Raw genomic sequence first — 144,179 nt, 5'->3', positions numbered from 1 at the left:
TTTACTGTTCGAGGCCGAGAGTATCTTAATTCGAATCCAAAAGTATTTAAAATCCAAATTATTTTGTCAGTTTAATTGTAATGCAATTTTTCATAATTGCAGAATCTACGCGCACTTGATCGTGCTAACGGCGTGCAGCGAATTCTTTGGGACAAAAGAAGGTCTAGTGGAGGACATCTTTTCAGATTATGACTACGAAGTCATCGACGCAATCCTGAAGTATTGTTACACTGGAGAAATAAGTTAGAGTTCATAAACATCAAAAGTAATCAATTATTTTGGTCTTCAAATGTAATAATGTGAAATATAATTTTAGGTATAGACGAAAAGCACGTCGAAAAATTAATGGAGCTAGCCAATCGACTCGAAGTGAAAATTCCAAGACAATTTAAAACAGTCGATCTTTCAAACTGTCTGGAAGTTTTGAACTCAACGGGAGATTCCGAATTATTACAAAAGGCAATGGATTTGACTAAGGAAAATTTCGAGACGGTGAGTGTTGATTATATAAAAAAATATGTCACTTTAATATTTTTCAATTCCATTTCTGTTTCAGCTGCACAAAACTCAAGATTTTCTGAATCTGCCGGCCTCCAACGTGATCGAAATCTTGAAATGGGACGATTTGTTCGTGCTTTCCGAAGAAAGCGTATTCAATGCTGTGAAATTGTGGGTAAATCATGATGATGCGAACCGTAAAAATGACTTGGCACAGCTGTTGACATCCGTGAGGTTATCCTTGCTGCCGTTGGAGGTAATTGAAATTAAATGAATGTTACAGTTTAGTGATAAAAATCGTTCGAATAATGTGTTATGTTGTCAGTTTCTCGTCGGTGAAGTATTGACGCTCTGTCTTTCGTGTGCAGAGTGTATTGCCACTATTAGACAAGTAATTAAAGACAAGACTGATACATCCTTCATCCCAAGAGATACCCCTCGTAGAACAATAAAAGGAGATAAAATGGCACTGGTTGGGGGGAATGATTTAGATGTGAGTTTTATATCACAAGTATATTATTTTGATTGGATTGTAAATTAATTATTTTATTGCACAACGTGTTTTCAGATGGCAAGTACCATCGATATATTTGACGGAATAGATAAAAGTTGGACTCTATCCAAAAGTATTGGAATTAATAAATATAATTTTGCTTCTGCCGTCGTGGGACATTGGATCGTTATCATCGGCGGACAGAATTCTTCAAGCGAATCAGTGACTTCAGTAACGTTTTCTGGTGTTGCGAAGTACCTGCTTAGAGAAATCGGAATATAACAATTTTTTTTTCAGGTAGAATACATTGATTTGAAAAGCGGTCAGTATCAGATATTGAAGCCTTTAAATCAAGCTCGTCATGGATTCAAAGCGGTGACACTTCGTCGCGATTTGTCCACGGTTGTCTACGCCATTGGTGGTTTTGGTGGTGGCATTTTATCTTCAGTGGAAAAGTGATTATATTGCAATCATTTCATCAGATCGATTGAAAGAGAAGTTGACTATTATTGATTTTGATTAGGTGGAGCAGGCAGACTGGGGATTGGGAGATCATTACTCCATTGTTGGTGGCTGTCTATTGGCATAGTGTTTCTGTCATCGCCGATAAAATATACATAGCAGGTGGTATTACATTAGAAAATGGAAAAAAATTATCCACGAATAAAGTGCAGATGTATTCAGTTGAGACCAATTCTTGCACTTACCGCGCTCCGATGATTCAGAGAAGATATGCTCATTCGGTGAATATCAATTAATTTTAATTAACAACTATCGCAAATAATATACAGCTCCCCAAATTAAAATGAACTAAATTTTGATTTGTCCATTTTAGAGCGTCGCATTGAAAGGGAAAATTTACGTCGCTGGTGGATCGGACTATGAAACAGGTACTATTTTAGACAGTGTGGAGCATTTTGATCCAAATGCAAATGTGTGGACAGCATTCACCAAACTACCGAAACCTAGACATGGAATCAGTCTCGGCTGTTTCCAAAAAAAACTGTTTATCATGGGTGAGTTTTTCTATAACTTAATTGGAATTTATATGTCTAAAACGTATATTTAATTTATTGTTTTGATTTTCAGGTGGATCTGGTGCAAATAAGGTTTTCAGCGATGTTTGGGAATACGACGAGACGAACAAATCTTGGAAAGCTTCAACAAATCTTAGCAGAATCAGAACTGATACGGTTGCACTTGACATTCCATATGATTCGATTATTTGATCGACTACAGTTTTTTTTTGCATTATTTGAAAATAAAAGTAGCAGGAAATAATCATTAAATGTATTTAAAGTATATTTTTTGTAATATTTCAATTTTTAATGTATCTACGTGTTTGAATAAATATACATAATATGCAACAACTTCTCAAAATAAATTTCATTTCCCTGAGAATATTTAATGTTTATTTATTAATTAGCCATTAAGGCAGTTTTTACATAAATAAATATGATCCAAATGAGCTGATCAATAAGAGAGTGGCCAAAGTCAAATACATATTTTTAAATCATGATTATAATTATACAAAATTAATATAAAAGTGAATTCATTTGAATTAAAATCAGGAATTTTTATATTTCATTTCTTATAAATCTTCTTGTTTAAATAAAACGATTTTAAATTCGTGAAATTAATTCGAAATTGAAAAATAAATTTTGTACATTTCTGTAGATTTTAGCACATAAAAATCAAACCAGCGGCTCTCCAATGTTTTTCGTCGATTAAATCAGACTTTTCGGACATATGTAAATGTATGCTATTGCGATTTGATACATTCCAAAGGTTCTCAAATGATTTTTCCGAAGGTTTCTCAAATATGTTCACATATTTTTTCTGTTTTCTCTTTAACGTATTATACATCAATGTATCTACGTAAATTTTTAAACCTATTTTGCTACTTTCCCTGTCCAGCTGTGCTAGTTTGCTAAATAAGTCCCAAATTTTCTTTCAGTTTCGCTGTAACTTTACTGCTTATATTTTGATTAAATAGTGTAATATTTCATTTATCGAACGAAAAATTTCAACCGTGTCACCGAAACTTTATATTTAAGCAAGCCATTTGCAAAAAATTTAACAGCATAACTATACGTATACAAATATTTAAGCATATATGATGTATGCATGTCGGTAGCTTTCTTATAGTCATTTTTAGGTTAAATATATTTTTTTAATTTCACAGTGTTTTGCAGGTAAAGCAGGGTTGTTGTAGGTCTTTTTCTCTCGTGTCGCATCATGCATAGGATAGGTATGATTTAATTAAATTCCATAGCACACCCATACGGGTGAACCTAAAGTTTTCCACGTTTCCTCAGGGGGAGGTCATAATGAACCGGTATACATTTAACAAGCTGCATAGTTTTGCCCCGCTTTCCCGTCAAATAAACGAGGTTTATGCGTGTATTTTTACGTGTCTAGAGCTGGCACGTTTCCGCCATAAGCCTTAACTCACACTGACTCCGTACCTACCCATGCCCGTGTCGTGACGATTATTCTGATGAAATTGCATATTTGAGTGGACATATTACACCTGGGCCAGGTGCCTTAATCCTTGAGTCGTCCCAACACGAAGATTTACAATATTCAATTAAGCGCCGTGCCGGCCAGCACCACTGCATATGTGCTCAATATCTAAAATCGACTGATTTATTATAAATTCAATTCATTTCACGGTTTCGATTTCGAATAGTTTCCTTTCAGTCAGTATTCTAGATTTTATCTCGCCAATGCTTTCCAGTGTTATCGTAATCTATTTACTTACAAACGGATATCGGATTCGGTCAACAGTGCCTTTGTGGTGTTTTAAGAAACATCGCTTCACCAACAGGAGCTTCCTGTTTTCTGCAGTGCTGAAATTTCCGTCAATTCAGCAAATAAGTGTAAAAAGTATCTCAACCTACATACATTCATACATACATATGTCTATTATATATGGATTCTTCTCAATACGGTTCTTTATATGACCAAATATAAAAGCTCGGGTGTAAATATCAGTACGTATGTATGTATTACCTTAAAATCATATCCATACACCCCGAACTTTTATATTTGGTCATATAAAATAATCTCCCAAGACTATTTTGCGTTTTACATTTTTGTACTGTTATTAAATTAAATTAAATATATGTATGGATTCCTCTTAATACGGATTTAAGCGAGTTAAATATTTTATGAAGGATGCCTTAAAAACTTAAATTATTAATATGTACTTATAATATCGTTTTCCTCGCCATAGAAGTGCTTTCGCTGTCTATATAATAAATAATACTAGTGGTTTTACCCGGCTTTGCTCGGTATTTGTAATATAAACTGCTTCAAAATGGCCAATCTCATGGTAAACAATTTATTTGAATAGTTTTATTTTATTAAATTTAACGTCACGGATTCTACGAACCAATGATAGTTACATACATACAAAGTCTGTTTCGAAATTATATATTAGACTTTATACCCGACTTTGCTCGGTATTTGTAATATAACCCGTTTAAATCTCATAGTAAACAATTTATTTGAACAACGGGCACAACACGAGTATTTAATAAAACGTGTTTCAAATTAGTTATTTTATGTTTAATTCATAAAAGGATGGTAGAATTTTGTTTCCTTTATCAAGATGTCACTTAGGCATCGGCGCGTGGCTTCTCTTTTACTTACATATGTTCATAAAAATAAGACCTGTGTATTGCATGTCGAGGTAATCATCCAAAAATAGGTACGATAAAAAAAATCGTTAACACTTTAGCAGCCGCGGACGCCACGTTGGCGTCCTACCGTTGCGTCGTTCACACAACCGCGGACGCTGTCGTGGCGTACTCAGTTACATACGTGCAATTTTCTGATGACAAAAAACATTTTACCAATATATGACAGTAAAATTATATAAAAAATTAATTCATAATATAATATATACACGGTTTTGTATTTTCAGGAGATGTCGCAAATTTTAAAATTTCCAAATTTTTTAAAACTATTTAAACTACATTAATATTGCTGCAAACGTATGTAAGTTGTAGTAATTACAAATCATAATGTTATATTTGATTTCCGAATAATTTAAATGATGTCAAGTTTTAGAAATTAGCATTACTGACGTAATTTTTTAATTTATAATATTTTTATTAATAAGTAATTGTACGATGCATTATTACATTTTAAATACTACCTGAAAAATTCATGAAAATTCACGCAATGGTTCGAGAAAATTAGAAGACAATTAAAATCTGACAAAGCGAGAGGGTGGCGGAAAGGAGAATAAATACGGCAACTTACCATTAGATCTCAATATGGTCAAAATTGTAGTATTCTTTTAACTTGTCCATTACGAATATTTTTCACCATCGTACTGGCGGATTTGATTTGAGTATATATTGACCAAACCGTGCAAAATGGAAAAGTTTGGATATACACATTTTTTTGATCTTTCATAGAAATTTTAAATTCATAATTGCTAGTTTTGATGAAAAAAAAATCTTTAAAAACCGGTTTTCGGTTTTTTGAAAAATAGTAAAAAGCCGGTTTCTCGGATTCGGTTTAAGCCGGCTTGGAAGCCTTATTGTTGACCAAACCAAGCAAAATAGCAAAGTTATACACCTATCGAAAGAATGTAGGACATTAAATCCAATGTTGTCAGACGAACGAGCGAAGACAAATATAGAAGAGTTAATGTATTAAAATATAAAAAATAAAATAAAAAGTCAATTTAAACAATATTTCAATAACAAATGTACAACAATATAAACTATACATATGTATATAAAATGTGTGTGATTTCATGATTAGGATTTCAATCAAAAAGATTTCAATGATTGGGATTTCAATCAAAATTATGATCCCGATTTAAACTAAAGTAATTAAATATATTACTAAGAGGCTTGGGTCGCGTAAGTACGTATGTAATGATATAAAGACGAATGATCACAACATTTTCCAGGTTAGACTTCAGTTAGATATATCAGTTTCAATCTGAAGAAACTATACGAAACTATACACACCGATAAGATAAGATGTATCTATAATGTTTTCGCAAGATTAGTGTAGTCGGTAAAGTGTTAATATCGATAGGCCAGTCTTCCTGACAAAATTCACAAGCTTACAATATTGGCACGGTTTAATAGTAGAGGGTTGTTTAGGGATATAATGGCTATAATTTGAAAATGGTAAAAGAAGAAGTGAAAATAAATTTTCATGGCATAGATGGTTATAAGTTTAGTCCACCGGAAGTCGGTGGCAGGCGTCGGAAGCGTCTTGGCGCACTCTTGCGGCACAAAAAGGAAACCACTCAACCTGAGAGGACACGGTCTTGTAACGAGCTTCCTTTATTCAATATGCTACCTTGCAGGCGAACCACTCGCAGACCTCATCTATTATATTGTATTATACATACATACGTACATATATAATACGTAGACTGCAAAAAAAAAGAAAAGGAAACACTCAATGCAGAAAAGCTTTTAAACGTATTCGTACATTCGTACATACATACATACAAATTGTAGCACATCATAATTTAAATACTAGTATTTGTGTTTGTATGTAGTTTCTTCAATTGTTATGAATTGTTGTAGAGTGTGACAGTGTGTTGTAGGTGTTTTGCTTTTAAAAGGGGTCACGTAATTGGACGTGTCACGGTGACTTTTTCGCTGGATCGCGAGTCAAATGGCAACCCGAAAGTGTCAGTCGTATAGGGTAGGGGTGGATGGGTGGGTGGGTGGGTTGGGTCCACACACGGGGGACAATCGCCGTGAATAATGGAAAAAGCGTGTGTGTGTGACGCGAGATTAAATGCAGTTTGCGCGAAACGCAAGGAAATAGACCGCGCCCTCTTGATATATGACGGCCGGATCGTGGCGGTTGGCAATTCACGTCAATGTCCGTTACATCCTGTACTATCAATTTTTTCAAACGGAATAAAACAGCCTATCTAAGTCAAAAATTTAATCTAAATTTTTTAAAATTCCGAGTCATGACACGATATTTTTGACATGTTTAAAATTTAAGCAAAAATATTTTCTCATCAAAAGGCTTGTTTGCGAATGATTCTGAGAACTCGAGGCACAGATATTTCGTATTCGCGATATATGTGGCAACAATTGGATTATTGCGCAAATGCGCGCGATCGTAATTCGCTCAATTTACCATTTGCAAATATGAAAAAAATAGTATTTCACACAAGAAAAACGCATTTTTTTGCTGCATCTTACAGAAGAAAAGTGTTACATAAACTTATTTTTTAATGTTTATTTCATTGTCTTTTAAAAACATGTGTGATACTTGTGATGCTGGTGATGCGCTTCGCTTTGCGCAGAGTGTATTTCATATTTCAATATAAATTTATTCTTGTTATTTTAGTACTGTGCAACCTTTTATAAAATACTAGCTGAACCCGGCATGCGTTACAATTCCCGCTTCCTTTCTCGTTTAGCGATGTGTTTCGATAAGTGAATTATTCAGTTTCAAATTAAAAATTAATAATCAAATTAAATTACAGTAAAGATGATTTGGCTCCTGGGGCGATTCATAGGACGATGGCGATACATAGGACGGTGGCGATGCATAGGACGTATCACTTCGTAATTCGTAATTTCTAATTTGTTTATCAAATTCTTTCCGAAACGACCACCCGTTTCAATTTCCTGACCACGACGTCTAGGGGCTGCGGTGGACAGGGGGTGGCGGGGGTCGGCTGATTTCTGTTTTAGATTCGATTTGTCGATTGTTTTAGATTGTAAATTTATTTTAAATCATGTATCAATTTGTTTCCGAAACCACTCGTTGAAATTTCAACGGGCACAACACTAGTATTACATAAAAAATAAATATATCTTTGAAAATATGTAAGTAGACGAAATCCCTGTCTGTTGAATAAAATATGTTTTTCTCAATGTAGGATATATATTTGATTTCTAGTGATGTTTATTCACTAAATATTTTAGAGGCTTTAACGTGAACCAGAATTTTCTGCTTGATAGTATCTTTTCTGTATAAAATAATGTATATAATATTGAAATGATTGTTTGGTGATTCAAATTTAGCTATTGGCTCTGTCATTTACCTTTCAAATTCAATTCGGAATGAACGCGCAACACACACACACATACACTCACGAGATAAAAATAGAAACTAAAATAATAAAAACCTTGTAAAAACAACTTCATATTGTAATAATAGAGAGACGGTTGCATTTAAAGTCGACCTACGCCAGCTTCGGAACAAAGGGTTACTCGCACACTGCCAACCATTTGTTCTACTGTTTTGCATTCGCAAACTCCTCTCTTTCTCTCCAGCGTCATCCACAAGAGCAGAAACAGCATCAACAATATCTTGGATACTCGTCCCGGCCATTTGGAAACACCTCACGTGCCACCCTTCGGTCAAATGAACGCTCCGAAAGTCTGAGTGATAATGTACCTATACATACATACACTCACGTTTGTATACAAATATTATATTTTTGGAAATTGTTTCCCGTAATGAGTTTACGTTGAATATACATCGACCAGATGAGGCCATCCTTGATGGATTTTACGTAGAATATTTTCTCTCTTTTCACAAAGATGTGAGTGTGTGTGTGTGTGTGTGTGTGTGTGGGCGCGCGAACACGTTTCTTTGTGCAAGTCTAGGATGAGTGGAATAAATTTTTACGATAGGGACCAATTTGGCCTTGTTAGGATGATGCGGAGGAGAGACCTTACTCGTAAAAACTTATTCAAATTTCATATAAAAATTGATCGCACGATATCCTTGTCCTTATTGGAGACCGTCTACTTTTACTTTTGCAACACGATTGAGATATTCGTTTCTGCATATGTACATACACACACATTTATTTTTTATCTACAGTTTGAACTTATCAATTTGATTTGTTTTCATTTTTCTTCTATGTACTAACTTGGCATTAAGAGGGCTTGACCCCAGCGCCTTGTCCATACAAACGTATTAGACTTCTCCCTTCCTAAAGGCGCTGGGGTCCAGCCCTCTTAAGAATTAACTATGAAAACGGGGGACAAAATTCCTGGTAGTGTAGGAAAACTGAATCGTGATACATAATTGTACATATATTCCTGTGTCAAAATTTTAAATGAAAATCGTTTTGATAGTATGTATATACTATAATTTGTTTGTTTGATAGTACAGTATGATTGTTTTGAAGCGTTCTGAAGCTCGCCAGTAGATTTTATCGAAATTGCGTATGCCACAGAGACGCACGTGTTGAAAAATCGAGTTTGTATCGAGGCAATGGAAAATTTCGAACAGTGAAATGACTCACTGAATTTGTTTAGCAGTGCGGTCACGTGCATCGCGAAACTTTCAGCACCGACAACATATTGCATTTGAGATTCATGATTCTGTTACCCATGCTCCTTGTAATCCTTTTGCATCCGTACCGTGCACTCTTCAATTTCGCTCGTTTGTTACTTCAATTTAAAAAAATCGAAACTGATTTACATAGATTTTTAAGGGCGTGCATTTCAATACAGAAATTATTTATTTATTTATTTTATTTTATTCTAAACAGACCATTGTGGCATAACAGGAATTCCTAAAGCGCCACAATGGTCAAAAAATATAACAAAATAACAATTAAACATAAATTAATACATAACGAAAATAATATACTCATCAATTATACATAAAAAAAATACATTTGAACATAAACATAAATACATCCATACATAAACATAAAAAATAGCATTTAATAATAACAGATAAAGTAAAAATATCAAATAAAATATAGCATAAGGAATGCCTTGCACCTACAGCCAGTTTCAATAAATATGTAAGAAACAACTACAAATACAAAACATCCCTGTAAGGCCCAAATGGAAGAGAGTTAATCAAAATTTCACTCATAAATCACAATCAATCATGAAAACAATGATGAGCGCAGACTACCAGATAAATGGGTTAGAGTAATTTCCGACAATTTACGCTCACTAAGGTGGAAAATATCACATCCAGTCTCGGCAGCAACGATTTCATTAAGAAGTCGAATAGCTCTTGGAATAGGAGCCATTCGAAAAAGGACTGTGCGCGCAGGAGGTACAGCCAGCAAATGATGATGTCTACCACGCACATAGTGATTAGGGACATAAAGTCCCAACTGCTCCAGCAACAACGGGCACGACGTATTACCACGTAAGAGCAGGAGAACGAAACGAATTAATGAGAAGTTTCTCCGAAGTTCAAGGGAATTATACCCAAGCATGCCCAAAAGGAAAGGAGTAGGATAGAGACTTGGGTAGTACCCATACTCTTTCTTATATAGAAAACGAAGAAATGCTTTTTGCACTTTTTCGATAATAAGAGAGTAGTTTGCTGCATGTTGTGATTCCACACAATCGCATTATACTCTAGCTAACTTCTCACAAGTGAATTGAAAAGCAAGCGAGAAGACAAACGATTGGAGAATAATCTTGCATATCTCAAAACAAATCCAAGTCGACGAAAGGAAACGTCAGCGACTTTCTTGATGTGGTTGTGAAAGGTGAGTTGAGGATCAAAAGTGATACCCAAATCGACCATATATTCCACACGCTTCAACAAGACGGATCTAATGGAATATCCGTGACAATAGAGCGAATGTGCACGTCCATAGCTCATAATTGCACATTTGTTTATGAAATTATGAAATATTATATACAGATTGGCCACAAAATAGCGACCAAATTATAGAATAGCACATTCTTTGCGTTGGAGCAATCTGTTCACGAGTGTGCATGATTGATTGAATACATAAAATAAAGTCATGTTAATCTTAACTTTACTTTGTATAAAAAAATGAAAACACTAAGTAAAAAAAGTTTTTTAAAAACAAGGCTTTTCTATGTTTTGTATATAAAAATATTAAGACAATATATAAAAAAGTATATATAAAAATATATATTTAAATAAAATGTACTAAAATATTAAAAATAAATATAAAATAAAAAGAAAATTCAAACAATATATAGGGGTGAGTGGAGGATCCAAATGAAAGGCCAAAGTCGCTTCACAGTATTTATTGGTGATTAAGGAGATACACGCACAGCTAGTGCTCCATCCAGGATGCCTTGATAGTACCTGCTTATAAAGGGGCAGGTCGCTCACTGCATCTTCAACGTCCGGTTACTTTCCTATTGTTTAGGCACGTACCCGGATATGCAGTCCCACGTTCCAAAGTTCTCAGTCCCACGCTATCGTGCTGTCAGTTCTAAGAACTCTAGCGAAAAGCGACCGAACGCCATTATCGGCCACTTTGGGGGTCCATTGTTAGCCAATAGAAATTAAGCCTGGAGATAATCCTTGATTATAATAATAAAAAACAGTCTTAGTGGAATATCTTTTAATGATGTAATGTAGCGATGATTAAGATTTCAATCAAAATTATGATCCCGGCTTAAGTTAATGTAATTAAATATATTACTTAAAGCCTTGTGTCACTTTAAGTAATATATGAAATGATATAAAGGCGACCCAAGGTTTTAAGTAATATATTAATTATTAAACGTCACCATCTTCAAAAATTTCGATTTGTTTATTACGATTTTTTTTTCACCATCAAACTATCAGAATTGATTAAAATTGCCATCGTTTACCAAACCGCGCAAAATGGCAAAGTTTTAAAACGATCGGAAGACTGTTAGGAATTGATACTGAATCGTTAGCGAAGTCAAACATTGTAAAAATTATATTTACGTTGCAAAAATGGGTTATTTTCAACTATAATTTTAGTTTTATGAAAAAACATGTCTGTTAAACTGTGCTTTGGTGTTTGGTATTCAATAAGTTTCGAGATTTGTGCTAAAAAATACCGATTTGTATAGATATTGTGTATTGCAAATGAAATTAATATGTATACCAGAATGTTTTAACATAACTCCAATTGTGGTTGGGTCTGACGAGTGAGGATTCTTAATTAAAACGACATATCCCGTGAAAATTTTTTTTTTAAAAACATACCTCTTCTATAATTTGTATATAAAATTATTATTTTGAATAAAAATACCAATAATTTTATTTTACTACCGCCATCTATGTTTAAAACTAAAAACTGGATAAACGTCAGGCACTTTTCAGAAATTCGAATTTCAAACGCGTCTAAATCGATTTTTTTTCTCCATCGTAATAGCGGAAGATACATTTACTTATATCGATGACCAAAATGAGCAATATGGCAAAGTATGAAAACGATCGGATGAGAGGCAAATTTTTTCCTGAATTGTAATCGTATGTGAAGCAAAAATGAGGTATGTAAAAATTATAAAATTCAAATATTTAAATCCATATACATATGTAGATAATTATAAAAAAATTGTATTCAACTCAATTTTGATAAAGCGATTCATTGAAACATTGGGATTGCCTGAAATATTTTCGTGTATCTAAAAGAATTACTAAAATACGCCTTCTTGAAATGAAAACATAAATAAATGCACAATTAATGCCATAAGTAATCACATGACAAAAATACCAAAGAGAAATTCGTCTCGGTTGTTATTTAATTACGTACCATTATTATTTTAGAAGCTTTCGAAAGACAGGTACCGGGTTTTTTCGTACTCGGCGTGTATACTCAGGTATTCAGGTATGCGAAATTACCTGTGCCGGTATAGCGAAAACTTGGAGAAGCGAGAACCGGTAAGGGGAGGGGGGAGGATGCTGCCATTAAATTAAGGGGTACAATTGAACGTTCGGCACGAAAACAGGAAAAGTTTTGGCTCTCATTAAGTGAAAGACAATAAATACAACATCGCCGAGGCAGTAGCGACAACTCGCCGAGCGGTGGAAAAGAGAGGAAAAGCGTTTTCACCGGAAGCGTGTTGCATAATTCATTCAAATTTCTAACGGGGAAAATGGAAATGCGGCGGATATTCGCAGCCCCAAAAAAGCTTTCGCACGCGAAATAGACGACAATGATTTGAACCATCGTCCCTTATAACCCCATATTTGGATCAAACGATTTTGTCACACCCTTGCTCTTTTTCTTTACGATACTATGAATTTTTTATGAAAAATTATTTGAACTAGCGTCTTAGAATCCAAAGTCTTTGCTTATCGATGAAATTATGTTCTTATTCATTTCTTCAATTATAAAATTTGTTTTGCATACACTTTACAAATCAAACTGAAATGAAACAGTTAAATAATTTATTAATAGGATATTAATTTACGCGCATAATATTTTAATAGATAAATATATATGTACATACATATAATTAAGAGGGCTGTACACCTGAAATCTTAATTTTGTTGCCGTTCCTTTCTTCGATATATATTGAATGAATGTATATATTGAGTGAATGCGACAATATATATCAATATATATATTGACTGAATGCGACAGTTGCGATTTCACCAGATAATACGTATTTTAAATCGACAAAATCGAGGTTTCGTATTCTCCTATTTTCTCCTCCAAAACTGGACGAATTTTTAAAAAAAATTCATCATCGGTATGAAAAATATATTTTCTGTGCATCTATCGGCGTATTTTTTTTTTTAATCGACCGTTTAATAAGCACGCTGGACTCTTTTCGTGGGTGTAAAAAAGGGGCGATTTTATAGATGTTTGGCGGCTCCTAGCTCCTATAAAAAATAATTAATCAAAAAAAATAAAACGATAGATGCACCCCAATGGTGGATATCCATAGCATATTAAAAAATATTTTCTCTGGTGCCATGATTGAGGAAGGGAGAAGTATAGTACTTTTGTATGGACAAGGCGCTGGTGTCCAGCCCTCTTATCTAGGAATATTCTTAATGAAAAAGAATTAGTTAAATATACATGTAACATAAATTTGTCACACTAAAATAATCATCATTCGTCTCTCGTCGCTCCGTGCAAACGGACGTACCGAAGACGTATTCTCTATACGAGCGCTCATAATACAGCGATACGTCATACCGTCAAAAAACCCACACCTTTTTCAACATACTCTACAAACACCTCTCACACAACGAACATCAAAATAACACATGTCGACACCATGCGAAGATCCACCCTGAAAAAACGAGTGAAGAAGACACTGATAGCTACAGCTAAAGCTCCTCAACTAGACTGCTCTCAGGCCACTGCGATGGATACCGGGTGGCAGTTTCCAAAACACACGGCAAAGAACGTGAAAGATGTTGCTCCTGAATTTAAAATTCAGGATTAAAACAAATTTGACGGACTGTTGGAAGTTTCCGATGTCCCCAGAAGCGGTGGAAGAATCCCGCCTTCACATTGGTCAAAATAATATCAAGATACAATGTAAAATTCTTGAGGACTTTAAAAAACTTCGGGATGGATTGACACCGGACCGACAATTTCCAGGAAGGAGGAAAAGGAAATAAAAAGTGTCGTGCGTGGCTTGCCAAAATTTCCGGAGGCTGATATTAAAGACGATATCGTCATACAGGGATTCTCAGTATCCAAAGTAATACACATGAAGACAAAGGAGCCTAGGAGCAACGCCACCGAGCTATACTTGGTGTTCTTCAAGCCATCGGTATCGGCAAAGAAGATAAAATAAATCCGGTACATCTGTTACACAAAGGTTAGTGTCGTTAAGTATACAAGTAAATCTCAAAATGTTACTCAATGTTTCAGATGCCAAGAATATGGACACGCTTCGAAAAATTGCAATCGGCAGGCCAAGTACGTCAAATGTGCGGGCGCTCACCTCACCGCACAATGGAATCAAGGGATAGTTACCCCTGCTTTCTGCTCAGGCTGTCCAGGATCTCACCCCGCTAACTACAAAGACTGTCCAAAAAGACAGAGCTATCTGAAAATGCTGGAATCAAGCCATAGTTCTTTATCAACTCAAAATAAAATAAAATTATATCGCGCGCTCATATTACCATTATTAACCTATGCTTCACCTGTATGGAATAACGCCTCGAATACTAACCTTTCCAAGCTACACGTAATACAAAATAAATCCCTAAAAATAATTTATAATACACCCATATATACTAACTTGAAAAAACTGCATGCCATATATAATATTCCGTTTGTAACAGACATTACTAACAATCTAACTAGTAGATTCTATGAGAGAATCACTAATAACCATCCTAACACACTTGTGAAGAGTCTCGGTGATTACAACAAAATGTCTATACCCTTCAGGTATAACACACAGATTACCTAAACACAATCTGCTTTAGGTCATCGACTTTAGAGAGTCTTTAATTAATATTATGTATTAGATGTATTATGAGCATTTATAAGGATTGTAAATAGGTTTTTGAGCTCTTTTTCCTATTATGCTGTACATTGACATTAGAATAATATAATACTATGATTACAAACGAAATAAAATAAAATTGTAAAATAGAAAATGATCAATAGATCAGTAGCTATTAAAATATATATAAGATGTATTGTGAACATAATTTCGTAATAATAAAAAGCATTTAAAAAAAAAACACTTACATAATTAAAAATAGTGTTCTTTTCATACATACTGCAAATAAATCTTGTTGAATTACAATATGTGTGTAGTATGTATACATACATAATTAATTTATTATTTAATAAAAACCTCCCTGTACATGTACATACTTACAGTTAAACAAAAAAGATAAATAAATATATACGTATAATATTGTTGCGAAGGGGTGGGCGGAGGATCCAAGTAAAAGGCCAAAGTCGTTTCACAGCATTTATTGGTGATTCAGAAGATACTCGCACTGGCAGTGCTCAGTCCAGAATGTCTTCATATCGCCTAAGTACCTCCTTATAATGGACAGGTCACTCAGGGCATCATCGACGTCCGGTTACTTCCCCATTGCTTAGTCACGTACTCGTATGTGCAGTCCCACGCTTTGTCGTTTTCAGTTCTAAAAACTCCACGGGAATGCAACCGAGTGCCGTTATCGTGCATTTAGGGGTTTCTCATTGTTCAGCCGACTTGCACTTAAGCCTGGAGATAATCCACGAAACCAATTACAACGGCGGCTTCTTTTAGCGTACGTTACGATATGTACGTAAATTTATTAATATTTATAACAATCTGTAGAAGTGACATTTGCAATAGACTGATTTATTATGTCTTCCAAATTTAGACAGTTTATTGGATCCGCCAGCAAATTTCTAGCAAAAAATTATACAAATCAAAATAACACAGCTGTTGCTTAACAACATAAGATGCGGGCAAATTTTCACAATGACGGTATCTTATGTACGTATTTAAATTTTTTTACAAAATACATTAAATTGTTTAATTTGATTTGTAAAATGTTTAATATGATTTGTAAAGTGTTCAATTTGAAGTGTAAAATTTTCAAAATTTGATTTGTAAAATGTTCAATTTGGAGTGTAAAACTTGTATTATATGTATTAACACTATAAAGAAAAACACAAGCACCGAAGAAAAAGCTGTAAATTAGAAGATGTTGTTGTGAAATGAAATGTTCCGATCGGAAGTGCAGTCGTTTCGCGTCGGTGCAACACCGACTGCTGCAACCGATAAATTGTATTTATTTTCCAATAAGGTCATGGATTACAACCTGGCTGGATTTAAGGATCAGCTCGTAAGGACCAAGGGGCTGGTTAGGGTCACGTGCCCCTGAGGCGCAATATGTACTTGTATACACAATACGCTATATTGACTCGGGGACGACACCGCAATATCGTATCGAAAAGTTGCGCTCTCTTGCACTTTTACGTATATGACATATATGTACATATGTATGTGTATGTAAGTTATATTTACCCGCAACGTTAAAAAGAAAGTACACTTGTGCGCTAATCCGGAAAATGTAGGTTGCGATCTTCGGAAAATTCGCGCGGAAAATTGCCACTTGGTTTTTATCGAGCGTATTCGCTTTGCGTCGTCGATTATATCTACTTTTATCCGTTGTGCGTAAACGGTTATTAAATTCGATCGGTTTTTTTTCTCAATCAATTTACAATGAATTTGAATTTGATATTTTTAGATGATTCAAATACACACATACATACATACATGTCTGTTTATTTGTCTGTATGTCTGTATGTAGGGATAACATATTAAATTGTCTTTATATGAGAATTAAATAAAATTCCAAAATTTCGTTTATTTTATTGAGGTAAGCCAGTTAGCAATATAATTTTTGTTATTAATCAACAAGTTTTTCTAAGCGGAATTTTATTTAATTTTCATATAAAGACAATTTAATATATTATCCCTATTAATTCAATTCAGATTCGTGTAAATACGAGTAAATACTAGTACGAGCTTTTAGCTCGCAATTTTACCAATTAAAAATTCAGCATACTTCCAATTAGCCTTTTAAACGAAAACGAACAATAATTTAGCCAGAACACTATCCTAATAAACATGTTTCAATAGAACAAACTCAATATAAAATAGAGTCAACAGTGGGAAAAATCCCTCGTGAAAATACGTACTTTTGACTTTTGATTTAAACTGGACGACTACTTAGAGAGATTTGAAAGCTGAAAAGTACTACAAATGAAAGAATACCCGACTATAGATTCCAATATTCATTTTGAACAGGAATTTGACAAATTTTGAGACATCGACCGAACAACACCAAGATATAGAAAAATCGAGCGATTTAAAAAACGCATATATGTATCTCCGAATCTCGAGCCAATCAACATTTTATATTACCAGATTCGTGTTCACTGGGCATAGATCAATAAAAAAAGTTATATCTCGTCTCTGAACCAAAAAAAGTCTTCATTTGTGGAACAGTGTAATTAAATAAATTACATAGTCAAAAACCAAAAAAAATAAGTTCTCAAATAAAATTTTCAAAAAACCTCGTAATGAACAATAAGGTTTACAATAGATATATGTAATTTATTTCAGAATTACCATGTTATTCGTAGAATACTTCTAATGTTATTTTTGTATGGTATATATATGTATGTATAATACATTTGTTTAAATTGTAGATTCTGCTTCCGAAACAGGGTTCCTAATATACGAATATCGAAAGGGATGCTGTTTTTTTCTTCCAAGTGGAAAATGGGCAAAGTGTAAGCGACACTTGAACTCGAAGCAAACTACTTAGTTCCGCAATAAAGCCAGAGTCTCGAGAATAACATTTCCGTCGTATCGAGAGAAAATATTTTCCGAAAGGAAATTTTAAACGCAACACTTGTTCTAATTAGCTGAGAGCGATGTTTTCCACGGGTAATTTAATACGTGGCGTTTGCTCGGTGTAAAACGTGTGTGTATTCATTATGAACATACTACATATGTACATCTGTATGTATGTATGTACATACGTATAATATGTGTTTGTACTCTTATCAGATTTATATGTACATTTAACTTTTGGCGTCGAGGACATTTCGTATTATAAGATTTCAAAGTAAACACGTTTAGAAGGTTAAATTATCGTTAAGACTGGTGAAATTACACCACGCTTACATAAATATGTGAAAAATAATCATTTATTTATATAAAAATCAATCTTTGTCTGTCTGTTTCTCTATTAAGTATGCGTTACTATACTATTCAACTGATTGCGATGAAACTTACATGAGCTATTGTGTGTTTCTGTAAAAAATAATCGCACAAAAACGGAAACGGGAACGGAAAAACAGGAGTGAATGGCTTTGCAACGCAATAATTTCAAATGTGTTCGCGTCGCCACCTGCGTTGTTAGGGTATAATAAACAATTGAATAATTTCAAATGTTTTCACCGCCTGCATTTTTTCGACAAATTTTCTTTACTGTAATTTAGTTTGTTTATTCAGTATTAATTTGAAACTGAAAAATTCGCTTATCGAAACACATCGAGATACGGAAACGGGAACGGGAATTGCATGCGTTATTGTGGCATTTCAACGCATGCCGGATTCAGCTAATATATTATATATATAAGCGCTATTCTGTATATATGTTTGTCTGTCTGGGATAACGCTCGCCGTAGTCATTTTAATACGTCATAGTTTATTTTATTTTATTTTATTTATTGAAAAATCAACAGACAACAAGATGTAGAAATGCATAAAAATAAAGAGTAAATATATATAATATATGTACATATATATATATATATATATATATATATATATATATATATATATATATATATATATATATATATATATATATATATATATATATATATATATATATATATATATATATGTATATATGTATAACATCCGAGTACAATTACAGATTTTTACAAAGATAAACAAATGAAAATAAAAAGAATAAAAGCTATAAGATGACTAAATAAAACAATGCATAACTAAACTTAAGTGCTAAAATATTGGAAAAAGGTTATAAAAAAAGTTATAAAAGGTTATATAGTTAAAACACTACCAGGAAAATGTACGAATATAATAACGAATCCAGAAAAACCTGTATATATATGTATATTTTTTGCCACCAATGTTTCCTCTAGGAAAATAATCTCACAAGTATTTGGCGCCATCTTTTGAAAATTAATTTAATTAATTAATTAATTTTTCTATTGTGTATGTATGTATATGCAAGTAGGTAGGTAATTTTTACTGATATTACTGAAATTTTCATCGGGTCAGAAACCACCCATTGAAATATCAACGGGCACATCACAAGAACCTACATTATAAACGTAAATTTTAATTGATATAATATATTTCTTCTGCACCAAAAAACCAATGAAATTATTATAATAGTTAATTATATGTATGTACATATGTATATTTTTTTCACCTGTGCTCATTTTTTTTTATTATTTTTTTTTTGCTTTTGCTTTTTATCTTATGTATTTTACTTTATTTTATTTTCTTCTCTTTTTCAAATGGAGACCATTGTGGCGCATTAGGTTCTATACATATGTATGTATATGTATGTATGTACTTCTGTACTACAAAATCATAGATACTCTATTTAGCTGAGGGGAAAATGCTACAAATTTTCAATTAGGCAGGTCGGTTTTAACATGTCGGTCGAACAAAAGCTACTGGTCTGAGCTAGAGAGACCCTCATTGTTGCTTAACAATTACATCGTAATCCAGAGGATCTGAATGTTGGGATACGTACAAGCGTAGAACTGTCTTGGGCATCTCTAGACAGAGTAAGCCTTGCGCAATATTTATTATATTAATGCAATAATTACCACGATTTGCGTCGAAACCCCTCAAATCTCCACGTTGAATAATTTAAACCATTCTCGAACTATGTACATATGTATAATTTATTATACTGAACTATATATTACATGCACAAAAAAATAAAGAGTGTTAGTGGTGTCATTAATAAAAACAACAACAAATCAATCTATTTAAAAAACAAAGATGGAAAATTTGCAAGCAATACGACTGAAAAATGAAATATTTGGAAGGAATATATAGAAGAAAATTTTCAAACACAACTTACTGTACCAGATATAAGGTAAGGATTTCAAACATCAAGTCTGAGTTTATTACAATCTGAGGTTGAAAATGCAATCAAAAAGGCCAAAAATAAAAAAGCTCCAGGAAAGGATTCTATTCCTGTAGAATTATTAAAATTATTGGATGAAGAAGGCATTCGAATACTGACGAAACTTTTCAATCAAATATATGAAACTGGTAAAATCCCTCAAGAATGGTTGCAGTCAACGTTTATTCCCTTACCAAAAAAAAACAAGCCAACCGGCTGCAATGACTATAGATTTATAAGTTTAATGAGCCACACCCTTAAAATACTTCTCAAAATCAACCAAGAGAGAATAAGGCGTAAGTCCGAAAGTATGATAAGCGATTCGCAATTTGGATTCAGAGGAGGATTGGGAACAAGGGAAGCGTTGTTCTGCATGAACGTACTCCTACATAAGTGTAGGGATTTCAAAAAGAGGATATACGTCTGTTTCATCGACTTTGAAAAAGTATTTGAAAGTGTGGAACATGATAAATTAATCCATGCACTAAACCAAACCGGTATAGATGCAAAGGATATCGCCCTTTTGAAGAACCTATATTGGAACCAATCTGCTGTCGTGAAGGTTGAAGACTTAAAAAGAAGGTTGAAGACCGAAAAAGTAGAAATTAGTAAAGGGGTACGGCAGGAATGTGTATTGTCGCCCATGCTCTTCAATCTGTATTCGGAAATGGTGTTCAACCAGGCAGTCGATAGTCGAATAGGAGTAAAAATAGGTGGCGAAATTATAAATAATATCCGTTTCGCTGATGATACGGATGATAATCGTTATTGATCGCAATTGATCATTCATGTCAAAAATGGGGTCTGTCTATTAATATCAACAAGACAAAATCAATGGTAATATGTAAAGAAAAGACGGATCCATTAAACCTGAGTGTGCGCGGACAAATGATTGAACAGGTCGAACAATACAAATTCCTAGGAGCAATGATCAATACGGAAGTCAGTTCCGAAATGGAGATAAGAAGAAGGATCGAAATAGCAAGAAATGCCTTCGGCAGCATGAAACATGTTTCATGTTGTCGAAGGTTGTCTATGAAATTGCGTTTAAGAGTCCTGCACTCCTATGCTTGGTCGGTTTTGCTGTACGGATGCGAAACGTGGACACTGTTAGTGGCATCCATGAACAGGATAGACTCCTTTGAAATGTGGTGTTACCGGAGGATGCTAAAGATCTCGTGGAAGGAGCATGTAAGAAACGAAAAAGTCCTCCAGCTCCAGTTCATAAAAAGAGAGAGCTTTTTGACACGGTGAAGCGCCGTAAGATGGAATACTTTGGCCACATTATTCGCGGCCCCAAATATCGCCTTCTATAAACAATCATAGAAGGGAAAATAGAAGGCAAACGGTGGCTTGGGAGAAAGAAGCTCTCTTGGCTCCGGAACATCAGGTCATGGATGGGACTCGGTCTCGAAAAGCTATTTCGGCTTGCCCATGATAGGCAAGAATTCGCACGGGCCATAAACGATGTCTGCCCATGGTAGTCGCCTACGTCTGAATACGGATTCAGCATTAGAAGAAGAAGAATATATTACATATATATAAAAATTTAAAAAAAAACCGCACCTACTAGTAAACCTGGGGAAAACGGACTGTTTCATACAGTTTTACTCTATTGCCTTTATATCTGAGGATTATATAAAGTGGATCAGTGCAAAAATAGTTTGAGTTTCACTATCCGGAAGATGGACTTCGTTTTTTGGTAACGAATGGTCAAACTACGAAATTATATATTTCTCCTTTCTTTTTCCCCGCGTTACTTCTTCCATAGAAGCTCGCATTTTAGTGCAAGAGATAAAAAAAAATTAGCTTGCATGTTTTGATATGCTTAGCAGAAGTTGTCGAATTCTTTATAACAGCTGCAAAGCAGCGCAATAGGCTTTTCTTGTTGTGACGTGCGTACATACATACATATATGTACATACATACATATGTACATATGTACATCCTGTGTGAATTTACCCAACAGAAGTTTTCACTACAAAAGTGTATTTAAAATATTTTATTATTATTTATTATTTATAATATACTAGTTTTACCCGGCTTCGCCCAGTGTTCGTTATACAAACAGCTTAAACATGGCGAATCTAAAAGTAAATAGTTAACTATCTCGACGTATGTATATAAGAGTCGTGTATAACGGCCAATAGGATCGCGTGACTTACCAACCAATACAATCTCGCGAATATCTGTATACGGAGAGCGCTCTATGAGTATAAATATTGGGCGCTCTCGAACTGTAGAGCATTCGAGGCTGGAGAGCCGACGAGTGCAGACCAATAAACAACTTGTACAATACTACTGCGTCTTTCTCTCCGATCCTGGAAACCCCTCTTCACATCCACGCAGCAATATATAATACGTTCAAATTTTTTTATTAGTTATTATTAATTATTAATTTTATTTAGTTAGCTTGGGTTAGGTAAGGTAATTTATTTAGTGTACCGACGTTGGTTACACACACAGAATTAGGACTTGACAAATATCTGCATATGTACCTATATATGTACATATATATTTAAATACAATTATAAGATATCAGCTCGTTAGTTAATTATACTCATTAGCCGTAGAATGACACTGAGAAACGTCAATCATTCTGGATTCCGTTTTTTTTCGCCATTTTATAGCACGTTGTCTGAAGTGACCCATTTGCGGGAGGGAGACGGGGGATCTTAAGAGGGACCTTAAAAGGTGATCCGTTTTTATTTAAATTATATTAAAAAATATTAAATTGTCTTAAAATTATATTAAAAAAATTGGATTAAAAAAAACTGAATTAAAAAATAATTGCACCAAAATGGGAAAAATAAATTTTCTTTTCCTCTAAAATGCTTCTTGTAAACATTGAAATATTTCTAGTAATTTAATATTTATTTTTATGTCCAAAATATAAAAGCGTGTGGACATGATTTGATGGTATTATGTATGCCCCAAGCTTTTACATCAATAATATCAACTTCAAAAGCAATCTTAGGCAGAAAATACCTATACATATGTATGTATGTGTGTACTACATAGTTAGCCGAAATTTCAGATTGGAAGCCCATAAAATGTGAAATGTGAAGCTAAATAAAAGCTTTTATTTGAATACGTTTTCGATGTCAATGTTTAATAGTCAAAGAATACATTATAAAGGTATCGTATTGTTGTATGGATATATTGTATTATATATGTATGTGGGTGGTATTGTTTGTCAGCATTCCACAGTAGCTGGTACACTAACGGTTCAATTCTACTTCAAGTTAACTTTGGCATTCAAGTTAAACCTGTATTGTGGAGTCGAAACAATTAGCTCCATCCGTGAACTATTCGCTGTGAACTTTTGCCGATAGTTAACCAACAGACGGCTGTGACCCCATATTGCTCTTACATTCTGTATAAATTAAATAATACTTACACCTACATATATATTTTTATCATTATCATTTCAGAGGAAGATAGCTTTGAGCACTGGGAAAATGACGAGGCACTTTTTAGGGTATGCGGTGTAACAAGCTAAGAAGAGGTTAGTAAAAAACGGATATAGAAGGAGAAGCTCGCATTGAAACGAAAGCTTGTCCTCATCTAAATACGACGGAAATTTTGTTTGCCAAATTCTGTCTAAAAAATGTTACTACTTGAATCTAGAACAGTGGTTTCCAAACTAGGAGGCGCGCCTCCCTGGGGAGGCGCGGACTATTGCCAGGGGAGGCGCTAAAACTTTTTAATAAAAAAATAATTTCATACCATAATATCTACAAATAAATAAAACTTCATATCGTAGCTTAACAGTAAAAATTCAATGCATGAATGTTTATTTTTCTTTCATTTTTATATACACATTTAATTAGCAATCTTTCTCGAAGAAAACCAACATGAAGAGGCACATTTGTGGTCGAACGATAATTTTATTGTAAAATTTGCCAATTTGGTTAAAATTTTTGGAAAATTGAGCGGTTTAAATAAATCAATGCGGGTCACAAATACATCCACTTTTTCAAAAATCCAAAGTAAAAGCTTTCATTAAAAAGTTGAAGTTATGGAAATTAAATTTACAAAAGAGTGAGTCGGATATGTTTTCACTTTCCAAAGGTTTCTGGGCCACAGCCAATATTGAAGCAAGTAAAAATGTTTTTACTGACCACTTATATGGTTTAGTGCGCATTTTTCCAATTATTTCAAAGACATCCATTCCATTTAACTATGTACAATGAAGAAGACGAATTCGAGCTGACAACCATCGAAAAAGAAAAAGCGATAGCTCACTAAAACGAAAGTTTCAAAATGAAACCATAATTAAATTTTGGATGAATCTTAGTGGAGAGTATGAATCTTTGTATTGCAAAGCAATGCAAATGCTTCTACCGTTTGTAACGTCTTATTTATGCGAAACGGGCTTTTCGGCACTAGCTGCAATGAAAACCAAATATCGAGCCAGGTTAGTAGTCGAAAAAGAATTACGAGTGGCATTCTCCATATTGCCCCCGAGATTTGATAAACTTTGTGCCAATAAACAAAAACACCCTTCGCATTAAATTTTTATGTGTTAGATGTAGTTTAATTAGTAATTTAATATAAAAATAAAAATACGTGTTCGTATAAATTTATGTTATAGCAAAACCTTTTTATTTTTCTGTCTATTGTAGTGTTCATTATTTTTAAATAAAAGTTTATTATTTAAAACGTGTCTATATTATTATATCTATTAAAAAATAAAATGAAGGGAGGCGCGGAAAAAAAAATTTTTTTTAGGGAGGCGTAGTCGCATAAGGTTTGGAAACCGCTGATCTAGAATATCTTTTAATTTTACGAACTATGTATATGTTCATTATAAATACATTTTTTTTTCGAAGAGAGCACACAGTATTGAATAAAGTCAAATCACAAAGTCTTTCGTGAAATATGTACAATGTAAATATAGCAAAAAATGCATTGTCCACTAAACTTTAAAACAAAATTAGCATATTTTACGGCATTATATACCTACTAGTGTTGTGCTCGTTGATTTCAACCAGTGATTTCGGAAAGAAATTTATACACGAATTAAAATAAAGTTATATGTTGTATCTACAATATAATATATAATTTGGAAAGAGAATTTGTATGTATGTAACCTTAGTTTGTTGGCTCTTCGTTCGTAGACGACAAATTCGATTTTTTTTTCGATTCATAGGTGCCGATTCGATTTTTTTCGATTCAAAGGATTCGAAGTCCCCGGGGGCAAAGCCTCTGGAGGAGAAGGCTCCGGGGGCGCCGGCTCCGGGGACGCAGGCGCCGGATTCTGGTATACATGTAATTTCGGAAGAGACAGTATATATGTTTGTTTGTTCGTGACAGTCAATTTAATAAAAAAAAAAACAAATGAATATTCAAATAAATTTAATAAAATTTTTACCATTAGATTAGCCATGTGTAAGCGGTTTATATTACTAATAAATACCAAGCGAAGCCGGGTAAAACCAATAGTATAAATATAATGTAATTCTCATTTCGTTTAAAAGTATAAATACATAGATAAATATATATTTTCATAATAAAATACATATATAGCTAATCGTTTGCTGCTCTTCAAAAATTGGCATACTAGAATATTTTGCGCACAACGCGTGTAAAAAATTTAAACCATTCATCATATTAATTTTTTTTCCTTCTCATATTCACTAAACTTTACCCATTGATACTTGATATGTGGATTAAGTGAAAAAAATATTCAAATTTAAATCATCACAATTCACTTAGGTTATGTGTATGTTGAATAATCGAAAATCCATATCGCTTAGTTATCCAAACTGGGCTGCAATTTGTCATCGTCATTAAAATGGGAAATTTCCAAAGCATTTGCTTTGATACAGCATATCAGTAGGTATCCTTAAACAGTGTATTAGCTTTCAGAGCTCTTGTAGATTCCACTCGAGACTATGAGGGAATGCAACTAGGCCATGCACTTCGTACATACATACATACATACAAACTACACACATACATATGTATGTATGTGTATACGTGCACTTTGGCTGCAGCTGCACTTACGAGTAGCTATTGTCGAAATCTTGACAATACAACCCCTACTGTACTCACCTGAAAAAGTACCTTTGCTAGCCGGACTTATTTTCTCACAGAGGAAAATCATTAAATGTGCCCGTGTGCCTGTAAACAACTCTTCACCCTAATGATGCAATTTTCGTTCCGATTTCATTCAAAGGAGAAAACATTATTATGAAAATTCAATATTGTATATTGAGCACGCAAAGGTATAAAGTTTAAATCAAATTTTATTACTGAACTATTATTTTATCGATCAATATATATATTATAATAATGCAGCTCTGTCGATAAGTGCACTCTGTATGCGAGAGACAAATTTCATTAGTGACTCTTTGGAGAGTTTGCGCTGCATTTTCAACGAAGTAACGACACTTGCCGATTTTCAAATACGCCAGTTGCTGTTTTGTATAATAAATGGTGGTAATCAATTGCCCCAACACATTTTCTTTTGAATAGAAAAAACTAAGTTCATTGAATATAAATTCTAATCATTTAAGTTTGGTAATTTTGCCTCATATCTGTATGTGTACCTACGATTAAATCATTATATAAATTGAAGACTACTCAAAATACAATTTTAATATAATATTAAATGTACTGTTTGCTTCCAATGTTTCCTCTAGGTAAATCTCTGAGCATTTAGCGCTATCTATATAAAAGTTATTTAATTAATTAATTAATTTTTCAATTGGTGTTATATATTGTTTATATGTAGGTAGGTTAGTAGGTATTTTTTATCATTTTTTTTCATATTAAACTATTAAATCAAATATATTATAAAGGTATTTGAAAAAAAATACGACTGCGTGTTAATCGAACACAGGACCGACACGTTTCTTTTATTAGTTTTTATTTAATTAATTTCATCGGGTACAACACAAGTGTATAATATATTTATAAATAAATTCAAGTCATGAAAAATTAATACGAAAACAATATTTTTTTTTATGAATAGTTAATTTATAAATCGTCCTTTGATGAGCAGTTCGCATTTTTAGTAAGATGCAAAAATTCAAATCCTCATCCTCCAAATTATGCAATACTTACATAAGTACATCATATAGTTTAATCAATGTGTATATGTATTGTTATGTACCTCGCTTATCAATGACGAGTGCCGGACTTTGCCCAACTCAGTGTTATGTACATACCTCGCTTATCAATGTAGTTGACTAACCAGTAAGGATAAGACACACCATTGATTTGTGGCACACCTAATTTAATAATATAAAATATTAAATTAGGTGTGTGAGTGAATACTAGTACGAGCCTTTAGCTCGCAATTTTACGGATTTAAAATTCAGCACACTTCCAATTAACATTTTTAAACGAAAAAAAAATAATGTGGCCAGAACATTATCCAAATAAATATGTTTCAATAGAAAAAACTCAATATAAAATAGTATTAACAGTGGGAAAAAATCCCATGTGAAAATACGTACTTTTGACTTTTGATTTGAACTGGACGACTACTTATATAGATTTGAAAGCTAAAACGTATTTCAAATGAAAGATAGAATACCCGACTATAGATTCCAATATTCATTTTGAACAGAAAATTGACAGATTTTGAGACATCGACCGAACAACACCAAGATATAGAAAAATCGCGCGATTTCAATAACACATATATATAAATATCTCCGAATCTAGAGCCAATCAACATTTTTTATTACCAGATTCGTGTTTACTGGGCATAAATCTATAAGAAATGTCATATCTCGTCTCTGAACCATTTTTCGTGTCGGACAGTGTTAGTGTCACACCTAATTTACTGACTAACCGAAATAGTACGACACATGTCTTCAACACTTCATTGTTTTAAAGAAGAGTATATAAACTCATTACTGTTAGAATAAGTCAGCCATCATCATCGACTCTGCAGATGAAAGTCGTCAGTCTTCACCATCAAGACTCCGAGAATGGTAGTCATTACCATCGACTCCGTATAGTCAGTCATCACCATCAAGACTCCAAGAACGCTAGTCATTAATATCGACCCCGCAAGTGACACAGCAGCAAAACAAAGTTAAAGTGAAACAGTTCTACGTATCTCATTTAAATTATCAGTTCCATAATTAAATCTGTTGTTTTTCGAATATATCTAACAATAAGATAAATGTAACATTTTATAAAAAAAATAAATCTTTATTGGAACGTGACAGTATGTTTAATATTTAGCATATTTATATTGAAGTACAAATACGGGGCTTATTTTATCCTGTTACTTCTGTCCATCATATCTTGAAGAATCACAGAAATCAAATAAAACATTAGATAACGCCGGAAGGTTGCGGACTGTTTTAATTTGTAGAAGTGTTTTGGATCTACATATACATATGTACATGTATATGTAATAGTGTAATAGGAATTCGTTTGAACAGAGTTTGAGGAGCCACGGTTGCGGTCGGTTGTACCCATTAGTCTACGGAACCCCATCGCCGCTTAATGAGATCACGCGAATCTGCCCTCGTAGTTCAGATTTCCCCTCGGAAAATTATTCACGAAAAAACACCAAGACTTCCCCATCTAATCAGTGAGTTCCCCTCCACCGTGAAAATCGAATTTTCCCCCGATCTATTCGGAGCCGGCGCTGAATAATACCGTCCACTAATTTCGAATCGTGATTTCGGCCCAGAAGTTTGCAAATATGCGTTTAATCCGTTTTACGAAAAATCAATAGTCCAAGGACGAAAAAATAGACAAAGGAGAAGTTTTAGATTTGCGTCGAGTCGCGTTCGTCACTTTAGCAGATTTAGCGTTAACGCTCGGTGCACATGCAAATTGTTCCCGAGCTTCATTAATTATGTTACGTTATCAAGCCAACTTTTGTAATAAGCCAAATCCTCGGGGATGAGAAGCAGCTTCCCGCGGACACACTTCCGGGAAAATGCCATATCTGCCATATCTGCCATAATCGCCATAACTTAACCGAATTCTTCTAGCTCACCCACTCTCGTACACTTTCAGAAGAAATGCGAAAAATCATGAAACTAAACTAAGCATGAAAAACAAAATTTCATCGACATTGTAGACATGTAACTAATTAATAACATTGTATTATATTATAATGAGAAGTTGCAAAAATTACATGTTTATCAAAGTTGATTTTCACTTGTAAAATTCAATACAAATTAATCACCATCTCGTACAACCGATTCTGTAACATTTTCGTTCATAATTTAAATTAGTTATAGTGTTTTTGTAAGTATTAGTAATAGTAATAATTAGTGCACATATGATATGTAAGTATGTATAAGCGAAATTGTCATTTTTACAAACCTCCTTTACGTTTCACTTACGATTACAATTCAGGAAAAAATTTGCCTCTGATCCGATCGTTTTCATACTTTGCCATATTGCTTATTTTGGTCATCAATATAAGTCAATGGATCCTCCGCTATTACGATAGAGATAAAATATCGTTTAAGACGCGTTTGAAGTTTACAAATTTAAAATCTGGTTGACGTCTATGTAGTCTTTAGTTTTATACATAGATGGCAGTAGTAAAATAAAATTATTGGTATTTTTATTCAAAATAATAATTTATATATCTTAATATTATATACAAAACCAAAAAAGAGGTTTGTTTTTAAAAAAATTTTTTTTACAAGGCTATTTTTTTTCCAACGGACGCTTTTTGTAACTTCTGATTATAATATAATACTCACTAGTAACATACAATGTTAATAATACTTTAGTTGTTACACTTAGTTTAGTATCATGATTTTTCGCTTTTCTTTCCATTTATAATTAAATAAATCGTAAGTGCACGATCTACATATGTACATATATATATATATTATACTTATGTACGTACATATATCATATAGTTTAGGTTTTCTGGCGTCTTAAAACTGTTTAAATAAATAAATAATACATTAATCAATTCTTGCAACATTTTTCAAGTAGCTATAATAAATCTTAGATATTTTAAAAAAATAAATAAAAAAGAATAAAACTTATTAAATGCCATAATAACGTTGTACATATGTACCACTTTCACCATTATAAATGGACAACTTATACAGTTTCGTTTCTCTCAACTCTTAAATGTCATCCTGATCATGGCGGCTAAAGATGTCATTATGTTTTTTGTGTTAATCAATATTAGCAATATTCATTCAGAGTGAAACTGACAGTGCAACTAATAAAGCGCTTACGATATATTGAGTTGCTTCTTTTACCCTTAGGAAGCGGCATTTCAATTTTGAAGGGTGCAAGTAAAACAAATCTATGTGGCATTTACCACGTTATGGTTTGGCACCCCTCATGTATAAAATGTGTGTATGTATAGTAGGTACCTAAAATACGATAACAAATTAGATGATTCTGAAAAGTGAAAAGTGAAAATTTTACTAAAATAAGCATCTTAGTGAAATCTGAAACATTCTAGGCGTATTTTATGTGGAAGCGCCCATTCAATTTGCTCATTTCCATATAATTCCATTCATCGCGAAGCAATTAAGCATTATTGGCAATTTTGCGCATTACTTACCACGATTTCAGGCGACCGTAAACCATTTTGTAATCCGGACGAGCGTTTCCTTAATAATTTTGCTCGTCCCGCAAAACACGAGATATTGTTGCGAATCAAACAACAACGATTGTGTGGTTGTAAAGCTCCGAGTAATTAATAGAGCAAAACCGGACGAGTCAAATCTTCATTCAATTGAAGGATCGCTTTAGCGGTTTTGCACACCACCCCAAATAGCGACATCTGCTCTGCATTATTTCCAAATCATAATAAATCATAGTGCCTTTGAAAATTATTTACGAGCGAAAGGATTATTTTTCTCCGACGCGAAAAAAATAACCGCACAGCCATCTTCGTCTGGCAAAATCGTAATTGATCGATTGTGGCCAAATGCGGCTATATACGTAAATACATACGTATGTATATAATACAAATAAAATGCTAAGCGTTATAATTCAAAATTGAATAACGTTGTTTGAACGTTCCCGAGTCTTTGTGTTTGTTGAGAATTTAATTAAGCAAAGTGAGATTGTCAACGTGAAATGCGTGCACTTGACATTTTCGCACAGTTAAACTTCGCTTTCTTTCTCATTTTTTTTTTTGTTTTTCATTCAATTTTATGTTGAATTCAATCCAACAATAATTGAATCTAACGAAAAATCCGAGATTGTTTAGAAAATCTTAAAAGATTGTATCATCTCACAATACACACATAGATATTGTACATGCGTGTTTATATTTTTGAATAAAATTTAAACATATGTACAGTTGAATCAATCTGTGAAACTATACGCATATTTGAAAACAGTATTTAAGCAGTAGAAAAGCTTTTGATCAATGTATATGCTTATTGTGTTGATGTTCAGTACATAACTTGAAACTTTTGTCGATTGTTAATTTATATGCTTTATCTTTGATTTAAATAAAAGCAGCGTTAATTAAAAATTGCTCAACATGTTTGTCTGATTGTTGAGTAAATCGTATAAAGTGTAATAATATAATACTCGTTTCGAGTTTATTCAGCTCAAAGTAATGCGCTGTTTATTCCTCAGCCGAGTCTCCTTGCGCGCTGTACAAATATTGTTCAAGTTCACTCGACTCTGGGATTGGATTACTTGGAGCTTCAAAACAGGCACATTTCACAATGACAAGTGTATTTGTTGTCTTTGCGTATTAAATTTTAAGTTTAGACACCGACAAACTCTGCTGCGTTGCCAAGAATCCGTTCGTTCATGTCGATAGTATAGTTTTGTGTAGTTTGCCGCGTGTTATAACAATTGCAATATTATTTCAGAGATGTATGTATGTCAAAAAAATATGTATAGTCAAAAAAATCAACTGAAAAACTTTAATGAGATTGTCAGTTGAAAATGTTCATTGTTTTTGTTTTATTTTTAATTGAAATTTTTCCTACGGCGGATCTACTTTGAGAATCTACATTTTTCTTCAACGTCAGTGTTTTTTTTTTTTAATTGATTCTGTGAAAACTCGGTAATGTTTCACTTGAATCTGGCCGACATGACAGTAGAGAGGGGTTTTATTTGACAAGCTGTGTTTTTCATAAAGAGCTCTCCCTCTTCGGGATAAAGGTTCAAGAGGCTGTCACGCTTTTGTCACATATTAGCAAACCCCATTTCAATATATAATATAATATCAAAAGTTTAACCTTTTTCGACAAGACAGTACGATTCGTCAAAAAAAATCTCATTCAGACTGAATCTCAGAGATAGCAGTAAGTATGATATGCAATATAATTTATGAAGAATATAATATTATAACTACTTTGGAAGAACGAATATGATTTTTAAAGTTAATATTCCTTTTCGTAAAAAACTTCCATAAAAACCTCTTTTTTCTTTTAAATTTTTGATGCATATAAGGTTTAAGGTAAATAATTAATAAATTTACAACAATATTCACGTATTCGTACATTTGAAGGGTTTGTCAAGTGCTAATAATATATTTCCAACGGAATAAAGTTGAATTTCATTTTGCTGGCAGATTCCCGCATCAAAGGTACTCGTACAAGATTGCGGTTCGTTTGAGTATTCGAATACGTAGTATTTGTGGTCTTTTCATGGTACCAGAATGTACCATTTTACGAATACATTCAAAGCATGTATTTATTATACATAAGTGGAGACGAGTATGTGTATATTTTCAAAGTGTATTATTTAAATACGAGTCGAGTCGATTTGAATATTTAATTCAATGCAGATTCTGAAGATTTATCACACGCGCACGAATCGTGAGTAGTGGATGCAGTAAAAAAAGAATTGTATTACAATGCAGATTCACAGCTAATATTATATTCGCGAAACAAAAGATTTCACGGACGGTCAAATTCAAATTACAGTGATTTATGCGTTCACCTTGTTAAATCGTCTGTACAAAAATTATATTCATTCACGGCTTGACAAAGGGGTGAGTTATGGCTTCGTATAAAACGGTGGCTCGCTTTTATTGTTTTTGTTTTTGTGCGATCAATTTGACACTACGACTGCGAGAACAAAATGGCGGATGGAGATTCAAAATCAGTGACCAATCGACGATCGACGACTAAACATCTACTATGTACATACATACATTTGTACTTTATTTTTACATACCTCCTTTACGTTTCACATGGCTTTCGTGTCAGTGGTCATTTTTATCTCTTATCCGATCGTTTTCATACTTTGCCATATTGCTCATTTTGGTCATCAATATACGTACATGTATCGTCTGCCATTACGTTGGAGATAAAATATCGTATACAATGCGTAACAAATATCCAGAATCTCGGATACGGTGACGTTTATGACGGTACGTAAGGCTACCATAATCTATCTTCAACCTTTTCGCCTTGATATGCTATTTCAGATTTTAATTGTTTAAACGCCTATAATTCACTCTATATTTTATAAAATTTGCTCTATAGGTTCTCGTTATCTCTAATATTTAAATATTTATAGTTTTATAGTTACATACATATGTACACAGATCAAACAGTGATAGTTTTATTTTTAGTTATCAGCTGATTTAATTTATCTGATGATTTTAAAGTGCCTTTAAAGTCATTTAGATGCGATATTACTCAACAATGAAAATAATTATAAATAATAATTTAATTAATTTGTAAATAATTATAATTAATTTGTAAATGATAATTAAATTACTATGTATAAAATAGTTAAAATAATTTGTAAAATATTGTATTCATAAATAAATGTCTAGCATTTAAATCAGTGCTACTCTAACATTTTCAGTTATATACACCAGCATATATTTCTTAGTAATTCTCACGGGGCTGCCTGCGGTATTGTAGTAATTTCTGTTACACTAAAAGGTAGAAAATAATAAAATCTTTAGTAAAAAAGGTTTTTCGAAAACAAACCTCTTTTTGGTTTTGTATATAATTTTAAGATATATAAAAAAACTCAAGTAAAAAAAAATAAATGTTTATAAAAAACTTTAGTAAAAAAACTCATGTAACAAAATAAATGTATATAAAAAATAATGTACTAAAATATAAAAAATAAATGTATATAAAAAACTTTAGTAAAAAAATATATTAAAAAAAGTCAAGTAAAATAAATGTATATAAACAAATAATGTACTAAAATATAATGAATAATTAAATAAATTAAATACAATTAATTTATAAAAATAAAAAGGCAATTTAAACAATATTTCAACAACAAATGTACAAATGTGTGGGATTAAAATTTCAATCAAAATGATTTCAATGATTGGGGTTTCAATCAAAAAGATATCAATGATTGGGGTTTCAATCAAAATTATGATCCCGGCTTAAACTAATGTAATTAAATATATTACTGTAACGTACGCCGCGGATTAAGCGAATAGAATCCCAGAGACCGTGTGACCGTTCAAAGATTATCTGTAACGGATATCTATTAACGGATTAACTAAATGCATACCGTGCGACTGGTATAAGTGGGTTTTAAGGATTATCGACAAGCTAAGTGCATGAAACAATGATTGCACTTCTCATACCGTGGGAATACATATCCGAATACGTGACTATACAGTAGGTAAACAGATTAGACGTCCTGAGAGGTCTACCCCTTTTAGGCGGTACGTAAGCGATCTCAGGTCATTCTGGACTTAGCAGTGACAGTGCGTGTATCTCCTGAGTCATCAATAAATGCTGTGAAACGACTGTTGGCCTTTTACTTGGATCCTCCCCCCACCCCTACGCAACATTACTAAGAGGTATGGGCCGCTTTTAGATCATCACATACATACCAAGAGATTCAGAAGCCCAATTCACAATTTTGAGGGACGGAGTGGTGATTCCGTAGTGCCCGTACATGACCTGAAGAACAACGATATCACTTGTGATGATTTATCGGGAATTGATAAGATGAATTAAAAATGCTGCAAAAATTTGTCCATAAATGATTGATAATCGATTTTTGTAATTGGCCTTAAATAATACTTATGTACGTACAATGTTTGACCAAAGATGTCGTGTTAAATTATAATGGCGTGTGTGGTGTGCCTGTAAAAATAAATAAATCAATGTATAAAAGTGGGCTATTGAAACCGCTAAAACCGTTAATAATGTATGTCACAATTTTTTTTAGTCAATGTTATTTATTTATTTATAGTTAGTTTTGGACCATTGTGGCATTACAGGAAGAACCTAATGCGCCACAATGGCCTACATTTGATAAAGAAAAACAAGAAATAAAATACATAAAATAAAAAGCAAAAATGTAAAGGCAGAAAAACATGATAAAATGAAAACACTCGTCTCTCGACGCTCCGTGAGAACGGACGTGCCGAAGACGTACTCTCTGTGCGAGCGCTCATAATACAGCGATACGCCATACCGTCAAAAAACCCACACCTTTTAACATACACAACAAACACCCCCCACAAAACGAACACCAAAAGAACACATGTTGGCACCATGCGAGGATCCAACCTGAAAAAGCGACTTAAGAAGACACTGATAACTACAACCGAAGCTCCTCAACCAGGCTGCTGTCAGACCGCTCAGATGGAGACCGAGTGGCAGTTTCCAAAACATACGGCAAAGAACGTGAAAGATGTTGCTCCTGAATTTAAAATTCAGGAGAAAAACAAATTTGAAGGGCTCTTGGAAGTTTCCGATGTCCCCAGAAGCGGTGGAAGAATCCCGCCCATCATCATGACAGCTACTGGCACTCACGGCAGCATGATCGAGTCGATCAAGAAGTTTATAAAAGACTTCACAATGACTTACATTGGTCAAAATAATGTCAAGATACAATGTAAAAGTCTTGAAGACTTTAAAAAACTTCGGGATGGATTGACACCAGACCGACAACTCCATACCTTTTCCAGGAAGGAGGAAAAGGAAATAAAAAGTGTCGTACGTGGCTTGCCGAAATTGCCGGAAGCTGATATTAAAGATGACATCATCAGACAGGGATTCCCTGTAACCAAAGTCATACAGATGAAGACGAAGGAGCCTAGTAGCAACGCCACCGAGCTATACTTGGTGTTCTTCGAGCCATCGGTATCGGCAAAGAAGATTAAAGAAATCCGGTACATCTCTTACACAAAGGTCAGTGTCGTTAAATATACTAGTAAATCACAAAATATTACTCAATGTTTCAGATGCCAAGAATATGGACACGCTGCGAAAAACTGCAATCGGCAGGCCAAGTGCGTCAAATGTGCCGGCACTCACCTCACCGCACAATGCAATCAAGGAATAGTTACCCCTGCTGTCTGCTCAGGCTGTTCAGGATCTCACCCCGCTAACTTCAAAGACTGTCCAAAAAGACAGAGCTATCTGAAAATGCTGGAATCGAGGAAGAATCGAGCATCAATTGTCAAAGCCAACCCTTGGAAACTCCCAGTGGCGCAGCCACAAAATATCCCGGTCGTTAACGATCATAACTTCCCAAAGCTACCGACCATTAAAACTCCTTCACCAAATATCCCTAAAAAACCCCACCAACCAACCAATCCCAACATTCAACCAACAACAGACCTAACTTCCATGGCGTCTATGACGAAGATGTTGAAGATCCTCCAGGAGATTCGTGCCAAGGCCAGCGGTTGCACCGACAAACTAGAGCTGGCACTCATGCTCGTCGAATATCTCGATGTCTTTGATTAACGGGAGGCGCCTGAACATTCTAGCTTGGAATGCTCGTGGACTTAAGAATAAGATTGACGAACTAGAGTCGGCGATCGGTGAGTACTGTGTTGACATAGTTTTAATCTCCGAGACCTTCTTAAAACCTCATATCCGTATTAACCTACCTAACTTTAACTGCTATCGCGAAGACCGAGAACAGCATGGAGGGGGAGTTGCCATTTTTATAAAATCGTCAATTAAACATTGTCGCGTAATAACTCCGCCACTAAAAAATTTAGAACTAACCGCCATCGAACTAACAATTAACAACACCCGTCACATAGTAGCATCCGCTTACAATCCTCCCCAAAAACATTAGTAGTAAGAACTAACATTGGTAGTTCGGTAGTGGTAGCTGGTGACTTTAATGCTAAACATCTATTATGGAGTTGCGTAAACACTGACCAACAAGGCACAACTCTTTTTAAATACATTCAAATAACAGATACAATCTTGCTTCATCCGGATACATACACACACTATCCTACAAATAACTCACAACCATCCACACTAGATCTTGTCCTCGTCAAGAACTTCCCAAAAATATCGACACCAAATGCCCTTCAAACCCTGTCGTCTGATCATCTCCCGATATCTTCTCAATCGACGGGAAACCCGAGGAAATCATCAAGCATAGTTGGGATTACGGGAAAGCTAACTGGCGAGAGTTCAAGTCGTACATAAACGACCAAACTATTCTAACTTCTACCACACTCACAAACAAAACAGAAATCGACAGCTCCATAATACACCTGACGGAATCAATAGCTCGATCCAAACACCTTCACATACCTAAGACACAATATATTGAACACAAACTAGAGATAACTGACTTTGTTGCAAATCTAATTAAAAGTAAAAATAAACTCCGTAAAATTTGGCAAACATCAAAAAATCCAGCATTGAAAACATTAATTAATAAGCTCACATATCAAATTAAAATTAGAATCAAAGAAATCAAAAATGAAGCTTGGTCTAAAAAATTAGAAAAATTGAGCTCAGTTGATGGCTCTCTATGGAAATTAGCTAAAGCGATTCGCAGGACAAAAAACTCGATTCCTCCATTAGATGATGCAGGAATCTCAGTGACGCGTGATTGCGACAAAGCAGAACTATTATCAAAATCCTTCCAAAAACATCACACACTCACACAACATTACAATCACATACCAACGCATAATAAAGTCAACCGGTCCATTCAAATCATCACAAAAACTCCCACTAACAGTACTAAAAATATAAAATTGGTGCATCCGTGTGAAATCCAAAATATAATACGTAATTTAAAAAATAAAAAGGCACCTGGGCGAGATTCAATAGATAACATCACAATCAAACAACTTCCATTTAAAGCTTTAGTCTCACTATCTAAAATATTCAACGCATGTTTACTCACCGGGTATTTCCCAGAATACTGGAAAACAGCCAACGTAATTCCCATACTTAAGCCCGATAAAAGCTCAAAAAACCCGGCCAATTATCGACCCATTAGCTTACTTTGCACGCTTTCAAAAATTCTAGAAAAAATAATCTACACACGTTTACTTAAAGTCGTAAATAAGAAATTAATAAATGAACAATTTGGATTTCGCACTGGACATTCCACGACCCAACAACTAACAAGACTAACTGAACACGTGACGAAGAACTTTAATATGAAGAGAAGTACCGGAATGGTATGTCTCGACATAGAAAAGGCCTTCGACACGGTTTGGCACGATGGACTCATTCATAAGCTCCTTATTAACAAAATACCAAACTACCTAATTCTCATCATCAAATCGTACTTAACTCGTAGAAAGCTAGTGGTTAGCGTAAATAATGAATTATCGTCTCCAAAAATAATCGCAGCTGGCGTTCCGCAGGGGAGCTTGCTTGGCCCACTCTTGTTCTCCATATATATAAATGACATACCTATTCCAAAAAACTGTCACATAGCCCTATATGCAGATGATACAGCTTGCTTCACAAGTAGCAAAAAACCAGACACTATTCTTAAAAATCTTGAATTTGCAATTAAAACAATGACTGAACACTTCACTAAGTGGAAAATTCAAATTAATCAAACCAAAACAGACGCCATATTCTTTAGTGTTAGAAAACATAAGCCAAGTTCAGATCTGAAAATCCCCTCTGGAGAAAGTCTGAAATGGCAGTCAGTAATAAAATATTTAGGAGTAACGTTTGATAAAAGAATGAGATGGGCACCTCACATTGAGGCAGCGAAATGCAAGGCGATGCGGGGTATATCCTCAATATATCCAATATTTAATCGCCATAGTTCTTTATCAACGCTAAATAAAATAAAATTATATCGCGCGCTCATATTGCCATTATTAACCTATGCTTCACCTGTATGGAATAACGCCTCGAATACTAACCTTTCCAAGCTCCAAGTAATACAAAATAAATCCCTTAAAATAATTTATAATACACCCATATATACTAACCTGAAAAAACTGCATGCTATATATAATATTCCGTTTGTTACAGACATTACTAACAAACTAACCAGTAGATTCTATGAAAGAATCACTAATAACCATACTAACACACTTGTGAAGAGTCTCGGTGATTACAACAAAATGTCTATACCCTTCAGGTATAAACACAGATTACCTAAACACAATCTGCTTTAGGTCATCGACTTTAGATAGTCTTTAATTAATATTATGTATTAGATGTATTATGAACATTTATAAGGATTGTAAATAGGTTTTTGGGCTCTTTTTCCTATTATGCTTTAGATTAACATTAGAATAATATAATACTGTGATTACTAACCAAATTAAATTAAAATTGTAAAATAGAAAATGATCAGTAGATCAGTAGCTATTAAAATAGATATAAGATGTATTGTGAACATAATTTCGTAATAATAAAAAGCATTTAAAAATCAAAAAAAATAAAATGAAAACAAAAGAAAAATGATACATAAGAAAAAATAAATAAAAAAGGTGTAAAAATCAAATAAATAAAATCCTATTCTTAGTTATACAATGAACGAAAAATAAATAAAATCACAGCGAGGCCCAAAAGGAAAAGAGTAGATTAAGAGTCCACACATACATCACATTAAAATTAAGAAAATAATGATGAGCGCAGATTACCAGATAAATATGTTAAAATAATATCCGATAATCTACGCTCACTTAGGTGGAAAATATCGCATTCAGACACGGCAGCAACGGTTTCATTGAGAAGTCAAATAGCTCTTGGAATAGGAGCAATTCGAAAAAGAACTGTGCGAGCAGCAGGTACAACCATCAAATGATGATGTCTACCACGCACATAGTTATAAATTTATAATCATTTATCTCGATTTAAAGTAAGGAGATGTCAATTTTTGGTCACGTAAGGCTTTCGTCTCTTGATACAGAGGAATATAATTCGAATTTTGAACGACGAGCGACGATATCGTTGAAAACGTGAAGATCAGCGAAATTGCTAATACCGAGTCGCGTTCGACGCCTGCCAACTCGGGGAAAAATCTGAGAAAACTCGCTGTTTATTTTTGCCGCGGAGGGAAAGCGCCCGTTCAGCTTTTCCGACCGCGGTGTGATGGAAGCAATCATCATTAGATTTTATCTGTCCGACTGGCGTTTGCATGTGATAGACGGGGAAATTGTCGCCGTCTCCACCGCATCAAGACGGAAAATCCCAGACGCCGTTTTCCCACCACATATTTTAAATATACATATACCGATTTTAATACGAGAGTAAAAATAAAATGGAATCGTTTTTAATTTATATTTTTTACGTTTTTCACATTCAAATTCAACTAGAAGTATGTTTTGTCGAGTGGTTTTTAGTATTAGTGGTACTAGAGTGCAAAGGCGATGGTATTTGAAGGGATATAAACGGAAGTTGAAGAAGGGGGGGTGGGGTGGGGGTGGGGGTTGAAAAAAGACCCGTTTTAAAGTGTAATAAAGGAGCGGGTCCGTACGTGAGATTAAATTAGACGCATTGCGTAAAGTCCGAAGTGGGTAGAGGGCTCGGATCCCTATTAACCCTTTCCCCGCCGGCCGCGCGTATGATATGAGAACTAACGTAATTAATGTTTAATTACCATAAAGCCGGCCGCGTGCGCACACAAATACTCTTGTTCCGGACCGCAGACAACACTCAACGACGACCAATTTTACACACACACACCACTCGGGATTTAATGCCCACATACTCTGTATAGGTAAACACATACATACGTACATACATACTCGTGCGTGGATAGTTACTGGCACAAAATGTTACAACAGCGAACTTACTTGCATTTCAATTTTTCCTTTATAAAAAGCATGTTTTTGCAAGCCTCTTCTATGTTTGCCTTCGCTCGTTCGTCTGATGGTGCTTACGGACTAAACCAACGACGATTTTGGGCCAACTTTTTAACCAGCAGTAGCGTACAAAATATCGAAATAAAAATTAAATTTTAAAATTGAAATTAAATATCAAAATCAAGCTAAAGAGCGAGATTGAGCTAAAATTAGATCATCGTTGATGTTTTTAATTACAACAATGTTTTGAATTATGACGATACGCATTTAAAACCAGAGAAATATTATAATTTCTCTGCTTACGAGCGAAAAAAAATATTGTTAAAGTCGTCACGAGATGTTACTGTATTTCTACCGTAGACGATCGATAAAAAAAACAATTCATAAAAAAACGCCGTGTCGGATGTCGGTGATTTGTCGAAGGGTTTTTTTCTTTCGTCGAAATAAAATTAATAATCACACATTATCCGATAAAATTTACCTCTGAAATGATTTAATTAATTGATTTATTTCGACGAGAGAAACAATTGAAGACTAAAACAATTTCGTTTGATAAACCGACTACGTACCGGGTTGGGACCATCGCTCGGTCACCCATACTAACACATGATATATTCTCAATAACTGCGCATTACGGGGAAGTAAAAATAATAATTCTTTGATTTTTTTTTTCGATCTTAGTGCGTATCTTCGTAAGTCAAAACATCTTCGACAAACAAAAGTCAAGGATTACCTGTATGTGATTGTTGATGATCTAATTTTAGGTCAATCTCGAAAATTTATTTAAATTGGGCATGTTCTGTTTTAACTTTCAATATTTTATTTTAATTTTAATATATTGATTATAATTTTATTTTGATATTTGAATTTAATTTTAATAAAATAATAATATTTTTAATTTTGATATTTAATTTCAATTTTTAAATTTAGTTTTTATTTCGATATTTTGTACGCTACTGGTTTTATCCTGCTGGTTAAAACGTTGGACCAAAATCGTCGTTGGTTTGGTCCGTACGCAGCATTAGAAAAACTATCCTCTTCGCTCTCTTCTTGCTTAGAACATTAATGGGACGGTCTCATTGCATTGCATGAAACCTCGGCATAAGTTTAATCATAAGCAGACGTTAGTAGTTCTCAATCAATAAGAGGAGAGGGTAATATGAATAGATAATGTGGGCCGATCCCGGCGGCACTGCAATGCCGGGCCAACCCGCGACAGGAGTGGAGCAAGCCCCGATCATCCCGTCACTTTCCAAAAATCAGTTTAATATACTGGTCCCGCGATGCGGGAACTATCAGATATTAAGCTGATAAGAACAGATACTACACTTTGATCTTAGCCAACAGGCCGAGAAGCGATAACTTGAAAACACACTCGTTGCATATAAAAGCCCTAGTGCAACATTACCGCAAGTATAAAGCGAAGGACCCTACCGACATCTATGTGGGACTCCATCGAACAAAATCTTATGACATTTTTATACAAAATCTAAGCAAATCCATGAATGTATTTTATTTATATATTTATATGTATGTTATATTAGAGTACATACATATGAATAAAATAACTTAATAAAATAAAATAAAAATGTTTAAAAAAGGGGGGCCAACGGCACGCGGTGTTCCCAAGCGGTTACCCATCCAAGTACTGACCCTTTGACAAATCACCGACATTTTTTTTTGTTAAATGTTTCATCGACGGCGGAAACACAGTAGTATATCGTGACGACTTATAAGAAACAATAACAAGGTTTTTTTCGCTCGTAATCAGAGAAATTATAATATTTCTCTGGTTGTAATGCGTATCATCGTAATTCAAAACATTGTTGTAATTCAAAACATCAACGATGATCTAATTTTAGCTCAATCTCGCTCGTTAGCTTAATTTTGATATTTAATTTCAAATTTTTAATTTAATTTTTATTTCGATATTTTGTACGCTACTGGTTTTAAAAGTTGGCCCAAAATCGTCGTTGATTAAATATTTCCGAAGGGGGAAACATAGTAGTATATCGTGACGACTTATAAGAAACAATAACAAGGTTTTTTTCACTCGTAATCAGAGAAATTATAATATTTCTCTGGTTGTAATGCGTATCGTCGTAATTCAAAACATTGTTGTAATTCAAAACATCAACGATGATCTAATTTTAGCTCAATCTCGCTCGTTAGCTTAATTTTGATATTTAATTTCAATTTTTTTTATTTAATTTTTATTTCGATATTTTGTACGCTACTGGTTTTAAAAGTTGGCCCAAAATCTTCGTTGGTTTGGTGCGTACGGACCATGAGACAACGTTTGGATTTGATATCCTACATTCTTCCGATAGTTTTGAAACCTTGCCATTTTGGTTTGGTCAACAATGGGGCTTCCAAGCCAGCTTAAATCGAAACCGAAAAACCGGCTTTTTGACAATTTAAAAAAAAAATCAAAAACCGGCTTTTTTCTCGATCAATCGATTTTTTTCAATTTTCTTTAATTGTTGTTTTTTTTCCTCAAAACTAGCAATTATGAATGTCAAATTTGTATGAAAGATTTAAAAAAATGTGTATATCCAAACTTTCTTAGGGAATAGGCGTATATTTCTTTGAACAACAAAAAAAGGTACAGCACTAAGTGGTTTCTTCGATATTCAAAGCAAAGGAACTCAAATGCTTTATAGCAAAATGCATGGGAGAGATGGGCTTTGATATTTAGTAATGGATGAAGACCGGTTCATAAAACAATAAAATATTATTGAAAGTAGTTTCAATAACCTACACAAAGCATTTCAGAATTTCGGAAAATTGGGTTTTCCATAATTTGTAGCTTATATACATATATCATTTAATTATTTTCAGAATCTGTCATTTTTACGGCTGTAATATATAATATTTGTAATAATATAATATATTTACATTTTTTTTTTCGATATAAAAATTTAAAACATAAAATAAATCTTAATTTTCTGAAACCGATGAAAGCCGGTTAACCGGCTTTTTATTTGTAAAAAACCGAAAACCGACTTTTTCTTTCGGGCGATTTTTTGGAACCTAAGGTTCCAAGATTCGACATTATATATTCAAATCAAATCCACCAGTACGATGGTGAAAAATAGTCGTAATAAACAATAGGTATTAAAAAATGCTATAATTTTAACCATTTTAACGTGTAATGGTTAGTTACCATATGTTTCTTTTTTCTGCCACCCTTTCGCTTTGTCGGATTTTAATTGTTTAAACGCCTATAACTTAAGATGAGAGCAGAATAAGGAATATAAAAAATGGTCCTGATTTGTATGAAATTTAATAATATGTATGTATATGTCCGATATTATTTAGCGAAATTAGCGATTTCGAAAGAAATCTTCATAATCAATGTCAAATATTGAAAAATAAAAGATAAGTGTTTTATTTGTGTTTTGGCTAAGATGTAAATTTTTCGTCAGCGAATTCGAATGTTTTTAATTCGCATTAAAATTTATTCCGCCATCCTTATTTAGCTTTTTTTACAAACAGTACACTATTTGATAAATTCGTCCTCATCTTTTACCATTCAACGAAACTATTGTTGCGTAGGGGTGGGTGGAGGATCCAAGTAAAAGGCCAACAGTCGTCTCACAGCATTTATTGATGATTAAGGAGATACACGCACTGGCAGTGCTCAGTCTAGAATGACAACTATCGCCTTATAAGGGATAGATCTCTCAGGACATCTTCGACGTCTAATTTGTTTACCTATTGTTATGGTCACGTACGGATATGTCTTCCCACGACATTCGCTCCCACGGTACAGGTCAATTCTGAGAAAGGACCAATACCAGCCAACTCGTTCGCCATTGTTTAGCCTACATGCACTTAGCCTGTCGCTAATCCTTAAAACCACTTACACCGGTCACACGGTCTCTCAGGACGCTAATCCGATCCCAGTTACGCGGCGGCTCTTTTCAGTATACGTAACACTATCATATAGATTTTAAATGTGACGAAAATGTCTATATTTTATAATTATTACGGCTAATTTTTGATATACATATACATAAACGCATCATAACATTATGGACTCGTTATTAAATAATTATTTAAAATGCATAATTTTCAACAATAACCATAGAAACGGGATATGTTGGTGTGGTTACCTTTAAAATTGCTTTTTAAAAAGCTAATTTTTTCAAGAATTGCCTCTGCGAATCGTAAACGATGTAATAATCAAATCAATAAATAATCAAATTGAAAATGTCCTATCAGAATTACATATGAACATATGTAGTCTATATCGGGACTTCGAACACCCCCGCTAGATATCAATAGGAATCGTCACCTACTACTACATATGTATACCAAAGGGATTCCAAAACTGGGTCTAAATTGGGACACACGGAGACCCAAGAGACTGTGGCGCGCACGAAGATACAAGACTGAGGATAAAAACCATACCAATCAAGTTGAAATCTCCGTGTTATATTACAAGCTTTTTTTTAGCTTCACTCGGTTAGTTCAGTGACATTCCTGCCCATCAAATAAAAGTGAATTCCACTTTTCAAATCGCTTTGATATACCGTGATGGCAAAATTTTAAGATAGCTAAATATGTCGGACATTTAATCATATCCATATGTATGTGTTAACTCATCCAAATTTAGATAGGAATCTTGGGTCAAATGATAGCTAACCATCCACAGGCGGACTTATATCGCCCCAGTAACAGTTCATTTTTCAGTTTCATTTATTCTCATCTCATATAAACTTTAAATAACAAGCTATTATATTTTCTAGATATAATAATATATTGTTGAAATTCGTGGCCGAACTAAGTGTTTTGGTCAAATTATAACCTCTACGCAGCTGTCACTTTTACATAGCTGTCAAAGCTCGTCTGGTGTGTGATCTCATCGTGCTATTTAGCAGTTACCGAAGACTTAAAAATAATAATATTTAAAATGGGAAGTTCTAGGAGAATTGTATTACAATGTTATAAAATACGAAACGTTTGGAGAGGACGCAACAAGGGACTACAACAAAGCAAAGATGTGGTCACGCTTACGTACGGACAAGATTTAAAAGTACCTATAATATAATATATACATCCCAAGCTTTTATATTTAGTCATATAAATAATTTTTTCAAAGAATACTTTTACTATTCAATATTTATGGCGAAAACCAGTATACATAATAATTTCATATACATATGCATATACATACATACATAGATCATTGATTTTAGATAGTAATTTAGTTATTAAAGCGGGTATCATACATAATATGTAGTTACTTATTTTATATTTAAGTACTTTTTATTTAATTATATTTTGTACTATTTATCTTATTTATTGAATTGCAATTTTTATTTTTACTTCATAATTTACTTTAGGCCGGAGCGAAAAACGCGAAATTTGGATTTTTATTGACGGACCTAGTGGAAAACTTTCGTGGTATCAATGGAATATTAAATAAAAAAATCGTTGGTTTTGTTTAAAATTAACGATAAAAATGTCTCGTTCCAATCAACCAATTCAACCAATCGATTTATCTCAACAAAAATTTAGAAAAAGTAGGTTTTTCTCATATGACTCTTTTTCTTAGTGTATTTAAACTTACTTTTTTGTAATTTTGAGATAAATCGATTCTTTGAAGGCACAAGATATCGTTTAAAATCAACGAAATTTTGTAATTAACGTTCCCCTGATGCGATAAAAGTTTTTCAATTGATGAAAATTCGCGGATTTGCTCCATGTACCTACTGAAAGTACATGTGTACATAGGTAAATGTATACATACATATATATGTATGTACATAGCCACTTCATATGTACATACTTATATTTATCTAAATTAGATTGGAGTCATGTAACAAGAATATGAATAAAAATAATGTGAATTTAAAAATGTTGAGGCTTTCGAAAACGCATAGGAGTGCAAATTCGACCGCAAATTAAATTCTGTTTGGAATTTTCAAATTGTGGGTTCGCCGCGTGAGTGTGGCAAAAATTAAACGGCAACAAGTTCGGCAATAATTGCGGCATAAACTTTAGTCAAAAATTAATTGTCCGTGTAAGGGGTGCTAACCCTTCCGTTCCTACCTTAATGTTGGCTTAATAAAATGCGTATAACGTGAAAACGGTCCCAACAGAACGTATGTTAAGCCTAATTTCGTGTATACTCTTATGTATGTATGTATGTGTTTATGTATGTATGTTCCATCTACCTGTACCTACATATGTGAGTATGTATGTACATAATATATTATGTAATGTCTATATGAATCAAGCGATATTAATAAACGTTTTTCAAAACCTGGATTGAGCTGTTAATCCGGTTTTGTTCCATACATAACTTTTTAAATTAACGTCCCATTTATAATAAAATATAATTTTAGTTAAATAATAATACAATTTTTTTTTTTTTTAATAAATGCGTTACAAGTTATTCTAGTTGTAATGGGGATCGACATACTCGTAGGCACATATGTACATTTGTACTTGAATAAATTAAAGACAATGTAAAATAATTTCAAATTATGTTTATTTCATAATATGCACTAACACAATGATAAAACGTCATTAAAATACGTACATTCATACATACAGAAAAGAAGAAAAAATTCCATACAAAAATACAAAGAAAATCATATTGGAATTATCGCCAATTAGTTGACTCGTGGGTATAGCATATACATAGTATGTACATATGTACATTCATATGTATGTAGGTACCGGACTTGAGATGAAAATTCAAAGCACTGACTTGGTTTTCACGAAAATCGGAAAGGCCTTTACTCTATTCGAAGATATGCTAGAGAAATGCGCGAATGAATTATTTTTATCATCATATTCCAAAATCTCCCTCAACATAGCTCCCTTATTATCACGACCACCTGCAACAGAATGCATTACAATTTATTGTTATTTTAGAGGCGTCTACTTTTGGTTTCAATCGTTACATATATATGTATACGTTTACAATCAGTTCTCACCCGAGAATAGGAATCTCCCTTTGAAGTAGCACAAGCTAGTGCCTGCTCGTGGACTTGGCAAATTGCAAAATGGACTCCACAAGTTTGCATTTGGATCATATCTTTCAACATCAGAAATATAATACGGGTGGTTATAATATAGTGTAGAGCCACCGACTGCGTAAAGCTTTCCTTTAATGGAGGCATTCTAAAAACAATTTAACATACATAGGGTAATTCTCTCGAATTATGTATGTACATATTTCTCGCAAAGCTTGCATCGTAAACTCTACCATGTGATCACATCTCGTCTTAATCATCGGAGCTCGAAAGGTCCAAGTGTTGGTTTCCGGTGTGTACATTTGAACAATATTTGAAACTGCTGGTGCAACTCCCCCTGTTACATATATTCTATTATTTAGAACACTTGCATCGTGTGCAAATGTAGCCGTCAGCAATGGGGCCACGTCAGTCTCCCATGTCTTTCTCTCACTGTTCCACCTGTTTAAAATACCATTTTTAATTAAGTAATATTATTTGTATTACACTGTTCGACACAAAAAAATGGTTTAGAGACGAGATATAACTTTTCTTATAGATCTATGCCGAGTGAACACGAATCTGGTAATAAAAAATGTTGATTGGCTCGAGATTCGGCGATAGATGTTTTTTAAATCGCGCGATTTTTCTATATCTTGGTGTTGTTCTCAAAATCTGTCAATTTCCTGTTCAAAATGAATATTGGAATCTATATTTGGATATTTTATCTTTCATTTATAGTACTTTTCAGCTTTCAAATCTCTCTAAGTAGTCGTCTAGTTCAAATCAAAAGTCAAAATACATATTTTCATTTGGGATTTTTTCCCACTAGTTATACTAAAAATTATTAAAATTCCACTTAGAAAAATTTTTGTTATTAATCCGCAAGAATAGTCAAAATTATATATTATCCCTATTAATTCAATTCAGATTCGTGTAAATACGAGTAAATATTAGTACGAGCTTTTACCTCGCAATTTTACCGATTTAAAATTCAGCATACTTCCAATTATTCCTTTTAAACGAAAACAAAAAATAGTGTGGTCATAACATTATCTCAATAAATATGTTTAAATTAAAAAACACTTAATATAAAATAGTATTAACAGTGGGAAAAAATCCCAAATGAAAATGCGTACTTTTGAATTCTGATTTGAACTGGACGACTATTTAGAGAGACTTCAAAGCTGAAAAGTACTATAAATGAAAGATAAAATACCCTTTTATAGATTCCAATATTAATTTTGAACAGGAAATTGACAGATTTTGAGACATCGACCGAACAACACCAAGATATAGAAAAATCGCACGATTTAAAAAACACCTATCGCCGAATCTCGAGCCAATCAACATTTTTTATTACCAGATTCGTATTCACTCGGCATAGATCTATAAGAAAAGTTATATCTCGTCTCTGACCCAAAAAAAAAATAGTCATTTGTCGAACAGTGTAATATGTAATTGTATCACATTAAATAATATATTATTTTATTTTTAATAAATCAATACAACAGAGACTTGACAGGCAACCACAATGCGTCACTGAGGTGTTAAAACAAATAGATGTATATTTAAAACCAGAGTAACAAAAATAATAAAAAAAATTAAAAGCAAGTAAGAAATTGTATGTATAGAGAAAAACAAATAAATAATAAAAGATAATTATATCGTGCAATGTAGGATGTGTTCGACCAACTCAACATAACTGGCATTGAAGAGATCCAAGTAATGTGCCAGTAATTCGATGAGTCCAACAGCTCTCAAGAGGGGGGAGTTAATGAGCACGTTTTTTAGCCCTAATTGGCAACAAGATATCATGCTTTCGCAAAACCCTGTGATTTTACGAGGACAATTTACATATTATATTTACCTTTCTACTTTAGTGGTTGCCCCTGCTGCCGTTAATCCTCCGATAGCATACACATCAGTAGACAACCCTTTTTTCAGTGCAACTGCAGCCAAGTCGTATCGTCCATCTTTCAACTTTTCCAAACTATGTTTCTGCCCGTCTTTCAGATCTATATAGTCGACCTGATGAATATATGTATACACAATTTTATATTGCCATCAATGTTTAAAACTACACGTGTACGTAGGTATTATTATACTGTAATTTCAAAGACATACCAAATCTCTATTATTTGGCCAACCGCCGACGATTATAATCCAGTCGTTTACCAAAACGGGCACGTAGAAATTCCGGGCAAATTCATAATTTTTCGATACCGACCAAGTGTTTTGTTTTTCATTGTATATTTCGAGAGTTTGTTGTTGCTGAGGAAGATATGTATTTTCAATTTTTTAAGTATGCATTTCAACTTCAAATGTTTTGTGATTTTAACTTACGTCATAATAATCGGAACCAACTAATATCAATTGATGTGATCCTGTACGATAATTTTGAGTTTTAAGAGAATTTTGTGCATTTGGTGATAAGAGTGTTTGCATTGCAGTGTTGATGATGATGACGCTCGGTGGGCTCGAATAACAATAAGCGAGTATTTCCGAGGTCAAAAACTGAAAACGACAGATATACATATTATTGTATATGTAGTATAAAATGCAATATAGGTAAATATTTCACCTATTAGTAATACCTCCAATGACAAAAGCGTCAGTCTGACGGTACTTAATAGCTCGAATAAATTAGCTCGTCGGTTTGATTCGTCGTGATTTATCCACAACTTAATGGCTTTGAAAACCTCTTCCTCGGAAACATTCAAATCGTCTGATTTGAGAATATCAATCACCATGGCCAAAGGCAAACGGAGAAAGGTTGCAGTTTGATACAACTGAAATAACAATGATAATTCACCTCCTATTATTATATACAATATTTTACACGAATATTATACATATACATATTCATAAACAGTCACCGAAGAAAAATTCTCGGTCGTTATATTCATAGCCGTTTTTTTCCAATCGGGATTTAAACTTGACAGTCTCAAAAACATCAAACTGTTAGTTGAGTTGATTTGTTGATTTCCCAAGTTACTTATCACATCGTCGATATAATTTATTTTTAACGTTTTAGCCAATTCCCCAAACTTTTCAATATGTTTCAAATCGATACCTGGAAAAGCGTTATAAAAGGTGTATTTTTATTTTATAAATTACGTACATATATATTATCATTATAATAGTTTGGATAATTTATCTACAGCGATAAATATATTTAATAAATTTTAACTAAACTCTTTAATAAGGAGTTGAATGATATTTTGAATGGCATGAAATCAGTAAAGAATTATGGATGATCTAACTGTAGAAGTATTAAAACAAACATGAACTAACATAGGTTCATATTTGTTAAAAATAATTAATCTATCATTACAGACAGGTATTGTTTCAGATCCTTGGAAAGTTATTGGAACAAGTAACAAGTTATAAATCAATTGAGAAAATTTGTCGTTATGAATGATTATTTGATTGAGGAACAATCAGGTTTTAGAGAGCGACATTCAACTGAAACGGCCAATCAATTGGTCATTTATAGTTGGATAGGAGCGATAGATGATTCTAATAAGGTAGTTGCAGCTGTTTTCTTGGACTTCAAAAGAGCGTTTATACTAAAGATAGGGGAAGATTGCTAGAGATATTAAGTAAGGTAGGATTGGGTGGGAAAGTATTAAGTTCGTTTGAATTTTATCTGAATTTTAAAAAATTTGATTATTCCGTATAGAGTACCACAGGGTTCTTAATTAGGACCTCTGTTGTTTATTTTATATATCAATGATTTAGTGAAAGTATTTTACGTATGTAAAGTTCATATGTTTACGGATTATACATTAGTATATATTATACGTAATGATGTTCATGTCATGAGTGATATTTTATGTAAGGAATTACAGTATGTAAGTGATTGATTATGCGAGAATAAACCGAAAGTGAACTTAAGTAAGACTAAAATGATGTGGATGAATAACAAGAGCCTTATGAGTGATGTGATTATGAATGGGAGAGTGGTAGAAGTAGTAGATAATATTAAGTATTAAGTTAATCAAGTTTTAAGGTGCACGCAGATTATATTATTAAAAAAAATGGCAAAAAAAGTTGGTGCACTTTCTGGGTTAAGAAACTTATTAAGTATAAAAAGTAAAATATTAATATATAATTGTGTTGTACGGTTTCATACTGTATATTGCGCTACAGTGCTCAATCTATTTAGTGGATTGTGTATTGATAAACTGCAGAAAGTGCATAATATGAATTGAATATGAATTGAATATGAGATGAATTGAAATGGTTAGATATTAGAAATAGTCTTAAATTAAGCACTTTAAAATTTTTATATAAGCTAGATAAGAATCTATTACCCAAATAATTTAATAATTACATAGTTAGGAATAGAGAAATATATAATTATAAAGCTAGAAATATGTAGGAATAAATTAATTATAGGCAGAGTTAAGAAAACAAGAACTGCAGGAGGTGTTTTTCACAGAGGTATTCAAATCTATAATGCCCTTCCAGAGAGCATTAGAAGTGCTAATAACATTGGTGCTTTCTTGAAGGGTGTTAATGGATAATGGATACCTCTGTGGAAGATGATGTAATTATATAAGTTAATAAATGAAATGTTTGGCATTATAATATTATGTTACGGTTACTAATTATAGTTTTTTGTTAATAATGATATATTATAGTTATAATATTTGTTTAATTAGCAATTTGCTATAAATATATGTATGTTGTATGTACGTATGCACTCACATAGTTCTCCCGTGTAACAATATTTTAAAATCGCGTCGATGACTTCGTCTTCGTATGGGTTTAAAACTTCACTTAATTGAGATAAGTCTCCTCGGAAGAATTCGCTGGATGCAGCTAGGACGTTTTTGTGTGCATAGATACTATAATTGCATTGCAAATAATACATTTTTATGAAATGATAAGCAATTTAACAAAAAAAATTATTGAAAAATGTATATTTTATCATGATTACTAATGACGTACGTTTTACCACGCAAATTGAAGTCTACATCGGTAAACTTTCGCTCTCCCATGCATTTATATAAATATTCGATTACAGATTTTCCAAAATTTGGCTTGGATGATAAATTGAGATTGGTACAGTCCATTTTGTCTTTAAATCTTAAAATTTTGCAGTTACAATAATTTTTGTACAAATACACACACTAAAAAACAAAGTTAATATTATAATAATATCACATTGTAAACACAATATAATATGATATTTAAACGAATGTACGTAAATATGTATATATGTATGAACATACCTATTCGAAGTTCTGGACTCGAATGACATATGTACATATGTTGGTATATCTACATATGTACATACATGAACGCGCATGTAGATATTCCACATTTTGATTAGAAACGGCCATTGTTTTTCTGAGATTAAAACAAATCTTAAACTATGTATATATTTATACACACTATCAATTTTACATATAATAATATTGATATATTTATACACACAAACCAAAATATACACCATATCAATATATACATATAAGCATATTTCAAGTGAAAATATATTTTCGCCAATTCGCAGTGAAAATGTATCAAACAATGAATTTACAACATTTAACTTTATAAATTTAACCCTAACAACCCAATCTTAAATTAATAGGGCCAATCCGTACTTAAGCTAACCCTTAAATTATATCAACCCTCACGATCTAATATTAAATGAATAAAACCAACCCTGAAAATGTAACTGGTTATGATTTCACTGAAACGTCAGTGCAAATATAATTTCACTGTGACATATGTATCAATTGAAACCGCAAAACCGTAAATAGATGTGATTTTTTTGCGCTAGTGACTGCTTTAACGGGTTAAAAAAATAAATAAAATAAAATAATGTACCAAAGAATACTTTACGTAATGGTGGTTACGTGCAGTTGTAAGTTGTAAGTTGTGTTTAAATTAAATAAAAAATAATTTAAATTAAAATCGGTAAAAATCACGATTTTCACAAACTCACATGGTAGCAAATAATTGTTTTACAATTTTCATATTATTTTTTAAGGATTCTCCATCATACAATAGAAAGAAAATGACATATTTACCATTTGCACTTTAATTATCCAATATAGTGTTGGACTTACATATCTCCAAAATAACAAACTCAAAAACATATCCATCGATATATTAATAATAAAAAAATCATTTTTAAAATGAAATTTTATTTAAAAAATATCTTTAAAGCTACATTGTACATCTGTATGCAATAAGCAACATTGAACACGTAAGTAAAGTGTGTATGCAATTTATTTTTAGTAGATGTTCAAAAAACTGCATTTTGTGGCACAAGAAAAGGATAGGTGCCCTCCCTTGGAATATTGATTCTTCCGAGAGAATTCCACGATCCATTTCCATCATCGTATTCCATAACTTCGCTGACATAACCATTTGGAGCTCTTCCACCTTGCATTAAATATTAAATAATTTATTATATCACGTATTTTGTTCTCTGATTTGTCATCTTCATCTTCATCATCAAATGTTTCTTACCTATGAAGACGATTCTATTTTGGAATAGACAGACGTTACCTCCCGTGCGAGGACTCGGCAGACTTGTAATCGAAGTCCACGAATTTGAATTGGGGTCGTAAGCCTCCACATTAGACATAACAGTAGCTGCGTTGTAATAAACACCACAACCTCCAACAACGAAAATCCTTCCTCTGATTACAGCACTCTAATTTAAAAAAAAATCAATAATTAAATAAACATACATATGTAACACATTCACACAAACCGGTTATGAGACCATTTTCGATACAAATTGAGCGCAAATGTAGGGAAACTTACACAAAACAAAAATTCTACTTTCGGTTGTTGGATTTTGATCGAATTTTTTTATTACTTAAAATCACTATAATTACTATACTCATTAAATATCAAGAAAATAAAAATAGTTTACGGTCATAATAAAATAATTAAATATTGTTTACGAATTCTGACCAAAATTTTACCAATTCAAAGTTAGTGCATAAAGAATACAAACATAAATTTTCAGCTTGATAGGAAGAGGAAAAAATCCCACTTCCGGTTCATTAAGTTTGCTGATTTTTATTTTTACTTTTACTCAAAATCACTATCTTTATTATACACAATAAATATCAAGAAGCTTAAAATAATTTAAAAGGTCAAAATAAAATAATGAAATATTGTTTTAAAAAAAAATACGATTTCCGGCTTACGAATTCTGACCAAAACCTTAGCAAATTAGTACATAACTAATGCAAATATTTAAATTTTCAGCTTAATACGTTCATGGATGTGGCCAAAATCGAGGCGATAACATTTTTGACCTTTCTAAGAGGAAAAAATCCAACTTCCGGTTTATGAAATTTAATGATTTTTTTTTATTTTCATTACATTGTTACAATTATTTTACTTGAAATTTTTCGTGACGAGCACACATTTTTAAGGGGTCGAAAAAAATAGTGAAAGAAAAATCGAACAAGAGTAAACTGCCACTTTCGGTTGAGGGATGGTTACCAAATTTTATACATAACTTGTTATTACCCTTAAACTTCTAGTTATGAAATGTCAGGTCTATAAACTAAAGATTTTCTTAGAAAAACATAAAAAACCTCGATTCTATAGAGTAAAAGTACTACTTCCGGCTTAGGAAAAAATATATAAAAACTATTCGGGTATTATAACTTTTATTACAGGTAAAAAAATTCCAATCCGATTTGGTTAGCTGTTCGGGAGATAATTGAACTCAAAATCTTAAAAAAAAGAGAGCACCTACTATAAGGGAAGGTACCAATTCCGGTCAACTTAAAAATTTGAAAAAAATTTACATTGTATCGATAAAAATTTCAGTAACCGATACGAAGTTTCAGTTCGATAAGATTAGAGGTGTTCAAAAAATCCACCAAAATACACAGACACACATTTTTTCTAGATAATAAAAACGTGATCAGTAATCGATTCCGAGTTCAAATCAGTTGAAATCTGGAGTTGGAATTTTTGCATGATCACAACATTTCATATATTTATACTACGTACATACATAGATGCTCAAGTCAAATCTTATAACGTACTTTCAGTCGCATTTTTTTTTTCTTTTGTTAGAACGTTAAAATTTGAGCGTAATTTCATACCTGCATTAGTTAGAGCTAGATACAAATATAATGTGTGAAAATAATTACCAAATGACAGAATCTGCTGGAGTTCATCGGCGTGCGGTAAGACCAGGAATTAGTCTCCGGAGAATACATCTGGACAGTGTTCACAGTGACTTTGTTCGCTAATGAACCACCTGTCACGTATATTCTACCGTCTACAACCGATGCAGCGTGTGCATGCAGTGGCTGCAGCATTCCAGGAACATTGCTAACCCACGACTGCGAATCGCTGTTCCACCTTTCGACCGAATTCAACGTTCTTCCGGGACTTGTCAATCCTCCGATCAGGTAAACGTCACTCGAAGATCCTCGGCTGATCGTGGCTGAAGCTGCATTGTAACGTCCTATTTTCAAAGGTGACATTCCGAACTTCTGACCACTCGTTATATCTACATAGTCTACCTGCAAACGCAATGATTCCTTTATCGAATGCCCGACGCGACGTACTTCATCGAATGGAAATACATATACTTTACAGTTGCCACTCCAGCTCTGTTGATATATCCGCCAATGATCAGTATGCGGTTGTTGACCAAAGCGACAGAGTAATTCCTCCTATTGAATCCATAATCTCTGGACACAGACCACGAATTTTGGGCCGCACTGTAAGTCTCAATAAAATTGCGACCCTGTGAAAAATAAAACACCGTACAAGTACAATACTTTCCGTTGAAAATTTACACGTTCATTTATTTAAATACACTTGACAAATCAAATTTTCAATTATACAATACAAATAGTGATGTGCCCGTTGAAATTTCAACGGGTGGTTTCGGAAACAAATTGATACATGATTTAAAATAAAGTTAAAAATACGAATAGTAATAATTAATCGGAACTAAAACAGAAATCGGGAATCGGAACTGAAACAGGGATGAGGAACCGGAACTGAAAAATTAATCCGAATCTGGAATCGAAACAGTAATCGGGATCTGGAACTGAAAAAAAAGTAATCGGGACCCGGAACTAAAACTGGAATTGGGATCCGGAACTGAAACAGTAATCGAAGCGGCTGCCCCTAGGCTATCACCCCGAGGCTTCCACCCCTAGGTTGCCACAAATCAAAATCAAAATCGAAATCGAAACGGGTGGTTTCGGAAAAATAATTATACACGAATTACGTATTACGAATCACGAATTACGAATTGACACGTGATGTGCAACGCCGACTTCAGACCCGCCCCCCCCCCACTTCCCTGCTACCTTGCATTGCATATGATAGAGTGTCGCGCTACACCTCTATGAATTAGAGGAACGCATCGTTATTCTGAGCAATGGGTGAGCATCCGCTAAGAGTGTACACACATCCACATAGACACACACATTAATTCATCATTTCGAACGGGTTGGTTCGGTGAGCGTGTAATGCGCGCATTTAACTTTTTTTCTTCTTTAATTTACTTTACGTTATAGTTGTATATCATTTCATTTCCGAAACCACCCGTTGAATTCAACGAGCACAACACTAGCTTAAAATAAAGTTACAATACGAATACTACTAATTAATCGGAACTGAAACAGGGATCGGGTATCAGAATTGAAGCAGGAATTGGAATTCACAACTGAAACAGGGATCGGAAATCGGAATTGGAACTGAATCGTTTCTATATATATATATACTAGCTGTATTACCCGGCTTCGCTCAGTGTTTATAATATAAACCGCTTAAACATGACTAAGCTAATTTAATTAAAAAAAAAAAAAAAATTTAAAAATTTAAAAAAAAAATTAAAAGAAAAATTAAAAAAAAATAAAAAAAAAATCAAAAAAAAAATTAAAAAAAAATCAAAAAAAAAATTTAAAAAAATCAAAAAAAAAAATCAATTTTTTTTTTTTTGCCTTCTAGGGCTTCGCCCTCGGCACCCCCCTGAGCCTTTGCCTTCTAGGGCTTCGCCCCTCCACGCCCCATGAGCAATTGCCGTTTAGGGCTTCGCCCCCATGATCAGTTGCCTTTTAGGGCTTCGCCCCTCCGCGCCCCCATGATTCAAAGCCGTCTAGGGCTTCGCCCCCCTTAGTTAATGCCTTTTAGGGCTTCGCCCCCCGCGCCCCCAAGATTAATTGCCGTTTCGGGCTTCGCCCCCCTTAGTTAATGCCTTTTAGGGCTTCGCCCCTCCGCACCCCCATGATTAAATGCCGTCTAGGGCTTCGCCCCCCCTAGTTAATGCCTTTTAGGGCTTCGCCCCCCGCGCCCCCAAGATTAATTGCCGTTTAGGGCTTCGCCCCCCTTAGTTAATGCCTTTTAGGGCTTCGCCCCTCCGCGCCCCCATGATTAAATGCCGTCTAAGGCTTCGCCCCCATGATCAGTTGCCTTTTAGGGCTTCGCCCCTCCGCGCCCCCATGATTAATTGCCGTCTAGGGCTTCGCCCCCCTTAGTTAATGCCTATTAGGGCTTGCGCCCCATGAGGCTGGGCCCCCCGGGCCCCCTTCGGGGCCCCACGGGGCTGCGCCCCTTGTGGCGCCCCCTTTTGAGCCCCATGGGGCTGCGCCCCATGAGGCTGGGCCCCCCGGGCCCCCATTCAGGGCCCCACGGGGCTGCGCCCCTTGTGGCGCCCCCTTTTGAGCCCCATGGGGCTGCGCCCCATGAGGCTGGGCCCCCCGGGCCCCCTTCGGGGCCCCCCTTAGTTAATGCCTATTAGGGCTTGCGCCCCATGAGGCTGGGCCCCCCGGGCCCCCTTCGGGGCCCCACGGGGCCCCACGGGGCTGCGCTCCTTGTGGCGCCCCCTTTTGAGACTGGGCCTGCTGCGCCCCATGAGGCTGGGCCCCCCCGGGGCCCCACGGGGCTGCGCCCCTCGTGGCGCCCCCTTTTGAGCCCCATGGGGCTGCGCCCCATGAGGCTGGGCCCCCCGGGCCCCCTTCGGGGCCCCACGGGGCTGCGTCCCTTGTGGCGCCCCCTTTTAAGCCCCATGGGGCTGCGCCCCATGAGGCTGGGGCCCCACGGGGCTGCGCCCCTTGTGGCGCCCCTGGCGGGGCCCCATGAAGCTACTCGCCTTGCGCCCCCGCGGGGGTGAATCCATTGAAACGAAAAAAACAAATCGGCGCCCATGGATCGAAAAAAAAAAAATCGAATCACGTGTTCGATGACGTCACCGATCTACGGACGAAAACGACGAAAACGACGACCAAGGATACATACAAAGTCTCTTTCCAAATTATAGATTAGATAAAATAAATTTACCGTGATCAAAAAAAGTTTTGTCTAAAAGTGGGAAAACAAAAACGTAACCACATCACAATTCACTACAGCAGTGTAATCTGTACTACCTTCCTATTTAATTATCTATTCATTCGCTATTACTTTAAAAGAAATATGTAATATTCATTTGAAGTATTTTTGTTCGGTTCTTTTCGTCATCATTATAATAATATGTGAGTCTGATTATTTAAAAAAAAATTTTGGACTTACTGCGTCTTCCCAGCTTCCAACAATGATCATTTTTGTGTCTGAGCTAATGTTAGGAGGACCAACACCAGCTGGACCACCACAACTGCCTCCTCTTTGTTCATTGGATTGGAAGTTCGGAGACACAATCAACTGCATCGCTTTCGTAATGATCATGACACATTCGGAACAACAACTGCAATAGGGCAATACTTCTCCAGTTAAAAACTAAAATGAGTTTTAGAAATAACAATTGTAAGAATATATGGACAAAGATATTATTCAAGTTTTAAGATGACATTAAATTACCTCCACAGACAACAAAGTCAGTCTGACACAACTCAACACAGTGAACAAAAACTGCTGACGACATGATTTGTCAAATTCAATCCACAATTTCATCGCAAAAAACACATCTTCCTCGCATGGTGCATTCAAATCGTTCGATTGTAGTATACTAACCACTTCCGACACATTCAACTGAAGGAAATCGGGAGATTTATAAATCTGAAATTAAAGTCAGCAAATTTTTATTTTAAAACACCATACGAAAACTAATCAATCTATATTTCAATGTATTATAATTAGCTCTCACGTTGACAAAGTTGTGAAGGTAATCAGTCGGGCAATGAAAACACTTTTCCATCTTTTTTTCTGTAATTAATACACATATACACTTGTCTGTACATACAAACATACTTAAATCTAATACAAAATATTGATTTATTTAATATGTACATTGATACGTAGGTGTGAAAACAATGTATTACCTATTCGATTGAACACACAGCGCGTGAATGATTTACTATAGACTTCAGCTGCACATATAAATATAATACATAAGTATGTATAGGTATATATATATATATATATATATATGTACACATGTACATACATACGTATACGTACTGTCGAAAAGTAATCGACTACTATAGATTATCTTACTAGATAATTTGGTTCATATGTATTGAAATATCCCCGTTTGTGCAAGCAAACCTTTTTTGTATACCTAGATAAGCGTTTTTAGAGAAATAATAACAATGTGAATAAGTTTTTGAAATATTGTCTTGTGCATATAATAATATGTTATTCTACATATATGAATCTATGGTTGTGTCCGTTGATATTTCTACGGTTGGTTTTGGAAAGGAATTGACACGAATTGAATTAAATTTGTAATCACCAGTAAAAGTTTCATTCTAGAATATACGTATATTTATAAATAATTGATCACGGTTAACTTATGATAAATACTGGTACAGAAAATCAATTGGAAATTTATTCATTTTAAAATTTTAAAATTAAATAAAATTTGTATCGGTGACTTTTAAAAACAGGGGACTAGGTGTGGACATTTTTTTTTGTATTAAAAAGTGCATAACCTACCTTTCATATAACATCTTGTTTGCCTTCAAACTTAATGTTCTGGTTATAATAATTTGCCAAACAATCGATCGAGAATGCAAAATTCCAAAGCTTGGTTATTTGTTTCTGTACGATTTGTTCCGAGGGAATCATTTCGTGATCTCTTGCCATATTATTTTGTACTCAATAAGTAATGTGTAAATATGTATGTATGTGCTATTTTAACCAAAAAATAATAATTCATAATAATGTTTGGTAGAAACGAATAGATAATGCCGTGGATTGGTTTCTTCAAAATATTTTTCTAATATTGAAAATTACCTGTAAATTTAGACATGCATACATATGTACATATGTACGTATATTCAATTATGAAGGGTTTCGTACAAATTTTAAACTCGTCAACCCGAATATAGTATAGCCGAGTATAGTTCATTCATACCTACATATAACGTGTAATTTATGATAAGGGTCTAGTTAACGTCCGGAACCTGAAACCTTTGTTCGCAGTCCGGTCGGTACACTTAGTGGCTGCAATAAATTGCAGCTTCCGCTCAGGTCACTCCCTAGGGATATTTCTTCTTCAATATCCTGTTTTATTATCATATTATGTACGTATTTGGCAAAGGCCTCACCGCAGATTCAGTGTCGCGATGCTTAATTTTTAACTTGATATTATCCGAATTATGTATTTTTCGACTTGAATCTTATTTCAACTTTCCGATGTCTTTCCTTTGTAAGCGTATGTCTAATGCTACAAACGGAAGAACAAGGCGAAAGAAAGTTCACCGGTTTCCGATTGTGATTCCAAAAAGAGCGTATTGTGTGTACATCCATCTATGTATGTATGTATGTACATAGCATAGATGTTGTAAGTGTAGGGGATTACAAACCATTTGTGATTCGTTTCAAATATTCCGATTATTTCATTTATCGTTTGCAAACTAAAATATATCTACATAACTTACTAATAACGCTCAGTAAAGAAATGTAGTTCTAGCAGTGAAATATCAGATCTGACACATTTGGCCGTAAATCGATATACATATGTATAGAGGCTATATGCCATTGCACGAAGCTATACGCCAAATTTGAAATTTATACATATGAGAGTTAAAACTATAAATATTAATATATGAGAGATTATGAGAACCTATAAAGCAAATTTTATAAAATATAGAGTGAAAAAAGAAAAAGTAATAGGCGTTTAAACAATTGAAATCTGACATGGCGAAAAGTGAGAAGAGTCTAAACAAACGCTGGATAAACGTCAGGCACTTTTTCGTGGAAGATGTTTCAAACGCGTCTAACGCGATATTTTTGCACCGTCGTAATGGCGAAGGATCCATTTAATTATATTGATGACCAAAATGAGCAATATGGCAAAGTATGAAAACGATCGGATAAGAGACAAATTTTTTTCAGAATTTTTTTTAAGTGAAGCTCAAAGGAGGTTTGTAAAATTACTCGGTTTTAATTTTATCATAAAATATTATATTATATATGTATATATTTGTAGCTCCCGCGCTACTTAATATACGTAAATACCTATTAAGTGGCTGCAAAAATTAGTCCCGGTATTTCAAACTCTCATAGAAAATACCATTTTATCTGTATGTACGAATAATATGTAGTTCATAACAACATATGTGCGCAGATTAGTCAAATGATTATTACTTTTGTCTGAAATATGTATGTATGGGTTTATAACAATAATATAATAGAATAGCCAAGGCAAAGTTACAAGCATCTGTCTGGAAATATATATGAATATACGTATCTACCGCAAAAAGGAGTGAAATGTGTACGAGTGAGAAGTTGCCGATAGAACGATAGGTGGAACAATGAACGCACATGTTTTTCGCAAAAGGCGAAACGAACCCTCCATCACGATACAATACAAACGTTAAAAGTAAATATTTATATGTATGAAATATAACAAACTGAGAGCCATATCTGGGACCTTATCAACAAATTTTACTTTAAATATTATATTTTTTCATTACAAAATGTCGATTATTTCATTTTACATCTGAATATAAAAAAAACCGTTGTGTTTTCCAAATTTTTCATTTTGCCAAATGTACTTGACATATATGTATATAGCCAGCAGTGTGGATTAATTTAGCACCAAGTGATCAGTGGGTTTGATCCGCTATACTGCTGGTTAGATTTGGGGATATTTGTGACTCCAAATCGATCGTTTCTTATCAGAGTTTGCCAATTTTATCTGATCATTGTTGGAACGGTTCCTCAAAATTGGCCAAAAATCATCTTTCCTGTTCTAACAAATCTTCTGTATGTATTGTATGTGCAATTTGTAAAAATGATGTACAAATCTAAAATCAATAGATTTCTCAATGAATTAATTCTGTAATTAATTAATTAATTATTTGTTATTTCGTGTTCTTCAGCTTCTGGAAAATGTTTGTAATTAATTGTCCAGGAAGGCGCATTGGGGTCTTCTTGTCAAGCCTTCCTGGTATATATGTATATCTATGTAAAATAAAATAAAATTTAAAATTAACTGCCACTTCCGGTTGGCGGATCTTCACCAAATTCTATATGATACTTGTTATTAGGCTTAAACTTTAACATAATATGAAAATTCAGTTTAATATTATGAAAAAGAAAGGTTTTGAAGAAAAACATAAAAAGCCTCGATTCTCTAGAATAAAAGTACTGCTTTCGGTTGAAATATAAAATATTTGAAAATACAAGTGTACGAAATTCATCATATGTACACTTGTAATTAGTAAAATATAAGAGACCTATGTTACCTACATACATATGTATAATAAATTCGGTCAACAACTCAAAAATTTAAAATAAGTTACATCCTAACGATAAGCATTTCAATAACTGATACTCAATTTTTAGTTTGGGTCATAATCACCTGGCGAATTTTATAATATGTAGATACAGTAAAAAAATAGACGGTATTATTAAAAATGCACACTCCAATAATACTGCATGCTTCTTTACATAATGTAATTACAACAACAATGTATAGAATATCGCCAAAATCAATATTTTAATGTTAAAAAACGATATACTTCATAATCATGAAAAAATATTCCACAATAGACAAAAATAAAAATTATTTTTAGCCGTTCTAAAAAAGAAATTGAGATAAATTTATCAAATCTTGTTTCTTATACAACCACGACTTCCTTTCGCAGTTGAAAAGATATTTTGAAACCACAAGAGCAAACATTGTTTTGAACCGCTAAGAATTAACTTGAAATTAAACAATTTTCAAAATATCGCGAAATATTACATACTTGTACATATTATGTACATACATAATATGTTATATGTGGTATTACCAAGTTTGCGGTTGAATGATAAAGATGCGGTTTATCGTTGTGTGTTTATAATCTTATACATACATATTTATTTCGTCCTTACGATAAAAATACAAACGGATTACTTTCAAATGCATGTGTATTTATATAATGTTCTTTTGCAGAATTTGCAATGCAGATGAGAGAAGACGAGCGGCGCGACGTATGATTAAAACTGTAGGCGGGTTTGCGTTGGGAACGCGTCGATGTCACATTCCACAGTGTTTTCTTTTACACCTGTGAGGTATTGTTCGACTCCCATTTCAGCATTCTCCCTTTTTCCGTCCATTTCTCGTTTCAGTTCCATACTTTTTCATTAAGCTACACCGCCACCGACACCTTTCCCCCAACGTGTCATGTTTTTCCTTCTACCTACATACATATGTATGTACATACCTACCCTGTGTTCACCTACACAAACATCGGATTGTGTTTCGAAAGATATTTTTCTTCATTTTACACGAGCTTCAACAACGTACATATATCTTTTCGGCATACGCTTACATTTTTTCTCACGCTACAAATTTTTCGATAAAAACGTAATTCGAGAACACTTTTCGATGGAATTACACGTGCAATATCCTCGCTTTCTGGTTTTCAACAAGAAAATATTACAAATGTACATATGTACATATATATGTATGAAATTTATTTTCAAACATCTTAATTCTTCTAGCATATCGCATGAATCCATCAAAAAAAAAACAAAACATAATACCTACGTGTAGACATTTATTCATTTATTTAAAATACTTTTATAATAGAGGCGTTACAACTCATGGACCAAAGGGATTTGTTAATTTATAATATCACAAAAATACAACATAAAAATAGCATACATATGTATGTACGTGTTAAAGATATATGAAAAAAAAACACATTAAAAGTTTAGGTCTTCTACATTATACATTTATAAACACTTTCAGATGTATTTTATATTCGTATATAAGATGGATACTTTCGGAAGTAGTATCTTTAGTATACTTTTGGAAGTAGTAATGAAGTAGGAACATAATTTCGGATTTTTGGAAAAAATTACATGCACTTCATACCTTGTTTAAATGATGCAATATTTATTTAAACGGTGATAAAGAAAAACAATCTTTTATCGTAATATTATATGTTTATGATGTCAACTCAACATCTATTAAAGAAGGGTAATAACGGTTTTGAATGAAAGTTACAGTTTAAGGTGGAATTACATAGAAGATAGAATGCTAATAGTAATTTAAAGTATAGCATAATAACATGTTCATCTACATACATATATTTTTGTCCGAAAATTTTGAAAACTAATTGAATAATAGTGTAAATGGTTTAGTTCAATATATTGTTGGCTTTGGACAGGGGTAGCGAGCCTTTTTACGTTCGCGTGCCAAAATTTCCAAATACTTATTTACAGACTGTCAGGCGTGCCAAGGATTTTTTAATGAAGAAAAAAAGGAGCTTTAAAGAATAATATTGAAAATTTTATTTAAGCTTAAGTTAAGTTTAATTGAATAAAAACTATAATCATAAACATGAAAATATGACATAAAAAAGACTTTAAAAAATATTCTAAAAACAAAACTTTAAATCTGAATGTAATAATAAAAAATTGAATAAAAAAGTAGATACATAAAAATACCAAAAAATTATTTATTGATGCGAATTTTTGCTGCTGTTTATTTGAAGCCAAATGTTTTATATTATATCTTATACATTTTTACATCACCCTCGCTAGTTTTTTCAAACAGTTAAATTTACTCGAATGGTATTACAAGTTCTTAGTACATATGTTTTCTTCTGCATTTTATTCAATTACGTTCGACTCTCGATCATTTTCGATGATTTCTAAGCTATTTTTTAGATCGGTAAATTTTTGTTTCCAAATAGAACTGGATTGGAAATCATTTATTTGCATTTTCATATCGTCCAGATTCAGTCACTCAAAAATCTCCAGGTAGAGAGTATCGAACGACACAATGTCTGGATATAGAAAAAAAAATGATGTTTTTTTAAAATCTTCTGAATTGTTTGAATCTTGAAGAAAACTCTTTATATTGAAGTACTATGGAAAATTCTTTCGTTAGTAAAATTTTATCTGGTTTTTCGTCTGTAAAATTTTGTTTTGTATTATGATATTATATATGTAAGTTGTTGGATTTTGATTTTTAAATGCTTTTTATTATTACGAAATTATGTTCACAATACATCTTATATCTATTTTAATAGCTACTGATCTACTGATCATTTTCTATTTTACAATTTAATTTAATTTGGTTATTAATCACCGTATTATATTATTCTAGTTTTAATCTAAAGCATAATAGGAAAAAGAGCTCAAAAACCTATTTACAATCCTTATAAATGTTCATAATACATCTAATACATAATATTAATTAAAGACTCTCTAAAGTCGATGACCTAAAGCAGATTGTGTTTAGGTAATCTGTGTTTATACCTGAAGGGTATAGACATTTTGTTGTAATCACCGAGACTCTTCACAAGTTTTCCTTATATTTATCTTTTTCATTTTTGTAAAAATCTATTATTGGACTCGGATGTTACATATATTATTTATTAACTTTTTGTTTTTTTTATACCTATCTCTGTACATCCTGTCTGTTGATTTTTCAATTAATAAAATAAATAAAATAAATAAATAAGTGTGTTAGTATGGTTATTAGTGATTCTGTCATAGAATCTACTGGTTAGTTTGTTAGTAATGTCTGTAACAAACGGAATATTATATATGGCATGCATTTTTTTCAGGTTAGTATATATGGGTGTATTATAAATTATTTTTAGGGATTTATTTTGTATTACTTGGAGCTTGGAAAGGTTAGTATTCGAGGCGTTATTCCATACAGGTGAAGCATAGGTTAATAATGGTAATATGAGCGCGCGATACAATTTTATTTTATTTAGCGTTGATAAAGAACTATGGCGATTAAATATTGGATATATTGAGGATATACCCCGCATCGCCTTGCATTTCGCTTCCTCAATGTGAGGTGCCCATCTCATTCTTATATCAAACGTTACTCCTAAATATTTTATTACTGACTGCCATTTCAGACTTTCTCCAGAGGGGATTTTCAGATCTGAACTTGGCTTATGCTTTCTAACACTAAAGAATATGGCGTCTGTTTTGGTTTGATTAATTTGAATTTTCCACTTAGTGAAGTGTTCAGTCATTGCTTTAATTGCAAATTCAAGATTTTTAAGAATAGTGTCTGGTTTTTTGCTACTTGTGAAGCAAGCTGTATCATCTGCATATAGGGCTATGTGACAGTTTTTTGGAATAGGTATGTCATTTATATATATGGAGAACAAGAATGGGCCAAGCAAGCTCCCCTGCGGAACGCCGGCTGCGATTATTTTTGAAGACGATAATTCATTATTTACGCTAACCACTAGCTTTCTACGAGTTATTGGATACTATGTCACGATCGTATGTATATGTTTAGTTATGCTTCAAGTGGTCTTATTAAATCAAACATCCCAATAATATTGTTTAATTAATACCTTGCAATTTTAATATACATATGTATATATTCAATTGATTTTAATGCAGACATAATCCGATTTTCAATTGCGTTTTCATTTTTCAAAAAAAATCTTAATTTCTCAACACAGGAATTTTCCACGACTTGAAAGCCCAGAAATGAGTGCCCAACACGATCTGTAAATAAACCGGTAAAAGCATTTTCTTCTCCGACCTGACACGATTCTGGAAAGATCTGTTTACTTTATATTAAGTGTATTTACAACTGCATTGCAAATATCTATTCCTTCTGCTGTCGTTGCTAATGATGATAAACTGATCAATTCTTCTCCGATATTACTTTTATTACAATACCGAGCGATCTGAAAATTTGGTAAATCATTCGCATGTTAACTAAATTTGTATACGTGCTACATTTGACACGCGTGTCATAGGTTCACCAGTACTGGCTTAGGAGATAAAAAAAATCCAAAGAATAATAAAAAAGAAGACCTATGTATATGGAAAGGTATCACTTCCGGTCGCTTTAAAATTGTGAAAAAAAAATTACCTAACTGTAACATATACATACATAGATCTATATATACGTCAACTGTAGATACATTGTACATTATACAAAAGTACATAGTACAAATGTACATAGATAAAGTAAAACGTGGACTGATTAAAGTACGTGTTAAAAGACCACGTCAACACGCCAGATAAAATTTACTGATGTTCCAGGCAGCTAAATAAATATAAAAGTTTACAACTAACACCAAGACTCTTTCAACTACGCTATCAATGTAAATACTATAGATATGTATATACTATAATACATATGTGTGATATAATACATATAGTCTATTTATTAACCGAAATTGGATTTTCAGAGTCGCTGAAAAATAACTTATTTTTGCGCACACAAACTGGCGTTGATTTATAAAAGTCGACCTACTTCAGAAATGCGTTATGAATATAGATGAGGTTATAAAGGAGTTTCGTGTACACGTACACTCGTATCAAGTGAAATTCCCTTAAAACACACACACAATCGAGGGAAATTTTCGGCGAAAACTTCATTATTACATAATTTCGTTTTGTCAGTGTGAAAAGGTGGAATTTGCGAGGCGAGATAATACGTACATATGTATATACATACATAAAATATTGTGCATAGATATGAAAAGAGAAGCATAAACAGGCAATGAATCAGTGCAAGGCAACGAACAAGTGCATCGCTCATAAATCTAAGCAAAGTGTCATAAGTTTATATGGCGACTCGTAGAGCTCTCCTTTCGAGCTGAATTCGCTTACGCCAACTTCCGCCAAAATCTAATTAACGTACATCATAGCGATTTTGCCCCTACCATACTATTATATAATATCCAACACCAACTTTGATGGCAACCATAAACGATCCAAACTGTGTCATTCACTTATGTACATATGTATGTATGAGTAAGTATCATATTATTTCATATAATTTTATTTAACACCTTTTGACGAGTATTTCTACAGACGGAGGGCCATGAATTTGTTATTTATCAACATATCTCATTAAACATATGTACATATGTGAAATATAACGCAAAGAATATTCACGATAAAAAACAAACATAGTGTTACTAGTCAGTAGCCATTTTGCATCAAGATTGATTTACTTGCCGTTGTTAACAATATGGATGGTCGAAAGTGTACTGCATACAGAGAAATATTATAATAATAGAAGCGGCTTTACGAATAAATAAATTGTTTCAATATTACGCGGCACGTCTCCATAACTACGCTAAAGCGCACGGAATACAATCAGGGTCATCACATATTCACTACAGAAATTAAAGTTTTATTTTGATATAGATCTATTTACAATTTGAGTATGTGGTGGTGTTGGGCGTTGGTGGCCAATCCGTTTCTTTTCTCAGTTGGTGGATTATTTTTATCCACTTTTTTGTATTTTCTGTCCTTGGGAACTCTTAAATTAACGTGTAATTAGAGTTTCAACAAACATATGTATAATTTAAAATGAACGATGTTTATATTAATTAAACTTAAATAATTTGTCATTTATATAATTGAGTATTCGGCGCCACCAAAAGAAAAATTTTTTGACATTTATTTAAAAATAATTTTTACATTTCTCTGGTGCCACCCCTGAAATGTTATGTAGAAAGCGGGCGATCGCCATGAGACTTTTAAAAACTGTCAAACTGCGATGTTAATTGAATAACATGTTACTTAAATGATTAATTTACTTATAAAAATGTATCCCATGTTGTTTATTGTGTGTTTTTGAATGCATCGTGCAATTTTTAACGATGCACTTGCCCATCTTGCGAGTAATATAAACAAACAGAGAAGTTTTTATCGGACATATTTATGTCGAGCACCAAGCATCAAATACGACTGATGCTAAAATTATTTGGAAATGTCTGTGGACATTCTTCTATTATTATAACATTTCTCTGCATACATAGTCGTATTTGGAATTTTGAATGTTGTGAATTTACTTTAATTACTTATAAAAATGTATACCGTGTTATTTATTGTGTTTTTTAATGCATTGTGCAATTTTTAACGATGCACTTGCCCAGGAAGTTTTTATCGAACATATGCACGTCGAGCACCAAGCATCAAATACGACTGATTCTAAAATTATTTAGGAATGTCTGTGGACAATCGTCATTTATAACGCCTAAAGCCACTTATATTATTATAACATTTCTCTGACTGTATATGTTACATTCGAAGTGTAATATATTCCAACTGGCGTTGTATGTATGTCAATAAATATTCGAATACAATTCAACTAGTAAATTATACATGTGTTTACAAGCGCAAATACACTTTTAAAAATGTGAGACAGTTATAATATGTATAACAATTGGGTTTTGACAGGTCTGATTTTTCACGAATGCATTAGAATTCAATAATGCGTTAATATTTGCTAGGTATTACCAATGAGTACCTACTGCATTAAGATAACTCTAAAAATTTGTTCAAAACAAAAATGTGACTTACTAACTAGATTTACTGGTCAAGTGACGTTTTCACGAAGACCTTACCTCCTCATCCAACCTGGTACCAACTTATAGTTTAACTTTATTTTCAGTTGTAATATATTTCGACCAGTTGGGGTGTAATTCGCCATATGAATCAACTTATGTGGGCTAGATGGAATGTTTTCCAACTAGTCAAAATATATTACAACTGGAACATTTACATATATTGTTATCGACGTTTATAATTGACTAGGGCGGCACATTGGGGTTGACCTGTTAGGCCTTGCTGATATAATATACGTATCTACTTATATTTATATAGACGAAATAGACGAAAACAACTGTTTCTAGGAGATATCCAACGATATTATTGTAGAATCCACTATCAATTGATTAGCAATGATGATGGACAAGCATGGTACAAACAAGGTATATTATAGAAGCTTGTTTAATATGATATTACCAATAAGGGTAATGATTTGGAACCGTATTACGACAACACTAAGAATGTGTTCACAATAAAAATGTGACTTTCCAACTCAATTTACAAGTTGAGTGACGTTTTCACAAAAATCTAACCTGGTACCAATTTATAGTTAAACTGTATTTTCAGTTTTAATATAGTTTGATGGAATATATTCCAATTAGTCAAAATATATTACAACTGGAAGGATACACTTGAAATGTAGCATATGTATATACTTAAAAAAATGCATAATAGAAAATTATCACTAGATACAACAAAAAAAAAAGTTGATGTTTGGTTAACCGGCGATATTGTTAAAAATAGTTGCTTTTAAATTGATACTTAAATGATTAGATTTCATGATAATTTGCAAATTAGTTAATTTAAATTTATTTCTTAGCGGCTAAAAACAATATTTGCTCTTGTGGTTACAAAATATGTTCAAAATACATACATATATCTGGCCAAAAACCATCCAACCTGCTAGGATTTCCTCGCATTCATACAAATTGTTAGAATTGTTAAATGATGATGTTCTTCAGTTTAGGAGTAATTTTTAAAAAAAAATTAATGACATCCTACATATGTACATGTCTGTTTTTATTTATTCATTCAATTGAATTTTGTATTACTTAAGATAATTTGAAATTTCTTTGAACATTTACATATATGTACATATGTGAGTAAAATTGTTTTTACAATTAAATATTGTAAATATTGCTTTTACAATTAAATAAGTTTATTATAATATATAATATTATAATATTGTATAAATCGATATATCATTGTACACCATCTGTCGATTTTTCATACAACTTCTTCATTTTAAAAATTTTCCATGTGATTATTGGTGAATCCTTATATTATATATAATATATAATATTATATTATATATAATATATTCCAACGTCGAAATTCCATTTATATTAATAAACTCTTTCACCTAAAAATAATAACAATTAATTTGTACAATATTTTTGCATTTAAATTGTTACCTAGGATATAAGGTATTTAAAAATTATAAACATACGGATTAAGTGCGATGGCACGGTGACAAATCTTCTTGGAAAATACTCTGTGTGTTATACGAGCAATTCATTTCTATAGATGGGAAGTGGTTCATTATTAATATATTTTTGTTCCGTCAATAAAAGCAAACTAGCCCACCCAAAAGTAAGAGAAACATTCCCACACCATCATCCTGAAGGATGCTTCACCGTTGGCAAAACGCATTCGTCACAGGACAGATTTTTCTGTACACGTTCTTTCCGTAAACTGACTATTCCAAACACTGTTTATTATACATAGATATATTATATAATTAAAATGATAGCGTAAAAAAATACGAATTAAAACGAATTCATGATTTATTTATTATGCGTTAATGACGTGATGGACTCGAATTCCTATTTTGAAGTGACGTGTTGGGGTAACACTTGTCAGGCCACGAAAGCATGATGTGAAAACAATAAATGTGTGATAATATAGAAAAAAAAAGAATTTAGAATTTTGTATTATCGCCGAGGTCGAGTCGCTTCAACGGCAATGCTGAGGTCATATTATCGAACCGGTTGCGGTGCATAACCGGTTCATTCCACATACAAGGTAAAATCGCAAGCGATACGATATGATACGTTGCGTTATTGTCATTGAAGGTAATTAATAATAGGGAAATGAGTCTACACACTGCTTACTATTTATTGGTTACCAAACAAAAATTATAAGTAAACAATACTTAATCGAACTATGTACCTACTTATTACTTAAATGAATGAATAAATAAATTAAACTAATTTTTAATTTGATTTCATAAGCATTTTTTTTTTAATTTTAATGAATCTATGTAATAATTGTCCATACGTTTATTAACAACATTTCACATTACATTTTTATGTAATGTGAAATGTAATGTAAAAAAATTTAATTAACATTACACATTACATTTTTAGTTCCTATTATTTATGTACATTGGAAATACTAACCTATTCTTACTTTCACTTATATTTTATAGACTTACTAGCTGAACCCGGCATGGGTTGAAACGCCACAATAACGCATGCAATTCCCGTTTCCGTTCCCGTTCCCATTTTTCGGAAAAACGCAGACAGCGAACACATTGGAAATTGCTTGTTTATTTCAATTGTTTGTTTATTTTACCCTAACAACGCAGGTCGCGATGCGAAAAAATTTGAAATTATTGCTTTGCAATGCCACTCATTCCCGTTTTGGGCGATTTTTACAGAAACCATCGCGGACATGCACACAATAACTCTCGTAAGTTTCATCGCAATCGGTTGAATGGTATAGGAACGCATACGCGACAGACAAACAGACAAACATTGATTTTTATATATAAAGATAACCAAATATAAAATACTATTATAGTCAAATTTCTAACGGTTTATAATTGACTTAAGATAATAATAATAAATAATAAATATTCATCTTTTTATTCTGAATAAATAAAAAAAAATCTTATAATGCTCAGTGTGATAATTATAATAGAATATGTGAATCAGGGACATATAATATAAAAGAACGTATGTATGTATGTACTTACATATTTACATATGTATGTATATATCTGGAGTTTTTTATAGTGTCCGGTTAACTCTACCTGGAATCAGTCATCTTAGAAATAATTACGAATATCGATGGATTCCGACTTCAGAGTATTGTCTCTGCTCATATGTATATACTTACGTATACTTATTGCTTCAAATACCTTTAAATAATATACCGTTACTTCTAAAATATGTGCAACATTGTCCTGAAATTAGTGCATTCGTATATTTTGGCTATGTATGTACATACATATGTAGTACATATTTATATATTCCCCAATCGGTGTAAGTGTAATATTGATAATATAGCAAAACAATGAACATCTCGACAATGCACCTGCTCCCCGCATTTGATCTTCACCTCAGTGCAAATAATTGCTTCCCATAATTAGATTGACATAATTGTGAACAATAAAGCGAAGGAAAACTGCTTTGATATCTGTATCGAGACGTGATTTAAATGAATCAGTCGATCTGCAAACCTTAGAGTGAAACGTTTCCTTTGACAGACATGGATTTGCGTGCAAACAATCGTTTACTGGTGACGACTTCCGATGAAGTTTCACGAATCTATCGAGAACTGCAAACAAGCGAAGAAGCACTTAAAAAATCGGCGGAGGAAGTGCAAAAATGGTATTTGCTCCAACCACATCTCCCCAAGCCTGCACCAGGTTAGTGAAAGAGTACCACACTCAAATTGTCCAAGCATACTACATACTATGTACATACAATGTACAGTCCTCGAGGATAATTACCAAAAAATAATTCCAGATTTGAAAGACATCACGACTCTGCTCGTCGTCACAAAAATGTCGATTGAAAAAGTAAAATCCAAATTGGACATGAGGTGTTTGCTTCGAATATTGAATCCTGAATTTTTCAAATATAGTGATTTGATCGATTCGGGACTCGACGCGATCTCCAAAAATGTGTACGTTTGCTTGGTCCGCCTCTCATTCGTATTATTTTTCTAAATACAGGAATAAGAATTTTGACATGTTTCAGATACTGGTTTCCTTTACCCAAACTCACTGAAGATCTATGCAGAGTTAACGTGCTCAAAATTATGGGTGATCCAAACGAATTCTCTCTGGAAGCGCATTTCAAACGAAGTTTCATTGTAATTTTCATTTTTTTTTAATACTGGATTGCCCACTGAAAACATTACGTTCCATACATACATAAATATCTTAATTAAGATGAACTTACTTTTCCATAGATATGTAGTATGTTAAAAAGGCATTAAAATTTAATCTCATCCTCGTGAATATTTTTATTGCAAATGTTATGAATTTATTTCGTGCACTTAAATAAATATAGAAATAATAATATACATACATAATAGCTAAACATTTCGACTATTTCACATCATGAAATGTTCTCAACCAATTTTTTATGCATTTTGTTTTCATTTTATATTGTTTTCATTTGCATGCAGATGAATTGGGTAAATTTCATCTGAATTCACGCTTATTGTATAATAGTAAAAGGAATCTGGTTTTACCACGTTAAATTAAATTTTGAGTGTTATATAATATATGTAATACAGAATTTTTTGAAATAAATTAAAATTCACATTTGAAATATTTCCTCAGTTCGCCGAATACCGTCTCAAAACCGACTGCTGTTTGTCTGATAGGTACATATTGGATTTAAGTAACATGAAATGGGGTCATTTTACGAAAATCAATCCGATCCTTATAAAAAACGCCGAAATCGTCAATAAGGTAAAATTTAAAAAAAATATATTGTGGATAAAATTGAATCGACCACACTTACAATGAGATATGTTTTTAATTTTACAGAAAGCTTACGGGATGAGAATTGCGGGTATTCACATTTTGAACGCTCCGCCGTTCGTCGATAAATTAATAATCCTTTTGAAGGGTGCGCTAAAACCCAAATTGGCCTCGAGAGTAAAATGCCACTTAACCTTGGACGATTTGCATAAGGAAATTTCGAAAGATGTTCTTCCGACAGAGTACGGTGGACTTGAGAGATCCTTAAACGCACTCAATGGTATATTATAATACATTATTACATACATATAAATCATGGTTGATTTCGTAATGTCGATTGTATCGCTTACAGACGAATGGTACGAGGAAATAACGAGCGACACGTGGAAAAACACTTTCTTGAACGAGGAAAAACAAATTTCGGACGAGTCGAAGAGATTGAATTTTCCGCTCGACGACGATCTGCTAGGGATACAAGGTTCATTCAGAAAATTAGATTTTGATTGATCTACTATTTATTATATTATATATGGTATCAGGAAATGTACCCCCTGGACACATACCCCCCGGACGCATACCCCCGGTCATAATCCTCTGGACATTAACCCCCCCCCCCCCGTGCAAAAAAAAACCTGAATTATAATTATATAAAAAAAAGTTTTTTAAAAACATACCTCTTCTATAATGTGTATATAAAATTATTATTTTGAATAAAAATACCAATAATTTTATTTTACTACCGCCATCTATGTATAAAATTAATGACTACGAGACGTCACTGAGATTAAAAATTTTGAAACGCTTCTTAAACGATATTTTATCTCTATCGTAATGGCGGAGGATCCATTTACTTATATTGATGACCAAAATGAGCAATATGGCAAAGTATGAAAACGATCGGATAAGAGGCAAACTTTTTCCTGAATTGTAATCGTTAGTGAAACGTAAAGGATGTATGTAATAAAAATAGCCCCCGCCATGGATAAAAATATTTTATAAAAAATGACAGCACATTTAATAAAAAGTAAGTATTAATATTAATTTATTATTAGTCAGAAAAATATGATTCGCATAATACTTTAAAAGCACCGACAACTTCATCTATCGGAACAAATGCGAGAGCTGTTCCAAAAATTTATATTCGATTTTTATCCTCTAGGCCGGAATCATTTAAATTTATTACTATTTTTAATAATTTTTATCCATGGCAGGGGCATAGTTTGTATACTGTTCAGGGGATTTGTTGCACGGGGGGTTTAATATCCAGGGGGTTTTTGAACGGGGGGAATGTTTCCTAGAACCATTTTATGTATATTACATGTACGTGAATTTACAATTGAATCCCTATTTTGTGTATTTACTCCAATCGAAATTCCTTTTGTTGTATTTTAAAATCATCTGAAATTATATCAAAATATATCATACAACGTTTCATTTCGTTTTATTTTTTTCTTATACTATAACAAAAAAATTTTTAAATTGATTTTGTATTGCGAAAAATATACGAGGATCCAACTGTGTGTATTTTTTTTTTCATTTTAATTTATTGAGGTCAAACTTCTTCCGATCATATGTAAATACCTACCTACGATAATAACAATACCTAAATCTGCGATATGCTAATTCGCTATTATTTAAATTTTGGCGAATAAAACCTTGATCTTTAAATGTTTTCGAAACTCTCCTTGATAGACTCAAACTGCCCACCTACTTAAATTTAGTGTATTCTATTCAGTATAGAGTTGTATTCCAAACGGAGAGGATATATTTCGTTCAGAATAGTTATATGAGATCGTATTGTTTGATTTTCTATAAATGAGTGAAATTCATCAAAAAGCTCACAGTGAAAATAAACATGTCGGACAACTTTCAAGATATCCTTTTTCAAACGAACGACGATGAACTGGATTTTTCTCGTAAATTATACCAAATATCACAAAACGTGGCCGAGGAGAGCGTCGCCAGATTAATGGATTGGTACAGACTTCAACCTCATTTTCCCGAAATCGAATTAGGTATTACGTATGATGTGCTTTTTTTTAATTAAGTGTCAAATAATTCGGCTCGTTAAAATCGTAACGAATTTCAGAGAAACGTTTCGTGTACCGAATACTCGCCGTAAACGAATACAGCGTTGAAAAGACAAAGGAAAAAATAGAAAATTATTTTTCGGCGAGGTCGATCATGCCAGAGTTTTTCGCTGATAGAGATCCTTGTAATGTCAAATTTCAAAGAGTATTCGATGTCGCCGACTGGATATTGATGCCTCGCTTAACTCCAGAAAGACACAGAATATGCATGCTGAGGTAAGAGATACGAAAATTCAATTTGAGTGTATTTTTTTAAACTGATTCTTCCACATACGATGTTCGATCGATCGGTTCGACTCATTTACAAACGTTATTTTCTCAAATACATTTTTCATTTTGAACGATATCAATTTTCCAGAATGAAAAATGAAGACGTGAACCTGTTCGACGCTGAGACAACATACAAAGTAATATTCATGATGTGCGACATGAGAATGAGATACGACACAAGTCTAGGAGATATTTTCGTTTGGGACGGAGCCAATGCCCAGTTGGGTCACATCGTAAAAACGACTCCTACCCTTATAAAAAAAGTTTTATTTCTAATCGAGGTAACTACCTAGGTCGAAGTCGTGTTATTTTTCTCCGTAATTTTAAACATTTCGCTTATTTTCAGAAATGCTACGGGGCCAAAATGAAGGGATTCCACATTATAAATTGTCCAGCATATGCTCACAATATAATAAATTTCGCCAAGTCAATTATGAAAGGCAAACTCGCTAAGAGAGTTTACATTCATAAAACCTTGAAAGAACTTCACGAGCATATTCCCATAAAATGTTTGCCCAAAGAGTACGGTGGAAACACGCTGGAAACTTGTTCTCAAATTGCAGGTGCGTGTTGAGCTCGCGAAATTCACCTTTTCTCAATTTATGATTTATTTCATCATATCGACCTTTAACATTTTCAGACAATTGGAAGAGAGCTTTCAAATCTGACGAATGGAGAAAATGGCTCGTTGAATCGGAAATGTTGAAATCAGACGACTCAAAAAAAATAAACGATGACGATAACATAGCCGATAGTTTATTGGGAATCCGAGGAACATTCCGAAAGTTGGATATAGACTAGTTGGATAATATGATTTTTACTGATTCATTTTGATCTTTTAAACGGAATAATTATTACAGGAAACATTGTTGTTGATAAATATAAAAGTTGAAATTTTGTACTATAAACTATCTAATATGTATGTGTGCTGTATTTATTTACAATAATACCTTTTAAGCTTTATTCAAACAATGAGAGAAATTATCAAGTTATAAAAGTATGAAACTCGATAGCATTGAAGTGGTACAACTTTAATTGGGAAAAATGCATGGAGTTTATTAACATGATTACGCATTTATCATGTAAAAATGCAATTTCCCCACATAAATATGAATACATACAAATGTTAAAATATGAAGTCAATATAAAATAGTTAAATTATTAAATTTCACTAAGTCTGTTTCACACTAGTGTTTATGATTATTGTGACGTTGCAATTATTTTATTGTGCAGTGAATATTTATTTCACAAAACACATACATATATTTATTTATTTATTCATTTAATATACTTGGGGGAGGTGGCAAAGCCGATAGACTCAAGAAGTTTGATTTATACATATATGTTAATTAAATGAGAAAAAAAGTAAAATACTGAAGAGTATTCAGAGGTAAGTGGAGTCAGGTCGAGGTACAAGAAAACACGCAGGCAGGTTCCAAGTCTTTATTGCTGCTCGTCCGGTGGAGGTCAGGATCCGAATGCCCCCGATCGAGAGCGTACCATTCTTATATCATAGAGCGCTCAGCGCATACACGTATTATCATTGGTCAAGGAGTCTGGTGCAGCCATTGGCCGCAACGCCCGACTCCACCATTGGTCGGCGTCACCATGACGTCACCGGTCTACGGGGCGTCTCTCTATGTAACGTTACAATACATTCAAAATGACAATATTAAAATAAAAATAAGATAGAAAAAAAGTAAACAAGAAACAGAAATAAGAATTTGGGAAATAAGTAATTGGGAAGGAAGAATTACAGAAATCCTTCAAAATCAGAGTTTAAGAAATGCATCAAGCTTATTTTTAAAAATATTAAGGTTAACAGAAATAACAATTTCATTGGGAAGACTATTCCAAACTGAAACCACTCTGTTTGAAAAGAAGGAATCTCTGATCAATTTATTAGATTTTTCTTTTTGGAGTCTAAGCGAGTGACCTCTGAGGTGAGTTTTTCCGTTCGATGTAGTAAGATTAGACATATGAAAATTTTATGATTATTTAGTATTTTAAAGACTTCGATTAAGTCGCGTCTTATTCTTCTCGTCTCCAATGTAATGAGATTCATTATTTTTAATCTATATATGTAATATATATATATATATATATATATATATATATATATATATATATATATATATATATATATATATATATATATATATATATATATATATATATATATATATATATATATATATATATATATATATATATATATATATATATATATATATATAAATATATATAGGTAATAAGAATTTACAATTATTTTACTATTTTGATGTAGTTACACAGATACATATGTTTCTACATATTCAAATTGAATGTATTTCTAAAAATTTCGATGTTGAAAACTTTTGCGGTTTGTATTTTGGTGACAATACAAACCGCAATATTTTGAGGACTTGTTATAACTTTTTTATGAACGTTGCACAGAGGATAGTGTAATGGAAACCTTTTTTTTTTTTTTTCTTTTTTTGGTGCCATCTTATCGATTCCCGATAAATTATCACCAGCGATATCGTTGCTCTACAGATCATGTACGGGCACTACGGAAAATCATCACTCCGTCCCCAAAATTGTGAATTGGGCTTCTGAATCTCTCACATTCAGAACACCAATTCGTGAGGCTTTTTTCGCTTTAAACGCCTCTGCTGGTGAGTTGTGTCCAATAGCTTCAACGCTTCTATGTTAGGGTGACGGTGCAGTCTCAACTCGTGCCTCCCAGCGCATTCTCGGATGACTTCTTTTACTTTTTGGATTTTAAGGTCCTTGTGGATCTCTTCATTTGTGACGAAGCGATTTGCATCGGTGATAATCCTCAGAAACTGGTTTTGACATCTTTGCGTTTTTTCGATATTGGAAGGCTTGCTGCATCCCCACAAATCTATGCCATATGTCCATATTGGCTTTACGATTGCCTGGTATATCAGTTTTTTGCATTGTAGGTCTAATTTGGAGTGTCTTCCTATTAGCCAATGCATTTCTCTTTGTTTCATTCGAATCTGTTCTATTTTTTTTTAATGTGATGCCTCCACGTAAGCCTTGAGTCAAGATGCAGTCCTAAATATTTGGCTGACAAAACTTATGGAACTTGGATTCCGTTTATGAAAGTCTGAATGCTGAAACTATTTCGTCGCAGTGCGAATGTGACCTGCATTGATTTTAGCTCGTTGAGTTTCATTTTCCAGTCCTTGGTTCATTTGCTGATCTTGTCCAGTGCATACTGCAGGCGTTCAAATGCTTCCACCTGCGACTCGCTCGATGACATAATGACTGTGTCATCTGCAAATGTTCGAATGAATGTCTCTTCGCTTGTCGGGATGTCAGCAGTGTATATCAGGTACAGTATAGGCCATATTACGCTTCCCTGTGGTACTCCTGCAGAGGCTGTGAAAAAGTTAGAGAATGCCTCCTCATGAGCAACTGAATTTGCGTCCGGATACGTATGATTCCAGTAATTTGACATAATTTCCAGGTAATGACTTGCTGATTTTGTGGATAAGTCCTTCGTGCCATACCCTGTCGAAGGCCTGTGAGACAACAAGAAATACAGCCGGACAATACTTTTTTTCCTCTAGCGATTGCTCTATTTTTGAAATAACAAGGTGCACTTGATCGATGGTAGAATGTTTCGACCTAAAGCCAAATTGGAAGTCGGGAACATCGATTAAGGGCTTGAGTCTTTTTAATAATAGTTTTTCTAATAGCTTAGAGATCGCAGGCAACAAGGATATTGGTCTGTATGATGTTACTTGTTCGGGTGACTTTTCTGGTTTCTTCAACATGATGATTTGAGCAGTTTTGAAGCACTCTGGCACATGTTTGAGCCGGAAACATGCATTGTATAAGTATGTTAGCATGATAATAGCCTTTTTCGAAAGTTCCTTGAATAGTCCAGGTGAGATTTCGTCAATTCCAGGTGTCTTTTTAGGATTTATATTGTCATCTATTTCTTTAGCTACTTCCATAGGGGTGACAGTTTTGATTAGTTGCCGTGGTTGATACATTGGTGTATAATCAGCATCAGATTCAATATTGTGTGGTTGGAATACTGTCTCTAAGTGTTGTGCAAACAGCTCGGCTTTTTCTTTGTTGCTTCTTATCCACTCTCCTTGCGCATTTTTCAGAGGTGGTATTTGTAGAATTGGTGGTTTGAATTTCCTAGTTGCTTTCCATAGTGAGTGATTTTTATCAGCTGCAGGGCCCAAACCTTCCAAATATTTTTCAAAACAATTTTGTTTGTGCTCTTTAATAAGTCGGTTAACTTTGTTACTTATGTGATTAAATTCTCTTTTGTCTGCAATATTTCTGATTCTATGCCATATTCGTCTTGTTCTCCTTCTTTCTTTAATCAATTGTCTAATTTCCATGGGGTAATTAATTATTTGGTCTGGTTTTTCTTTTGGTACAGGTGTAGCTTCTTTCGCAGCCTCTCGTACAGAGTCAATAAAATTTTGAGTGTGTAGTTCGAGATCTTCTATAGTTTTAAGTTTCACTATTAAATTTATTGATCGGTCTAGTTTTTTTCGGAACATATCCCAGTTAGTGCGTTTATTTGTCAGGTTCTGTCTCCTTATTCTTTTAATTACCAGTGCGCTCAGTGTTATTAGCACTGGTGTGTGATCAGAAGTAAGGTCCTCTATTCCTTCGACCTCAATGTGGTTTGGGGCTATGCCTTTGGATATAAAAAAGTCAATTAAATCTGGTACCTTTTTACTGTCGGTCGGCCAGAAGGTTGGTTTTTGTGAGGAATGATACTCGCACGAGGAGCTCTGAATCGCGTATAAAAGGTTGTTTCCTTTACCAGGAGTTATAAGTCGTGATCCCCAAGCTGTATGTTTAACGTTGTAGTCTCCTCCAATAATAAATCTTGGCCCAAGGGAATTAAAGATGTTTATAAATTGGTGTTTTGTGATGGTATGCTTTGGAGGACAATATGCTGCAGCAATATTTAAGTCAGCATTGCCATATTTAATTGTGATGATAGTAGCTTGCATGAATGGTTCTCTGACATCTTTTTGTTCGAAGTGCTGGATATTTTTTTTGATTAAAATAGCAGTACCACCGCGAGCTCGTTCACTAGGATGTATTGTCCAATAAGCTGAGTATCCATTTATCTTTATGTAACTTCTTTGTGAAAAGTGTGTTTCTGATATTAGTGCTAGATCGATGTTGTTTGTCTTTAAAAACACTTCAAGTTCATGGACTCTCTGATTGAGTCCGTTTGCATTCCATGTTAATATGCGTAGGGAATTATCTGTCATTTTTATTATGTTTACTTGGTGATTTCGAATGATTTTCAATTTTTTCCACTCTGGTTATGAGCCAGTTGAATTGTTGTTTTATTTCAGTTTGAAAGTCACATAGCAACTGCATCATGTCACCGATGGTAGGTTCAGTTAATTTATTTTTCTGCCCGATATCTTGTTTGCTTTTGTCTTCTTGAGACTTATGTAGCTGCTTCACTATATGTTTTGTCCGCAGTTGTTTGTTTATCAACAACTTCAATTTGATTTTGTTGTACGCGTGGCGTTACTGTTACCTTTTTGGGTTGTGATGCTTTTATCTTTTTTTTATAGACCTCACACCCCCTGTAGCTAGCTGGATGTCCTTGCTGGCCACACAGGGCACAAGTTGGGGGAACATTTTTTGCTTGTTGCATTTTGTTGTGTGATGGTCTGCGGCACATTTGACGCATTTAGGTTGTCGATTGCAAAAATGTTTTGTATGCCCAAGTTGTTGACAGTTTGTACACTGAGGGATGTCTTTTACTTTCATTGGTGGTTCAATTGTTACTCTGCAATGTAGAAGATCTTTAATACCATATACTTCTTTGCAGTTTTCTTTTGGCACCAGGTCTACAAAATATAATGGAAAATGTTTTATTTTTCTTTCACCATCGGTTGTAAATTTCTTGATAATATTTGCCACATTGGCCACTTCATATCCTTTATCTTTGAGAGACTCTTTTATCTCATTAACGTCTGTTGATGGCGGTAAACCTCTAACAACCACTCTATACCACCTTTCATTCTTGAGTTGATAGGTGTGGTAATCTAGATCAGTGACGTAGTGAAGGGGGGGGGGGGGTCCAGGGGGTCTGGACCCCCTGGTTTTGCTCCTATTTAGAATAGATGTATAAGGCCTGGATTTTTTTTCCATTATTTAAATTCTTTTCTTTAAATCGGTTATAGTTATCTCATATTGTTTGCATCTGATTTCATATTGTTGGCATAGATGTGTGGTTGATCATACGGATCATACTGCTGCGCCAGTGGCACTGGATTATCTGTGTTCATTTTTCAGAACGGGTGCAAAACTGCGCTTTGCCGGTAACAGCGCGGCAACAGTTTGATTTTGTTGTTGTATATTCACTTATTATATAAAATTATTGCAACTTTAAATTTTATTATAATAATTATTATATATTTATAAAATTTATAAATGTAATATATCGAACGCGATAAGGCGATAACGCACATCGACCGATTGCAACCGTGTATGTAAAATATAATGGAAACCTTGGTGTGTAAAATAAAATAAATAATAAGCAACTTTAATATTGCATTTTAAACCAGTTTTGCCCAATGTCGCTTACATATGTGTGCGACATTGGATCATCAGTCGTCCGAAAACATTTCACCTGTGAAGTGTATTCATTTTGCAGTGTCCGTTGAGTATTATTTATCGACTCGTAGATATGTACATACAGTTATTTCGTCAGCGCGAGTGCGTTTGAGTAAAATATTTTTATTTTCTGTAGAATGGCTGCAGATTATCAAAAACTTCTCCTGGGTACAAATGACGACAACTTGCATATTATTATGAAGGATTGCAACATCTCACAAGCAGCACAAGACCAATTGATACAGAGATTAAAAGATTGGTGTCGACTTCAACCTCACTTTCCTAATGTCGCTATAGGTATTTCTTTTTATTTTTAAAACTTTATGTACCTACTCATTACATTATTTTGTTTATATCGTGCACATGAGTCGAAAACAGGCTGCTTTTAAATATGTATGTATGTACATATCCTTTCTATTAACAATCTTTCTGTCAGGCGACGACATACTGATGCTATATTCTTCTTTAAGCTCATAAATGGTTTCCTTGATTGTTCTGATTTACTGAATAAGGTTAATTTCAGAATCCCAGTTCGGTACTCTAGACGCGTTAAACTCTTTTCACTTGATCCTTTCAATACTATGTAATTCCCAAAAATATTTTTATCTGCAGCGCGTTTATCGTATGTTTAACGGAGAGCTGAACGAGGTTGATCTATTTGGTATTTCCCTACATCAATTCAGGTCTAACATCAAGAGAATCTTGACCGATTGATTCATTTCTTCTCCTATTCTATTTTTCCAATATTTCCAATATTTTTATACTTTAGTTTAGTTATGTAATGTGCTATTTAATCATATTATAGCTTTCATTCTTTTCCTTTTCATTTGTTTATTTTGTATTTACCTTTTTCATTTGTTTTATATTTGTAAATTTCAATTTCTTCTTATATTCTATTTTATAACCTTTTCCAAATATTTTAATGCTATAGTGTAATTATGCAATGTTCTACATATTTTGTCATGCCTTTATTCTTTACTTTTAATTTGTTTTCCTTATATTTATCTTTTTCATTTTTGTAAAAATCTATTATTGGACTCGGATGTTACATATATTATTTATTTATTATTTAGTTTTTTATACATATCTATGTACATCCTGTCTGTTGATTTTTCAATTAATAAAATAAAATAAAATATGTATATTTATACCAACTGCATATACACAAACAATGTATTTGCAATCATTTATCAATAAGAACGTTTATAATCATCGAGATAAAAGCTGCTTAGATTTGTTTGTTTGTTTGTTTAACTGTCCCCGTTTTATTACTCTCAATTTATGTAGTTCCACCAAATTTGGTATACCATTTCATATTACTCGAACTTAAACTTGAAAGGAGTTTTTTTTCACCTGATCAATGTCGGGAAATTTTCTACATTTATTAATTTTGTTGTTATAATTATAATTTTCTACATTTCCATGAAAAATTCTTCTTTTTATACACCCGATATGATTATTGACTGAAAATTTACCTAAATACATATATTTCAATTCGTTATATTACGTACTAGTGATAAGCCCGATGAAATATCATCGTATGGGTTATGGCATTTTAAATTATTCAATAAAAAAATTAATAAAAGAAACGTGTCGGTCATGTGTTCGATCCCCGTCGCGATCGTATTTTTCTAAAATAAAATTAATTTTATATTTTTATTTAATTGTTTGGTTCAAAACCTCGATAAGTAAAATTACCGTCACGTATATTTTATATGGCGTGACGTAAGCAATTTCGATTAATGTAGTGAGAGACCTGATGAGAATTTTATCGGATGTATTATCAGTAAAAACTACCTACCTACCTAAATATAAACGATAGAAAAATTAATTAATTAATTAATTGAATTAATTTTCAATAGATGACGCTAAATGCTTGTGAGACTATTTTCCTAGAGGAAATATTTATAGCAAACAGTATACATACAGGTTTTATATTGATTCGTACATTTGGCTGGCAGTGTTTTAACTGTGCCGTACATATGTACATATGTTGAGTCGAAACGATTATTATACTACGACGATCGTTGTCGTAGACACACAAACACACAGAATAGCGCTATTATATGTATACTAATCACATATAATCGCATGGGTGTTGGCATATAAAGTTATTAAATAAAATTAAATTAAGAGAAATGTGTCATCGGTCATGAGTTCGATCCCCCATACGGTCCAATCGATTTAATTTAATATTTATTTTTAATTGTTTAATATGAATATTAAATTGTTTAAAGTATGTAAAAACTACTTACCTAACTATGTATGTACATATAAACAATGTAAAACACCGATAGAAAAATTAATTCATTAAATAATTAAATAAATTTTCAATAGATGGCGGTATGTTATTTCTAAATTATTTCGGTCTAATTTCCTAGCGGAAACATTGGCATCGAACAGTATATATATATATAGAACTTTTTTTCTTTTGTTATTATTCGTATTATATTGTACGTCATTTTGTTGGAAGCTTACGTAAACATGTACATTAAATTAAAACGACTATTATAAGTACGGCGAGTGCTATCTCAGACAGACAGACCCACAAAATAGCGAGATTATATTATATACATATGTATATGATGATATACATATGTATGTAGATATACATACGACGTATTTATTAAAATTTTACATTTTTTTTTAAATTAAAGTTTGCCGCTTGTAATATATAATACATTTTATGTATGTATGTTTGTAGGTATATATGTATGCAAACTTCTACTTTTAAATAAATCATTTCGCAATTACTAACCGCTGGAATATAATTCATTTCATGTGCTTAGAGCTTGAATTGAAATGGATTTACTAAATTACATTTTAGAATTTCTAAATTATTTACAAATTTAGTTAATTTGAATTGCTAAATTTGTACGCATGTACATACATACACACATGTTTTTATATTTGCAAGATGCAATTTACACTGTACACTTTAAATTCCAGATAACAATTTTATATTGAGAATTTTGGCGACGAACAGCTATAGTTTTGAAAAAGCCAAGGTTAAAATTGATAACCTATTTTTGGCCAGGGCTGAAATGCCAGAATTCTTTTCAAACAGAAACCCGTCCAGCACAGAATGTTTGAACGTATACGAAACAGTTGATTGGGCAATTATGCCACAATTAACAGACCAACATTACAGAGTCTCCATTATGAGGTAAACAACCATTTATCGTATCTATCCGATCCGATTACTTTCTAATTACATTCGTATTATTTACCGATAATTTTATTACGCTTTCATTGCTATTTTCAGCATTCGAGATTGCCATCCAGATTTGTTCAATTGTGAGACCACGTACAAAGTGATGTTTATGATAACCGATATAAAAATGATGTATGAAACCGCACTCGGAGAGTTGATGGTTTGGGATTGCTCCAACACTAAACTTGGACACGTCGTCAAAATGACACCGATGCTTACCAAGAAGATTCTGTTCCTGATACAAGTAATTTTACACAAAATCTGTTACGGAAAATAATCCATGTACATATGTACATACCTATACATATACATACGTACCCTTTTCAGAAATGCTATGGTGCTAAAATAAAAGGTATTCACATTTTGAATGCTGCCAGTTACACCAACAGTGTTGTAAATGTTGGAAAAATGGTGTTAAAGAAGAAGATTGCAGATAGAATTTTTGTTCACAAATCCTTAGATGATTTCCACAAGCACATATCCCCAAAATATCTTCCGAAAGAATTGGGAGGTTTCGATATGTCTCTGTCTGAAGTGTCGAGTAAGATTTACATACAATAATTGATACGTACATATTATAGTTGATTTGTAAATATAGTAAAATATAATACCATTTGTTTTGTAGGCATGTGGTACAAATCATTGCAAACCAAAGAGTTAATGGGAACTCTTTCAAATTTAGACAGATTGAAATCTGACAAGGCAAAACGTCCCATTTCATCCGAGAATCCAATCGATGATCTTCTTGGAATTACTGGAAGCTTCAGAAAATTGGAAGTGGATTAAAATGTCGATGTTTTAACTTTGATGGTATTTATGTAATTATGCGTGCTCACTTAATATTTTAATGTAACATGTGAAGGAAATAAATATAATGGAGATACATAAATACATATGTATGTATGTGTATTACAAAAATGTTTTGATCCCTTGGATAAATTATTGGCAATTCATATTGTACTCATATTGTAAGTTCCGAGAAACCATAATTTTCAACAGAACCGTGATGGGGGATAATTGGTAATACACAAATTTCAATAAAACTTGAGATGAGTTCAATGTACGTAGATATACACAATTTTCTTCTCATCTTGCGCCTTTGTCGTCCAGCAAGACACTTTTAAACAATCAAACTAATCCCTTTCAGCATGATACCTGTATATCTATACTAAATGTAAGAATTTTAGCCCTTCATAAGGATAGTCAGGAGTCTTGAAATCTGAAGAAATTTCTTATACATGACTATGTACTTGACCATATAGTCCTCAGATGAAGTGAACCAACTCTTCGATGGAATTCGAATATCGAATACATCGTATTGAAACCATTTTAACTACTGCAAAAACCACAATCACCGATCGCTCTAGCGACCAACTAAATCCATGTACAGATTATAGTTTGTGGGAATCAAAATATCGAAAATTACTAGTGATCCAAGATTTATATATGTATATTTGGGTATTTCGTATATTTTTTTCACGCTGTCCAAAGTATATTTCATATTAAATTGTATTTTTTATTTAATACAAAAAATCTATATACTCAAAAAAAGTAAATATTATTCGTAAGATAATCACATTTTTTCGCACTACAAAATTATATGGTACCTACTATAACATGACAAACAATTTCTTTTAATAAAAAATTATGACATGCAGTAGAGCTAAATTTACTCCGAAAGTAAGTATTATAGAATGCACACATACATACATTGCTAAGGAAAAAAAGGATTAATTCCCAAAAAAACTTTGGCATTGCAATGGTTCAAATTTCAAAATAAAAACCATAATAAATGAATCCTTTTTTTAATATTTATGTACATATATAATGTCTGTAATTTATCCTCACATTGATTGCTTTTCCCTGAAACATATTTTTTGCCGTCCATCATTTTGCATGGTCTAAAAACTATATATTTCGATAACGTAGACGCATTCAAGTCGAAGACATCGAAAGAAGCATAAGTTTTCCGGAGTGCAAAAATAAAGTTTGTTTATTTAAAAAACAAATTAATATTCTTCTCAAGTATGTATTATATATTAAATATGTAAGTGTGTTTATTGAAAAATGTATATTTTTCAAGATGTCTATTACGGAACTACTTGAATGTGAGAATTACAAACATCAAATTCCTATCCAAGATTTATTCAATTTGTCCCAAAAAACGATTGACGACAGTATTGAAGTGTTGAAATCATGGTTTAAAACTCAACCGCATTTTCCGAAAGTTGAACTGAGTAATTATTTTTCTTTTAATAAATTTTATTCGGGAAGATAAAAACATTTAAATGATGTAATGTTCAATTTCAGGTTATTTATTATATTGGAGATACGTAATCGCCGCCAATGGCAGTATAGAAAAGTCTAAGACTAAAATTGAGAACTTCTTCACCGTAAGATCATTAGCCAGAGAATACTTTTACGATGAAAATATCACTGGTGAAGAAATCGAGACGTGTAGCAGCATGATCCACTTCACAGTCATGCCAGTCATGATGGACAACTTGGAAAGACTGTCCATTGTTAAGTACGCACTTTACTGTACCTTCATTACAGATGTATTGTACACATGTATGCGATTGTTTTTTAATACGTTGACTTTTATAACACACACGTAGATTGAAAGACATACATCCGGACAAATTTGACATGATGGCTATCATTAAACTAATGATGATTATGTGCGACTTGAGATTTCATTACGATATCTGTGCCGGTGAAAATATGATATGGGACTGCACTGATATAAAACTCGGACACATCCTGAAAGTTAATCCCATGTTTCTCAAGAAAGTTGCTTTCATCTTACAGGTATGACGAATATTTTTCGTGTTGATCACAAGTAGAACCAAAAATTGTCCATACTCACTTACATATGTATGTACATATGTACATGTGTATTTTGCTTTAGAAATGCTACCCAACAAAAGTAAAAGGAATATACATAGTAAACGCTCCAAGCTTTGCGAACGGCGTAGTCAATCTGCTGAGAAAACTTCTCAAAAAGAAAATCGCCGATAGGATGCAAGTTTTCGACAACATTGAAGACCTCCACACGAAAATATCCCCTAAATATCTCCCAAAAGATTTAAAAGGGACAGGGAAATCTTACGCCGAGATAACAGGTGCCTGAAAGCACAAATTTACTACATATGTACATATGTATACTATGTACTTCCTTGCAATTTCATATGTGATTGGTCATTATTTCATTTGCTATATCTTACAGGCCCTTGGATAAAACTGATGCATACCCAGGAGATAAAAGATACGTTTAAGTTTTTGGGCACATTAAAAACAGACGAATCCAAGCGTCCATCGGCGTCTAAATACGCCAACGAGTTTATGGGACCAGAGGGTAGCTTTCGTAGCTTAGATATTGATTAGATCTAACATACATATGTATTATCTGACGCGTCTCTCGTCAAGGATCATTTCTTCACTGATTAACGAAAAGTACTGCATTTAAATCAATTTCACATTTACGACATTCAAAGTTTCAAATTAGAAAATAAAATACAAGTATTTGGAAAACAATTTTTATTTCTAAACTGCCATACAACATAAAGCAACAAATAAAATATTATTTAATTCTATTTAATATAATATATATTTATTATCGATTCGACACAAATTATTTAAAAAAAAATCTTAATTAGTATTACATATATGATACAATTATAATTATTTTGTTTTGGTAACGTTCACCGTTGAAAGAGAAGAGACGTAGCTCGAATTCTCCCGTATTAAATCTAATTATTTTCTAAATTATAATTAATTTAAAATCAATCATCACTAAGATTAAGGAAAATTAACAGTATAAAGCATTGAATTCCTCAAAAGATAAACTTTTTCACAAAATGATATCATTTCAAAAACAATAAATTTACAAGTGAAATATTTCTATGGATGTATTTTTCGTGGAATGTGCTTACATATTATACATACATATTTAATTCAATACAATTCGTCGATGGGAAGATGACACATCGCATAATATTAATCTTTACATTTTTTCATTAAACGGTAAAAAGTTATAATATTGTCACAATCGTATTCCGATAAAAAGTAATGATGATAATGTTTCAACTACAAAAAAAAAGTAATAGCCTGTAATAAAATAAATATTCAACAAAAAATATTTTATTATATTTGATTTAAGACAAATAAATTAACTCAACAATATATGTATGTATGTAAAACCTTAATACTTACCTTTATTTGACCACTATCCGGACGTAGTGGACAAAATTTATATATATGTACATTTGTTTAAAATATGTGTCTGTACATACATATGTACATATATCTGTATATTACATAAATGTATGTAATACAGAGTGGTGGAGAACTAATTGACACATTTCAGAGCGTTGGGTTGTCAACATATCAATATTGATCAAATTAAATACTTTTTTTCCATTTCAAAAACGTCGTTTTAGTTTACAATTTCCGTCAATCTACTTTTTTTATATACATTTGTATGTATATGAAACATTCAAATTACACAAAACACTTCACATAGCATTTTTATATAATATGTAGAAAAATTCTCAATCTCAATTAGATAAATTAATTATTCCTCCTTTGGATTTCGGAAATATGTCATTAGGCTTTTCTTCTTTAAATAACTTTCTTTCTTCAAACAAAATGTATGTATAACTTTGAACATCTCAGTCATATGTTTGAGTTAAATTTTCAAGAATACCCTCTATGTATTACATACTTGTATTACATACAAGTCAGATATAATCGAATATATATTTTTTGATATGTAATATATACGTATATGTATATATGTACATACATGTATAAGGGTGAAAACACACAGCGATGAACGTGGCGCATGGTCTTTTTTAATTCCTTGCACAGATTCATGGCACTCCCAGCACGCACCGTCCCAAAATCACCGCCTGGAGTGTTTTCGGTAAAATTGTATCCTTGCTTGACAGTGATCGATAACGATGGATCCCATATTTGAAGAAATGTAGGAGACCACCCACAGCGGGGAGCCAAGCACACGACGTGCCGTTCTTCCCTGTGTGATTTCGCCCTAAACCAGGCCTGTTGGTTGAAATAAACGGCTCACATACTTAAGACTCCTCTAATAGGACAACAAAATATATTATAGAAAAACAAAAACATAACAAATACAATGAAACTTCTCACAACCCAAAAATCCAAAAGATTTTTTTTTACAAATCGTCGAATCGAGTTTTGGCTCTGAGAAATTCACTGCATAACAATCAAACCATATTCAACCAAAATGAAAAAAAGAACAGTAGTGCACGTGTTTAACAACTGAATTTTTGGTACATTCAAAAGAATTACGACTTTGACGAACTCATCTTCTTCAGTGCCCTGTTCCTAATGTTTTCCGTGGTCTTGTTGACTAGCCATAAAGCTGCCGTTGGGCTGACAAACTCCAAAGTGGCTATGAAACCCCATAACAAATCGTGAGGACCGTAACCAGTAGTACTGACACTTTTTCCACACGTGGACAAGGCAGACGACACGTACACATCAGGTGATGGAGCCATCCAAGTAGCTCGATGGATCTTCGACATTTTCGTGGCTACAGCTCCCGGTTTCACACTCTGGACCACTATGCCTTTGCTACCGTAAGACGAAGCCAAGTCTTGCGTGAACTTGTCCACATACAGCTAAACGGATAAAAACAAAGTACATACTTAATAAGGACACTCTAGTGACATGGAGTCAAAATTCACAACATTCAACATTCCAAATACAACTATGTATGCAGAGAAATGTTATAATAATAGAAAAATGTCCACAGACATTTCCAAATAATTGTGCTCGACATAAATATGTCCGATAAAAACTTCTCTGTTTGTTTATATTACTCGCAAGATGGGCAAGTGCATCGTTAAAAATTGCACGATGCATTCAAAAACACACAATAAACAACATGGGATACATTTTTATAAGTAAATTAATCATTTAAGTAACACATTATTCAACTTACATCGTAGTTTGACAGTTTTTTAAAATATCATGGCGATCGCTCGCATTCTACATAAAATTTCAGGGGTGGCACTGGAGAAATGTAAAAAATATTTTTAAATAAATGTAAAAACATTTGTCTTGGTGGCGCCGAATACTCAATTATATTAATAACCAATTATTAAAGTTTAATTAATATAAACATCGTTCGTTTTATATTATACATATTTTTATTTAAACTATACATTACACGTTAATTTAAAAGTTCCCAAGGACAGACAAATACAAAAAAAGTCGATAAAAATAATCCGCCAATTGAGGAAAGAAACGGATTGGTCACCAACGCTTAACACCACCATATACTCAAATTGTAAATAAATCTATATCAAAATAAAACTTTAATTTCTGTAGTTAATACGTGATGACCCTGATTATATTCCGTGCGTTGTAGCGTAGTTATGGAGACGTACCGCGTATTATTGATAAAGGCACTTATTTTATTATAACATTTCTCTGTATGTATGTATGTATGACTTATTTACTTGGACTGATTAAAATTTAGGTCATATTTTGTGCTAAATGCACTTTCCCAAAGTCGAGAACCATTTAAATACTTGTATCCAAAAATCGTAGTTTCATACAAAATCATCGAATATCTGAGATCCGTTTTTAAGATAAATTGTAAAAATAGTACTCGTAGAACATACATATGTATGTATGTATGCAGGACTTGTATGTACATACATATGTAGTTACTTACTTTAGTGGCTGCATATATCGTGTACATAGGAGATGGCATGGTTGCTAAGAGTGATGATATGTTGATGACAACACCCTTTTTTCTCTCCACCATACCGGGCATTATCATTGAGCACATCTTGGTGACTGCGACTACGTTGGCTTTGATTATACGATCACAAAGAAGGTCCCTAAAGGAGAAAATAATTTAAGTTGTTATTGATATTTTGAAAATTTTTACAGCAGACGTAGGTATTCATCATTAAACAACACATTATAAACAAGCTTTTGAAGTGTAAACTTCTATAGTTCCGTTAGAGAAAATTCGTACAGGAAAAGTCACAAAACGTAACTTGACGTAAGCCTATCGCGCTGCCCAACGGTTTTTTTGAAAAGTTCGATAACTTCCGCTTAGCATATCAGAACATGTTAAAGGAAGTGTTTTGTCTATCTTGCACTTGAGTGTTATATTTTTCAAAGCAATAAAACGCGTGGAATTGATTCAATTGAAGTTCATTTTGGAAAAACAATGGTATTATTTTCAGTTGAATAAGAAACTTATTTTATTGAACTGCAAATCTGGCATGAGTTAAAAAATTCTTTACGTTCATGTAATATGTATATTAATAATATAAATATCCAGCAGAATAGACTAGTAGTTAGCATATAATGCTTGGAACATGCATAGTGGTCACGGGTTCAAATCCACTGGTTTCTGCTGGCCAGACCTTGGATTTGTGAATCCAGATCGATCGTTTCCTATCAGAGTTTGCCAATTTATCTGATTTTCATTGAAACGGTTCCAACAACCGATTTCCTCACAAAATCCCGAGTTTTCAACAAAATGGAATTTCGCTGAATTGTATAAAATGATGCAAATTTACAAATTTGACCATAAATGTCTCTGTGGATGTTAATTGATATGCATTTACTGAATTTCGTTGAATTGTTTAAAATGCTGCAAATTTACAAATTTGACCATAGATGCCTCTGTGGATATGGATTGATATTTATTTTTATACTTTGTATGATACTAATAATATTTGTATCAAATGAACAACGTTTCTGGCCAGGAAGTCGCATTGGCACTAACCGTTAAGCCGTCCTGGTATACATTTTTATTTTTTATTTTATTCAATCAATCAATCTACGTATGTATGTATACTCGTCATTACAGATCGCTCCAATACGACGAGTTTACTATATATTATACATAGATTAAGAGAAACACACCAAATTATATACTGAATTATTACATAATTCGAGTCAAATATAGCAAAGTATCGTATATTTATTTATTTATTTAATTATTTATTTTAATATACAACTATACCACAGTGTCTTTACAGGTCACCCCAATATGACACTCTGGCCATACGATCAACAAATATTTATACAACAATACGATTTTTTTATTATATACATATATAACAATCATCAACAGAGACATCTATGGAGAGAAACCCGGCGAACCTTGAGATATAACATAATAACTCAAAATTTTGCGAGAGAAATGAAGAGGGAAAGCCAATTTTGCAGGAATCGTTTCAATGAAAATCAGAAAAATTGGCAAACTCTGATAGCAAACGATCGACCTGGTCACAAACCAAGGTCTGGCCAGCAGAAACCAGTGCGAATCGAACTCGTAACCACACTGTCCATGCTGCTGGTTAAATTAAAGATAAAAAATAAAAAAAATATTTTGTTAATAATGGAATTTGCGAATATGGTCAATTTTCGTAATACATATGTACATAATAACACGTACACATGTGCATAAATGAATTCATGCAATATAATTTTTTAGTCGAATCGTAAGACGCGCGTTCTTCGTTCATATTTCAAAGGTTATAGAAAAAGGAAGAAGAAGGAATAAAAATAAAAGCATCCAGTTTTGCTATCCAAAGAGCTCTTTGTCCTCATAGAGTTGTCGGTGATAAGACGACCGTGGTCGTGACGCATGTGCCCCTTACCCTCTTTCTACCCCCTACCCCCTTTAGTGAAACCATTAATTTGGAAAATGGTGTAATATTTCGGGTGCACGGCACATCGGGGTGCTATTTTAAACTGTTTCTACTGTGAATATTCCCAACTTTCTCAAACGAAACAAAGAACCTTATCTTGTACCGTTGCCCTCTGAAATATTAATGGAAAAGTTCTCCCCAAGAAAAGTCTCCGTCTAAAACGTGAACGCAAACGCAAACGCAAACGCAAACGCACACCTTGCGCAGATCGCGTATTCCATAAAACTTTTAATAAATTTATATAACGAGCTGCCGTGTGTGTCGTCACGAGACTGAGCCTGTTACATACATGCATCAATGTACAGATTCGTTTAAAACAAACTTATTAATCGGTGCCCGTCTCAATTCAATTATGCAAATATGAGAACTGGATCGATTTCTTTCGTTGAAAATATTTATACCACTTAATCGAAACCTAAGATTGGATTTTCCGAACAAACTCACATCAAAACATATGTATGTAAGTCTCGTCTTCGCATAATACATTTATTATCCCGCAAGACTAAGCGTTGTTTGGTGAGGAAGTGACGAAAACAAAATTAAATTTATATACTATAAAATTGTAATAAAACATGAAACTTTTATTTACATATTTTATTTTCGATTCAGCGCGTTACGTGTATCGTTGACAGTAGAACAAAAAAAAATTAAAACGAAAAATTAATTTTGAATTATTACTTATTACTTATACAGTCGCGGTTTCGGAAACTGGAACACGGAGATATTTCGACCACTATAATCGGTTTTTCATAATTTTCTTCGTAAGTAATGGTCTAGCTTCTCTGAGTCGTTATCTTAAGGTTACATCACTAATTTCAATTAAAAATTGATCTGAGATCTCTTTTCTTATCTCTACAGCAGTTTTGAACCGTGTCCGTAAAGATGATTGAGTTATCAGGCGATCTTGTCTATCGGATGTGCATCTTTTCGGTCCTGTCCCCTTTTTACGAGCAGAAGTTCCAGAATTCTTTTTATTTTTCATTATTATTGACACAGTAGATACAGAACGTCCCATTTGTTGAGAAATTGATCACAATAAATGTCCAGAGTCTACCAAAGCCGCGATTTTTATATTCTCCTCCAATGATAGTTGAGTGCAATTTTGGATGGTATTTTTATTTTCAACGATTTCGATCCGTAAACCTCGACAGCTCACACTAAACTAAACTCAAATCGTAGAAAATAATCATATGTAAAAGACCCGATCGTTAAAAACCACACACCTAAAGGGACAATATTTTTATTGCCCAAAAATCGTAAAATCACAAGTGTTCCGGTTTCCGAAACCGCGACGGTAGCATATTTTTTAATAAACGTTATTATTTCGTTGGTAGGTTAAAAGAATTTATATATGTATGTATACATTTATTGAATGAGTTTTACATCAATAGTGTGAATGATATAGTTAATTCAATACAAACAAGGCATAATAGTGTGAATGATGATATTAATTTGGGTTTAAATAAGTTTTAAAGGTTTAAATTAGTGGAAATGGGGGGATTAAATGGTGTATTGAAGGGCATGAAATCAGTTTCTAGTATGGATGGATTGACTCTAGATATTTTAATCAACACTTGGGACATGGTTGGACCTCAGTTACTGAAATTAATAAATGAATCGTTAGAAGTGGGATCCGTCCCGGATGCATGGAAGGTGTCTACTATTGTACTGGTACCAAAGGTTACTGGCACACATAAAGCCAGTGAAATGAGGCCCATCAATATGATACCAATTGTTGAGAAGATGCTGGAGGAAATCGTTATGATTCAATTGAAAGAGTTCATTAGTATAAATGATTGTTTGGTTGTGGAACAGTCTGGATTTAGAGTGAAACATTCAACAGAAACCGCTATCCAATTGGTGGTTTCTGATTGGATGGAGACGATGGATGAATCTAGCATGGTTGTTGGAGCAGTTTTTCTAGATTTTAAGCGAGCGTTCGAGACAGTAGATAGGAATATTTTATTACAAAAATTATATAAGTTAGGAATAAATGGTATAGTATTAAAGTGGCTTCAATCATACTTAAATAATAGAAGGCAAATAGTAAAAATTAATAAGGTGTTATCCTCTGAATTTGTAACACCTCATGGAGTGCCGCAAGGGTCCAAATTGGGACCCTTATTATTTATATTATATATAAACGATATTGTTAAGGTAATTAAGATGTGTAAAATACATTTGTTTGCAGATGATACATTGATATATATAATTGGAAAGAATGTTGATGTAATGTCTGAGATTTTAAATATAGAATTAAATTATGTGAATGACTGGTTGTGTGAAAATAAATTAAAGTTTAATGTGAATAAAACAAAAATGATGTGGTTGAATGGTAAAAATTAAAATATATTGAATGAAATTAGAATTGATGATAAGTTCATTCATTCAGGACTAAATTTTAAAATGCACGCTGACTATATAATAAAAAAATGGCTAGAAAAGTTGGTGTATTATGTAGATTAAGAAATATTTTAAGTAAAAAAAGTAAAATTTTAGTGTTTAATTCAATTGTCTTGCCACATGTGGTTTATTGTGCCACTGTGCTTAATTTGTTTAGTGGCCAACATTTAGAAAAAATGCAAAAAATACAGAATAAAGCTATGAGAGCTATTTTGAATGTGAGTAGATTTAAGAGTATTGGAAGTATGTTAGATGAATTAGGATGGATGAGTATTAGAATTAGTCTAAATATTAGTACATTGTCTTTTGTTTATAAGTTAGATCATAAGTTATTACCTAAGTATTTTGATGATTATACAATAAGGAATAGAGATAAACATAGTTTTTATACTAGAAATAAGGACAAACTAGTTGTAAGTAGAGTAAGAAAGAATAAGACGGCTGGGGGTGTTTTTCACAGGGGTGTGCTCATGTATAATGCCCTCCCTGAGTGCATCAGGTCTGCTAAAAACATGGATGCATTCCTGCGAGGTGCGAAGAGACACCTCTGTGAGGGACAGTACATATAAGTTAATTATAAATTTTAGAGTTAAGTATAATAATTAGGATGTATTTTTAAATTAGCTTGATAGCTAAAATATATATATAAATAAAAATAAATAAATTTATATTTTGCGCATACTTGAATAATTTAACTCTGTAAATTTCCACTTAGAAATAAATAAATAAATGGCTTTTCAGATACATTTACGAGGCTAGTCGATTGCCTAGACGATTCCTAGATTACATAAGACGGCGAATTTGATAATTTGAACCCTTAAATGAAGTCCGAACTCGTGTCGATGGGTATTTTATGTCAAAAAAACATTAAAAATCTTCAATTTTCGAGTTAAAATCGATAAATAAATATGTATATTGCTCGTTTAATAGTGTAGGATTAAGTGGTTTGAATTTCGATTTAGATTTTTTGCCAAAAATATACTCGTATGTAATGCAGTTGAAGAATTGAATAGACTGTTGAGACCGCATTATTATTAATAGATTTCATCGAGGCTGTGTGTGTGTGTGTGTGAGTAAGTATTGTCGGTTGTCGCACAAAGAAAAGGAAATAAGATCGGGATCGAGTGCTTTGAAGAATTCACACGCAATGCTTTATAGATATCCAATATTCCATTCTATGTAGATATATTATTATATACTTGATGAAAAATGCCTTTTCCAATACACAAAGCAACAATTGGAATAGGAATAAACTTCGATCACAATATTTTAACTACGTATGTATGTTTAATTCATTATTATAAGGAAGACGCATTGAAATAATATGAGATTACATTGGTTGAGGTACACTTTACATAATTAGCATTTATAATCAAACAATCTTATTTGTTGTCTAATTTCAACTCTATGATTTGCCTTTACAATTCTTTTTTCAGGTCCATTTTGGAGTTTTACTGCATAATTTGGTCACCTAACAAAAAGTTGTATATTAATTTATTAGAAAAAGTTCACAAAAAATTCTGTCGGTTTCTCTATTATAAAATTTATGGATACTACCCTTGGTTATATCCAAGCAAATTTAATTTGGGAATGACGGGCTTAGTCAGTCTTGAATATGTTCCTTGTTCTTCGTGGAAATATGTATAATATTTATAACCCACCAATTCTTAGCGCATTCATTTTATATGCACCAGAAAATTATTTTAGAATACGCAAACGTGTTCTGTTTTCGCCAATTATAGCGAAAACTAACATTCTTTTAAATGCACAGCCATAGGGCTTTTTAACCATTTAGTAGCTAATCAGACGGACATTGACATATTTCATGTTACTTATGGTCGGCTCATAAGATCCATTCACAATATTTTGTTTCCTTAATTTTTACTATCTTTTCTGATTTTCTTTTTTCCTTTATTGTTAATTTTATATTATAAGATATCATTTTATGTTTTTACTATGTCATTTATTTAAATTGGTTTTTACCTGTATAAATTGAATATGATAAAACTTGGGTGATAAGGGATTAATAATTAAAGAAACATATCTGAAATATTTCACATTTCGAGTGGCGAATACTAAATAGCTTTCCTTTAATATTCAAATGTATCTATATATGTATATACATTATAAGTGTAGATAAATATTGGCTTTGATGCAGATAAACATCGTACACTTTACATATTTTCTCCGCAAATATATGTAATACATACATATATATGTAGGTATGTAAGTGTGTATTTAGATGTAACTGTGCGAAAACTCGGAAAAGGGCTGCATTTTTTCCCACGGATAGTATGTACTACTCTGTGTGTATTCGCTTTCATTTCGTTTGTTTTCCATTGCCGGACCGCGATAATGGGGACCCTCTCCATCCCTAGGGATGGGTTTCTCTCCCGACGACTGAAGGGACAAAAATGTTTTCAAAAACCGAGCAAGCCAAAGAAAAAAAATTATACAAATTTAGAGTCACAAAAGGTCGAACCGCATGCGTTCAATCTCTATGTTTTTTAGCCTATTGCTTTGAATATTACTTACTGGCATATTATTTATTATTACACTAGTGATGTACCCGATGAAATATCATCGCATGGGTGTTGGCATATTAAGTTAAAAGAAATTGAATTAAAAGAAGTTTATCGGTTTTGTGTTCGATCCGCACGCGGTCGAATTTTTTTCGAATACCTTTTAAATATATTTAATTTAATATTTATATTTAATTTAAAATGGTAGAAACTACCTACCCATATACATGTAAACAATATAAAACACCAATGGAAAAATTAATTAATTAATTAAATAAATTTTCAATAGATGGCGCAAAAGACTTAGCGCCGTCTATTTCCCCAGAGGAAACATTGGTAAGAAACAATATATATAGAAGTATTTTTCTTTTGTTATCATATTCGTACTAGTTATTAAATAAAAAAAAATAAAAATAAATGTGTCGGTTCAATCCGCGCGCGGTCGAATATTTTCAAATATATTTAATTAAATATTTATATTTAATTGTTTAATATAAAAAAGGTAAAAACTAACTAATTACTTACAATATAAAACACCAATAGAAACAATAATTAATTAATTAAATTATTTTTCAATAGATGGCGTTAAATTCTCTGTCAAGGGAAATATTGACAGCAAATATTGTATTGTATTGTATTCATATATACGTTTTGGCAGTGGTTTAGCTGTGACCTACATATGTATGTCGAATCGAAACGACTGTTATAGTACGGCGTTATCTCAGCCAGACTCACAGAATAGTGACACACATTTGATGGTTAAATTTAGCTTAACATAGATGTATGTTCATAAATGGCTTTAAAGTCAAATAAATAACAGAGTGAGATGACATTGCGCGTCTTATTTATTTGTAAACAAAATAAATGGCTAATTATTAGATTTGGCGAAATCGCAAAGTTCTACTATAATACATATACTTATGTATATGTGCTCAATATTAGTTCAATAATTGAATGTGTACATAGAATAATTTAAAAATCTAGTACACGCATGATTAGTACAAATGATCCGCGAATTATTTTCGATATGGACTTACTTCTCAGGTAAATCCAAGAAATATTCCGGATATGGATAAGATACACCGACGTTATTCACCAAAACGCCGATTTCCAATCCCAAAAGCTGCTTCTCGATATGATCGTAGATGTTTTCGCTTTCGGTAAAGTCTGCCACAATACACATTGTTTTCACGTGGAAATCTCGCTCTGAATAGCACAATAAATCGAAATTAAAAAAAAATAAGCAAATAAACATTTTTACACAACCATATTTAATAAATTAATTAAAAGAAAAAAAACTCACCTATTTCAGCCGCAACTTCGCTAAGCTTAGATTCTGTTCTGCTCACCAGTATAATATCGCATCCTTTATTAGCCAACTGTTAACAAATTAAAAATTTATAAATACATATTTATGTATAAATGGATTGTAATAATAAAAAAATATAATGTTCGCGTGTGTATTTTTTAGATCTGAAATAATATTATTTATTTTCCAATATGGCTTTTAGCTCTACTTGAAAGCTCTTTCTTATTCGTGCCGAACAGAATCGAGAATTTCATCGAACTGAGTGGTGCTATAATGCGCTTACAGTTTCCCAAATCGATTCCCTGATAACTTTATATTCACACACGCGCATATATAATACATATGTATATATTTGCGTCGTAGGACCAAGAAAATTTGATGTAATTTTTACATACATGTGTACATAATATTTAATTAAAAAAATAAATAATTGTAAAAATGTATGATACTCACAGCTCTAGCGTACGCTTTTCCAACGCCATCTGTTGATCCTGTGATAACTGCAAAAATATAATAGAAGTACATAAGTATAAAATTCCAATAAAATATTGAATTTAATTATCATTTAAAGATCTTTTCAATAAATATGTACGTATAAAATTAAATGGTGCAGTGTATAATGTAAAATATGGTCATTTTATACTGATCAATCTGGCCGTATATAAAAAAAAAATGAAGAATAGAAAGGAAAATAATATGAATCGTACAAAAATAACGAATCTTTCAAGTAATCCCAACAAATATTAGTATAATGGGATTCGTTTCAGCCAATCAAGGAACGTACCTATTCTCATGATGTCAATAATCGGCTTATGTATGGTTTTCTTTTCGACGAGATTTTCTTTGCCAATGATTCGTTCGTACAATACTATATTATTTTATTTGATTATATTTAATATTTCATTAATAAGAATAACATACATATGTACATACATAGGTACATAGTTATGTAGCAATCTTTGAATAAAACTCGAGTGTTTGTGATTTCTCGATTGCGATAAAAATTGGATACTTTTTTGAAAATACATGGCTGAGAATTTTGTCTACAATGAAAACGAATTGAATTGAATTATTGGAAAAATATATTCCAAAAGATCAAACTGAAACAAAAAATTCAATATCATACAATAAAATAATCAATTAAAATTATTTTTGATCTTTCCGTAGGTACACGTGTGTAGTATATATGTATATAGGTATAATATATACTTATGTATCGCAATATTAATGCGAGAAAGACTGAGAAATTTCTTTTACGTATAAATATTATATTTTCTGAAAACCCTGGAGGCATCAAATCCAATACGTCTGAAATGATGAGACATTAATCGCCTTTCGCTGAAAATAATAGTCGTTTTTAATTAAATATCCCTCGGAGCGGTGACCGTGCACGCTTTCTTTATATTATAATATAATATATATATTTACCTTTGTATTTTTTATTTATTTCAAAGCACTAATTACATTTAATATAAATCTAAATTATCACATCGCTAACTATGTATGTTTGTGTATGCGTAAAATATTCCCAGAACCCATCTACATCATTCTGAAAAATCTACTGTACCCTATTGACTTAAGACATAAGTTTTCAAACTTCATGTCGCAAAATTAGACTCGATAAGTATGCATATGTATAATAATTTATTGAGAGTGCATATATGTATGTACTAAGAAACCATTACGAAAATAATATATGTACAAAGGAAATTTTAATATGATATAGAGTTGATTTAATCGAAATGGATTTGGTGTGATGAATTTTACCGTTGAAAATATGAAGTGAGAGCGGGGTCGTTCTTCTTGTACTTAATATGTATATGTATGTATGTACGTATATTTGCAAAGGCCGTGAAAAGTTTGAAAACCGCAAGAGAAAAGGGCGTTTATTTGACGTTGTCTGTGGACCCCTGGAGATGACTTTCTCCTCTCAGCTGAGAGTGAGTGACCGCTAACGGAATCTGTTGTACGAGAACGAAAGAGACCATATTTCTATTGCTCTCTTTACACCACTGACTCAACCGGTACACAACCGTTGACCATCGTTCCGTTTTTATATATCTACATAGGTATGCATACATACATATGTATGTATACTCGGTCTCCCTGACGGGACCGAAAGTGAAACGCCCGAAAACGCAAATATCGGAAGGCAAAGATCGAAAATCGAAAGATCTCAAGTCTTATAATTTAAATTTTATAATTTTTTATCATATGTATATGAATAAAATTAATAAATTAAATAAATAATACGATTCCTATTAAAACTATTCGGAGCACGGAACGAAGCTGGAGCATGTACTGAGGTGTCGGAGCGGAGCAACTCAAAAAAGTGGTTGCTCCAGATCTCTGATAAATACAATAAAATAAAATGTGTATTGAATGATATCGAAAAAGTAACCAAATGAATACTAGCCTAAAGTAAATTAAAAAAATACTACTTCCGGTTTACGAATTCTGACCAAAACGTTACCAAATCTAAGTTAGTACATAAAGAATACAAATATAATTTTTCAGCTTAATACGTTCAGGGGTGTGGACAGTATCCAGGCGACAACATTTTTGACCCTTCTAAGAGGATAAAATCCCACTTCCGGTTTATTAAATTATGTGATTTTTTTTTATTATCATAACATTGATAGAAGAATTATACTTGATTTTTTTCGTGAAGATCACACATGTTTAAGGGGTCGAAAAAAATAGTGGAAGAAAAATCGAAAAATATATATCGAACAAACTAAATCAACCTGATCCATAATTAGAGACAGAATTTTGAAATGAATTAATAACATAATATCAATTGAAATTGATTAATACGAGAAGGCTGTTTTGATAAATGTCTAATGCTATTTTTTGAAAATACCATCAGTGAAAAACAAAACATTGAAATCACTACGGTTTAAGTTAGAAAGTTATTTGATAGTACATATGTATGTATGTAGGTGTGTGTAAATTGAATAGAAATTGAAAAGAAATTGAATTTTCACTTTTTGTTGAAGTTGAAGGTATACAAAATGGTTTGCTCCAGAAAAATCAACAGATTAATATAACATGAAATTGTTGTAACATAAAATTTAATGGAACGATGGTTTTGAATCCCCTTTTAGAATTTGGAGTGCGTTCGCTCGTTCTTCGGCAGATGTTCATATCGTGTTGCGGTCACCACTTGAAGCGAACTGTTCTTAATTAACTTTTTATACTGAACAATTCTCCTCGTGCAAAATTCGCCATAAACGTTCCAGGATGATACTTAATATACGAAAATGACGATAGAGCTACGTAAAAGTAACAAAATAAAGTAAAAACAATAGGTTCCAATTGAAAGGGATGCAAATTTAATGACGACCGTATCAAAATTAAAACAAACAGTGATTCGTTAAAATATTCGAATTTCCAATATAATGACTGGACTTTTTTTGATAATATGCTAAATACATAATATTACTTCTGTATATTCCGACATATATTTATTTTCATACGTATGTACATTGTGCAATACTGCCTTAAATCTGTATATATTGTTTTATTTATTTATTTTATATTGTTGCGTAGGGGTGGGTGGAGGATCCAAGTAAAAGGCCAACAGTCGTTTCACAGCATTTATTGATGATTCAGGAGATACACGTATTGCCAGTGCTCCGTCCAGAATGACATGATATCGCCTACGTACCGCCTTATAAGGGGTAGATCTCTCAGGACGTCTAATCTGTTTACCTACAGTATAGTCACGTATTCGGATATGTATTCCCACGGTATGAGAAGTGCAATCATTGTTTAGCTTTCATGCACTTAGCTTGTCGCTAATCCCTAAAACCACTTACACCGGTCTCACGGTCTCTCAGGACGTCTAATCTGTTTACCTACTGTATAGTCACGTATTCGGATATGTATTCCCACGGTATGAGAAGTGCAAACATTGTTTCATGCACTTAGCTTGTCGCTAATCCTTAAAACCCACTTATACCAGTCGCACGGTATGCATTTAGTTAATCCGTTAACAGATATCCGTTACAGATAATCTTTGAACGGTCACACAGTCTCTGGGATTCTATTCGCTTAATCCGCGGCGTACGTTACAATATCAATTAATCATGCACACTCGCCTAACAGATTACTCCAAAGCGACGAATGTACTAAACCGAAAATAAAATACATAGCGACCCTGGTAACCGAGGAAGCGATGCAGCGAATGAAAAGAGATATGACAAATGTCAATGGCACCATTCAGTGAATTTAAGAAACGGAGGCCTCGAGGAGTGGGAGAATTAAAATCTGCCACAGTTTTTGCCACAGGAATATGAAATGGAGGAAGATGGAGGGTCCAGCTCAAACTCTCCAGAGCATGAAGGCCAATCTCCGCCAGTATAGACTGGCATGAGAAAAAACCTCTAAAAATTTAAAACAAGAACTTGATGAGGGCAACATTCCTGCTGTATTCAAGAGAAGTATAGCCAACCATGCCCATGACAAATCTTGAAGGAAATAAATATGGGTTAGTCCCATATTGCTCCTTATAAATAATATGTATGTAAGTGCTAAATAGTCATTATATCAGTTTACGTACAGTTAAAATATTTTTCAATTTTTATGTACAATATAGAGTAGATAGGATTTGTAACAAAACACAAAAATGTATTGTATTGATAGCATAGAAAAGGTTGACAATCGCTGAACGAGTAACCGATTCGACATCTGCCGTGAATGTGACCCACAATTTTAAACGCGATGGCCAGCCACGACAAAAAGCACTTTCTTTTCAAAAATTCACCAGGTGAAATTCCCTTTCTGATTATATTGTAATTTATTACAAAACGCCAATTCGAAAACTGCCAGTTGATACGTTATAACGAACTTGTATCGCTTTGGAAATGATTATTAATGCGGGTGAATTAATCTTCAACGAGATTAGCATCGAAGCCGCACATTAATTAAATTCAATTATGATCTATTGTGTGTGTGTGTGTGTGTGTGTGTGTGTGTACATATATGTACGTATGTATGTATGTATGTAGTTAGACATAATGATGTGAAAGTAACAGTTTTCACTGGCAATGACAAGAGCGAATCCAATTCAATGTCAACTTCGAGTTAGTGACCGCGAGAGAAAGCAAAACTGTGCAACGATGAATTACCGTTCCAAGACCGGTTCTTCTACTGCAACAATTTATTGTTAAACAAATAAACGTGCATACAAATGCTCCATAGTTCTTAAAAAGAACTGTGATTATTTGCCAAACTGTCGCACAAAATGGAATAATTCAATATATTTAGATATGCGTCTATTTACAGAAATTATGCATAAAAAAATGCGAAAAAACAAGTACATAAACAACGTTGTATCACAAACTCTTCAATTGTATTCAAGAAATAAAACAGAATTTAATAGATATATGTATGTATGTCTGAAATATTTTCATATGTAATAAACAATGAGTAAGATTTAACGGTGCATATAGAAATATGAAAATAAATTTGCTCTTTAGAACGAGTCATTTGCGCATTAGAATAAAATAAATTTCGCATTAAGTGAATATATTTCTGTTAAATAAAAAAAAATGTTTCAATCATTTAACAATCAAAAGTGCACCGTTAAAAAACATGAAATAATTATTGAAAATATGATACTTGGTCATTTTAACGCTCGAGTATTTGGCATCGTCGCGAAAGTGAATATATGCAAGATGCGCATATATGTACATATGTACACATGTAGGTGCGTTAATTCATTCATTTTAGGTTGCTTTATAGTTTACTGTTGCAAAAGTAAATTATCAAATGTCCATATCAAATTTTATATAAAAATGCTGACCTAATTAAAACAATGGATTTGTAGTTTTTCAAACGATCTGAGTCTTATTTCTTATTTTATTTTTTAAGCGTACAAATATTATACATATAAAAGAAACACAATTTTTTTATGTATTCTTTTATCATGTAATCATTTTTATATTGCTGTTTTTTTCTTTAATACATATGTATATTTATAAATCTTCAAATGATAATATATATTTTTTACTTCACACAAATTAAAAAAAATATATCGTTCTTCATCTTTAGTGTTAATTGTAACAAATCAATTTCAATATATATTATCTTTTTACATGCCTATTCTGTTTTTTTGATAACAAAACATTTCATATATCGTATTTTAACAAGACTGTGTAAAAATTTATTTCAAATTATGGTTACAATCGGAGATAGTACTTGAAATACATTTATTATCCAATTTCAAACATTTATTTATAAGATTGTTGCAATGATTTTAATTTTTAATACATTTTCAAATAAAATTAACGTCAAAAAAACAGGCGCAATATTCGTACAAATCATATATGTAATAATAAATGTGTCGACGATCATGCGAGTATGTCATTTCGCACGATTGATATCAAACAGTGTGTATAAAAAGGTATCAATCAAATCAAATTTAAAAGCGCGTTGCATACATATGTACATATATACATACATAGATATGTACATATGTTTGTACGTATATTACCAAAAGCTCGATTCACGCAATTATCATTACAGTTCTATTGAAACGTGTCACAAAAAGTGAATATGTACGTACATAAATTTCAATATCGCATTGCAAATTTACGTAGATATGTATTTGCATCCGATAAATTAATTTAGCATTTGGCAATTGTCAATGCGTGGACAATGTCAACGTGACAATAACGTAATTGCGAACGATGATTATCCAATTGCAATCGATTTGTGCAAATCATATCGAAGCATTAGTTATTAGTGATAGTTTAACGTCTTGCAGATGTAATCTAATTCGATCACATTGTTCGAGTTATCGTATATAATAATTGTCTAATGCGTGCGGGCGTGCGTGCGTGCGTGTGTACGAGGTAATCGCTGTTAACACCATTATCCGTCTCTTTTTCTCCCCCTGGAATCGTATATCATGAAAAGAGACGTGGCATATCACTTCGTTCAGAACGACAAAAACATTTTTTTTTTCAAAATAAATTAATTCAATTTTAAATTATTAATGAATTATTCATTACATTGATCCAAATTGTGATATTTTACCGAGTGTACAATTATGTGCACCATTGCCAATAGTAACATAATAAATGCGTATTACATATGTACTAGTAATAACATTTTAGAGTTAAGTAATTAAGAATGTATTTTTAAATTAGCTAAATAGCTAAAATTATATAAATGAATAAATAATATGTATGTATTATACATTCCATCTTCAAATGTGATTTATTAAAAATTCCGCTTTCAATCAATATCACATACTTAATATAGTACATAATATGTGACATACGTTGAATAAAACAGCAAATTTCAAAATTCGAATTTACATTAAAAATATAATTGAAGTAAAAATATATCTAGATGAGAGAATGAGAACCTACAATGAAAATTTTATAAGATATAGTGTGAAAAAGTTATCAAAGTCAAAGCGAGAGGGTGCGAAAAGGAAAAATAAATACGGCAACTTACCATTTCACGTCAAAATTGTAGCTTTTTTTAAACTTGTCTATTGTGATTATTTTTCACCATTGAACTGGGGGATTTGGTTTGAATATACATTGTTGACCAAACCGCGCAAAATGGCAAAGTTTCAAAACGATCAGAAGAATTTAGTATATCAAATCCAAATGTTGTCAGACGAACGAGCGAAGGCAAATATAGAAGAGGCTTGTAAAAATGTAATTAAATTTGTCACCAAAAACTGTTGACAGCTTCTGTCAAAAAACAAATTGACAGCTTTTGTTTCTACCTTTGCTAAAGCGGCAAATTAGTTGATGTGTTTAGTGTTTTAAAATAAACAAAGTAAAAATAAAACTAATGTAATGAAAGCGTCATCAATGTATGTAAATACAGACCTACATATGTATATTATGAATTGTACTTAAAAATCTCATGTGACATTCTAGTATTCCCATACATTATTATCAACAAGTATTCAGTCAAATTCCAATTCACACTATTTCTGTATATATATATATATGTATGTATATGCTATTCCCATATTATACAAAATCATTCGATACGTAAAAAAACCCTGATTACATGGTAGGTATTTATTATTGTATGAATAAAATTGAAAAAAAAATCCAAAAGTATGGCATGAAGACAATTATTTACTCTACTTAGCACTTGATGTAATTAAAAAAAGTTTTCTTCGCCTTAAATTCAAATTTGCGTAGATTTCCAACGTTATTTCATCTGGAGCGAATTTCATCATGCTCTGCATATTTTCAACGGCACGGATTTCGGCAAACAGAACGAATAATGAATGTTTATTCGTGTTAAATGCTGAACTGAATAATGTGGATAAGTTAGTCGTTTAGTAAAACGCCGAAATGTGTTATTTACAATATAATTAACGCGGTTACACAGAACGGAAATCGTCTGAATCGTTTCAGCCCACAAAAGCGATTATCCAAAAATTAGTCCCCATACATACATATGTACATAAGTCCACATTAGTCACGACCCGCGACTGCTTGCCTGAATTGAATTTCTCCATTTTAACAGCAAAACAATAAATTTGCTTTACGACTTATTCTAACTCAGCGAGACAATGTTATCTTAAACCGAGTGCGAGTTCAACGGTTAGTTTGAATCGACCGATAACGAGTCTTTATCCGTGGATACGAACAGAACATGTGTTTCTCTTATCTTGCACAGTTCACGGCTTACATATTTATTTAAAATTGCCCTAAATCAAAATACAATGCCGATGTCATATCAGGCATGTTTCATGACCATGCGTTTCATTTTTTATATTAATTACTGCAGTAGGCTATAAAAAATACATTAGTGAAATCATAATTTTTGGCAGTTGGATGATAGTGCGTCGCTGACACGAATCGCGCCACACCACTTCACAACCCGTCCTCTCCATCCCCACTCCCCGAAACCCCGATCCTGTCCATTCCCACTCACCTCATACTCCACTATCTGTTTCGATTTGCCTTTTTTTAATCCCACATGTGTGGGACTGGATGCGTAAGCAAATGCTTGAGTCAGTCAAATTATAATTTCACTGACAATAACAGTTTCACTCTTATTGTCAGTGATATTAGTAAATGTACATACCTCTTTTTATTACAATATACAATATGTCGAAAAGACCGAGGCTTTAATGCACCTAGGTAAATTATTTATCATCAGTCTGGTTTTTTTTATCTTATCTTTACGATATACAGTTTTGCGGTTTTTGAAGAAAAGGCGGCTTCCAGCATGTCATTTGAACATACATACCTATCTATGTACATATATATTATACTTCAACTGAAAATAATATCTAAATTGAATTACCTATTAGTATGTATCGGATTGCGCTCCTTACATCCAGTTACAAATATTTTTATTATTGGTACTTAATATGTGTCATATTTGAATTTCGCGGACAAAAGTAGATCAGAATCGGCAGAATGCGCCCAATTGGCGTTTCGCTGCATACCGGTGAGAGGCGCTGGCAAAATGTGAAAGTGGTCTTTGCTTTGGTACTTCACCACAGATGAAAAAAGAAAGTGGTGGCGAAAATGGTTCCCGATGCCATGCCGACGCGAATTTGGTAAAAGTTTTAAGAAAATGCAAGCCGCTCTCAATAAAAAAAACTGATATACTTGCGCAGGTGCGCATAAATAAGCCATTGGATGAATCCTACTAATTGTATACCGAATTCAATTGAAACAGGCAAATTTTTATAAAACATTATAGATTATATTGTAGATCGTGTTTTACCCTTGGTTTCTTAGAGCTCCATATTTAACCATCGACCCTTTTAGTCCTAAATCACGGATGCGTAATTTGTGTATGTGTGTGTACATACCTATGTACATACACATACTTATACATGTTAATATATAATTCATACATATGTGAATGGCTCTCTGAGGATTAATTTTAGAATCGTATTCCAAATGAAAGAGGGGCGAGCAACCGTCCGAATAATCGAAATTGACGGATAGCTTTGGTAATTTCGAAGCTTTACATAGATGTGATAAATTTTGCATTAATAAATTGAGAGAACTTTGAAGATACGTAGGGCTTAGATGAGGGATAAAATTAAAGCCGGTGATGATTCATTTTGCTCTGATGAATGCATACTTTTACTTTTAACTTTCTACTGGAACGTTGTTGAAAAGTCAAACCATCAAAAGGTCACTTTCATAATTATAAATTCAACATAATGGTTTTTATACAAAAATTTAAATATAAAGTACTTCAATGGACGAATATTTCGAATTAGAATTTTTTACTCGATAATTTCAATGCTGATTTAATTCAGTTTTGAATTTTCATTTGTTTATGTAATATTTAATATATGTACTTATATTAAATAATATGAACCCATGAAAATTGTGTCAATGCACTGATCTGCTACTTCACAAAATACGACTTTTGTAGGTACATATACGTATACTCTTTGAGTTGAACCTTCTTATGTCCGAAAATACTCGAAAGGTTTAACCATAATATATGTACATATATAAGGGTTAACCACATATGTACATACATATATGTATTTGCGACGTGCGTCATAAATTTTCAAGATCGACACATTGTCGACGATTGAGTAATTCGTAGCATCACGTTATCTGTGTCACATTCGTATAAAACACGTGTCAGCAATAAATCAACACGAATCACTATCCGTTCAACGTTCATGTGTCTTCGTTGAAATTCAATGACAAAAATTAAAATTAAATTTTAAAAGTGATTATTGTATGCAAATGGCGCGATTGACCCGTAAGGGCAAAATTTCCGATCCACGCAAAAAAACGTATCGAGTATTCGAAAAGTGTTGTTGAATTTTGTCGTCTCGTTGTAACCGATAGACGCGTTCTACATATTTGAATTTTCCATTATGCATACGCGTAATTTACATTTTAAATTTGCCTGTTTTAGAAGGAAATATCTACGACGTATGATTTCCAATTCGTATAGATGGATCGAAGACGTGAAATAGTTTATTTAAATTATATATAATACATATGTATGATCAGACGGACATTGATATATTTAATGTTACTTTTGGTCAGTTTATAGGATCCATTCAGAATATTTTTACTATCTTTTCTGATTTTCTTTTTTCTTTTATTGTTAATTTTATATTATAAGATTTATATTATACGTTTTTATTATATAATTTACTTAAATGGGTTTTTACCTGTATAAATAAATAGATAAAAAATATGTAAGCAGTAGAAAATATATAAACAAAACATGATTAAAAAAGAGTATTAGAAAGAAATTGTACTGAAAATATCTATTTTTTGTTTCGATGCATCTGATTCATATATACATATGTACGAATTATGCTACTTTAGTATTTTACAGATTTTCAAAAATTAATATGCATGTATATACATATGTATCTGAAAATCTGAAAATGCCCAGCCATGCCGGCACTTAATGCATTATACATATGTACATACAGTATATCGTTATTGCCTGATATGTACATATTTATATACTCGTACGTATACAGTTTGATATATTTTTCTCAACTATCCAAATTTATAGTTTTAAATTTAGCACCACCAAATTATATATGTATACTATTTCATGGTATTCTTTTTATGTATGTTGGACGAATGATATCCGTTACCTTGGTTACCAAACAAAGCATCGTTTTAATAATAAATAAGCGTTGTTTTACAACAAAAATGAAGGTATGTGTATATGTTTGCAAAGCTATAAGAACAGTGCAGTACATACATAGTTGAATTGATATTATAAAGAATGAAACGTCAAATGAAAGTGACATTTGCGGAAGGCGCAGGCGCAAACGCTAACGCGGTCTGAAACGGGTGAGGGAGCGTCTGAAACGAAACGAAAATAAGCATTCTAAATATACATAGAGTGGGATTGAGATGTGGGGAGTACTCACGTGCCCATTGGCCCATGGATTTGAAGTCGATCTTCCTGGCCGTGGGTCCCAGGAAGTTGTTGTAGATGAAGACGACCAGCTTCTTGATGGAGACGTACGCCACGATCAATACAGAGACCAGGCCGACCTTCTCGAGCGAGGAGAAGCTCATGGTGAAGAAGAAGAAGAAGAGGAAGAGGAGCGGGTGGGTGAAAGGGGATGATAGAGAAGTGGGTGGTGGAAGGTGGGTGGGTGGGTGTTATTTGTCGACGTCCATGTGGTGAGTGGAGGAGTGGAGTGGAGTGGAGTGGAGTGCGTGGAGTACTCGCGACACTGGCGTTTGCGCAGCGCGCTCGCCCTCGAGTGTCAGCTGAGTTGAGTTGAGTTGAGTCGAGTTGAGGTGAGGTGTGGTGTGGTGTGGTGTGGTGTGGTGAAAGCGACCGAGGAGAAAGTGCCAAACGATTCGCGAACGCACTGCGACTACACACACACACCCACACCCACACCCACAACACAATGCAATTCGATACTCATATACCCACAATACTATGGCACATGCACACCTGCCAATCTCGGTTTCGTTTTAACTCACTTACTCTATATAATTTATAAGAATAAAAGGGACTTTAGGCGTCATATTGTTGTCAAGTGAGGAATGTCCACAGACATTTCCAAATAATTTTAGCATCAGTCGTATTTGATGCTCGGTGCTCGACGTATGTCCGATAAAAACTTCTCTGTTTGTTTATATTACTCGCAAGATGGGCAAGTGCATCGTTAATAACGTGTATTGATGACCAAAATGAGCAATATGGCAAAGTATGAAAACGATCGGATAAGAGATAAAAATGACCACTAACAAGAAAGCCATGTGAAACATAAAGGAGGTGTGTACAAATTGCACGATGCATTCAAAAACACACAATAAACAACATGGTATACATTTTTATAAGTAAACTAGTGTTGTTGAAATTTCAACGGGTGGTTTAAAATAAAGTTACCGTACGTATAGTAATAATTAATCGGAATCGGAACAAAAAAAAAAATAGGTATCCGGAACTGAAAATGGAGTCCGCATCCGAAACAAAAAGGAATCCAAAATCCAGCGGCCCCCCTGGCGACCCCCGCCCCCCGGCTGGTTTCGGAAAGAAATTGATACACGAATTAGAAATTACGAATTACGAAGTGATACATCCTGGGCATCGCCGATTTCAGAACCTCCACTTCAGCTTTCTAATTCGAATCAAATCCCCGCTGTGATTGGTTCCCCATAATTGTCCACGTTCCGTCACAAATATATGTATGTATGTATATGGGACAAGCGCCAGACAGACTGAACCACAGATTAACTGGATGGCTGCTTTAAACGCAATTCTCGACTTCACGAATGATAGATTGCACATCAGATGACGAGTAACCTTTCGATGTGCACAGATGCAATTATTAAAATGGTAATTATTAAAATTGAGTTGGATCTTTCTGGCGAGTTTAATAAGGCAAAATTCGGAACTAAAGTATCAGAAGCACAGAACGTATTCATAGAACGGTAGGTATGTCGGGACTTCGGGTAGATTTCGCTTAGTGTAAGTGCGAGCAGTGCGCACGCATAAGGTACACGTGTCGTTAGTCTGTGGTTCAGTCTGTCTGGCGCTTGTCGATCGTTTGCACCGCATCGATGTATATTTATTTATTTATTCTTATTTTACATACATATATACAAAAATACCAGGAAGGCTTAACAGGTAAATGCGCCTTCCTGGTCCACATAATTATTACATAGATACATGTAAATCTAAACAATATCTGACATCTATGGTCAGATATTACAAACATCGTATTACTACGATAAATAACGATGAATAACTTTCATGTAACAATACGAATTTTATATTCGATAAACAACCACAGAGACATCTATGGTGAGCAATATGGCGAAACCTAAGATATAACAATAAATAAAGGTTAGCAACAGAAAATTGGGAAGGAAACGCCAATTTTATAGGAATCGTTTCAATGAAAATCAGAAAAATTGGCAAATTATGATCGACCTCGACCAACCAAGGTCTGGCCAACAGCGAGACTTCGAACTCGTAAACTTCGAACAACGGGAATCGAACTCGTAATATCAAGTACGAAATAATTTTATATATATATATATATATATATATATATATATATATATATATATATATATATATATATATATATATATATATATATATATATATATATATATATATATATATATATATGTATATATATATATATATATATATATATATATATATATATATATATATATATATATATATATATATATATATATATATATATACTTATCGACAGTCCGTTTTTATATATATTATTGATCATTTAAGTAACATATTATTCAATTAACATTGTAGTTTGACAGTTTTTTAAAGTATCACCTGCATTCTACATAAAATTTCAAGGGTGGCACCAGAGAAATGTAAAAATTATTTTCAAATAAATGTAAAAACATTTCTCTTGGCGGTGCCGAATACTCAGTTATATTAATTACCAATTAATTAAGTTAAATTAATATAAACATCGTTCACCTATGTATGTAGGGACTAGCTAGTGACTGCCGATAAAGTACATCTGTATGTACGTAGATGACAGACTCTACGAGTCGTAAACAACGTGTTCTGCGAATACCAAAAGGTTGCGTGGCTCTGCCCTAGATTATGTCTATTAATTAATGTATTTTTCCAAAACTAGTTCCATCTTCTTCATTGTTGTTAAAATTTAATGCTCAAAATCTAAATGCCAAGCCGCAATCTAAAATACGATTTCCACCGAGAAATTCTGCTATGGTTATAAATTCAGCAATTACGGCGTAAACCAGTCTTTATAAACATTGACGCGGATTATACGACCCATGCATTTTTTTCAATGCTACCTGGGAAAAGCTTAGCGGGTAGTATTCTTGTTTTTTTTTTTAGATACTCAAAATACAACGCCTATCGACGTAATATACTCATTCGCTTGTTGGCAAAACACCGATCGGCGTTGGTCAGAATTCAAAGGGTTAATATACATATTTGAGCGTTTTAAAAAATGGACAATTTTTACAGATTTATTCCTTTTGCAGTTCTTTATTCAAAATCGAGTGTAGTTGTGCCAAATTTAGGTACTGGAATCAATAGTCGGATGTTTTTTCAATAGATTTTGATTTATTATTGCTTAAAAATACGTATAATTAATTATCAAACGAATTTTAAAAATTAAAAATATTTTTTTTGCCATATGCTTCGAGTATGAGTTTATTTTGCCAATTTTCAACTTAACGACGTTTATAAGGTTTTTAATCTCTAAATTTAATAAAATGTTTACTATTATATTAGTCATGTTTAAGCGGTTTATATTACAAATACCAAACAATGCCGGGTAAAACACTAGTTTACTATATTTGTAAGTATAACTATATTCGTACATGTCGCTTAAAAGAAATTTTGAAATTCCGAGTCAACTGAGATAGAATGTATGTATGTATGTACATATGTATGTGATACATATAATTTTTTAATAAATATTACAAAAAACTTTGTCTGTATTTAAAAATAAATAGCATATATAATTTAATTTTATATATTCGAAAATAGAAATAACGCCGCCGGTGCGTGCTTATATTATTGAAATATTTCACTTCTGATATTCTCCTCTGAAAATATGTCTATTGACATTATTTACGACATTATTTATATTATGCGACCCCCCAAAATGCCCAAAAGTTGTTCAAAAATAATTTCCTGCAAAATAATAATTGTCTTAAAAATATTTCTATACAGTATTTTTTCGGTATTGATTATTCGTAAATATGTACGTATACATATGTAGTCAAATTAAATATGAAAGTTTTTTGTTAGTTTGTAAAATTATTCAATACATTTATTAATCTTTTATTTTACATGTTTTTGTCACCATATGTAGGTATATTTAAGTATATAGGATGTGGGTATGCATTAAAAAATAAGTATTTTTCTAAAATAGGGCGAAAATTGTTTTTTGTCATCGATCACAACACATCATCTATAATTCCAACCAGAAATATTAATTAGCCCACATAATCCGCTAACATTACCAAAGACTTGTGCACTTTGTACATACGTACATATTTAGCATAATAAAAAATATCAATTTTTAAAATCAATATTCATATAAACCATTTTTTTATATAATATTGTACATACATACGTAACAATAGGTGTAATACAAAAAATTCGGGAGTGACCAACCCATGACTTTATCTATGTATTTGAGGAATATAAGAAGGTTACAAAACAAAATTCGATATTGAACTAACAACTATGATAGCGATACAAATTGAGCGCAAATGTATGGATACTTGCACAAGACAAAAGTTCTACTTCCGGTTGTCGGATTTTATTCAATTTTTTTTATTATTTAAAATCAGTACAAATATTATACACATTAAATATCAAGAGGATAAAAATAATTTCAAAGGTCAAAATAAAATAATGAAATATTGTTTTAAAAAAAAAATACTACTTCCGGTTTTTTAATTATCATCACATTAATAGAAGAATTATACTTGATTTTTTTTGTGAAGATCATACATGTATAAAGGGTCGAAAAAAATAGTGGAAGACAAATCGAACAAGAGTAAACTACCACTTCCGGTTGAGGGATGCTCACCAAATTTTATACATAACTTGGTATTACGCTTAAACTTCTAGATATAAAATTTCAATTCAATAAACTAAAAGGTTTCTGAGTAAAACATAAAATACCTCGATTATCTAGAGTAAAAGTACTACTTTTGGTTCAGATAAAAACATTTAAAAAATATAAGGTTATAAAGATTATTATTTTTATTACATGTAAAAAATATTTAATCCGATTAAGTTAGCGGTTTGGGAGATAATTGAATTCAAAAACTTAAAAAAAAGAGGATACCTATAAGGGGAGGTACCATTCCCGGTCAACTTAAAAATTAAAAAAAAAATTACGTCGTTCTGATAGAAATTTCAGTAACCGATACTAAGTTTCAGTTTGATAGGACTAACGGTGTTCAAAAAATCCCCAAAATACACAGACACACACACACACACACACATTTTTTCTAGATCATGAAAACGTGATCAGTAATCGATTGAGTTCGAATCAGTCAAAATCTCGAGTTCAAATTTTCGCATGATCACAAAACTTCATCTATTGTTACTACGTACATCGATAAAGTAATAACATTGCACCCAACTTAAATATAAAAAAAATTACATTAAAAAGGTTGTCGCAATTAATTTTTGCATTTTAATCGATAGAATTATTGATTTTTAGTAATACGAAAAAAGTACTTGGAATTTTGAAATTAAAAAAATTTACCAAAATTACCAAAATTTCCAAATTTAATATCAACGCACAAAAAGTTGTCGCACACGGCAATTTATATTTCTATTATTAGTACAATATCACTGTCGCCAAATGGCAATTTAACAAACGAAATCGTTATTAAAGAAAGGAAATTGAAAAAAGCTTTTTCTAATTAAAAAAAAAATGTTTTCCCCTCATCTCGTTGCGGCTGTCTCCGGAAAGTTTCGTCGGGAAAAAACCGACCGGAGAAATTCGTTTATATTTTCAATATAAACGTTTCAAAGATTAATGCTGCCCCCTCCCCTTTCCATTCATCGTTCGCACTCCCTTCCATCGAATACAATGAATATATTTATAATGTTTTCCACCTTCGGTCGCGTGAGCGCCAAACAAAACAAAATAAAAATGAAGCAAAAAAAGATTAAAGGGTTCGCTTTTCGCGTGGCACTCGCCGAAACGCCAGTGAATACAAATTGCCAATTAAAAAGGGATCAAATTGAATAATTTAAAAAATAACACAGTCCAATTTGCAACTAGTCTCGAACAATTGAAATGGTATTGAAACGGAGTCATGGTGAGTTATGTTCGCGCGTGCAATCGAATCGCTAAATGATCTAAAATTGATGTAGTATGTACTATACATACGTACGTACATATGTACGTTTGTATGTGTAATAAACGGGAAAAAACCCTTCTCCCTACATGTTCATACTACGTGTATCAAGTTCGATCAAAAAGCACTGGTGAAAATTTCAGCTTTTCCCGAGCCTACCTCACTCGCACACTTAAATTATGCATAGCATACCTCAATATTCTTGCAACAGTCTTTTTATGTATGTACATATGTATGTAGTTATATATGTACATATGTATGTAGTTACAAAAGTTGATGGTGCTGATGCTGCTTGTAGTCAATTATTTAATGGTTTAACGCATGGTCTGTGCATGTAAGTGCCAGCTTCTTAACAAGTGCTTTATTAAAGAAACCGACCGTTACGGAAACATGTAACGATAGATTTTTCTCTCGATTTGTTATATTATAAATTTTTTTTATAAATAATATACTATATAAACAATAGTATATAAAATACTAAAATATATATTTGAAATTAAAAAAATATACAAAAAAAGTATATATAAAATTTATAAAAAATATATATATAAAATAAAAAGAAATTTTAAAAAATATAGTAAAATATATAACATATATAAATATAAATAAATCATGAAAACGTGATTAGTGATCAATTCTGAGTTCGAATCAGTCAAAATCTCGAGTTCGAATTTTCGCATGATCACAAAACTTCATCTATAGTTATGTACTGACGTACCTAGATAAAGTAAAAATTATCATTTGGTATGATTAAGATTTCAATAAAGTTATGATCCCGGCCTAAATGAATGTAATTAAATATATTACTTAAAGCCTTGGGGCGCCCAAGGATGAAAAGATATAGAGGCTATTGTTACTCAAATGTTAGTATAATAAGCTTATTGTAAAAAACTAAATGTATGTAAGCTTATTGTAAATCATATTAACATTTAGATACAACATAACTTAATATTGAATACTTATCTCGTAGATAAAACTCTGTGAAGAGATATACTTTAAGCCGTGAAATGTCAGATTTGACACATTTGGCCATAAATCAATATATATCGTGTATTACCCTACAAGAAGCTACACGCCAAATTTGAAATTTATATAAACATATGAGAGTTAAAACTATAAATATTTATATATTAGAGATAACGAGAACCAATAGAGCAAATTTCATAAAATATAGAGTGAATTATAGGCGTTTAAACAATTCAAATCTTATATTGCCATATCAAGGCGAACATGTTGGAAGATACGGGACGAACGCTTATTAAACGTCAGGGAGATTTACTTTCCGCGTGTTTAAAACGCGTTGTATACGATATTTTATCTCCAACGTAATGGCAGACGATACATTAACGTGTATTGATGACCAAAATGAGCAATATGGCAAAGTATGAAAACGATCGGATGAGAGATAAAAATGACCACTGACACGAAAGCCATGTGAAACGTTAAGGAGGTATGTAAAAAATGATTTTTTTTAGAAACAAATAAATATATAGTCACAAGCATAGTGTACATTAATCCGACATTTTATTTGATTGTTCTAAAAAAGACCAACAAACAAATTGATTAATTTTGAAATTCATTGAGTAAATATAGATTGACGGTAATTTTTTAATCACACCATCATGTTCGTCGCTCTTTCTCTTCACACAATTCTCGTTTTGTTTGCCGAAATAAAAGTGGAAAAAAATTACTCTCGGGCATATATCATTCGCGAAGAGTATTGTTTTCCACATTTTCACATCGGCGTTGTTGACCCAATCAATTATTAAACAAAAAACAAAAAGAATCACTTTACATGCAAACTGGCTCTAGAATGTTTTCATTGATTTTTCATTTTTATTATGTGTGCCTAGAATGAGAACGCGCTCGCTATAAACTTTTTCGATCAAAATTAACAAACATCCCTGCAAATGAATGTAAAATACACCTACATACATACTTACTACATACGAGTACATACACTTTAATCAAAACGCGTGAGATTAAAATTTCCTCAAGCATAAAAATGCTTAAAAATAATCGTAGATGAGTAGATATTATTTTAAATCGCAATCGTAGTATATCTAAGAATTGTAAATAGCGACAATAGCCTCAAGTGTAATACACGCCAAAACATAATACGCATATACGAAAAAGAGTATATATTATACATACATATAATTTATATTAAACTAGTGGTGCTACCCGGCTTCGCTCAGTTCCACTTTTGACGATCTATTCCGTTTTAGCACGGATATAATAAAAGTAACTTGAAATGGAGATGCAGTCTAGTAGTGAGAATACCGTCGAATCATGAAACAAATCTACATTTGTTTTATTTATTAAATTTCAAATTTAAAAAATTTATATAATTTAACGACCGACCAATCACAAACGTCTTTGATCAATCCAGCCAATCAGAAACGACTTCGGCGACAGGCAATTCACAGGTCACCCCAAGATGACACTGACCAGACAATATTTTTTTTAATAAATAAATAAAAAATTTACAGTTTTTTGGCTTTTGCGGTCTTTCAACTCAAAATTTAGTATTGCTGTGCTCAAAGTGAGTATTAGAATCAAAAGCGAGATGTTTTTTTTATTAAATTGTATTTTTTATTACTTTTAAATATTTGTAATTATCTACGGAAAAAAAAAATTCCGTGCTATTATGCGTTTATTGGGCAGTTTTGGCCAAGAACTAGGTTTCTATGTCAATACATTTTTTTAAATTTCAGCGGTAAATGATTTTCCCAATCACAAACAAAAGAAAAAAATGATTCCAACACTCACTTTTGGCCCAACAATACTAGATTTTGAAACCAAATAAAGAAACACGAACGTATTGCACTACATACGCTGTGTGTGCTTATGTTATACACACTACATGTACATGTGTACATATTCAAATTAATTCTTGAATAAAACATAAAATAACGCATAATTTTTTTTTACCAATCCAATAGCAACATTCCATTGAATGGATCGTTTCATAAACATTTAAAAATTTAAACTATCAGCAAAATAACGGATCAATTAATGGTCGTAAATATCAATTTAATTATGTTATTTAATGGATTTTTTTTAAATGAACAAAAAACCAGACATATATGCAACCCAAAATTTTCAAAAATGCAGCCTCATAATAAAAAAAACACCAGAATGGGAATATTTTTTACGTGAAATATTGGGAATTTGCCAAATGCAAAATATTTAAAATGGTTTTAAAAACGGGTGGAAAATCAACAATTTTTACAAGATTGTTATTAGTTTCATTTTCAGCACCATAATCCCGGTGCCGAAAAAAAATTTCGGGATTGGAAGCACTAGTTCATACGTACATACTATTATGTATTCTAGAATAAAAAAATTACCAGTGATTTATTGATTGATACAAACTGAATTCATGTATCAATTCCTTTCCAAAACAAATCTTTGCAATATCAACGGGCACAACATTAGCTTGGTGTAGAAATGTATTGTGAATCTGTACGTTCGTAACGTGATACCAAATGATGCGTAAATCGTTGAATTTAATTTTACAGACGGTTACGGACATCTGTTGGACAAACAATTCACAGAAAATGTACATGGCTATGTTAGAAATGAATTTATGTTTATTTGATACATATTGAACAAATAAAATGACAGAAGACACATCTTCACTTGTGTACATTTTTAGTCGGTTTAATTTAAGACCAGTGATCTTTTTATGATATTCCAAAGTTCAAGGAACACTGGAAAAAATTTTGGATTATTTTATGAAATATGTATATTTATAATATTTAAGGTGACATCTATGAACAAAATTTAAAAACTTGAATATGCAATTTTTCTTAAATTTGATATACCTACATAGTATTTACTAAGCCCACTAATTTTATTTAAATCGATAAAATATAGTAAAAAAAGCACATTTATATTACGGAAAGAAAAAAAAATGAAAAAAAGGAAGTTGGAGGCGCCGGGCATCGATCCCGGTACCTCTCACATGCTAAGCGAGCGCTCTACCATCTGAGCTACGCCCCCAGGTGCTCTTCTCTACTCGTGTCTCTAAACTGTTTCTACTAACATTCTTTACTCATATATGCAGATGAATTTAAAATTATCAAAATTATCGCCATTAAAAACTCTTCAGCAATTCACTTCTATACAACTCTCTAACATTCCTTCAATTTTCACTCATTTTTTTCATTCATTCAGTGAAATCATGAACTTTCTCCCTCACCATTGATCACAAGCTTAAACGCCAACAAAGATCCGATATTAAATGCTTTCGATTTTTATATATTGGATCCGAACTATGCATGTGTACATATTATATACATGATATATAGGGTTGTCAAGCGTCCCGATTAATCGGGATTGTCACCAGTTTTAAGTCTCGTGTCCCGAACAAACCTCTCGGGACCCCCCAATGTCCCGGTTTACTACTCTCTAAATTCCTACAGTAGTTTTCAATTCAGACTTAAAAAATATGTAACATTAACTATAAACAAAAAGTCGATGTCTGGACCAGACAGTCTGGTACACACTGCAGCGATATTCAACAATGAACTCTAGACTGTAGACTACAGACTGCGTTAGCAAATTAATACCGAAAGCGTTTAACGATTTTAAAATTGCCACACAATATTCTTCAGCCAAAACAAAAACAACTTTGATTAATCAAGTTTTCGCACCTCATTCAGTTGCTCATTGTATACATATAGTAGCACCGATTCTAATAACCACAGAAATCAAAAAATATTTCCACTTGTAATTCAATATTTTTCCAAAACAGGAATAAATGTAAAATTGTTAAAATTGGCAAGTTTAAGGGGGGACACTTCAAATATGGTCGTCAATTTTTGTATACAGACGATAAAGGATTTGAAAATGGATTTAAAAAAATGCATTAGATTTGGGGGCGACAAAGAAATGGAAGTCATAATGTGTACAATAAATTGAAAATAGAAATTGGACCAGTCATTTGAAGGAATTGGATGCCCTACTCACATTTTACATAATACATAACAAACTGATCAAATAATTTTTAAAATATTTAGTTATTTTGCAATATACACCGTCAGAACAGAAAGAATAAAAGAGTTATGTGATTCTGTAAATATTGAATATAAAAATCTAATCTCATAGAACCTACTACCTGCAATAGAACGCACTCGCTAATCCTCTCAGTGAAGTCTATCTTTTCTTTCTTCATTGTAATTGTAGCACTTTTCATTTATATATTTATCTTAAAAATAGAAGGGAAAAAAATCAATTATAGAAATTCTAAATATTATCACTTCGATTGAAAATATATCTATAGAAAAGTCAAAGATCTGATTTTTTTTGAGGGGGGAGGTGTCCTGGTTTTGACTTGCAGGATATCTGACAACCCTATGATATACCTTTGTATATACATACATACATACTTACAATTTTTAATTACATGTTTTACATTTCTAATCACTGGTCCCTAAAATTGCTAGACGGTGAATTATTTGATTTAAATATCAATGAACGGCGACAAAATAACAAGCCCTGCTATAACATACTAGGTGGGTTGAAATTTTTTAATATTTAACAGACAAATTCGAAAGACCTTTCAAAAACATTCAAGCTTCGTTGAATATTTTCATTAGTGAACAATATGTAGACTTATGAAAAAACCCAATTAAAAATAGACACACTAATGAAACAAATGAAACTTTCAAATGAGTTGTGTGCAATTTTATGATTTTATAAAGCACGAACCTGAGCTATTAAAAAAAATCATTTTTGTGAAAAATATCAAAATTAATGTAATTTAAATTTCAATAATCTCGTACATATGTATATAATTTCGAAAGAGATTTTGTAACTATGTAAGTATGTATATAATGTTGGTTGGTAACATTTAAAACAAATGAAAGCTTCTATGACGATGATTCGATATATTTTTTTTTCGATTCAAATAAATTTAATAAAAATGACCACTGACACGAAAGCCATGTGAAACGTAAAGGAGGTATGTAAAAAAACAAATGAATATTTACTATTATATTCGCCATGTTAAAGCTGTTTTTATTACAAATACTGAGCGAAGCCGGGTAAAAAAACTAGTAAGCTGCTATTTTATAATAAATGTAATAAAGTCTTCATATGTCCTTTATTTTCTCCAAAGAAATATGGTCACTGTATGAATATATGTACATACTACATATGTATATGTATTATAAGAAGATTAAGAAAAAACTGAATTTGAGGCTTGGAATACTATTTAAATACGAAAATAACGATAAACACAAATAAGTATTAATTGATATACATACATATATGTAGCTATATCTACAAACATATGTAGATATCTTGTATGATCGTTCAATATTCACGAAAATCGTCCATAACCAGCGATAAGTACCAAGTATGTATATCATGATAAATCAACCCTTATCAACCCAAAGCATCCGTTTAATTACAGACAACACAACAGTCCAACTTAATAAATTCTCCGTTATAAGTACATATGTATGTATGTTTGTACATATATACATACATACATATGTACATAGATGATTCGCGTTTACGTAGGGACTCCCTCTTGCGTGAACGTGATTTGGGATTGACAGTTTCTTTTCATGTGCCCATCGTACGGATACACATTATGTATATACATATATGTTTTCTTCGATATTTACGCATTGTTTCCGAGTATTGTTATTTTTTTTCTTTCTTTTGACTATTCGCTTGTGCGCACAATAAGTCGCAATACATTTTAAGTTCTTCGCGGTCTATTTTCGTGGCTTTCTACGACATTTCTTGAGCGTCTGGCTTGCTCCTTTGTTCAGCAGTCAGCTGTCAAGTGAACTTAATAAGGGGACTCTGTTTACGACCGACGGAGCGAATATTTATTTATCGTCAAAAACTTATCTTTTATGTCTTCCATACACATACATACACTTACATATTTTTCAAATGAAAACAGTTTCATCGCACTTAACACAATTACTCACATATCCAATGACGATCACATTCGGTATTATTTTATAGATTTGGAGCTCAACTTCAAATATTCAACCCGAGACCTGTCATTTATACGTATGTGTACAGGACATTCCAGCTTATGTAGGCCCATACTAGGGTTTCCGATCCCGGTGTTATCTGGTACCGTAAATCCCGGTGCTGAAACTAGTCTGAATACCGAGATTACGGGGCTGAAAAGAAGTTCTTTAAAAATAATATTTTTACAAATATAATAAGGAAAAAACGTTATATAACGAAAAATGGTGGGATGAACAATGACAGTCATAGTCCGTTTGTTTGCTCTGAACCGTTTCCACGAAATTGTATGAACGGCCTGAATTGTGTCACAGATTTTGTGCTCAACTGCAATGATATTTGAAGTATATATTGATTTTTTTTCTTTTTATGAAACCTGTGCTATTCAGGATTGAACATGATCCATTGTTACTCATTCGTACTGTGGATTTTCAAGGGTTCAGATTTCGGTACACGGTGTGTGTTGTACTAAGGCGCTGTTGTTTTTGTTAATTGTACGAAGATTATAAGTAAATGTTCAGTTTTTTGTTATATCGTACTATAAACTATATTAAAATTAATTATTGAATAAAATGCATTTGTTTTTATATTAGTGGATTGTTTCGTTGCACAATTACTAAGTGGTACAAAATATTTATACAAAAATAATCAATAAATCAAAGTGATGTTTTTTACTTTATTTAATTACATTATAGGGTGTGTTTTATTAAATCTAACGGAAATCTAGACATGGATGCGAACCGAAAATTTGAAGCTCAAAGCAAGAACTTTTATTTTTTTTTGTTTTGAAAATTTATAGCCAAATTCTCAAAACAAGAACGCTAATATGGGAGTATTTTTTGCGTGAAAAATGCAATTGAACGCTTTTTAAATATGAAAATATGCAAATAGTGCTTCCAATCCCGGAAGGGATTGGAAGCACTATTTGCTATTAGATACATACATATTATACATACATATTAGATACATACTATTAGATACATACATATTATAGAATTCATTATTAATTATATATAGATAAGAAAATTCAGAGCTTAGAAGGCGCTCTCATGATTATTTATAGCGCGATCGTACATACATATGTATATAACTTGCATAATGAACCTATGTACCTCTGAATGCTGTAATGACTTAATTTTGACCGCGAGAATTAAAAAGAAGGCTTTAAAATGAAGATTTAATGAATTAATTAAAAGATACCGGGAGAGAGATGCAAGACTTGTAAAGGCTGACAAGAACAAAAGCTCCTCTTCTCCTTCGAATGGGGCTTAATTGTATTTTATACGAGAGAGCGGACTTTGACATCTTCACTTCAATAAGCTATAATAAAACAGAAATTAAAAATCACTCAAATCTAATTAACACTCGTGTATCCTATGATATGCCTAGATTAGTAAAGTGTTCCTTTACTAATCGAACAGGTGTTTTATTGTATAAGTACCTACCTACCTACCTGAATATATGTACGTAACATATCCAGCAGTATCGAGGAACAGTGGCAAGCTTTGCATTTGCATTTGCTTCAGGTTTGTGGCTCGGATGACACGAAATACTCATTCGCCGGGTACATTGTGATGCGAACAAAGGTTGCAACTTGCAAGTGCAACCTTTGAGAGCTCCCAAGGGACCTCCGACGCTTTGATCGGATTCACTTCTGAACGACCAAAGCCCCTATCTATGTATCCCCAAAAATAGTGGGGATGAAATAAAAACAAGACCGAGGCAAACAATGCCCGCATGTTCGATGTATGTGTTCGGAATGCTTCGTGCCAAGTCTAAAGTGAGATGTAATGTTATAGTGGTCGATAGTGATGGGTGAGAATCGCGATCGTGGTGAATATGATGGATTGAAAAAGTAATGGTCGAAGGAAATTAAGGTAAACGAAGGCAAGGGAATTGAGGAAAACTCTATGGTGATTTGTGGACTTTTCTATGTATACCTAAGGATAATATGTACGTAGATATATGTATATATACTAGTGATTGGCCCGATGGAATATCATCGCATGGGCATAAAATTATTCAATAAAAAATAATATTAAAAGTTATCGGAAGAGAAATCAAAATCGAGAATCGGAACTAAAATCGAAATCGGAAAATGGTATCGGGAGTCGGAATTGAAATAGCAATCCGGAACCAAAACTGAAAATGGAATGAAAATTCAGAACTGAAATCAGAATCGAGATCCGGAAGTCCCTAGTTCAACACCTCGTGACTTCAATTTCAATTTATTTTTCAAATATCGTTTAAATATTTATTTATTTATTAAAATATATATTTAATTGTTTAAAACAAAAAAAATGTTCAAAACCTCGCTTAATAAAATCATTATTACGTATTTTTATATGGCGCTAAGGAAAATATTAAAAAAAGGACTATTTGAAAATTCGACGATGACGTAATGGCTAGCTCCCCGAACTCAGATATACCTATAAGAGGATATTTGTATTCGCGGGTTCACCGGTTCGATACCGCGGCAAGTCTCGATGAATGAATTTCTACAAAGTTTAGGCTTTTTATCGATTCATTCATTATGTTCAGCAAGCGTTAGGACACACACACACTTAGATTACCGTCTTTATATATATAATAATGTATTTACATATAGTATATGTATATTCCGAACGAGTGGTTGATTCACCGCAATTTAAGACAAATAATAAAAATCGACATCGCCTGTAATGACTCAACATCGAATGATGAGCCACTTTCCAACGTCACGGTCGGGAGCAAAGGGATGTTCAAAAGAAAGAGAGAGGGATGTTTGTAAGCAATTTATAGCAGGGCGAGATGAGAACTCGCCTTCTGACATATTTTATGTGCAAAATTTTTATTTATGAGTTTTGTTTTCAAAGGCGATAACAAGAATTCCGCCGATAACACGGACGTGCATTTCCATCGCCATTTCCGCACCTCTTATTTTTCCTCTCGCAATTTCTTTTTTATTTTACTCTTTTTCCACCTCTCATGGTAACCGTTATTTACTCTTTCTTCTTCGACGCCGTCTACATATCATATTATTATATACATAATATACATTGTCTGATACATTCATATATTGGTTCTTTCCCATTACTTTGTACACAGATATTATTGGTACCCAGTATTGCAAATAGGTTTAAATAGATTTTTGCAGTTACGAATTAATAAGTTTCTTGTTGTAATTAGTTTGTATTAATTTCATATTTTTTGCACGCGTTTCAAAATATTACGCAAAATTGTTGACAATACAACTTTTTTTTATAGATCATGCATTTTTCAAAATACTTTATTGTTTCATTAATACACAATATAATTGTTCATTTCACAACCCAAAATGATATTCAGAATTCAGGGAATATTTATTATTGCAATAATATAATTTTTACAATTCAGCTAAATCCGATATTTGCATTGTAAAATGCTGAATTACAACATTGCATTGCAATTTTGTATTATCATTAATTAATAATAGAAAAAGATAGAACAGATGTTTCTATTTTAGAAGAGAAATATACTTTGTAAAACGGGAAACTGTAACTTAATAAATATAGTATTTTGGTTTTCGAAATTCAAGATTAACCATCTGCTATCTGGTTTCCATCTTGGAAGCTTTCAAAATTATCCAAAATCATTTAAACCAGCGTTTCTCAACCTGGGTACACATGGTCTCCTTGGGAGGCCCAGAATCTCTCAAGGGAGGCACAAACCAAAATTCTACTTTTGGGGAGGCAAAAAGAGCTCTAGGCTAGTCAGAATAAAATAATAAATTATTTATATATAAGTAATATCGAAAGAAGAGCTTAAAAGTTTTATTTGTCATCAAACTGAATATACGTTTGCATTTCGGAAAATATGTATACTAGCTTGTGCAACAGATGGGGCTGCTTCAATGGTTGGCAAATATCGATGATTTATCGCATATCTGAAAAAATATGTGCCAAGTATTTTTTAAATAAGGTTGGGAAGGCGTTTACATGGGTCTCGAGTAATATTATAATAAAATTCATTAAATCAAAAGTTCACTTCGAAATTGCCTGTTTCGACAAATATGTGAGGAAAACGAGGAGAATTTTAAGCCCCTTCTATTACACACGGAAGTTCGTTGGTTATCGAAGGGTAATATTGTAATCTCATAACGTGTAAAAATATAATTATTGCTTTTCTAGGAAAGCTCAACCTTTCAAAAATAATATTGGACGACATGAGTTAGGACACATTCCGTTATTGGCTACTATTTCTATTGAAATATGTATAAGATGACGATCTTTACATATGTATATATTCAAAATTTGAAGCAGCTTCATGAGGATATGCAAGTTAGATTTAATGATTGGGAGATTGATCCATTTAGTGTCGATGTAATTAATATTGATATCGAATTGTAAGAAAGTCTGATAGATCTGCAAAGTAATGTGAATACACAAGTAAGATTTAAACTAAATAAAGATCCACAAAATTGTTGGATCAGCACTGAAATAGCGAATATATTTCCACGGCTTTGGGAGAAAGCAAGTTTATATTTCGCCGCATTTCCTACATCTTATCTCGTCGAATCTAGATTTAGTCGAGATCTGCATCTCCTCTCAAAATCTCGTAACCGTCTTGATGTTGTAAAGAGGCGATCTCCGTATGTTACTAACAACATTTGAGTCAGATACAAATAAACTCGCTAGTTTACATCAGGCTCAAGGATCAAACTAAATAGAATTATCTTTCAATTTATTATTTATTTTCAATTTATTGTGTTTAAAAATATATTACGTATGTACAAAATAAAATAAAGTTTATATAATATATAATATTTTAATATGTAGTTTTTTTTTCGAGAAAATATGGGGGGAAAACGAGGCGTTGAGACGTGAAAAAGGGGAACAAAATTGAATTATGCAAAGTTGATCAAATGATCAAGTTGAGCAAGTTACTATGTAGGTATATGTATGTACATAGGTAAGTGGCAGCAATTAGACATTTGGCAGACGGAGAGGTCGACGATATCTCAAACTTTAATTAAAGACCTGCGAAATAATGAAATTCGGTCTCTTGCAAATTGTGATGGTCTAATGCCACGCCACAACACACATTCGCTACATATGTACATATACATATATACATATGTATATACTATTCGTAAAACCGCAAACGTTCCAATTTGGACGTATGTACATACATACATATGTACATATATACGTTAATACGTCACGACATATGTATATATGTAACAATGTCCTATGTTTAATATAATATATGTAGGTACATACTTTGTTTTCTTAATGCTGCGTACGCACCAAGCCAACGAACGGTCCCAGGCCAACTTTAAAACCAGTAGCGTACAAAATATCGAAATAAAAATTAAATTAAAAATTGAAATTGAATATCAAAATTAAAACTATTATTATTATATTAAAATTAAATTCAAATATCATAATAAAATTATAATCATTATATTAAAATTCAAATATCATAATAAAATTATAATCATTATATTAAAATTAAAATTAAATATTTAAAGTTAAAAGAGAACATACACAATTTAAATAAATATTCGAGATTGAGCTAAAATTAGATCATCAACAATCACATACAGGTAGTCCTCGATTTAAGATGTTTTGACTTACGAAGATACGCACTACGATAGAAAAAAAATCAAAGAATTATTATTTTTACTTCCTCATAAATCACCTAACGGTAACACAAATAGGGCTAGCGGTATTCAAAAAATACAAAAAAACACGGTCATGAAAATGTGATCAGTGATCGATTCTGATTTCGAATCAGTCAAAATCTCGAGTTCGAATTTTCGCATGATCATAAAACTTCATCTGTTGTTATTACGTACATACATACATAGATAAAGCAAAAATAATTTCTTTAAATATTCGATTTTGTTTAATAATTTTCCAAAAACAAACAATTGAAGAGAATATTATAAAATCCGCGTCATTTTAAGTATGGAATTTTTCATTCTCATTCTTCGTAGACATAACTGCAGAGCAGACAACAATAGATTTTCCCTTTGGTGTAAAATAACTCACCACTGTGGTATTTCTCATTCACTGTAAAATCATCCATCGAATCTAAAATACTTTTCCTACAGATGAACGTCAAATGGCAGCTATTTACCTCATATTATACCTCATACTTGCCGGTGAAAATAAAAATGCTCACATTCTGTCTGTCGAATTCCGACTGATCGAGGAATTGTATCAATCAAATGGATGTGCTTGTTGTAAAATATAAATCGAGGGTAATTTTGGTGAAGTAATGAGAGGAGGAGGAGGAGGAGGAGGGGAGTCGACGGACAAAATCAATACGGCCCTTATGATTTCTTGAGGGCTTCGGGTCGTCCAAGATTGTAACAACCGTCTCAACGGGCTCTCCGTCAAGTCTGATCTGATTAAATTAGATGGGAGAGGGTTTGAGAAGCGGTGGCGTTGTTTGTCTAACATTTCGAGGTGTGGTGGGCCGGCTTAGTATTCGGGACAGGGCCGCACATTTGCATGAACACGACTCGTCCGGCCCACCGGACCAAATATTGTCTGCGAACCCGCTTTTTACACCCCTATACATACGTATATTTCTAGTGGGGCTTGGTCCTTTGCTTTGCTCCTTCCTTACATCCCCCAGCTCCTCCGAATCCTCTTCTCCCTTCTATTTCCTAGCCCCAAAAACTATACATATATATTTTATTAGAAAAATTTAACATGGTTTTAATAAATAAATATTGCTGTGTTTAAAAATGTGTGTTTAAATATTGTGTGTTTAAAAATGTTGCTTATCCAATATATAATTTCGAAAGAGACTTTGTATTTTTTTTTGGTTCGTAGATCGTGACGTCATCGAACAAAATATCGATATGGTTGAATATTATTATTTTTTCAAATAAATTTTATATTTTGTTTAAGCGGTTTATATTACAAACACTGAGCGAAGCCGCGTAAAACCACCAGTAAACAATAAGCATGAGACTAGGGAAGTTTTCGATTAATGTCACTCAAATATGCACTAGAAACCAAAAAAAATGTCAGATCGCTCAAATCGCGCCCGAGAGTTAGTTGGTTATATGTAATAAAAGTAGAATGGTATACATATTTGTAGTTGCGTGTAAAGCGATAGTGCAGCATTAAATTCAATAGTTATCAGGTCATAAATCATTTTATCATTATCAGGTCATTTCACCTTTTAGTTACAAGATATCTATAGCAATTTTCGATACAATATTTATGGTTTATTCATCAAATGATACATGCGTAGGTACGTTTGTACATACAGGTACCTACATAAGAGTTACGAACTTCATCCACATTGAGTATGTATAATGACATGTGTAGGGTAATAATGTATTATATGTATGTGTGAAAAATGTACAAATTTGAATATATTTACGTATTATATTTACTAGGTACATACTCGTTTTATCAAACATGACCGACTGCAACGCGGAAACCAAATTTATGAATTCTCTGATAAAACACATGTACGATTGCATGAACGAGGGAAAGCACACCGACATAACATTTAGTGTACGTGGAAAAAGGTATTTAGATCTTTGTATAATACAATATTATCCAAAGAAGAAGCAGTTTCCTTATTAATAATACACACTCAGTGGTTAGCGTATAGTGCTATCAACTGACAGGTCATGGGTTCAAACCCTGGCTCGGTGTTGCTGGCCAGACCATGGATATATGTGATTCCAGGTCAATTGTATTCTATCGGAGTTTGCCGATTTATCTGATTTCATTATTTATGCTCATTTGTCACTATTATTTGAAAACAGTTTCAAATTTATAAAAATATTGTTATAAATGTAATATATAAAGTATGTACAAATTTGGCGAAGGTTTCATCTTGGAGAAAAACCCGCTATGGTGCCATGATATATTTAACTACATATGCAAATACTATGAATGTATTCATATGTGTGTATATTTGCAGGTATGATGCGCACATGGTCGTCATGTCGGGATGTACTGACTTTTTTAAGTATAAATCCCACCAATTGAGTGAAATATTCAGTGAATTCGATGATCAAGTCATCGATGCCATTTTGACGTTTTGCTATACGGGAACAATAAGTGAGATTTTGATCTTCACATTTATTTTTAAATTTATATGTACGTAAAGGAGACCCAAACAACAACTTAGTAAAGATTGGCTAGTCTCCGGTCTTGTTTTTTTTTTTTGTTGCTCAGTGTTATATGCCTACATATGTATAATACATACATTTATTTAAACCACTTTCCAATTATTATAATTTTCTAATAATATAATTATAGCTCATAACTCTAACCACATATTGTATGTATACAATAATTTGGTATTCACTTGAACAAGTGCTTCGTTTTATTTTTACAATTTTAGATTGCTGTAATCAAGGGAAAACTTTTTGTCGTTGGCGGTAAAACAAAGTTCTCGATTCAACCTATTTATACAGATTCTGTCGAATCGTATGATCCCGATGCTGACACATGGACCGAGTTTTGCACGCTGCCAAATCCTAGAGCGGGAGCTAGTCTATGCTTTTACGAAAATAAATTCCTCCTTATGGGTGATTGCCGTCAAGTTAAATTCTCAGTTTTTACGTATTGAGTGGTGAGTACTGGCTATATCGAACCTTTTTTTTTTTATACAGGTGGACGCGATGAAGATGCACTTTTTGACGATGTTTTGGAATACGACGTTGGAAATAATGAATGGACCAGCGTTCATAATCTAAGCTTGCCAAGAGATGGAGCTTATTTATTTATAATACCATATAAATCAATATTGGAAAGAATAGAAGCGAATGATTTGGAGCACTGTCGTTCTGCGGTTTTATCACGATATATAAGAATATCTCAAACCTGCTGTTGTATTGATACGTACATATATTAATTATTTACTGAAAACAAACATTCAAAATTACCTTCATTTTTTTATTTCTCATAAATGCCATAGTGCCATGACACGTGACCAACATACGGGGAATATATAATTGAACTTTAGTTTAGATCAGGGCTGTGGAGTCGGATCAGAATTTACCGACTCTGACTCCATCCTGAATGATTATAGTAAATTATTAATAATAAAAATAATAGCCATATTTAAAACATGAAAAATGAAAGGAATTAAAAAATCACTGAAAATTGACATGTTACCCAATTTATTGAATTATTGGTAATGAAAAAGGTATAAAATAAAGAGTGAGTACATTCATAGTGTATAGGTAAGATTTGGGTAAATAAAAATTTAAATAAAAATGAATACACTTATAGCACATTAGTTATTTTTTTATTCATAATCATTGAGGAGATCGAATTTATTTTCCCACGACTCCTCTATTTATCAATTTTATAGTAAACGTAATTTTAAATAACCAAAAATATTTAAAAGTGTTGGCTCAATAAATAATCTCAACAAAGATATTATACTGGGACAAAGACTGGTACTGGGATTTTGATTTGTGAAATTTCAAATGATTGAATTTTTAATGCAATATTCGCATCTTTTGCAGAAATAAAAACAGTTTTTTGAGTTTTTTAAAACTTAGGGTTAAAGGGCTAGTGCTAGATGTGACATACCACAGAAAAACATGTTTTTATTACAATATTATGTTTACAATAATAATGAAAAACCGCATGGAAATAATCACTCGTACAATATTAAAATAATAGTCTTCCCACAGATGAAACATATTTTGGAATTGAAAATAAGATCATCGATAATGGAATTCGACAAACTACTCGAATTCGCCATGCATCTTTTGTACTCAAAAGGAATAAAATTTAAGTAAGCAATTATTAAGAATTGAAATGCTAAAATGTATTTTCATCAAGATAATTTCAATGACGGTTGTAAAACCACACAAAAAACAACTGACGATTGGAAATAGAAGCAGAATTGTTGATACTGGTTTTAACTCTTATCTGTAATATTATATTATGTATACTAAAAGCATTACTTCAATGCTCACTCATTTTATTTTCGTTTATAAATTAGTTAGATAGCTAAAATTATATAAATAAATAAACTTTTTTTTGAAATTTTGAATCCATTTGTTTTCCATGGTTTTTAAATAATGTGTGTGTGTGTGTTTTATCAGTCACTGAATTGTATATAATGACATTGTGATGTATTTTCAAAATTTTTAGGTTAACCGGAATTGGTACCTCCTCTTTTAGGTCTTATCTTTTTATAAGTTTTTGGATTCAATTGTCTCATTAGCCGCTCAACGGATTGGGATGAATCGTAAAAGACATGATATACATATATTATGCAAATACGCACATATGTATGTACAATAAAATAAAATAATGAAATATTGTTTCAAAAAAAAATTACTATTTCCGGTTTACGAATTCTGAACAAAATCTTATCAACTCTAAATTAGTAAATAAAGAATACAAATATTTAATTTCAGCTTGATATGCAAGGGGAGGTTCCATTTCCGGTCCAGTTCCAGTTCCATTTCGGAATTCACGTTACCAGAAAATACCAGGGATTGGAAGCCTTAAATTTTAGATTTACTATATCGTAAGTTATTTCAACTGGTGACTTAAACCACGATGGCTCTTTCGTTAATGAGATTAAGGACTCGTTGGGAAAACGTAAGGAAGGGGTGGAGAGGGGAGGGGGAATTCTGGGCCTTTTTTCACATTTACACCACACCATTAGCGGATTGTCCTCGTGACAAAGGCTTTTCATTTTTAAGAGTTTTCCACCGGGCGCGGCGGTGGGTATGCTTTCACCGACGGGGAAAACTCAAAGTAGACATTTTCCGAACACCTTGGTGTGGCGGGAGAATGAGGCCCGAATGTTTGTTGCATTAAAGCATTTTCTTTTTGGGCAACGCTCCCACTCGCCTCCAACTCATCAAAGCTTTCTAATGTATTCCGAAAATTTTCGCTCGAAACCAAAACGAGACTCTCGACTTAATTGTTCTCTCCACAACAAAAAAGCCCTTGAATTTTTTTATTAAATTCTCTACCAAAATTGTGTGTATTTTATATCACAGATTTAAGTAAGTACCTACTGTACTTACTTAAGATAGCTCGATGAGTGGATTCTCTTTTTTTTTCCACTGATCTACGTTCCGAATTCAAAACATATCATTAGAGACCAGTATTTTAGGCATCTATTTTTATCAATTTTCATTTTGAATTTTAGCGTTTTAGGGCATTAAAAATGTTCAATTTTAGCATCTATTTTTATGAAGAGTTTAATTTTAAATAATAAAACATTTCGATGAATTTTAATAAAATTTATATACATATATACAATTTAAAGATAACACAACAATTAAAATATACTAGAAAAATTAAAACATGTTTTGGAATTAAAATATAAAAATATAATACCAATTAAAATTTATTAAAACTCAACATGGAGCATATTTCTACAGATTCTTTTGACGATCGGTAAGAATTATATTGTATTTACTAAAATACCTTTCAGCATCCACACTATTGACGGGACACCAAACTGATTTTGGAGCTGCACAACCAAACTCTTCATATTTAATTTTTGTTGCCATCAATGGTAATATATCCGGCGTGGATTCGCTTTTTTATATTCTCTATTAATTGTCTAAAAAAGTGCTGATATCCTTCCAAACATTGAGCCTCTGTTAATACATTAAACAATGGCAGGTTTCTAAAAAACAAAACTGTTTCTTTTACATTAATATTAGACTTTGTACCTGCCACAGATGGATTGAATAGTTTACTCAATGTTTGGAGGAATACATTTGTCTCATTTAGTCTTGAGTGCGAGTCTACTTTTAAGACGCTTTTTTGAGCAGCCTTTTGAATACACAGCTCCAACTGTCTTCTTTTGTTTACAGTAGTAGACAAAAGCAGTTGCTTGGTTTCTATAGGAACATCATCTATGGTAAACGGCAAGCTGTTTTATCCCCTCAATTTCTTCACATAATAAATGGGCAAAGGGATAGGGAAGACCCTTCTAAATTGTCTATTAATTTTATGCAAATTTCACTTTTGTTTGTTATTTTAGCATCTATTAGCATCTATTCCAAATTTTAGCATTAATAGCAAAATGCCCAAAATACGTGTCTCTAAACATCATATAATAATAATAATAACTTTTTATATGTAATAGAAATTATAATTTAGAAAAAAGAAAAATAGAAAATAAACAATAGAAAAAACGTCAAAGGTCAATGAATATACATATGTACGTTGTACGTTTATATGTAAATTTGGTGTGTTAAAATTTGGCAGTTTAAGTGAATTGATACTACAATTTTATTGCACTCGATATTAGTCATTAATCTAAATGTACACCGTTAAACACGGTGCAACCTTGACTTCATGAATGATTAGTATATTCAAATAATCGCATCGAATGATGCGAAGAACCTTTTTTTTCAATAGTAAATATTATTTGAAATTTTTAATAATTTTACTAACAGAGACATCATTTAAGTGCACATTTTAAATGAAATATCTTTCTATTTTAAAATGGTACATGTTATTAAAAATATTTTAATAAACAGAGTAGGTACCGAGTAAGAAACAGAGTAAGTTTTTGAATTCAATTATCTCCCAAGCTGCTAACGGAATTGGACTGAAATTTTATTACATATAATATAAATAATAATTTTTATAACCTTATATTTTTTAAATATTTTTATCTGAACCGGAAATATTACTTTTTTTTAAAACAATATTTCATTATTTTTTAATTATTTTATTTTGACCTTTTAAATTATTTTAATCTTCTTGATATTTATTGTGTATAATAAAGATAGTGATTTTAAGTAAAAATAAAAAAAAAATCACTGAATTTACAGGTACCATTTCCGGTAAAATTAAAAAATTTACATCGTGTCGATAAGTTTCAGTACAATAGGACTAACGGTGTTCAAAAATCCCCAAAATACACAGACACACACATTTTTTCTCGATCATGAAAACGTGATCAGTAATCAATTCTGAGTTCGAATCAGTCAAAATCTCGAGTTGGAATTTCCGCATGATCACAAAACTTCATCTATTGTTACTACGTACATACATAGATAAAGTAAAAATGGCTAGAAAAATTGGTGTCTTATGTAGGTTAAGAAATTTTTTAAGAAGAAAAAGTAAAATTTTAGTCTATAATACATAGAATTTTCTTGCCAAACGTAGTTTATTGTGCCACTGTGCTTAACATGTTTAATGGCCAAAATTTAGGAACAATACAAAAATTATAAATTAAAGTAATGAGAGGTATTTTGAATGTTGGTAGATTAAGAAGTATTAGAAGTATGTTAGTATGCTAAAATTATATAAATAAATATATGTGTTCATTGTACATATTATACAAATCATATAAGCTGTGATTTGAGTAAAAATGTAATATATAATATGTATGAGTCAAGGGGTTAATACATTTTGTCTAACTCACAGGTGAGAGTTGAAGCTTCACCCCCGTCTGACTCTTAACCCCCTTCTCCTACAGACACGGGGGATGATTACCGAGTTAACTTAATCGAATAGTTAAACCAAATTACCAAACTATACGAATTCTATCCGCGTACGCTAAATTACCCGCACACTCGAATGTTTAAACGCAAACAAGACGAACCACTTACATATTTACTATCCGGGCTTACATTTATTTTAGATCGAATTCACTCAAATTTTATGTTTTTTTTTTTCAGCACATTTTTAATACAAAAATTGGTTACGAAAAAATGATAATTTCAACACTTTTCTCGCCATAATCTCTAGATTTTTTAGATATTTCTTATTGGAAATTCTGGAACTGTACTGATGGGAAATTTATCCAAATGTTTGATTTCTTTCTGTGGAATTATTTGAATGAAAAATTAATCCACTTGAAACTATCCAAGAGTTTTAAATAAGAAGATATTAGATGGTGTGAAGACTTGGGTTGTGATCCATTTCGAATACACACAGTGAACGTGTATAACGAGTGTATTTGAGGCCAAGTGTCGTTTAGGGGTGAAATGTTTGCGTTATAGAAACCCCTTATTAGCCAGACAAACGCGCGGCAATTAGGGTGTCCACTCGGTCGGTCGGGAAATTAAACGGGACACGGCCCATAAGAGTACATACATATGTATGTCATTTACTAATTTGTTTCGCTGCACCGACTTAGTCTATTGGAAACATTCATCCGACCCCACACCTTCATACACAACGGACAATAGGACTCAAGGCCTATGCTCGACAAGGGCCCACATTTTTTAACACTCAATATGAAAAATTTATTGCAATACAACCTGATTTCAGTGCGTTTCGGTGTTGAAATTTTCCTTCGCTTGTGAAAAATAAATTCATTTGTTTTGAATTTAAATTTTAAACATAGTTAAAATAATTCTAAATCGAATCAAAACAAATATTAGTGTTTTTTAAATTATTTGCAAGATTTTTTACTTTCTCTACACACATACATACATATGTATGTTTTGTTTAACGGATAATGAAGAAGATGATTGGCAAAGGCGCTTAAACTTTTCCTACGAAGACTGACTGGAGCTGGTGAATTTCAACATTGTTTCACGTATGTATATGTATTTTTCGGCAAATTTATGTAATTAATTAATTAATTTTTTATATTTAATTTTTAGGTGTCAGTGAATGAAGGAGATTTAATTTATCTAGTGAATATAATTTTCCCGTAAGCATGTTTTATTTATTCCTGTACATACAAAAATAATTTTAATCGTCTTTCAATCTCACCTTAACTTACTACTTCAAACAAAAAATTCATATTTAGTAGTATTTATAAATGAAATTTGAAGATTTTAATCTTAGATGTTGGAATAAATAGATACATACTTACAAATACATACATATGTATATGATGCGTTTCAATTCAATGCTGTGTCGAAACGTGTTTAAAAATCCTATGACTTTGACTAGATATCTATGCATATTTCAAAATTTAATTACCTACAGCAGCGGTTTCCAAACTTTATGCTACTACGCCTCCCTAAAAAATTTTTTTTTTCCTTTTATTTTTTAATAGATATAATAATATATACACGTTTTAAATAATAAGGATGTTGTTGTTTATTGGCACAAAGTTAACCTGGCTCGATATTTGGTTTTCATTGCAGCTAGTGTCGAAAAGCCCGTTTCGCATAAATAAGACGTTACAAATGGTAGAAGCACTTGCATTGCTTTGCAATACAAAGATTCATACTCTCCACTAAGATTCATCCAAAATTTAATTATGGTTTCATTTTGAAACTTTTGTTTTAGTGAGCTATCGCATGATAATTCTATCAAATTTTCTTTTTCGGTGGTTGTCAGCTCGAATTCGTCTTCTTCATTGTAGTTAAATGGATTCTGTATCCACAAAAACTTTGAGAAATCAAAGTGTTTGAAATAATTGGAAAAATGCAGCACTAAACCATCCAAGTGGTCAATAAAAAGATTTTTACTTGCTTCAATATTGGCTGTGGCCCAGAAATCTTTGGAAATTGAAAACATATCCAACTTATTCTTTTGTAAATTTGATTTCCATAACTTCAACTTTTTAATGAAAGCTTTTACTTGTCTTTTTGAACAATTGGGTGTATTTGTGATCCCTGCATTGATTTATTTAAGCCGCTCAATTATCCAAAAATTTCAACCAAATAGGTAAGATTAACAATATAATTATCGTTCGTCCACAAGTGTGCCTCTTCATATTGGTTTTCTTCGAGAAAGGTTGCTAATTAAATGTGTAAATAAAAATGAAAGAAAAATAAAAATTTTTACTGTTAAGCTACGATATGAAGTTTTATTTATTTGTAGATATTATGGTATGAAAATTATTTTTTTATTAAAAAGTTTTGGCGCCTCCCCTGGCAATAGTCCGCGCCTCCCCAGGGAGGCGCGCCTCCCAGTTTGGAAACCGCTGACCTACAGTATCCGCACATCTTTTACATTAATATTTAATAATTTGTCCCTCCACTCATTTTTTCTATATTTTATGCTATATGTACCTACATATACATACATACAATATACATTTCTTCTTGATTGGTATTTGAGAATATTTTTCGTTCGACATATGAATTCACTGAATACTTCTCTACATATTAGCAAACAGTACCATGCAATACCCAGGACTTAATTTTAATTTTTTCACCCTCACTGTGATAAAAAAAAGTTTTAAGCTGTGGCATTTTTTTATTTATGTAAAACTAAACATAAAAATATGTCTTTAGTTTAGAAGTTTCGTTAAATCTCGTTCCTAATTCAAATCTACAGTAGGAGTGCGAGAAATTAGTGCATTCTCATTGTTATGACAGGTTTGTTATTGTTATTATTCCTGTTGTATTAGATATCCTAGGTATGTTATGTTTGAAGATATGTATGATTTAATTCGAATACCGGGGGTACGAGAAATATTCCAAGTTGTTGCGTGTAAAGTACACAACGTAATAAAGTTTGAGTGTTGTGTTAAATTTTAATTTATTGTTGGCAAACAATAAGTTTACGATACAGAGCAAGGCCTCAATTAAGTTTGACGATTCCCAGTTATTTCATTATCGTCGTCCCACTCCCGTTCCGAAGAAGCCTTCC

General features: G+C 32.6%; 7 protein-coding genes and 2 non-coding genes across 11 annotated transcripts in view; 4 read left to right on the top strand and 5 right to left on the bottom strand.

Annotated features, from left to right (window-relative positions):
• Nucleotides 1-2,390, top strand: part of LOC143922403 (kelch-like protein 35) — a 2,607-nt gene extending 217 nt beyond the window's left edge. Inside the window, exons 2-11 of one of the 2 annotated variants that reach the window (XM_077445629.1) lie at nt 1-20; nt 103-242; nt 317-492; nt 557-754; nt 824-991; nt 1,067-1,222; nt 1,289-1,446; nt 1,515-1,734; nt 1,827-2,007; nt 2,081-2,390. The exon at nt 1-20 is cut by the window's left edge and continues 122 nt beyond it. In XM_077445629.1, the coding sequence (XP_077301755.1) occupies nt 1-20; nt 103-242; nt 317-492; nt 557-754; nt 824-991; nt 1,067-1,222; nt 1,289-1,446; nt 1,515-1,734; nt 1,827-2,007; nt 2,081-2,220 (1,557 nt within the window). In that variant the 3' untranslated portion in view covers nt 2,221-2,390. The remainder of the gene's footprint in view (nt 21-102; nt 243-316; nt 493-556; nt 755-823; nt 992-1,066; nt 1,223-1,288; nt 1,447-1,514; nt 1,735-1,826; nt 2,008-2,080) is intronic. The other variant, XM_077445635.1, reaches the window with a different exon arrangement.
• Nucleotides 2,391-42,428: 40,038 nt separating this feature from the next.
• On the bottom strand, nt 42,429-42,621 carry LOC143920519 (U2 spliceosomal RNA). Its single transcript, XR_013261354.1, has one exon. It is a non-coding gene; the product is annotated as a U2 spliceosomal RNA (small nuclear RNA).
• Nucleotides 42,622-47,647: 5,026 nt separating this feature from the next.
• On the bottom strand, nt 47,648-53,532 carry LOC143913391 (kelch-like protein 25). Its single transcript, XM_077433133.1, has 11 exons — nt 53,476-53,532; nt 53,192-53,373; nt 52,949-53,088; nt 51,112-51,308; nt 50,830-51,024; nt 50,579-50,749; nt 50,360-50,506; nt 50,103-50,263; nt 48,487-48,694; nt 48,215-48,401; nt 47,648-48,115 (listed from the first exon to the last, which is right to left on the bottom strand). Exons 2-11 carry the CDS (start codon nt 53,314-53,316, stop codon nt 47,973-47,975), a joined length of 1,674 nt encoding a protein of 557 aa, XP_077289259.1. The 5' UTR covers nt 53,317-53,373; nt 53,476-53,532; the 3' UTR covers nt 47,648-47,972.
• A 741-nt stretch (nt 53,533-54,273) lies between these two features.
• LOC143910089 (kelch-like protein 35) lies at nt 54,274-60,562 on the bottom strand. Its single transcript, XM_077428477.1, has 8 exons — nt 60,502-60,562; nt 60,327-60,385; nt 60,041-60,238; nt 59,756-59,959; nt 56,829-56,981; nt 56,377-56,754; nt 54,722-54,908; nt 54,274-54,634 (listed from the first exon to the last, which is right to left on the bottom strand). Exons 2-8 carry the CDS (start codon nt 60,375-60,377, stop codon nt 54,495-54,497), a joined length of 1,311 nt encoding a protein of 436 aa, XP_077284603.1. The 5' UTR covers nt 60,378-60,385; nt 60,502-60,562; the 3' UTR covers nt 54,274-54,494.
• Nucleotides 60,563-69,108: 8,546 nt separating this feature from the next.
• Nucleotides 69,109-76,305, top strand: LOC143922211 (alpha-tocopherol transfer protein-like). Its single transcript, XM_077445447.1, has 7 exons — nt 69,109-69,373; nt 74,454-74,615; nt 74,716-74,875; nt 74,950-75,064; nt 75,540-75,671; nt 75,750-75,963; nt 76,036-76,305. Exons 1-7 carry the CDS (start codon nt 69,316-69,318, stop codon nt 76,188-76,190), a joined length of 996 nt encoding a protein of 331 aa, XP_077301573.1. The 5' UTR covers nt 69,109-69,315; the 3' UTR covers nt 76,191-76,305.
• Nucleotides 76,306-77,299: 994 nt separating this feature from the next.
• On the top strand, nt 77,300-79,711 carry LOC143922027 (alpha-tocopherol transfer protein-like). 2 transcript variants are annotated; one of them, XM_077445376.1, is made up of 6 exons: nt 77,300-77,309; nt 77,558-77,698; nt 77,773-77,989; nt 78,132-78,324; nt 78,390-78,606; nt 78,684-79,711. In XM_077445376.1, exons 1-6 carry the CDS (start codon nt 77,300-77,302, stop codon nt 78,842-78,844), a joined length of 939 nt encoding a protein of 312 aa, XP_077301502.1. In that variant the 3' UTR covers nt 78,845-79,711. The 2 variants fall into 2 exon arrangements, with proteins under 2 accessions (XP_077301502.1, XP_077301458.1); XM_077445332.1 differs by lacking the exon at nt 77,300-77,309 and having other exon boundaries at nt 77,393-77,698.
• Nucleotides 79,712-84,669: 4,958 nt separating this feature from the next.
• LOC143911003 (uncharacterized) lies at nt 84,670-92,017 on the top strand. Its single transcript, XM_077429707.1, has 13 exons — nt 84,670-84,723; nt 84,759-84,970; nt 87,623-87,839; nt 87,939-88,131; nt 88,215-88,428; nt 88,513-88,664; nt 89,150-89,202; nt 89,817-89,874; nt 89,971-90,124; nt 90,198-90,414; nt 90,506-90,698; nt 90,799-91,012; nt 91,117-92,017. Exons 2-13 carry the CDS (start codon nt 84,811-84,813, stop codon nt 91,272-91,274), a joined length of 1,983 nt encoding a protein of 660 aa, XP_077285833.1. The 5' UTR covers nt 84,670-84,723; nt 84,759-84,810; the 3' UTR covers nt 91,275-92,017.
• On the bottom strand, nt 91,416-115,214 carry spidey (hydroxysteroid 17-beta dehydrogenase 12 spidey). The gene is made up of 6 exons (XM_077428374.1): nt 114,726-115,214; nt 103,301-103,347; nt 102,842-102,917; nt 102,576-102,744; nt 94,612-94,780; nt 91,416-93,550 (listed from the first exon to the last, which is right to left on the bottom strand). The coding sequence occupies exons 1-6, from the start codon at nt 114,874-114,876 to the stop codon at nt 93,215-93,217; spliced, it is 948 nt and encodes a 315-aa protein (XP_077284500.1). The 5' UTR covers nt 114,877-115,214; the 3' UTR covers nt 91,416-93,214.
• Nucleotides 115,215-124,607: 9,393 nt separating this feature from the next.
• On the bottom strand, nt 124,608-124,680 carry TRNAA-AGC (transfer RNA alanine (anticodon AGC)). The gene has a single exon. It is a non-coding gene; the product is annotated as a tRNA-Ala (tRNA).
• Nucleotides 124,681-144,179: the final 19,499 nt, after the last annotated feature.

Source organism: Arctopsyche grandis, chromosome 1, assembly GCF_051622035.1.
Source record: "Arctopsyche grandis isolate Sample6627 chromosome 1, ASM5162203v2, whole genome shotgun sequence".
Classification (NCBI taxonomy): Eukaryota; Metazoa; Arthropoda; class Insecta; order Trichoptera; family Hydropsychidae; genus Arctopsyche; species Arctopsyche grandis.
Note: the sequence above shows the minus strand (reverse complement) of the source record. Positions and strands in the feature narration are given on the sequence as shown.

What these genes read in the sequence shown, in the direction of transcription:
- LOC143913391 (XM_077433133.1), bottom strand. Translation starts at nt 53,316, where the DNA reads ATGGACTGTACCAATCTCAATTTATCATCCAAGCCAAATTTTGGAAAA. An exon ending in TTGTTACACGGGAGAACTAT is followed by an intron (nt 51,309 to 52,948) that starts GTGAGTGCATAC and finishes ACGCTTTTCCAG; the next exon opens with GTATCGATTTGAAACATATT. An exon ending in AGGGAGATTCCTATTCTCGG is followed by an intron (nt 48,116 to 48,214) that starts GTGAGAACTGAT and finishes ATTCTGTTGCAG; the next exon opens with GTGGTCGTGATAATAAGGGA.
- LOC143910089 (XM_077428477.1), bottom strand. Translation starts at nt 60,377, where the DNA reads ATGGAAAAGTGTTTTCATTGCCCGACTGATTACCTTCACAACTTTGTC. An exon ending in ACCTTCACAACTTTGTCAAC is followed by an intron (nt 60,239 to 60,326) that starts GTGAGAGCTAAT and finishes CTTTAATTTCAG; the next exon opens with ATTTATAAATCTCCCGATTT. An exon ending in ACAGAGCTGGAGTGGCAACT is followed by an intron (nt 56,755 to 56,828) that starts GTAAAGTATATG and finishes TTGCGTTTGCAG; the next exon opens with GTAGACTATGTAGATATAAC.
- LOC143922211 (XM_077445447.1), top strand. Translation starts at nt 69,316, where the DNA reads ATGGCAACCATAAACGATCCAAACTGTGTCATTCACTTATGTACATAT. An exon ending in ATGTACATATGTATGTATGA is followed by an intron (nt 69,374 to 74,453) that starts GTAAGTATCATA and finishes TTCCTTTGACAG; the next exon opens with ACATGGATTTGCGTGCAAAC. An exon ending in GACGCGATCTCCAAAAATGT is followed by an intron (nt 74,876 to 74,949) that starts GTACGTTTGCTT and finishes GACATGTTTCAG; the next exon opens with ATACTGGTTTCCTTTACCCA.
- LOC143922027 (XM_077445332.1), top strand. Translation starts at nt 77,539, where the DNA reads ATGTCGGACAACTTTCAAGATATCCTTTTTCAAACGAACGACGATGAA. An exon ending in TTTTCCCGAAATCGAATTAG is followed by an intron (nt 77,699 to 77,772) that starts GTATTACGTATG and finishes AACGAATTTCAG; the next exon opens with AGAAACGTTTCGTGTACCGA. An exon ending in AAGTTTTATTTCTAATCGAG is followed by an intron (nt 78,325 to 78,389) that starts GTAACTACCTAG and finishes GCTTATTTTCAG; the next exon opens with AAATGCTACGGGGCCAAAAT.
- LOC143911003 (XM_077429707.1), top strand. Translation starts at nt 84,811, where the DNA reads ATGGCTGCAGATTATCAAAAACTTCTCCTGGGTACAAATGACGACAAC. An exon ending in CTTTCCTAATGTCGCTATAG is followed by an intron (nt 84,971 to 87,622) that starts GTATTTCTTTTT and finishes TTTAAATTCCAG; the next exon opens with ATAACAATTTTATATTGAGA. An exon ending in TTCCGGAGTGCAAAAATAAA is followed by an intron (nt 89,875 to 89,970) that starts GTTTGTTTATTT and finishes ATATTTTTCAAG; the next exon opens with ATGTCTATTACGGAACTACT.
- spidey (XM_077428374.1), bottom strand. Translation starts at nt 114,876, where the DNA reads ATGAGCTTCTCCTCGCTCGAGAAGGTCGGCCTGGTCTCTGTATTGATC. An exon ending in GAAAAGCGTACGCTAGAGCT is followed by an intron (nt 102,918 to 103,300) that starts GTGAGTATCATA and finishes ATTTGTTAACAG; the next exon opens with TTGGCTAATAAAGGATGCGA. An exon ending in CGAAGTTGCGGCTGAAATAG is followed by an intron (nt 102,745 to 102,841) that starts GTGAGTTTTTTT and finishes TGTGCTATTCAG; the next exon opens with AGCGAGATTTCCACGTGAAA.